Here is a 121,896-nt window from a genome sequence, read left to right on the forward strand (position 1 = left end):
GTGCCTGGCAAGCACCTGTTACCTAGAAAGTGTGCAATGAATAAGCATATTAAAATTTTTTATTTACTTGTGGTAAACACTTAACATGAGATCTACCCTGTTAAATTTCGAAGTATACAATGCAATATAGCTGACTGTAGGGACAGTGTGGTCCAGCAGATCTCTAGAGCTTATTCATCTTGCTTGACTGAAACTTTATGCCCATTGATTAGCATAAAGTAATTTTTAAGAATAAAAGTAATGCATTGTTAATGGGCAGAATATAGTCGTTTGAGGTTAGAAAGTCAGAATCCCTGGGAGCTGCCCACTCTGATTTCTCTGAGTTCCTTCTTTTTTTATTTTGGTCTTTCCTGTGGAGAATCTTTCCTTGAATGTCTGGTGACGAGGCTTTTTGCTCCATATGAGTCAACAGAAGCCCACTGGAAGCTCTAGAGGCTTGGTGGGCTTCTTATCCAAGGTCCCCACCTTCTGGTGATGGAGAAGAACCTGGCTGTTCTGCTGGGGGCCCTCAAATGTCATTTGAGTTTGGTAGTCTGAGTTTTGGTAACTTTTCTCTTAGGCTGGCCAGCTTTTCCTTGAGAGGAATTTTTCAATCCTCTTACTGGGGCTCTGGGATCCTAGTGGGGGGAAAGGCTGGAAGTTCTGAGCATCCCATGTACAGACTTTCATTTAATTCCTCAGTCCTTCTTCTCAGTATTCAGTCTAACACCCTCCCCACCCACCACAGCCCCCACACCATCCTCTGCTGGGCCAGGTATTACCGAGTCTTCAGTCCCTCTGGACCATCCCCATATTTAATGGGGATGAAGAAGATCCAGCGGTCCAACAGGTCACCCACACTTACTGTTGTCAGCTTTAGCCCACTTGGCAACTTTCTGCTGACTCCTGCACCTTTTCAGGGTCCTTTGGCCTGAGTTCTCTTTTTTCCTGTGGGCTTCCCTACCTGCAGCCTGATCACCAGACATTTGAGGAAAGAGGCCCCACATGAAAGACCAAGGTTTCGGCTTTTTCAGGTCTGTGAAGCCAGTTTCACCTGTTCATTCTGTTTTCACCTTCCAAACATTTGTTGGCATCTCTTATCTATTTTAGTTTCCTCTTCTATTTGCTTTGTCCTAGTAGATTTATACTACTTTATCCCTTTAACTGTGATTTCAAGGGATTTCAGGAGAGAGTGGAGATAAATACTTGTGCTCAATCTGCCACATGAAATGGGTACACCATGCTTTTTTCCTTTAACAATATATTGAGGACATATTTGTTTCATTTTAATGAAGTATAGAATTTCAGGCTCCAGTTGGTGACATTTAAGGCAGTTTTAGGTTTATGCTATTTTAAGAAATGCTGCAATGGGACATTATTATTGTACAACAATAATTATGTATAGAAATAAAGAAAGGAGAGAAAAAAGAGAGGGACAGAGAGAAAGAGGGTGAGAAAGAGAGAAGGAGTTGGGGAGGAGGGAAGGAGTCCACGCAGAATGTCAGGTATCTGAAAACAGCAGGTCAGGAAGAGGTGTGGGGGTCTGAATGGGTTGTACTTTCAGTCCTGGCCCACGTTCACCACCTAGGCCTTACTCTCCCCTTCTAGTTCTACTGCCCACTACATGCCAACTGCTTCAGGCTCAAACCTGAAAGTGAAAGAAACAACTACCACTGGGATATGCTCCACTGGAAACAGGAAACAGGCTGACATTTAGACACGCAAGGCCAGAACCTGCATGGCCAGAGAGGATTCAAGGTGCTCTCTGTCCCCAGAGAGTGCCCTGACTCCAGGATATGAGTTTCAGCATGACTGAAGCCCACACCAGCCTGCAGCCACTAGCTCCACCTCTGCCTGGGAGCCAGACCTGTCCAAAGATAACCAAATGGAAAGGGAAGAACCTGGAAGTCTCCACTTTAGCTCTGGAAGGCTTGCAAATTCTCTGGCTTCTCTTTCTTACACTGCAATGTGGGGAACATAGCTTCTGCTAATACATTAAGAGGTCTTAAGGGGTGGTTTGCACTTCTCACATCAACCAGCTTCTTACTAAGCACTTGACGTTGAGTTACAAGGGATGTTGAAGAAATAGTATTCAATAATCAACTCATTCAACAGATGTCTACTGAGGTCAGTTCTTTATACAGGCACCTGGTTGTTGGTGCACAGCAGTGGACAGAGACACAGTCCCTGCTCTTGGGGCTTCCAGTCTACAGAGAGCTACAGACATTAAATACATAAGCTCACAAAATAAATATATAATTGCAAATTAGGATAAGGTCTGGGGAGGAAAAAGAAACACCTTTTCAGGAGAGAGTAGCAGGACTGCCCTGCCATGGAGAAATATGCAGATATAGGGAAGCCTCTTGAGGAGGTAACAGCAGAGACCAGCCCTGGAGGATGAGAAGGAGAAGGAGAACACATCCCAGGAAAAGCATGCTGTGCCAAGACCCTGAGATTGGAAAGGGCTTGACACACTCACGTTCATGAAATAGAACCAGGGTTCTCAGGGTGGAGTGACCATCACAAGGCTGAGAGGTAGGCGGGTGGCCTAATGGAAAAACACACAAACTGACTATATTCTCCTACTATTCTCACACTAACTCTCCATACTTCATTTCTGAGATCAGAGATGTAGGGATTTCTCTCCACACCCAAACAACTCTCCAGCAGACACCAACAGGATATCCTATAATTTAATTCCATTCTGACACTATCCATCTGGAGTTAGAGTCAGATCTACAGGCTGAGGGCTCAGTCCCACAAGACTACCCCCACTTCAGATGCCAATCACAAGTCCCAGGTGGTGACCTGTGCTTTGATCAAGCAGCTAAAAACTGGGGTTCCCATGACGCCCTTCCTCTGCTCTTCCTCTGCTAGAGCAGCTCACAGAACTCACAGAAACACTTACTTACATTGACCATTGATTTAAAGGATATTACAAAGGATACAGAGGAGCAGACAGATGGAAGAGATGTATAGTGCAAAGAAGATGGGAAGTGGCTTGGAGCTGCTCTCCTCTTTCCATGTGTTCAGTAGCCTGGAAGCTCTTTAAACCCCATAGATCATGGATTTTGTTTGTTTGTTTGTCTGTAGAAAGGGGGTCTCACTAGGTTGAGACCTAGTTGTTCAGGAGGTCAAGGTTGTTCAGGCTGGTCTCAAACTCCTGAGCTCAAGCAATCCTCCTGCCTCGGCATCCCAAAGTGCTGGGATTACAGGCATAAGCCACTGCACCAAGCCTAGTTAATGGATTTTTATGTAGGCTTCCCCATATAAGCATGATTAATTATTAACCTGGTCTTCAGCACCACTCCCCTTCCCAGAGGATGGGGGGTGGAGCTGAAGGTTCCAAACTTCTCATCATGGCTTGGTCTTTCTGGTGACCAACCCCCCTCCAGATGCCCACAGAGAGGCACCTCTTTGGAACAAAAGATGCTCCTAGTACTCAGGAAGTTCCAAGGGCTTAGGAGTTCTCTGTCAAAACTAGGGTCAAAGGCTAAACATTAGAACAAGAGATGCACCTAGAACCCCTATTTCTCAAGAAATTTTAAGGGTTTTAGGAGCTCTGTGCCAGAAATTGGGGACAAAGACCAAATATACAATTCTTATATCACAATATCATAGTGGGCCAGATCATGCAGAGAGGTCACATTAATTAATTAATTAATTAATTCAATAGATATGGACTAAGCACCTACTATGTACTGGGAAATATTCTGGGTACTAGACAAAGAGGACTAAACAAGAAAAGTCCCTCCTCTCATGAAGCTTACATTCTAGTGGTAGGAAACAGACACTACATACAAATGAATGAATGAATGAATGAATGAATTCAGCTCATGAAAGTACTTAGGAGAAAATAAATCATCAGGAGAGAACAGAGAGTGACTTGAGGGGAGGGCGCTACTTTCTATGAGTGGTCAGGAAAAGCGTAAATGAGGAGAAGGAGCCAGCCGTGTGAAGATCGCAGAGAAGAACATTGTGGGCAGAAGCAATGGCAGGTGCAAACGTATCGGGGGAACCCCCCCCTGATAATTCAACGTGGGTCCTTTTCTATTTTCCCTAAGTGTCAGCCGGTCCGAGAAATAAAGGGAAATAAAGAGAGAAATTTTAAAGCTGGGTGTCCGGGGGAGACATCACATGTCGGCAGGTTCCGTGATGCCCCCAAAGCCACAAAACCAGCGAGTTTTTATTAGTGATTTTCAAAAGGGGAGGGAGTGTATGAATAGGGTGTGGGTCACAAAGATCACGTGCTTCACAAGGTAATAGAATATCACAAGGCAAATGGAGGCAGGGCGAGATCACAGAACCAGGGCAAAATTAAAATTGCTAATGAAGTTTCGGGCATGCATTGTCATTGATAACGTCTTATCAGGAGACAGGGTTTGAGAGCAGACAACCGGTCTGACCAAAATTTATTAAGCGGGAATTTCCTCGTCCTAATAAGCCTGGGAGCGCTACAGGAGACTGGGGCTTATTTCATTCCTTACCTACAACCGTAAAAGACAGACATCCCCAGAGCAGCCATTTTAGAGACCACCCCCTAGGAACGCATTCTCTTTCTCGGGGATGTTCCTTGCCGAGAAAAAGAATTCAGCGATATTTCTCCTATTTGCTTTTGAAAGAAGAAAAATATGGCTCTGTCCCTCCTGGCTGTCAGGCAGCCAGACCTAATGGTTATCTCCCTTGTTCCCTGAATATCACTGTTTTCCTGTTCTTTTTTCAAGGTGCCCAGATTTCATATTGTTTAAACAATTTGTGCAATTAATGAAATCATCACAGGGTCCTAAGGCAATATACATCCTCAGTTTACAAAGATGACGGGATTAAGAGATTAAGTAAAGACAGGCATAGGAAATCACAAGAATATTGATTAGGGAAGTGATAAATGTCCATGAAATCTTCACAATTTATGTTCAGAGATTGCAGTAAAGACAGGTGTAAGAAATTATACAAGTATTAATTTGGGGAACTAATAAATGTCCATGAAATCTTCACAATCTATGTTCTTCAGCCAGGGCTTCAGCCGATCCCTCTGTTCAGGGTCCCTGACTTCCTACAACATCTCTCCCTTTCTTTTTATATAAATATGCCGTGGCTATGAAGGCTTGTTCATTTTCTCGATTTTGACACAGGATTCTTTGACTGGTCCGGCACACTAAAGACAAGCTGATTAAACAGAGAAACGTAATTCCAAAATTTACTACACTGGGGCCTTCAATACACTTAATCAAAGTCATGGGGTTTAGTCCATAAAGATTTTCTGCCACCTGATCTAACGCCTCAGCTCCAGGCACAATGGATAAATGAGCCTGAGAGGCTTCAAAAATTTGTTTTTTTTAATTTAGTTATGTCCAGTGATAAATGATCTTCCCTGCCAAGAAGGTGTCCTTTGAAAGAACATTGTCCTAATGAAAGAACAGACTTAGAGTGTTCTAGAGGTAGAGTTAAGGAGTTGATATTTTATTCTAAGTGGGAACCATTGCAAGGTCTTAGCAGGAAAGCAACAGGATCTGATTTAAGTTTCTCAAAGTGTACTCTGGCTGCTATGTTGAGAATGGATTGCAGAGGCAAGAGAATTAGGAAAGAAGGCCGGTAGGAGGCTCTTCTGGGGACAGGGTGGGAGTTGATGGTCCTGGGGGCAATTCCATGCTATTTTAATCCCAATGGAATTATAAGTTTTGTATAGTGTGTCACCATCATTACTGGTTTTTTATTTTTAGTTGATAAAAATTGACATTTGCTATGATATTGTTTTTCCATGCAAAAACATGTTCAGATCCTATTGCAAATTTATATCCTGTGGGTAAGTTTTATACATTCTACTATTAAACTTAATATTGTTATTACATTTATTTATAAATATTTTATAGATTTTGACACTTCTGTGAATCAGACATTTCCTTCACTTCTATTTCTAATTGGTTATTGCTAATATAGAGAAAAGCTATTCATTTTTGTATGTTCACCTTAAATCCAGCCATATTACCAAACTCTGTTATTATTTTTTATCTATTTTTCTAGAAAACCTAAGGATGATAGGGGATGGGGCAGTGATTGGAGAAACTCAGAACCTAGGCACTGCAGTGCAGGTCCTCCTGGGGACATGAGGCACAGCCAGAAATGCGTGAAGCAGACAGGTCAGTTGTGTATATGGAGGTGGGGGCGAGACAAGGAGGCCCCTAACTCTCCAGAGAAGCCTCTCCTCCCCGAGGCTCAGGGCCTCCCAGTCCTCACTCTCGTATTCCACTCTCACTCCCTCACCACCAAGGAGCTGAGGCACCTCTGCACATCTCAGGTGACGCTGAACAGGCTCCTTTGCAGGATCCCCAAGAGAAAGGGCTGAACACAACGGAAACAGAAGCCATGACTGCAGCAGGGAAAGGGAGGACTCAGGGCTGGTCCATCTGAGTGCTGAGGTCCAACCCTCTCTAGAGCCCTCTGACACCCCTAGACCAGAAAGAAGTGGCAGCACTTGGCAGAACCAGGAATAATAGCAGCCACCATGGAATGCACTCCCAACAGTCCTCTGAGTATTCCCCTTTACAGATGAAGAAACTGGAGTTCAGGGAAATTAAGGAATTCACTTGAGTTTACACAGATAGTAAATGGCAGAGGAGGAATTCACACCCAGGAACCTAACTCCACAGCCTGCCGCACCCAATATTCCTATGTGGCCATCCAGGCCATTCATGTTAAGCCCATGGGCCAAAGACTGGATCCCCTAGAAACTGCAGAGCTTTCTCAGGGACCCTGGAGTTCATGCATGCACCAGACATTGTCTGCAGACATTACAGTAATATGTACCAACTTGGGTCCTGTGGTGAATTGAATGGTGACCCACCCCCACCCCCCGCAAAGGATAACTTCACCTGGAATCTCAGAACATGACTGTATTTGGAATAGGGGTCTTTGCAAATGTAATGAAGGTAAAGATCTCAAGAGGAGATCATCTTGGATTAGAATGTCCTTCTCAGAGACAGAAAGGAGGGGACATACAGAGACACAGCAAGGAAGGGCATGTAAAAATGGAGGCAGGCAGAGACTGGAGTGATGCCGTTGCATGCCCAGGAATGCCAGGGGCCATCAGAAGCTGGAAGCTGCTGGGAAGTATTCGCCCCTGGAGTCTTCAGAGGAAGCATGGCCCTGCCAACGCCTTGTTTCCAGGCTTCTGACCTCCAGAACTGTGAAAGAATAAACTTCTGTTGTTTCAAACCACCTATTTGGTGGCCATTTGTTACAGTAGCTCTGGGAAACCAATACAAATGTCCACCATTCTTCTTTTTTTTTTTTTTTTGGACAGAGTTTCACTCTTGTTGCCCAGGCAGGAGTGCAGTGGCACGATCTCGGCTCACCACAATCTCCACCTCCTGGGTTCAAGCGATTCTCCTGTCTCAGCCTCCAGAGTAACTGGGATTACAGGCATGTGCCACCATGCCAGGCTGATTTTGTATTTTTAGTAAAGGTAGGGTTTCTCCATGTTGGTCAGGCTGGTCTTGAACTCCTGATCTCGGGTGATCCACCTGCCTCGGCCTCCCAAAGTGCTGGGATTACAGGTGTAAGCCACCATGCCTGGCCCAAATGTCCACCATTATTATTCTTTATAAGAAACATAGGCATTTCAAGCTATTACCAAACTTATAGTCACTATTTATCATTATCTATTTTTCTCCATCAATGGATATGCAAACATTACTATCATGAAAAATAAACTATGTTTGCAACCCCATTATCGTCTAGATGGAGAAACAGTTTGAGAGAGGGCAGTGGAGAAGCAAGAGAGCTGGTCTGGAACCCAGCTGCCTGACTCGTGAGTCATTTCTCTTCCTCCAAAGCCCTATTAAGTCTGGGGCTGCTTATGGCCCTCACCACCTACACAAAGAAAGTCAGGGTCATGCTCATCCATCAGGAGGTTCAGGGCCACTTCCCGCTTTCCTCTGTTTGGCAACACTAAGAGTCACCCTCTGATTGTTCCAGAAAAGCAAGAATTGCTAAAGGCCATTGTGTCAAGTTTGCCCAATTCATGCTACTTGACATCTTACCCCTCCCCACCCTGCTCCCACCCCCCATCCCCCTAGTGCCCCTGATTGCAACACTCCTGGCTGGGGTGGGACTGGGTGGCCAGATAAAAGCAGAGCAGGACCTGGAAAGCTGGTTTGTATGGGCTGCATCCTGCTGCCGAGCTGCATCATGGTGCGGTCTGTGGCCTGGGCAGGTGAGCTGTCGGATAGTGGGCTGGGTCTCGGGAGCTGTGGGGAGGTGGGGATGTGGATGTCCAGGAACCCCTTGCTACCCTTTGCAAGGAAGTAGGAGGACTCAGGAGAACTTCAGAGGGTCATTTTATCCCTCTCCATGCCTCCTGGCTCGCAGTCCCTTGATTACCTTTCCTGTGGGCTCCCCCTTAGGCTCTTTCAGCCCGAGAGACTTCGTGTTGCAAGGGAAGCCTTTTCTCAACAGGCTGAAGATGACCTGACTTTCATCTTTCTGTCCTGAAAGCCCAGAGTCAATGAGGCCACTGCACTGGGTCTTTGTGTCTTTCCCATGTTCTTAGGTCCCTCCTGTTGGCCTTATCCAAGAAGCGCCCACTGCCAAGAGCCTCTTCTCCAACCTCATATTGTCTGTCCTGCAAGAGGGCAGCCTGGGGCCAAGATCCTGGGCATCCTTGCAAATTTTCATGGAGGTTCTATTAGGTTGACAGAGAAGTCCAAGCTCACCAGATGAAAGAGATCTCTTCGAAGGAGTCCTGTCAGGCCCTAGGTCTCCAAGGCTGTGGATGCCTGCCACAGCCAGGTAGCGGAAAGGCAACAGGAAGCCATAAACAACGGGAGCAGAGGCACAGGCCCTCCCCAGGAGATGAACTCTCCCCATGCAGCCCTTCCAGATTGATTCTTTCTAGCCCAAAAACAGGCTTGTTTCTTGTTCCGAAAGAGAAGCTATCTCTCTGAATAACTCACAAGTCAGCAGTTTTTCCACAATCTTCCTGCATCCACACTGCCCTTTACTGAGGTATAGAGAGGGGGCAGCCTCAGCCCATGGAACTTTCCATCAGCTTCTAGGACCAACCCAGGCCAGGAAGAGACCCCCATGGTCTGGCCTGCATGAAGGGATGGGCACAGTGCCCTCCTGGGTCCCTTCTGAAAGGAGAAAGCTTGATTTGTATGAAATCAGCCCTCCCTGACCACCTCCTGTGCTTCCGTAAGCTGTGGGGCCTGGGAAGGTGAGAATGGCAGCATAACCCTGGCCTTCTCTCTTGTGTTGCTCCAGGTTTCATGGTCCTGCTGATGATCCCATGGGGTAAGTGACCTCTTTCTTGGAGCTAGCTCTTGACTGCCTCAGCCCCTTCCCTGGGCTCTGCTTAATGTCCCAAAACACCTTCTCTGCCAGACCTCCCCAAGAGCTCCAGATTTCAGTGGGGACTCTCTTCCAAAGCTCAGACCCCTGCAAATGTCCCCATCCGCTACCAGCCCTCCCAGGAAGGCTCTTGCCTCCTTATCCACTAGCTGAGCTCCTGCACATCTGTGGGGCCAGCTTGTGCATCAGCCTCTTTCAGGGCTTTCCTTTCCTGGGGTTGCTGGCTCCCGCCTCTGCACTCTGTGCTCTTGCAGCACCTGTGTGTTTTACAGTACATTTTGCACTGCCTCTCATTATTGGCTTAGATGTCTCTCCAAACCAGACTCCAAGTTGCTGCAGGTAAGAACCCTAAGTCTCATCTGGCTCAGCATCCCCAGCGCCTTAGCTCTGTGACGACAACACACTTGCTTTTGGTCTGCTGAACTGATCAGATGTGGAGCTTGAGAGAGGCAGGAGGGAGCTCCTTGTGTCAAATGGAAAAGAGACCTTGGGGGATCTTCAGCAACTCAGACTCCTGGTCCCCCTCTTGTCCCACCCCATTCCCTGGGCATCAGTGGCCTGGGAATGCTGGCCTCTCAGACCTTGTCCTGTGACTGTGCCTCTCATGCTGGGCTGTGGCATTGGAGGTACATTTCCCTCTCAGCCTCATAGGAGGGAACAGCCGGGGGCACAGAAACAGCAAACATGGGGAAGATGAGAGGTGGGAGATTTCTCAAAAAGCTTTAGTCCAGGCTATTTCTTGGCTTTCTGCAGTATAGTAATAATAGTAGGACTTTGTGTGGACTAAGGGTTAATATATGCGAAGCACCTAGAACAGAACTTCTTCCATGCAGCGTTCCTCCGAGTGTTTTACATGTATTAACTTTAGCTCACACGGGGGTCCTGTGACACACATTGTGGAAGGTCCAGTGGTCTCCCCGTTTCACACAGGAGGAAGCTGAGTCACACAGCGAGTAAGTTGCAAAGTTAGGATTACAACCCAGACACTGACATGCCAGAGTCCCTGCTGTTAACCACTGCACTTTATTTTCTCCATAGTACAGAAATTCATAACAATATTTGATATGTGACAGCATGACATGATAGAAAAAGAGCTTCCTGGCTCCTTCCTACATGGCCTGGGGGATGAGTTATCTGGGTTCATCCCCTCCTTCCTCTCTTTTGCTTTGGGGAGTTCACCAATTCTCCTGTATCGTTGCAGGCTACACCCCAGCCCCACCAGCAAGCTGCGCTCCTGGGTGACCTCTGGTTAGAGACAGTGACCACTCTGGAGCCACATGTATGCCCAGGGTCAGCCCTCCATGCTCTCAGGTTCTAGTTGAGGCCTGCCTGAGCCGTCTCTTCCTGAAACTCTCCTATAGACACTTTGCACCCCTCCTCTTCCTTCCCCCATCCCTGTCCTTGTGGGCATTGGAGGGGGTACAGAGAGACCCTGCTGGGGCAAAGGGAAGTCCCAGGTTCTAGACACCAGCCACAGACACGCTCCAGTCCAAACTCACTGCTCCATCAAGATCTTGGCGTAAAATGTTGGCTTATACAAATTACACCATCATAGATTGAGAGACTGGAAGAGACCCCATAGACCACACAGTCATTAACAGATGGGGCCGGGAGTGAAGATGAGATGGACCCAAAATCTATTTTTGGCAGATGCTGGAATGAAGACTAGCATTCTTGCTTCCTAGTGTCCTGGTCAACCCTGCACAGGGCTGACCTCAATGGGGTCATCACCACCGAGCCCTCACTGGGAACAGATAATCCCACCCCCTGCAAAGTCTTTTCACACACTGTAGGGTACTCTAGAGACAAGTACCCTACAGTGTGTGGGGTACTTAGAGACAAGATGTCTTCTCCTAGATAAAATTAGCTCTTTATTACAATCTCAGCAGTGTTATTGATAAACATAGATTATCTACAAGGGATAACAAGCAAATGCAAATGGTTTTAATGCAAGACTAAAGAAACATAAACCCAGGCCTGTAACTGGGGCCTCCTCTCTGCTACTTATCTGTTTGCATTTTAATGAAGTATTCTGAGGTATTCCAAACCATTTTTGAAAGTTTGCCTGCCTTCCTTCTGCAGATGAGCATGCCATGTCTAATCCCCTCTAGGCCTCACGCTGGGGCTTCCTGGGGCTACCTTCTGTCAGGTTTCAGGGCCTGGAGGGGAGATCCTAACTGGGGGTAGGGAGACATGCCTGCCAGACCCTGATCCTGGGAGCTCGGACTCTGAGACTAGCAACTTTCAAGGATGTCAAGGAGTCAAGAGACTTGGGTCGCAGCACCACTGCTCTGCCCTCTTAGCAGCCGTGCTGATGAGGAAGGGCCCCAAGCTCATGAGCCTCAACTTGCTTCCCAGGAAAACAAGGCTTGGAAGATGATGGTCCTGCCCACTCAGTGTTCTGAGGATCCCATGTCTGGCCTCTGAAAATGCTTTCCCAACTGCCAGGCTCCACCCACACAAAAACAAATGCCATTTCTGCCTGTCGGGTCCCTCCACTGACTCCAGGTGTAGAAGAGGGAGGTCCAAGGACATTGCCTGCCCCAAATGAAGGGTGACCAGTCCCCAGAAGGCCCTGCTGACAGCTATCCCTTTTCTTTACTCCAACGGGCCAGGCTCTGCTGCAAAACTGGTCTGCTACTTCACCAACTGGGCCCAATACAGACAGGGGGAGGCTCGCTTCCTGCCCAAGGACGTGGACCCCAGTCTTTGCACCCACCTCATCTACGCCTTCGCTGGCATGACCAACCACCAGCTGAGCACCATTGAGTGGAATGACGAGACTCTCTACCAGGAGTTCAATGGCCTGAAGAAGATGTGAGCCAAAGCAGAGGAGCAGGGTGGGTGGGATGTGGTGGGGGGACAGATAACCTCCTCCCAGAGCCAGACACCTCTCCAGCACTAAGGTCCTGCCACAGACCCACTGTGTGGCTTTGGGCAAGTCGTATCACCTCTCTAGGCTCTCCTGTGCTTAATGAAAGAGGTAGGGTTTGCTTAGGGGATCCTAAAGGGCCCTTCCAGTTTAGGTCTAAGTGGGATTAGGATTGTGAGACTCTTTCTGTCTCCCATGAAGCCCCTTCCTCATTATGAAATTGATCCACCCTTCAGCTCCAGTGTTCTGGGCGCCTTCACAAAGCCTCTTGAGAATCTGCCCCAATCCTTGCTTCCTGAGCCCACACAGTGGTGTCTCCCCAGTTAGACAGGTGGTTCTGCAAGTCAGGAACGTGACTTCCCTTTTCCAATCTACAGCTGTCCTCAGAATGCTTAATACAGTCTCTGCACATAGACACTTTGACACGTCCCCACCCTTGTTGCTCGTCCCCACCCTTGTTGCTCCTCCCCACTGTAACATCCCTGCCAGGGAGCCCTGGGAGCTGGCAGAGTAAATCCTGCTGTGTCTCCTGTCTTTCTCAGGAATCCCAAGCTGAAGACCCTGTTAGCCATCGGAGGCTGGAATTTCGGCACTCAGAAGTTAGTTGACTGTGGTCACCTGTGTGGTAAAGCTCCTGGATGGGAACCTGCTGCACTGGCCAGAGGGAGTCCTGGTCAGGGAATCAGGCCAGGCTGAGGTGTGGTCAGGGGAAAGGGGAGGGGAGCTGAACTCTGAGGGCTGAATTTCCTTCTGGGTTCTTGGCACCACAGCAGGAGGGCAGCACAGTGAGCTTCGCTCCAGGCTGTTTCAGATCCAGTCTTGCCAGAAGCATAGGTCTAAACACAGCAGAGGGCTCAGACCTCTCCAGGCCTCAGTCTCATCTTCCATGAAATGAGAAGAGGGAGGGTCCCAACTAATCCTGACAACATGCAGTGTCTATGTTTTCTGAGCTCAGAAATGGGATATCTTGTCTCAGAAAGAATGTTTATTCCACTTCTGAGTATAAAAGGTAATCTGTGAGATTGAGCCTGGATGCCAAAGTATTGGCATTTGGGGGACTTTTTTTTAATGATTTATGGAGATAATGGAATGGAGTATTTGAAACTTGGTGTTTTCTAGAAAATCCAGAATATAGGGCTCCCAAAGCTCTAAACAGTCTTTCTAAAACTTTTTTGGATCATGAACCCTTTTGGGAATCTGATGAAAGTGATTACTCATCTTCCAAAATAATGCTTATATACAGATTGTTTATTGAAATGCAGGAGTTTTTAGCCTGGTGTCCTCGGACTAAATTAATAAAAATAAAATAGGATCAATATGTAAAGAACTTGAGACCCCCAAGAAGTTCAGGGACTTCCCACTAAGGAAGGAAGATGTGGAGAGGTGGTTCTTGGGGCAGCTTGGGGATTTTGACGAACTCTGGACTAGTAATAGTAATAAAAACACAAAGCACTCTATGGGTGTGAGTTAGAGGAAAGATGACCAGGTTAATCTGCCAGGAAACTAAAACAGTGGGCTCCCCAGGTCTTTACTAACCTTAGTAAAGGAATTAGAGAAATTCTAATTAGAGAAAAATCCTACTTAAAGAAAAACCTGACAAGAGGAATTAGAGAAACTAATTCCTTTTCTTTTTAAACCTCCATTCTGAGGATGTCAACTAGTTCTGATTTGGGGTGGGACAATTCAGGGGCTTGGAGGAAGCCTCTGGAGGGAATTTTGGGAATGGCTCCTAGGGTGTCCATGTGCCCCAGGTGATGTCGATGTTCGGGGGTAGAAAGCGCTCTAGATGGTCCCCTTTCCTCAACCGGGACCATAACTCACCAGCAAATATCCCTGCAGCCTCTGAAGCAGCCCTCCCAGTGCCCCTCCCAGCCCAGACACAGAGATGCACTGTCCTGAGTGTTTTCTCGCCTGCTTCTGAGTAAGAGTGGCTCCTGTCTGGTCCAAGGCCGGCCCTTACTCTCCTTCATCACCTCACAGGTTCACAGATATGGTAGCCACGGCCAAAAACCGTCAGACCTTTGTCAACTCGGCCATCAGGTTTCTGCGCAAATACGGCTTTGATGGCCTTGACCTTGACTGGGAGTACCCTGGAAGCCGGGGGAGCCCTGCCGTAGACAAGGAGCGCTTCACAGCCCTGGTACAGGTATGACTGGGCAGGGCAGGGATCACCAGTCTGTGCAGGAATCCATGTGGGGGCTGTGCAGGAAGCACATGTGGGGGCTGCTCTGCCCCCAGAGCCAGCTGCTTCACGTATCTGTGTGGCACAGATCAGCCCTGTGGCCAGCTCTCAGACTTCTACGAGTGAACATCTACCTGGGGCTCACAGAGGCTGCCTGCCTGGTGCACGCCCCTGTGTTGACTCTGAGCTCCACTCCCACAGGACTTGGCCAATGCCTTCCAGCAGGAAGCCCAGACCTCAGGGAAAGAAGGCCTTCTTCTGAGTGCAGCGGTTCCAGCTGGGCGGACCTATGTGGATGCTGGATACGAGGTGGACAAAATCGCCCAGTGAGTCTCAGGCAGATGGCTTGGAGCTGTGCTCTCTGAGGGAAGAGAGGCCAAGGGCAGACTGAGCTTTCCCATGGGTAGAGCAGGTGTTCACCTACAAGGCATTTGGAAAGTCCCATCCTTACACCCAAACAAAAGCAGACCATTCCCTGCTTTTGTACTCAGGGTAAAACTAAGACACATCCAGAAAGGCTTTGCTCAGTGTCCACTGCTGCCCTGTTCCAGATCCTTCATTTTGGATCTCTGCCCTCTCCTTGGGAACTCATTCTTAAGGTGAAAATGCCTCTGAGTGGGTAGCAAAGCCATTGTCTTCAAGAAAATGGGTTTTCTGGATCCTTGCTCCTCAAAGTACAGCATGCGGACTCATAGCCCTCATTAAAACCAGGTGCTCATTAGAATTATGGACTCTCAGGCCCCATCCCAGGCCTTCTGAAGAAGAACCTTCATTTTAATGAGATTCCCAGGCGATCTCTGTGCACACTGAAGTGGGAGAAACCCTGAGCTAGAGTTCCCTCCAGAATAGCAATGTAGCAGGAGGTTTCTTGAGTGGAATAGGGAGGGTCTGGGGGTGCAGAGGGGACAGTAGGGTGAGGGTCACAAGTTTGAATGAGAATGAGAATGGCCTCCATGAGGGGGCTGGCTGGGACTGCTGTCTGGGTCACCTTCTGCAGAGCCAGGTGAGCCTGCCACCTTTGCCTCTGACCCCAGTGGTTCCTCCCTGGGCCATGCACTGAGGGGGTAGGGTGAGAAAGAAGGGCTACCCCCACCCCCAATCCCTTGTTCCTCACCTCCTCTTCCATGCCTCCTGCAGGAACCTGGATTTTGTCAACCTTATGGCCTATGACTTCCATGGCTCTTGGGAGAAGGTCACGGGACATAACAGCCCCCTCTACAAGAGGCAAGAGGAGAGTGGTGCAGCAGCCAGCCTCAACGTGGTGTGTGTGGCCGGAGGACTGAGGCAGGACTCCCCTGTCCAGCAGGCCCTGTTTGGTGGCTTCTTTTGAGCCCCGAGGCCCTCATGGGAAAAAAGACACAGGGCACTGAGAAACCAGAAGCTTTTTTGTTTCTTTGCTTGCTTGTTTTGTTCTATTTTCCTGGTCCATGCCCCTGCTGAGGGGAAACCTCACTTCTGTGGAGCATCTTGGCTGATGGTAGATGCAGCAAATCAGTTTGATGACAAACAAGTAACCAATGGGGAAGCCCACTTTGAGCTTGAGTCTCCAGCCAGCAGGTGTGCTGCTTCCCTCACACACCGCCACCCCATTTCCTTCAAGACAGTGGGCAGACTTGTGCTCCATGGTCACACTGGTTGACCTTCTGGAAGGTGCTTTCAGGGATAGGAGCTTTCCCAAGTTGATAACATCTCCACAGATGTCACTCAGGGTGGAAGTACCCCCAGCACCTGCAAAGGGCAGGCTTGATTTTTAGACTAGGGTAGGTTGGGGTTTCCTAACTTTTCCTCATTGAGCAATCAAGACACTTTTAATTTTTTTTAACTTTATTTATTTATTCTTAAGAGACAGAATCTTGCTCTGTCACCAAGGGGGGTATGCAGTGGCATGATCATAGCTCACTGCAGCTTCATCCTCCTGGGCTTAAGCGATCCTCCTACCCCAGCCTCCTGAGTAACTGGGATCACTATGATCAACTAATTTTTTTAAGTTTGTAGAGATGGAGTCTTGCTATATTGCCCAGGATGGTCTTGAACTCCTGCCCTCAAGCAATCCTCCTGGCTCAGCCTCCCAAAGTGTTGGAATTATAGGCACGAGCCAACATGCTCAGCCTAGATCCTGTTTATAAACCCTCTCTATATACTAAAATATAGATTTTAAGAGAGGGTTTATAATAACTTTAAGAGAGAGCTTATAATAACTTTAAGAGAGGGCTTATAATAACTATATTATTTTTCTTTCTTAAGCAAAACCAAACAACAAAGATAAAGCCCTAAATTAAAATGCTTTTTACTTTTGGAGAGCCGACATCTCTGTATGTCAGCTGGAGTGGGACATCTTTGATTTTCTGGCTCTTTCATGAATAAAGAGCACCTCTTTAGCCAGTGAGCCAGGCATCCACATTTCACACTGAGCCTGGCCTCTCCATCCCTGTCTGGAAGACTGTGTGAGTTTTGGAGGAAGCTGTATCCCTGCACCAGTGGGGAGACACAGAAAGAAATTTAGCTGAGAGGTGAATGGGGTTGGAGTCCCTCCAGCACCCTGCTTTCCACACCGTGTACCTTGAATCCACCGAGGAATGGAGGCCATCTTATTCCTACAAAGAGGGCTTCTACTCACCACACAGTGTGCCCGGGGATTGCTTCTAGCCAGAGGGGTGACTTTTCCCAACTTGCACAAAAGTGCTATAACAGATCAGGAGAAGCCCCGACTTCTGCCTTCAGAAAGCACCAGTCTGACCAAAGATAAGTTGTACAGATGGACAAAAAGAAATACATTTAAATAAATGTAGTGAAAGCTGTTCTTTACCTAAGTGCTAAGTGGGCTCAGAGTAACTAGACCTGACAAAACTAGAGCAGCTTCTGGGGGAAAGCGAACCATACTCTTGGCTTAAGGAATGAGGCTTCATTTTTCATTAATTTATCATACTTGTATCGGGTACCTTCTCCCGTCACAGGCCTGGGGGTGTTACATCAAGTAATACATAATCGGGAGAAGGCCTTATTCAGAGGTGGGTAAGGAAGCCTTTGTTCTATCTGAGCATCAGGTGTCATTCTAGGCACTGGGGATACAGAGATAAATAAAGCAGACCCGATTCCCTGCTTTGGTACTCAGGGTAAAACTAAGACAACAATCATGATAACGATAATGACCATAGCAACCATTTATTGCGTTGTGCTGACCTTTTACATGCATTATAACCTTTAATTCTCACAATGCCCTAAGAGATGGATATTTTACTTATTTCCATGTTACAGACAGAACACCAAGGCTCAGTGAGGTTAAATAAGCTGCTGGGTAAGGCAGGGATCTGTGTCTGCCTTGTTCACTGATGTGTCTGAAGCACCATGGACAGCGCCTGGCACACAGTGGGCCATCAGTACATTTGTTCAGTGAACGGTTGTCTGCGTCCGAAACCCATGCTCTCTGGTTATCATGCCATGCAGCTTCTTCACTGGGGTCACGGGTCTAAGGCAGGCTCTAAAGAAGGTGGGGTAGGGCTGGAATCCTAACAAAGGCCCGTGGAACTCCAGCTGAGGAGCCCCTGCCCTCCTAGCTCTGCCTCTGGATCCCCCAGATTTTAGATAATCAGAACCAGGCTGAGGGCTGAGAAAATTAACCCTGACCTCTTCCGCCACCAGGATGCTGCTGTGCAACTGTGGCTGCAGAAGGGGACCCCTGCCAGCAAGCTGATCCTTGGCATGCCTACCTACGGACGCTCCTTCACCCTGGCCTCCTCATCAGACACCAGAGTGGGGGCCCCAGCCACAGGGTCTGGCACTCCCGGCCCCTTCACCAAGGAAGGAGGGATGCTGGCCTACTATGAGGTAGGAAAACCCATAACCACCCTGGGTATTGTGGGGGTCAGGGGTGCCTGAGAGAGCAGAGGTTTCCTTCTCCCACCGTTTCTGAGTAAGGATGCCAGGTGCAGAGAATTCTGGCCAGGTAAATTCCATCCCATCCATGCCGTCTTGAATTTACCCTTAAGCCAAGGTGCTTCAAGCTGAGTCCAGCATTCTAGGTCACTGCAAAGAACCTCCTGATTCTCCAGGCTTCCTCAGACAGGAATTTTCCAATCTCTAGTCTCCTCCTGGTGAGGAAAGGAAGGTGCCTGCAAGAGCCTCCCTCCTCCTCCCCAGTGCTGCCTTCTGCTCCCACAGGTCTGCTCCTGGAAGGGGGCCACCAAACAGAGAATCCAGGACCAGGAGGTGCCCTACATCTTCCGGGACAACCAGTGGGTGGGCTTTGATGATGTGGAGAGCTTCAAAACCAAGGTGAGGCCCAGCTCTGCTGGCAGAGGGGTGGTCCTAGTGAACAAGGCCTGTCAATGACATGGAATGAGGACAGTTCAAGACCTCAAGGGTGAGTCTCCTTTAAATGTCCCAACATTTCATAAATCTCCACGTGATAGTATTTTGTACCTTTGCTACCTATTGACTCAGAAAAGAAAAAATCACAAAAAATTGCTCTACATTTAGTAGCACTCTGGAAAGTATTTCTATTTTATTAAATACCATACAAATTCTACAGACATATGAAGAGGAGAAATACACATGGTGAGGCATATAGCTTTATTCAGCCCATTGGCAATACCTGGTGCATGTCCAAACTACAGACCTTTTGCTTTACTTATAGGACCCCCTTCTCCTGCCCAATACTGGTGGCCTGAAGAGTTAGTGCATTTACCTGGTTTCATGCCACTTTCCCCTGTGAAACTGTTAGCTCCTGAAGATGGATGCTTCACTAGTTTATCTGTACATCCCACATCAACTATCATGTGTGGCTGACAGCGGCAGCTTCTAGAGGTGGAGAATTGCAGGGGGGCATGATCCTGGCTGGGGAGATGGGAGAAGGGGTCACGGTGGAAGGGTATTTCAGATAAGTCCTAAAGCATAGAAGGTGGCCATTCTTAGGGGTGAGGGAGGGGGCAACTGCACAAGCAAAGACGCAAGTGCAGAGAAAGTAGAGGCTGGACTTAGAACAAAGTGTAGGTCCACATAGCTGGACCCCCAAGCAGGGCAGGTAGAGGAAGGGAGCTAGCTGAAACGGAGGCTGGGGCCAGCAAGGGATCAAGCACCATGGCCCCCTGGCAGGGTTAGAGGACAGAGAATCCCACTCTGAGGAAACACACCGTCATACCCTCACGAAGCCTCAGGAATCTGGTGGAGGGAAGATGGCTCTCAGGGAAGACAAAGACATGAAGACAAAGAAGCAAGCCTTGATTGAGATCTTTTGGAAATCTGAGTTGTTGCCTATGGTAACTGGACTTACCTTGACCAGCATACAATACCCTTAAATAAAGCAGCTCAGCCCACACATGACCAAGCTGTGAGGGGTTCCTACTTAGGGAGGTGCACACATCTGACACTATTCCTCCCAGCTGCACCCACCCCACCCCAGGTCATGCTTATGTTAAGACAAGGAGACTGCAAAATAACTGATGTCCTAGCAGCATGAGGACTCAGCATCCTCCCAGCCCAGGGCTGTCTCCAGAACCTACAGCCACTCACAGGCCTGAGGCTGCTGGAGAAAAAAGGACCCTGTCTAGATGAGGTAGCCAGCCTCTGGGGCTGGCTGGGCCGGACTTCCCCGGGCTCCTCCACTGCATCCCCTCCCTGCACAGGTCAGCTATCTGAAGCAGAAGGGACTGGGCGGGGCCATGGTCTGGGCACTGGACTTAGATGACTTTGCCGGCTTCTCCTGCAACCAGGGCCGATACCCCCTCATCCAGACGCTGCGGCGAGAACTGAGTAAGTAAGGGACCCGGGGCCAGTGGCGGAATTTAGAGGTGGGGTACGAACACAGCTCCATGCGTCCAATGAACTGTAGGTCCTGGGTCCTTCTGAGGAAATGACTTTGCCCCAATACTGTAATTTCCCAAGCTTCATGCACCCACAGGAGCTAAGGAAACTGTCAAAACAATTTTCCTTCTTGCGCTCTTTCTCTTCCTGGTTGTAGCAATGCCTGCCCAGGGTTGTTGTAACCGTGGCTTCCCTCCAGAGAGCCCCCAGACTGGGAGCAGCACCTTGTTCCTCTCTTATCTGGGAGAAAGCCTCCCCTTAGCCTGCAGCATGGCACCCCCACCTGCCCTCAGCAGTATATGGTTCTGCTTGCAGATGGGTAAAGCCTTAACTGCCTGTCACATGTGTAGCCAGGTGTTGTCTGTGGCACTGTGCTTCAGCTGTAGGTATGGCTGTTGTCTGGCTGTTCTCTGCTTGGGGTATCTGGCTGTATTCAGCCTGTAGGGCATGTGGTGCTGGGCTGCTGCCAGCCAATGGTTGCTGCCTGTGTGCTCTGCCTGTGAGTTTGGGATCTCTTGTGGGGAGCCTTGGTTGAATCTTCACTGTCTTCCCAGGTCTTCCATACGTGCCTTCAGGCACCCCAGAGCTTGAAGTTCCAACACCAGGTCAGCCCTCTGAACCTGAGCATGGCCCCAGCCCTGGACAAGACACGTTCTGCCAGGGCAAAGCTGATGGGCTCTATCCCAATCCTCGGGAACGGTCCAGCTTCTACAGCTGTGCAGGGGGGCGGCTGTTCCAGCAAAGCTGCCCGACGGGCCTGGTGTTCAGCAGCTCCTGCAAATGCTGCACCTGGAATTGAGTCCCTAAGGCCCCTCCAGTCCCAACTTTGAGGCTGGGCCTGGTATCACTCTACAGCCTGCCTCCTGGGTTTTCCCTGGGGGCTGCGATCTGGCTCCTGCGGGCCTCTCTGTGGTCTTCCTTTATCCAGGCTTTCTGCTCTCAGCCTTGCCTTCTGTTTTTCTGGGTCTCCTGGGCTGCCCCTTTCACTTGTAAAATAAATCTTTGGTTTGCTCCCCTCTCCCCAAAGATGTGGTGACTTAAGAGGCTCTCTAAGCACACTGTTGACTCCAAAACATCCGCAGGTCAGAGCCAGGTGGGAAGGTGGTCCGTGCAGGATGTGCCAGGCCCTGTGGCAGGTCTTGCCTCATGAGTCCATATGCCAGTGGGCAGTTTCCAGTACACAGGTGATGGCAGCCAGAGCACGGCCCCAAGTGCAACACGTTCTTTGGTTATTGACGCAGAAGCCTGGAAACAGGAGCTTCTGCGGACCTTCACGCACGTGTTATTCCCAAAATGCCACTAGATGGCAGCAGAGAAGAACTTTTCCCTGATTTAAGCGCTCTGCGAGCAGCCACTCAGCATTACACCAAGAATTCAGACCCCTGGTACTCAGTGGTCTTCAAGATAAATCCTGTTTGGGCCCTTTGCAGGCCCTATCTCACCTACTGCCCCCGTTCACCAGATGAAGAAGGAACAATGATTATTCTCACTTTACAGGCATTTAAACTGAGGACTGATTCTAACCAATTCTGAGTCCAGAACCAAGGCCTGAAACGGGCCAGAAAGCATGCACACGGTGTCCTGGTTAAATAGTCATCCCAACATTCCTGGCTGCTTTGGGCTGCACCTTGGTCATTCTGTTTAAAGAAAATCTGCACAAAGCCTAACAGTCCAGCCTGTTATTCACTCCAAGCTGGTTTCTGGGTGGGACTTGGGAAGGCAGCTGGGGATTGGGACAGGTGAGATGAGGGGGAGGTGGCTTGGCCCCCCACGTGAGTACACCCAACACCAGAGCACAGGAACAGTGTCCCCGTCACTCCGGTAGCCTGCTTGTCCATGGGCATTTTGAAACCTGCTCTCCTCAGTCCAGAGCACAAGCTGCTTGAGCACATGCTCCGCCCCCGAGGTCTCAATTGAGGGATACGCCAACCACATGCCAACGAGCTGTTAGGAGTGGAGTCCAGGTGCAGGGGTGACTTCTGGCCTGCTGCACTCCAGCTGTGTGACTTCAGGCAAAGAAGCAGAGCCTCAGTCCTCACTGTAGGATGGGAGAAATGTGAGGAGTCAGTGAAGTTGTGCACGCCTGCCCTATGATCAGTGCTCATTCCCTCCCTCCCTCTTCCTTTCTCAGCCCTTTCTTCATCTTCTGTGAGCTGGGTATGTCAAGGATTTAGCAAAACCCGTAGTCTCCTTTTAGCAGAATGCGCCCTCCTACAAGCATCCAAATAACCAAAGTCCTCCCTGAGTACGCAGTCTTAGGCCTGCACTAGTCTTACCCTCAGGAAAGCATTAGCCACAGCCTCTCTCTTGTCTTCACATCCACTCTGCCCCTCTGCAAACTCATGGCCACTCCCTCAGCTAGAACCACCATCACCTCATACCTGGACTCACCTTCTATCTGGCCTCCCCGCTTGCTGCCCACCCCCTCTTCCAGTCAGCCACCACATCGCAACAAGTTAATCTTTCTAAAATAGAGATCTAAGCCTGTCAGTTCCCTTGCTTAAAAACTAAGCAAGGGAAGTGACAGGCTTCCCCTGCCCAAAGGAGAAAGTCCCCACCCATCAGCACAGGGTTGAGATACTTTATCAGGCCCTCGTGTCTTCTCCGGTCACTTCTCCTGCCGTCCCCACCCCAGTTCAGTTGCTGGGTACCCCTGATGTCAGCATTAACCTCAACCAGCATGCCAGCTCCTCATGTGGGACCCCCACAGCCCTCTGTCACCCGGCTAGCTCAGGCCCACGCCATTTTCTGAATGAATCCTGTCCAGGACAGGAACAATGAGAGTTCTCTAAAAGCCATTTGTGTTCAGATTGTCTCTTTTTGTTTGTTTTTGTTTTGTTTTGTTGTTTGTTTGTTTTGTTTTTGTTTTTTGGATTTTGTTTTTTTTTTTTTTTTTTTTTTTGAGACAGAGTTTCGCTCTGTTGCCCAGGTTGGAGTGCAGTGGCATGATCTCGGCTTACTACAACCTCCACCTCCTGGGTTCAAGCGATTCTCCCGCTTCAGCCTCCTGAGGAGCTGGGATTACAGGCACCTGCTGCCACACCAGGCTAATTTCTGTATTTTTAGTAGAGACGGGGTTGCTGTTGTTTGTTTGCTTGAGTCAAGGTCTCTCTCTGTCACCCAGGCTGGAGTGCAGAGGCACAATCACAGCTCACTGCAGCCTTGACCTCCTAAGCTCAGGTGATCCTCCCACCTCAGCCTCCCAGGTAGCTGGGGCTATAAGCACACACCACCATGCTCTGCTAAATTTTGTATTTTGTGTAGAGACAGGGTTTTGTCATGTTTCCCAAGCTGGTCTCCAACTCCTGGGCTCAAGTGATCCTCCTGCCTTGGCCTCCCAAAGTGCTGGGATTACAGGCGTAAGCCACTGTGTCCAGCCAGATTGTCTCTTTTGACTCTACCTTGGCCTTGAAGCCCCATGTGGCTGGAGTCTTCCTGCTGCTGCTGAGTTTCTCAGCACACACCAAGTGTCCACGCAGGCCTGGTGTCCAGCTGGACACAGCAGGGACAAGAGCCGGGGCTTTACTTTCCTGAGGCTAACATTCTGTTGGGGGAGGCAGTGAACAAACATGCACATAAGACCATTCCAGGCAATAATGAGTGCTGAAAAGGAAACAAGATATGGCTAGAGAGTGAAGGATGGGGGTGAGGGGACTGCTGTGCACAGTGTGGTCAGAGAAGACTCAGTGAAGGCCACATTTGAGATGAGATCCCAAGTCTAAGGAAGATTTGCCCATACACTTTTGAGATCCACAGTCCTCAGGGGTAAACCTGGGTGCAATTCTTCGCTGGCTGACTTTGTTAACCCAGCTTATAGGACAGGGTCCTGCCTTAGTCCCCTCTTCTAAATATCCCCAAGAGGCCCTGCCTTGGCCCCATTTCTCCCCTGGCACAGATGCCTTGTATAGGCCCTTAGTCTGATGGCAGTGATCATGGCCCCATGGACAAGTCCTCCAGAACAATGACTGCTCCCTATCCTTTATGTCAACTGTCACCTCGATCCCCACTTGCCTGGTGGCCTTTTAGTTAATACCGACTGAGGTTAGGGCTCCCGGCCACTGCCCTAACCTGTGGACTGTACCTTCAGAGTCAACCTTTGGTGACTGCCCCAGCCTCTGTCATGCCCTTATGCCCAGTGTATGGTCCATCTGCATGGTCCAGTACAACACCCTCCCTCTCCTCTGCCCCAGATTGCTGCCAGGAAAGCACCCTTGATGTCCCATATCCAGGGTTGTGACCTGTATCCCAGGGGACCATTGGGAGTCTCCAAACAAGCCATGGCTTCCTTGAGCACGTCTCCACCTGTGCTTCACATCTGCCTGTGCCATCCCTCCTTTCCCCACCAGGCCACTGCCAGTCACCCTGAGACAGTGAGCTCCTGGGTTACTCCTGCAGGAAACATCTTCGGGTGCCCTGGACATCAGTGACTGCCTCCCTGCCACCCTAGACCACTGGGCCACCACACTGACATATGCTGCCACCGTGATCTGTGTGGATGTTAGACTCCTCCCCTAGGTTCCGAGCTCTTAAGGTCAAGCACAATGTCTTAAGTGGTCGTCTCCAACCATGACACATGTTTGAGGTTCAGTAAATGTTGAACCATACAATTTCTGGCTTTTTTTCTTCTTTTACCCTCAGGTGCAGAAACCACTTAGAGGATTTCCAGACTGAAGTGCTATTTCATGACAAGCACACTACTCTCCCAAGCCCTTCTATTGAATACCACTGACTCTTTTAATATTAGTGTCCAGTCATTAGTCCTGTCCTTCAAAGGGACAGGGGAATTAACATTTGTTGCATAACCAGAGACCATACTAAGCATGTATTAGACATCCAGTAAATAGTTACTGAATGAATAGTAAGTGAATTAACCTGTGTCGTTTAATCCTCATGGTACCCCTGCAAAAGACGTGTCATTTTCTGTTTCCCTTGGGTTACACAAGCAGTATGTGGCAAAGCTGCAATTAATTGGCTGATTAATTAATTTTTAAGACAGAGTCACTCTGTCACCCAGGCTGGAGTGCAGTGGTGCAATCTCAGCTCACTGCAGCCTCCGTCTCCTGGGTTCAAGTGATTCCCGTCCCTCAGCCTCCCAAGTAGCTGGGATTAAAGGCGCATGTCACCAGGCCCAGCTAAATTTTTTGGTATTTTTAGTAGAGATGGGGTTTCACTATGTTGGCCAGGCTGATCTCAAACTCCTGACCTCAAGTGATCTGCCCACCTCAGCTTCCCAAAGTGCTGGGATTACAGGTGTGAGCCACCACGCCTGGCCTAAAACTGCAATTTAGATGCCAGTCTAGATGAGACCCAGAGCCCAAGTTTGCTTTCTAGAACACTGCTATCTTTTCCTCCTCCAAGTTAAAATCATATGCATTTCTTTTATCTCCTCGCCCTGCTATTTGGTGTCTAGACCTCAGAGGTCATGAGTATTGGGCACTTCTTCTGTGTCCAGCCATACACTAATGTTCAGGTCCATTTATCTGTGCTGTCAACCCCGTGGGATCACAGGTGCAGAAACCACGGTGTCCAAGTCAAGCCAGCAGTGGAGTCAGGGCCTGACCCAGGCCCACCCATGTCTTTGGTTGCTCTCCCCAGTGCACCCTCCTTCATGCCTCAGCTCTTGTCCTCTATAATATCTGATTTTATGGTTTACCTAAGTATGAAATCTTAATGATGCTTAAAACAATAAGCATTGCCTGAGCACTTGCCATGTGGCAGGAGCTGTGCTAGCGCCTAAGGGAAATGCAGAAATGAACCCTGCCCTCATGGTGTTTCCAGTTGGTGGGACTGTTGGTGGGGGCTCTCCAGGATTAGCTTAGCACCAAGGGTCAAAAGATCAACCCGGCTGGTGCAGTGGCTCACGCCTGTAATCCCAGCACTTTGGGAGACTGAGGCGGGGGGATCACGAGGTCAGGAGTTCAAGATCAGCCTTACCAACATGGTGAAACCTTGTCTCTACTAAAAATACAAAAATTAGCTGGGCATGGTGGCGAGCACCTGTAATCCCAGCTACTCAGGAAGCTGAGGCAGGAGAATCGCTTGAAACCGGGAGGCGGAGGTTGCAGTGAGCCAAGACTGCACCACTGCACACTCCAGCCTGGGTGATAGAGTGAGATTCCATCTCAAAAAAAAAAAAAAAAAAAAAATCAACCCAGAGAGAAGGTACAGGTACTTCATTACTGATGCTATTTGGAGCTGCAGGCTCATGGTGATAATAAAAAACAGGCCAAGCCTGGCTTTATTCTTGTTTTTTAAAAATTCTCTGCATACAAGCCATTCTTATTGCCTCCACCTAGGGTGAACTTCTTGCTCTCATTGCCCAAGACAATCTGACATACGAAGTTCGAGCATCTACTGCAAAGCAAATACCACTTTTTATAACAAGACTTTCTCTGTGTTCCCACCAGACTGCCCTGTCAGCCCCACACACTTTAATTATTAACTAGGTCATGTAAGCTTGCATGGCCTTTGAAGACAGGCACAAATGCTGCTTGAACTGTTACAGTGTGTTTGACATTGAGCAATACAGTTTGAAAGGAATTTAGGGCTATTTACTTTTTGGTGGCTTAACCCACTAATGTCTGGCCACCTTCCTTAACAGTGATGACCACTCTTCGCCCATAAAGAAGAGGCCCCTGTATTCTTCTCTCTCACAGCATTCATTGTTACGTCTGATACACCTGCTGGAACCCCAGGCAAATTTGTCTCCCCACTTGGCTGGTCAGATCGGGGACCAAACTGTCCATCACACCCTACCTGGAGCAGTGAGAACTGAAACTCTTTATCATTTTAATTTTGTCTCCATTGTAAAATATATCACAGTATACCAAAGAGTGTTCAAAACATATATATTCAGGAACTCTTACGAATCCATCACCCAGGAAAGGAAACAACATTAGCAGCATCTGATGAACAGTGACTGATGTGCCCCTCCCTAATCCCATAGCCCTCTAACTAGATTTTGGTTATTCCTTTTCTTGTTTTTCCTGTAGTTTTACCAGCTAGGTGTGCATTTTTAAATAAAATTGTTTCGTTTGCCCTGGTTTTGAAACTTACATAAATGGAATCATATTGTATGGTATCTTCTGCGTCCCAATGCTTCACATGGCCGTAACTCATTTTCACTACTGTATAGTATTTCATCAGATGAGTGTGCCACCACTTAAATATTTCACTCTCAACAGGCATTTGGGTTGTTTCTAGATTGCGGCCAGTGTGGACAGTATTGCTATAAACACTCTTGAGCATGTCTCCTAGTGCATATGTATAGAATTTGCCTAGGAGTAGAATTAATGGGATGTGAATTATGTGCTTGTTCAATTTTACCAGGTGCAGGCAACGTGTTTTCCCAAAGCAGTTGTGTAACTTTTCCCTCCCGTCAGCAGAGTTCTCTTGTATCCCATCCTCACCATTACCATATCATACTTTATACCAGTTTGAGAGGTGTAAAATGGTATCCCGTTAGAGTTTCAACTTGCATTGTCCTAATTACTCATTAGTTTCAGCATCTTTTCCTATACCTATAAGCAGTATGTGTTTGTCTTTTGTGAATAGTCCAATGTGTCTCTTGTCATTTTTCTATTGAGTTGTTTTTATCTTTCTTACTGAAATGTAGGCGTTCTTTCCATGCTCCGAACACGAATCCACTCGTGATTGCAGGTTTGGCTAAATCTTCTGGGTTGAGGCTTGGCTTTTCATTCTCCTTAGGTGCCTTTTAATGTAGTCAGATTTACCAATCTTATTCTTTATGGTTTTTACTTTCCGTATCTTGAGAAATTTTTCTCTAGTCTGAAGTCAAGAGCTATTTTCCTATATTATCTTCTAAAAGTTTTGTAGCTTTTTTCCCACTTAAGCCTTTAGTCTTACTGAAATTGCCATTTAAATATGCTGTAAGGTTGTATCTAATTTTATTTTTTTCTGTATGGATAATCGGTTATTCAAGCACTATTTATTGAATAATCTGTCCCTTTCATACTAACCTACAATACCATCCCTGAAACAAATTATGTTTCCGTGCACACATGGGAATCTTTCTGTTCCATTGGTGTATTTTTCTTTTGCTGCCGCAATAACTCACTATCTTAATTACTAAAGCCTTATAATAAATCCTGATATTTATTAGAGCAAATCTTTATACTGTGTTCTTTGTTTCAGAAATGTCTTCGATGTTCTTAGCACTTACTTTTCCATGTACATGTTAGAATTATATTGCCAAATTCCATTAAAAATTCTGTCCAGGTTTTGATTATAATTGCATTGAATCTATAGATTGGGAAGAATTGGCATCTGTATGATATTAAGTCTCCTTATCTAAAAACATGGTATATCTGTTTAGTTGTCTTCTACTTCTTTTTTTAATCTTTTCTATTTATAATAGAGGCAGGTCTCCCTATGTTTTCCAGGCTGGTCTCAAACTCCTGGCCTCAGGCGATCCTCCCACCTCAGCTTCCCAAAGTGCTGGGTTTACAAGTGTGAGCCACTGTGCCTGGACCTAGTTGTCTTCTTAAATATATTTTAATAAAATTTTATAAATTTTTTCTTAAAGGTCTCATACATCTTTTATTATATTTATTCCTTGGTATTTTAAATTTTTGATTACGGTTATAAATTTTATCCATGGTAAAAATTAAATTTTCTAACTAACTGTTGCTGGTGTATGGTAATGCCACTTTTGTATGTTGATGTTGTATCCAGCAACTTTTCCAACTCTCTGATTAAGTTTGATGATTATTATTCTGCAAATTCTGCACAGCATTCTATGTAGATAGTCATGTCATATCATCTGCAGAAATAAGTTTTGTTTCTTCCATTCTAAACCATATACCTTTTGTTTGTCTTGCAAACTGCTCTAAGACATCCAGTACAGTGGTGAGCGTAAGCAGTGATAATGGACATTTTTGTCTTGTTCTTGGCCTGAAAGAGGATGCTTTCAGTATTTCAATGTTAAATATGCCATTTATTGTAGGTTTTGCATAGATGCCTTTAACAAGACTAAAGAAGTCCTTCTACTCCTAATTTGCCAGGAGTTTTTATGAGAATGGATATGAGTTTTGTCATACGGTTTTCCATTTATAAATTTTTGCTTTTATTCTGGTAATAAAATAAATCACATTCATTTTCCCCTGTTAAATTCATCTTACATTTCTAGGATTAAGCCAGCTTGGTCATGCTATATTAATTTTTTTTTGTACTTTGCTGGATGCTGGATTAGTTTTTTTTTTTCACATTTTCACACATATGTTAGTGAGTAAGATGGACCTGCATGTTTTCTTTCTTGCACTCTAGGAAGTCCTCGCCACCTCCAGCTGTTGTCCAGGCCAATAATAAACTGATCTGGGGTATCAAGGTTCTGGGGTATCAAGGTTCTGGGATATCAAGCTGGGAAGGTCCCCTCATTCTATTTTTTGATAGATGTGTTAAAAGGACTTGTCTGCTCCTTGAACATTTGGTAGCAGTCACCAGTAAAGCCATCAGCTCGATGCTTTTTTTAAGGATAATTTTTAACCACTGATTTAGTGTCTTTGTTGGCTACAGTACTATTGCATTTTCTATTTTCCCTCTAGTATGTAGAAAGCTGAAACTCCCTGTCCCTTCTTAGGCCAAGATCCTCCTCTTTCTCCTCACATGGTACTGAGGGTGGTAGGAAGTGGCATTAGAACTTGTTCTTGTCTTACTCAGAACTCAGCATCTCTGTTTCCTGTGCAAGAGCCCTTATTTGACATAAAATCAAGGTAGTGGCTAGTGCTCTCTCCCTCCCATCTGTCCCTCTTAAGTGTCCCTGGAGAGGGATAGATCAGATGCCATAAACCTGTGGTTTTCCCAGAAGTCGATGAGTGACACCAGATTGTTGAAAGTGCCACGAATAATTAAGAACCTTCTGGGGAGGTTGTTCATCTTGAGGCACTGCCCTCACTTCTCTCACTGAAGGAATCCGCAGATTCCCCCAGGGATCTCCAGAGGATCCAGGCTCAATAAACCTGCTCCCTCCATTCCTCCTTCCTTCCTTCTTCTCCCCTGGCTCCATGTCCCCTCCTACAGGTACAGCCTTTCCCTACATTGTGTTAAAGCAAACTAACTACGGCCTGAGAAGGACTCCATACTTCCATATTTGGGTCCTTGTGGATGAACTGCAACCTAGCTTAATAGTAAGACAAAATTGAAAACCTAACTTAGTAGTGTGCACCTGTAACAATAGCTGAGTGTTGGCCAATCCCAGCAGCCATACTTCAATTACTCATACGCTGCTGAATGTTCAAACTACGTTCAAATAAGGCAAACGCCAAGTTGTAACCAATCTCTCGGTTTCTGTGCTTCCCTTCCAATTCCTGTACTTCACTTTATCTTTTTTGTCTGTAAATTTGTTCTGACCACGAGGCACGCCTGGAGACTGTGAATCTGCTGTAATTCTAGGGGCTGCCCAATTTGTGAATCGTTCATTGCTCAATTAAACTCAATTAAACTCCTTAAACTCCTTCAGCTGTAGTTTGTTTTTTGTTTGTTTGTTTGTTTTGTTTGACACAAAGTCTCACTCTCTTTCCCAGGCCGGAGTGCAGTGGAGTGATCTTAGCGCACTGCAAACTCCGCCTCCCAAGTTCGAGTGATTCTCCTGCCTCAGCCTCCTGAGTAGCTGGGATTACAGGTGCGCGCCACCACACCTGGCTAATTTTTGTCTTTTTGGTAGAGATGGGGTTTCACCATGTTAGCCAGGCCGGTCTTGAACTCCTGACCTCAGGTGATCCGCCTTCCTTGGCCTCTCAAAGTGCTGGGATTACAGGCATGAACCACTGTGCCCAGCTGAAGTTTTTCTTTTATCAATTGTAAATGCCATTGAAGATGCCACTTTTCCTACAATATAAGGCTCTCACATGGGAAATGCATGTCCCTTGACTCTAGGGCCTGCTGTTGCTGAGTTTGGGGGGAACTGAAGGGGATTCTGGCTAAGAGAGCAGCTCCATCTGAGATGCAGAATGGAAAAGGTGACAAAGCAGTAGACAGGGGCGCGTCTGAAACGTTAGTGGAGCTGGGTGCAGCTGCAGGGTCTCCTGGCAACACCCTCCTCCACACCATGCTTTTCCTAGGCCTCCTCCCCAGATGCAACCACCTGGTCTAGGGTAGATTAACTACTAACAAGCGCTCTTTATGCTCATTCAGTCTCTTCCTGTTAGTAAAGCCCATTTCCCCTTGTTCAGAGCTTGGTGCCAAGAGAAAGTTGCCAGATCCCTCTTAATTAATTCAGGCATTTGGGCAACAAATGTATTTCAAATATATCTCAAGGAAAGAAACAACCCTTCCAAAGGCCCACATTGACATTTGTCTTGGACCTCGCCTCATTTTGCTCAGGGTGGGAGTGAGGAAAGGAGAGCATGCAGACATTCCTGTCATTCCTTAGCCCCCACCACAGGCATGTGGGATCTTGGGGGCTTAGGATGGCCCCAGCCCCACTCACTCCCTCCTCCAGGGTGTCCTTGCCATTCCCAGCTGTCACCCGGGCCAATAATAAACTGATGAGGCCAGGCAAGCAGAAGCCCAGGCTTAGGTGAGGGCACCTCCCAGTCCCTCCACCCACTCAGCAGCTCCACCCTTGGAGATCACACTCCAAGGGGGGACAGTAAAGGGGTCACCTGAGAAGGGGGGCATCTAGAGGAAAGGGACAAGGACCTGGTGTCCACAACTACTGCCATTACCACTGCTTGTCCTTGGCTTTCATCTGAAGCAGAGCAGCAGGGATGGGGGGAGCCAGGCCACCCAAACCAGCCCAGACCCACCTGCTGGTGCCCTTATTTCCCTAAGTTCCTTCCTGGCATCTAGAGTAAGATGGCCAAGCTGTAGCCTTAGTTCGTATGACCTTACTTGGGTCTCCTTAGAGGTGGAAATCTCCACCCTCTCCATGTTTAAAGTTAGCTCTCTGTGTGCCACATGTGGCTTAGCTGTGTCCATGGTTAAGTCCTGGGCTGCCTTCTGCTGCACAACCCAGAGCTACTTCACTCAACCCTGGAGTATGAAGGGACTTGGCTCAATAACATGAGCCAGGGCAGGGCTTCATGCTCGACATCTGGGACCCCTAAAGTCAGAGTACAGAAGGAATGTCACGCCCCCCATCTTCCTACTGCCATCACCTGGACGCAAAGGTGACCTGGTACGGAGGGAAATCAAGAGGTCTTTCCCCCTGGACAAGTCACTTCTCATCCCAAGTCCTCTGTGTCCCATTGTACAGTGGGCAGGTTGGACTAGATGACCTACTGGCCACAGCTAGCCACTGCCAACCACTGGGTACCTCTTCTCAGAAAATAAGGAAAGCAAGGGAGGGTCAGAGTCTCCACTTGGCATCAAGCATCACTTCTTCACCCTGATCCCCAACCAGAAGGCTCCTTGCAATATCATCCTGAGCGAAACGTGGGGGACTTGCTCTATGGCTTCCTCCTCCTGACACATGAGCACGCACACACACACACACCCCACCCTTGTGCAATGCTCGTGCTTGCAGAGGAAACTTGTCCTTTCTTGGCCAAGCACAGGGGCCTGCAACAATGGGAGGGACGGTGTCTTACATTGCACTTCACACCAGAGCCTGTCCTTACAGATTCCTCAGGGTCTCAGTCTGCACTAGCTGACCCCACAGGCCTTCCCTGCCCTTCCACCTTTCGGGTTCCACATCTGCAGCAGCCACTAAGCTGCAGCCAGCCAGCGGTGGAGCCAGATGCCCAGGCTGTGCTCCAGAGCATCCCTGCAGTGACTCAGAGGCCACTGACTTTTGAACACGTCCAGACCTCCCTTCCCTGCCAGTGGAGAGATCTCCCGGCACACCAGACCCTAAATGCCTTGAGACAATCTCTTTCTAATCCCTTAATCCAGTGGTGGGAGCCATTTTCTATTAAGGGACAGTGACCTCAGTGGAAAATCATAATCATACAAGGGCCACATCACTGTATAAAATTACTGAAGTTTGATGTGGCTGCTGCTGTTTCTTTTTAATTAGGAAAGATGTATAAAACATTCACAACACCTGATTTTTAAAGGAAGACAAAACCATGCAAAATAAACATGACCAGTATGTTAAAATATGTTTTCCAAATTTAAGGCAGTTGAGATGATGTGACTTAAAATAATGTAAAGGAAAGAAAGAGTGAGAAATTTTGGTAGGAAAAGGAGAAAGACTAAAAAAAAATAAGGAAAACGTGAAGAGCAGAGAAAGGGCAGGCCAGTGGAAAGGAGAGGGAAAGAGGGTGATGAGGTTAGGAGCAGCAAGGAGGGCTCGTTAGGCCCAGCTGCTGGGTCGTTACTTTCTGCTCCATGCTTCTGGTCAACTCTGATCTTGTAAGGCTGGTTTTCAGATTATTACCTGGATTGTAGGCTACCATTTACACAAAGTCATTTGGTAGATGCTCATTTCTATTATATCATTTCATCTTTGCAAGAACTCTAAAAAGTAGGCTTGAGAAAAGTAAGACCTAGAAAAGTTGCCCAAGCTCACACACCATAACAATTGGCCAGGACTCCAATTCATCCACAGATCAAAGCTTCTGCTGTTGACACTATACCATTTGTATTGTCTACCTTGCCATTATCTTCCTATTGAACTGTTGATTATCTTTGTTCATTGCCCCCTTGATCGCTATGAGGCAATGAACAAATGATCCAGCTACTCTTTCCTTCCTTCTGTTTTCTGAACCCATTAAACTCGTCCCATCTCTATTCCCCACCTGCCCTGACCTCAAAACTTGGTCTGATCTATTCTCGCTTCCTGGGCTTCCATGCCAAGATCTTTCCATAGCGGCCCAGCTTACCCTTCAGGTCTCCCCTTAAGCATCACTTCTTCAGAGAGTCCTTTCAACCACCTCCCTGTCACTCTCTCACATCACTCCAAATTGTTTATTATCACGGCACTTACTGCTGCGTGGTGTTTTTTGTTTTGTTTTGTTTTTTGTTTGTTTGTTTGTTTGCTGCTGACTATCCATCTTTCTGGGCTAGAAGAGAAACTCCATGTGACCAGGACTTTATCAGCCTTGTTTGTTACTGTATCTCCAGAATCTAATACTACTTCTGGCAAATAGTAGATGCTTAATATGTGTTTGTTGAACGAACGAGTGAATAAGTGAACTGCTCTCTATCCCCTTTATAGACTCTGCTCTTAGCTGTTAGTGGTGCATTTTTGTACAGAACCAACAAATCAATCCCTAGGTTGCATTTCCCATATCAATCAGCTTAAGTTCTCCTCTTACAACTCTAATCAAAACTCATCCATTCCACAAGCATGTCCAAGCTCTTGGCTGAGACTGTGGATGAAGATAAATGAGATTTGACTCCAGATTCAAGGCCTGAGCTTCTGGAGTTTATAGAGTCTAGAAGAGAGGGGATAAGGCATGCCCACAAAGTATTATAATTCAAGATTAAATGAGTCATAAACAATTAAAAAAGAACAAATTAAATATGTTCAGAGGAAATTTCCTCCGGTTGGATGATCCGTGGGGACCCTAACATAAAGAAACAACAGAACTGAGATCGAGCTTTGAATGAGGGTTCAGACGTCATTGCAGTCTCAGGCAGTCAGCCATGAGACTCAGAGCCATGACCTCAGATTGAGGGCCAGGGTGTGTCCAGACTGGACCAGGCACGCGAAGACTGGGGAGGCAGGAGGGGATAAGGATGGAGAGAGGCTGAGGCCAAACTGTCCAGGTTTGTGGACTGCACATAGCCATGGGAGAGAGCAAACTGCGTGGGCACCATGACCCAGGCAGCAAAGTAAACCAGCAGCCCAGCCGCTGCACTTGCAGCTGACAGGAGGGAAGGGGGTTCTTGCAGGACCCTCACCCACAGACCCGGGGGTTAACCAAGTTTCTGTCTGAGAAGTTCGGCGGGGCAGATTTCTCGCCTTTCTTAGTAATGTGAAATGTAAGCTGGTCAACAGGCATGATTTCTCAACAGCAGGAAATGAAGCAACTGTTTTTGAGACAGCATCCCTCGCTGATGGAGGGCAAGGCTTCAGGCTGTGGTCATTTTCCTGTCAAGTTAATCCTGGTTGTAGAAAACACATCTCCTGAGAAGTCTGGCCTGTCAGGGAAGGGGTGGAGCCTGGAGGCCTGGGGTAGGAATGGGAATGAGGAATGAGCCGGGCTCCATGTTGTTACTCATGAGCGGTAGGGGCTCTGCTGGAAGAAGATCGGGCAGTGTGGAGAAACTGGAGGCAGACTAGGAGGTGGGGTGGGAGGCTGGCGGCGAGCGGAAGGGAAGGAGGTGCAACAAGCTTCAAGGGGACTTGGAGGTCTCAGGGAAGGATGCCAGACCTGGAATAGTTCCCAGCCTCTGCCTCTTTTCTTTCTTATTTTTCGACGGAATCTCGCTCTGTCGCCCAGGCTGCAGTGCAGTGGCACGATCTCGGCTCACTGCAGCCTCTGCCTCCCGGGTTCAAGCGATTCTCCCACCTCAGCCTCCTGAGTAGCTGGGATTACAGGCGCCCACCACCATGCCCAGCTAATTTTTGTATTTTTAATAGAGACGGGGTTTCACCATGTTGGCCAGGATGGTCTTGATCTCTTGACCTTGTGATCTACCTGCCTTGGCCTCCCAAAGTGCCAGGACTACAGGCATGAGCCACCATGCCTGGCCCTCCGCATCTTTTCTCTCCGTCTTTCTGAGGCCCATGGCCCCTCCCAGACTCAGTCATAGCCCTAGCTTTTGGGACCCAGGACCACAGTCATTTCTTCTAGTTCCTTCTCCTGGGCCCATCTTTACCATATTATATTGTAAGTGTTGGCTCAAACAACTGCCTCCTACATAGACTCTGGGCCCCTTGAGGGCAAGAGCCCTGTCCCCCTCCTCTGCTGGCCCTAGCACCTGGCAGAGTGGGGCTGAACCTGCAGGGCCTGTGGATGTTGGGCTGAATGATGTAGTTGCTGTTGTACCTTCTGGGTCTCTTCCACCACCTGATCTCTAAATGTCAGGATGCCTCAGGGCTCAGGCATGGGCTTCTGCCCTTCTTGCTCTACGTGAACTCATCCGTTCCCATGGCTTTAAATAGCATCTTGACACCAGTGACTCTATCCGCAGCCTAGACCTCTCCTCCGAGCTCCAGATGCATGTATCCACCAGCCTGCTTGCTCTCTCTACCCAGATAAGGCATAAACAGTTCTTTAATATGGCTGAGACAGACCCCCTACTCTAAAACTTGTCCCCATCCCACAAATTCCTCACATTAAACAATTAGCACAACCTTGTCCACCTTGCTAAAGGTAGGACCCCCTGGGTGGTTCCCAGTCCCTCTATTCCCTCATCCTTTTACATCCAACTCATCAGTAGGTGTGCAGATGTTCCCTCCAAGGAATGTCCATAGTCCACCCTTCTTTCCACCTCCACGTCCCCAGCCCAGGGCAGGCCACCGCATCTCTTGCCTGGACCTCTTTAACAGCTGCTTATGTTCATGCCTCTTCCACTCTTGCCACACCCCAAATCTATTCCCTACAGAGCCACTAGAGTGACTTTCCAAAACATAAACTCTATCCTGGACTGCCTGCTTAAACATCCAGTGGTGTCCCATTGCACAGAGGACAAAACCCCTCTGTGGTTTCCACAGGCCCCAGGACACCGACCTGCCTCTCTCCCCTGGGCCTCTTGTCTCTCCCCACATCCCCAGTCTACTCTAGGCAGCTGGTCAGCTTGCTTCTTGTGCTTTTCTCTTTTTTTTTTTTTTTTTTTTCCAACACACTAGGCTCTTTCTCACCTCTGGGACTTTGCATATGGTGTTCTCTGCCTGGATCATTTTCTCTCTTCTTGAGGTAGCTGACTCCCTCTCATCCCTCAGATTTCTGCTTAAGATCACCTCCTTGGAGAAGCCTCCCTGACTGTCCTAACTAGAGGAGGTTCCACTCCTCACTCTCCCCACCCTAGCCCAGGACCTGGCACCTAATAGGGGCTCAGTAACTCTTTCCCGAAAGAATGAACAGATGCTGCCCTTAGTTTCAGGCAGACTCCTGTGAGCTCTTTAGTTTCTCCTTCTAAGCCACCAAGGATTCACTCTCCTTTCCCCTTATTTTTAAGTTTTCTCAAAACTTTCCTCATAAACACCATATTGTTGAGTTTCTTTCTCTTCCTAAAATAGCTGCAGAACTGGACAAAGACTGGCTATCTGCTTCCTAGCTGTCCCTTTCAGTTTCAGGGTTTACGTGCTAGTCATTGCAGAGGATCACTGGGGAGAATGGAAAATTACCAAGAGGGAGAAGTGGCAGAATCCAGGGACTCACCGTGTTCTTACACCCGTGGTCCTCAGTCTATAGTTAGCTTCTGACTTCCTTTCTTGGCAAGATCTATACCAGCTATCTAGGACAGTCCCAATTTCAACTGTTCTGTCCTATTGTCCCACTGTGTATCATGAATTTTCTTACAATATTGGCTCTCTCTCTTTTTCCTCCCACTCTCCTTTTATCCCATGAGGGCAGCCTTACTTAAACAACCCCCACACTCAATGTTGAAAGAGCTGAATTCAGTTCAAGTCTTGCTCAACCACATAAAATCTGCACGACTTTGGGCAAAGCACTGATCCTCTCTCAGCTTCCGTTTGCTCACCTACTGAGAGGGATAAGGTCAACAGCTCCATTCCAGGATTTGGCAGGGGGGGTTGTGACTGGAATAGCATGTGTTGAGCACTTGGCACCCATAGCAAGTCTCCCTTGCCCCTCAGGATGAATAATGGAGTGAAGTAGTCTTTCAGCCAAAGGACTGTGGGCTCCAGCGAGTAATGTAATGCTTTACCCAAACAGTGGAAGTGTGGAAGTGATGTGGATATTGGGGGACTGTTATATTCTCTCGGTTCAGCTGTGGCCTCAGTGATGAGTCAGGTCATGTCTGTAGATAGACAGCTCTGTCTGCATAAAGAGGAGGTGCCCAGCTCCAATCCCTGGGGAAAGGTTGTATCTTTATTGGAAACCAGAGCTCAGAAAACTAGCCTTAGGGAGATGGAAGAGGGCCCCGACTTGGGAGCAGGGATGCATCTTTCAACAGGGGTCCCTGAACAGATGGTGCCCTCCGTATGGAATCAGGAGTCAAGCATAGCTTGAACGTCTGACTGTCCAGGACCCACCTCGAAGCGTGCACTTCCCCTGCCTCACCCTGAAGCCTCCCCTGAGTCTTATCTGAATGCCTTGGCTCAGGCTCTGCTTTTCAGAGGGAGGACTGTGCCACCTCCTGGGCCAGAGTGTTAAGGGGTGACCAGTGCCCCTGAGACCACCTTGGCTACAATCTCTCAAGGGAAAGGTGCATCTTGGTGAATCCAAGGGACAGGGTAGGGATCATGCAATCCAGCTGCTTCTTTCTCCCCACCAGGGAGGTCTTCATCCAGTGCCAACCTGGTTAGGTCTACCTCGAGCATGTTTTTATCGAAGGAGCTGGCACTTTCTTTCAAATGTCAGGGGCATTGCAGACCACGCAGGTTTCACCTCCTCCAGGCCCTTGCCTAGCAGGAGAAAGGTCACTTTCAGGCATGTCCTCACACTCCCTGCACTCAGGTTTGCCTTGGGCCATGCCGGGTCAAAGGAAGCCTAGAGACTGGGCTCCAGGACAGGCTCTGTATTTAGCAGCCAAGTGACTTGGAAAGGTCACCTGCTGTCTGCTTCCTCATTGTCAATGGAGAAAACAATCTCTGTATTAGTTTTCTGTGGCCGCTATAACTAATTACCACAAATTATAATGACTTATATTTTATTTAATATATTTAATATTTAATATCTTACAGTTTTTTGAGGTTACAAGCCTAAAGTAAGTTTGATGAGGCTAAAATCAAGATGTCCACAGGGCTGTGTTCCTTCTGGAGTCTCCAGAGCAGAATCCATTTCCCTGCCTTTCTAACCTTCTAGAAGCTGCCTGCATCCTTTGGCTTGTGGTTCCTTCCTCCATCTTCAGAGCACATCACTCCTACCTCTGCTGCCCTTGTCACATCCCCTTTTCTGTGTCTGACCCTCCATCATCTGCTCATAAGGACCTTTGTGATTACATTGGGCCCACCCAGATAATCCAAAATAACCTCCTCAACTAAGACTCTTAACTTAGATACATCTTCAAAGTCTCTTTTGCCATGTGCGGTTACATGTTCCCAGGCTCTGGGGTCTAAGACATGGACATCTGTGGGGAGTCATTATTCTCTCTACCACAGCCTCCTTACCACATAAGCTGTTCTCAAACCGCATCCATCTCCAGGCTTCAGGAAGGACCTTCTCATCTCATCGCAGGCCAAAGGGCCTGGTCCCCTAAGGATGAGGCCTGGTCCCCTAAGTACTCCTAAGGATGGAGAGTCTGAAGATACCTTTATTTGCCTGTTTTCTTTGAAACAGGTCTTGCTCTCTCACCCAGGCTGGAGTGCAATGGCAAGATCTCAGCTCACTGCAACCTCTGCCTCCTGGGTTCAAGGGATTCTTCTGCCTCAGTCTCCCAAATAGCTGGGATTACAGGTGCATGCCACCACACCTGAGCCTTTTTAGTAGAGACGGGGTTTCACCATGTTGGCTAGGCTGGTCTCAAACTCCTGACTTCAGCTGATCTGCCTGCCTTGGCCTCCCAAAGTGCTGGGATTATAGGCATGAGCCACCATGCCCAGGCTGGTTGCCTGTTTTAATGTTGAAGGCTCTTAAAGGGAGTTATAACTGCTATCTGACACATCTTCATTCTGGCAAAAGGGATCCATGTAGCTCTGCTGTATGCATTTTCCAAATTCAGTGTTTAGTGGGGGAGCCACAGAATCATCTCAACTGCAGAGGGTGGAAATCTCATGGGAGAGCCAGAAATGAAGGTGGGGTTGGAGAAAGGGAACTGGCCTCCTCAGAGCATCTGCTCCATGCCAGACCCTCACATGCATACCTCATTGAATTCTTAACACAATCCTGTGAGGAGCTGAGGCTCAAGGGGGCTGAGTCATGCTAAAAAGGTCAGCAAGTGGCAGAGCTGAATGGGGGTTGGGGACTTTTTCTGATTCTACCACAGCACCACGTGGGGTTGGGGTCACCTAGGCTCTGGCTTTGTACATTGCCAGTGTTTCTTTTCTCCTGGCATCAAAAACAACTCCAAGGAGAGGACGGTTGTTTATGGTGAACAGGGCTATTTAGAGAGGTTAGAGGTGTACATTTGTAGATGAGATTTAGAATGTATGGAGAAGGAGTGTGTGTGTGTGTGTGTGTGTCTGTTTCATTAACCTCCACTTACTTCTGGATACTGAATGGAGAGAAGGAGGATCATCCAGTGAATTGGAGTTTAAGATTGTCAACAAGACATCACTAGGAACACCTTTTGCATGCCCTATGGATAAGTGCAAAGCATCCCTCGAAACAGTGGTTTGAAATCACAATCACCATCTAGAGAGATGTGTTAGAGACCTGGGTCCTTGGGTGGAAGAGATCTGTTGAGAGAGTCAGGCCCTTACCCAAGCATGGCTATGGGGAAGTCCAGCAGAAAAAGACACAACCCCTGCCCTCAGGAGGCAACAGGTCTGAAAAGAAAAGGAGGCAAGAGCCCCTACCTTCAGGGAGATCCTAAAGTGTGTGGCAGATGGAAAAGAGACAGTCCTGCCTTCGGGGAGCTTCCAGTCTGAGAGGTAAGATGAGACACATGGGCACTAAAACACCACAATAGACAGAGGTGTTCCCCAAACTCACAGACCCAATGGTTGTAAGAACACAGTCAGAGGATAGAGCAATTAGATGTGAGCCTGTGAAAGAGGGAAGGTTCCAGAAGATGAGTCTGGAATAGAAAGAGGAATCACTGAAGTGAGGAGTGGGCACCAGAATGGGGGGTACTCTGTGAAGGCGGGAGCAAGCCAGTCAATCCCTGGGATGGGGGACACCCAGATCGGCTTGAGTGGCCATCACTTCTTTAACAAGATGGGCCAAAACCAGGGTCTAGAAGATAAATACACACATGGCTGCTCCGTGCCTTCAGAAGGGTGAAGACCGCTGGCCCCGACTTCTAGAGTGGTTCCTTACCCTGCTTTCACTCCCAGTCCCCTGCCCATGGGTGCTGTATGCCAGAAAGCACAGACCCTGGGAGCCACTGCTCCCTTACAGGAGAGGCCGCCTGAACACAGCTGTCCCACATCCAGGCAGAAATGGTGCACAGTGCCACGTTCCACTCTGTCTGCTAACCAGGAAACTGATTTCAGGCTGGCTAAGGGGACCCTTGTACAATCACTTTTCTATTATCTTCATGTGGCTTCTCCAGAGAGACCAGGTTTTCATGGGCCTATGAGGGACTATCAACTTCAGTTCAGTTTAGTTTAACAAATGTGTGTTGAGCATTGCTGACACTCTGCCCTGTTTCCAACATGACTAAGCACTTCACATACCATGGTAGGAAAAAAACAAACCAAGAGGGTCGCCCTGACTGGTTCTGGTCCCCAAAATAAGCCTTGACTATTTCCCAGAAACTTGGCCTCTCTAAGAAAAACCATTTGATCCCTGACTTTTGCTCTGCTGAAGTCTGAGGATACGTTGTGACTCTGATGACCATGTGAGAAAGTTGCCGTTTTCCACCGTGAAGAAATGGTACCAATGTAAACACAGTCATCTAGGCCATTTGGGACTTTTTCCGTTACACATTTGTGTTTTGTATTTGGTGAGCCAGTTTTGTTTGAAAGCTGACTCCCTTCCACTCTTTGTGAGTGAAAGTTTGTTTACTTCTCTCTCTGTCTTTTTTTTTTTTTTTGTAGCTAACAATAATTTATTGTATATTTCAAAATAGCTAGAATTTCAAAATAGCTAGAAGAGTTGATTTGACGTGTTCATTGTTTTCTTCTCTTTTCTAAATGTATTAGTCTCTGGTCCTCCTTTGACAGCTTATTCCTGGAGTTTCTACAAAGCTATTGGCTGCCTGGCTCCTACCAAGGGAGCAGGCAGGCAGGTAGAGCTCACAGTGTACCTTACCCCTTGGATCTCATCTGCAGCCCACCCTCCTCTGGCTCCTCTGAAATGTCTCCTGTGCAACGATAAAGCTAAATTGATTCTTGCCAAGTCTCTTTCTGGTTCTGGTTCTGATGGTGCATGGCCAATTGTGCCCACATTGGTAGCAGCAGGAGTGGAATCTGGGTTTGATGCTATGGCCTGACCATGACATGATTTCTGTCAGGTGCAGCAGACAGGGTTTCTGGAATCTGACTCCTCTGGTAGTATTTTCTGGTGAATGTGTTTGTCCAAGGATTCTGAGATTTCTTGGAGTTTGAGAATACAAGGTTGAAGAAGTTGTTTGGAGTCTCTGTGACTGTTGGAATTCTCTGTGGTATGCGTTTCATGTTGGTGTCAGTAGGTTCTTTTCATTCCAAGTTCAGAGCTTCCTTCCTTATCCCTAAGTTCTGGCTTTTAAAGTTATTATGGTCCAAATAGCTATTGATAGCTACAAAGGTAAATTCCTATAGCTAAGATAAAAGGAAAATCAGCTTTCATTAATTTCTCTAAATAATTAAATGATGCTGGGTGCAGTGGCTCATGCCTGTAATCCCAGCACTTTAGGAGGCTGAGGCAGGAGGATTGCTGGAGCTCAGGAGTTCAAGACTAGTCTGGGTAACATAGTGAGATCCCCTCTCTACAAAAAAAGTTTTAAAAATTATCCAGGCAGGGGGGTGTGCATCTGTAATCCCAGCCAGTCAGGAGGCTGAGTTGGGAGGATCGCTTGAGCCTGGGAGGTTGAGGGTGCTGTGAACGGTGATCGTGTCACTGCACTCTGGCCAGGCATCAGAATGAGACACTGTCTCAAAAATTAATTAGGCCAGGCGTGGTGGCTCACTCTTGTAAGCCCAGCACTTTGGGAGGCTGACGTGGGTTGAGCACTTGAGGCCAGAAGGAGTTCAAGACTAGCCTGGCCAACATGGCAAAACCCTGTCTCTAATAAAAATACAAAAAAAAAAAAAATAGCCAGGTGTAGTGGTGCACACCTATAATCCTGGCTATTCAAGAAGCTGAGGCACAAGAATTGCTTAAGCCTGGGAGGTGGAGGCTGCAGTGAAGCGAGATCACACCACTGAATTCCAGCCTGTGTGACAGAGCAAGACTGTCTCAAAATAATAATAATAATAATAATTAATCAATTAAATGATTTAAAAATAATGTCTCCAGAAATTTTTATATGAGGTTAACAAGGGAGCATTATTGCAAGGATGTGGACATAAAAAGAGAGAGATTGCGCTGCTAAATTCAGGAGATCTCCAAATTACTCAGATTTTCAACAATGATGCTTCTTCCTAAAAGACCTAATGGGGCTTAATTATGTGTCTTATCATATGTCATTTATTTCAAATGTTGTCTCTAGGTTTAAATATCCTTGTCAATTGGTGACATTCTTACCCATAAAGATAAAATTAAGGCCCTGGAGATTTGTTAATGTCCCACTCTCTCATACAAATCGATTGCACATTATACCTTAATAGAAGACTCCATTCTCCTCCATTCTAGCTGATTAACCAGAACCATTTAATTTTATTATACATGGGTGATATTTCCGTTTTCCTTCCATATACTAAAGGTTCCTGCTACAAGCTAAAGATCAGGACTATTGATATCACAGGACATAAACACCCATGGATACGGGCTTCCCTCTATAAGCTGACATTGGACCTGTTAGACTGAACCAAGGGACTGACTCAGATTCTGTAGAGTAGTTTTGGTCTAGACTCTAGAATAGGGGTCAGAAAACTGGCTGTCAGGTTTTGTTTTGTTTTTTTTAATAAAGTTTTTTTGTTTGTTTGTTTGTTTTTGTTTTTGAGATGGAGTCTTGCTCTGTCGCCCAGGCTGGAGCGCAGTGGCGCGATCTCGGCTCACTGCAAGCTCCGCCCCCCAGGTTCACGCCATTCTCCCGCCTCAGCCTCGCGAGTAGCTGGGACTACAGGCGCCCGCCACCACGCCCGGCTAATTTTTTGTATTTTTAGTAGAGATGGGGTTTCACCGTGTTAGCCAAGATGGTCTCGATCTCCTGACCTCGTGATCCGCCCGTCTCGGCCTCCCAAAGTGCTGGAATTACAGGCTTCAGCCACCGCGCCCAGCCTTAAATAAAGTTTTATTGGAACACAGTCATGCTCTTGGGTCAGTATTCTCCCGGCTGCTTTCCTGCTACAAGGGCCATGTTGAGTAGTTGCATACAGAATGAGAGCAGCTGATCAGAAAGCGTACAATTTTATAGAAGAAAGTTTGGTCTACCTAACCCAAGACCAACAAAACAAAAATGAATTACCTAGGACTAAGTGGAATAAGAATTGGTTTCACTATGATCGATATTATATTTTAATTAATATCAGAAAAAAATCTGCTTACTCTATCTCTCATTCTCAATTTAACATATTATACCTACACAAACTGGAGTAAGGCACTCTTTTTAAAAAGATTTTAATAATATATTTTATTTGACCCAATATACCCACAATATTAACGTTTCAACATGTAGTCAATCTACAAATTATTAGTGAGATAGCTAACCTTTTTTTTTCCAACCTATGTCTTCAAATCCAGTGTTGGTTTTTATATGTACAGCACATGGGAGCACTCTTTAAATGTCACTTCGTCCCAATTGAACTTTCAAATTTCAAAAGGAAAAAAAATCCCATGGGAAATCTTAATATAGATTATAAACTAACATATCATTAGGACAATTTTAAAAGAAGAAAAAAACCCTACATTTCCTGGCAGGCTAGGAATATTAACAAATACGGCAATCTTAAAGAAAATAGCACTGATAAAATACTTCATACATAAAAGCAATTTCTTCCTAGCCCTAAGGGCTTTACAAAGCCTCCGGACAGAAGTTCACTGTACAGCCTGATCAGATTATAATGACCTGTATTGATTGGACTTGTCTACAGAACAGTACTGATAACTCCCGCAGCCCTTGTTACAATCTTGTGTTTAATGTTGGGGTGTCTTAGGCCTCAGAAGCAGGCCTTAGACAATAAAAATATACTCTAAGCTTTCCCCTTCTCTGGTCATAAAGAATTCCCCTGACCTACCTTGTCAGATTGTAGGTCCTAAGACCCCTGTTTTAAAAGAGAGTCTGCCCAGCTCCCTGGAGGAAGGAATGTTGTGTACAGGCCAATAAGAATCTGAACAGACAGCCCTTGCTGGGTTTCCCTATTGCGTCTATTAGTATTAGACCACACCCGTCTTGTCCAATCACATTTTTACATGGTTGTCAATCATGACTACCCAATGAAGTCTCCATAAAGGCCCATGATGACTGAGTACAGGGCACTTCCAGGTAGCTGAGCATGTGGAGGTTCCTGGAGAGTGGCACCCCCAGGGAGGGCATGGACGCTCCAAGCCCCTTCCCCATACCTTGCCCTGTGTATCTCAGCATCTGTGTACTTTGTAATATCTTTTATAATGCACCGGTAAATGTGTTTCCCTGAGTTCTGTGAACCTCTCTAACAAATTAAACCTAAAGAGGTGAATGTGGGAACCCCAACTTGAAGCTGGTCGGTCAAAAGTTCCAGAGGCCAGACTTGTGGTTGGTGCCTGAAGGGGCGGCAGTCTTGTAGGACTGAGCCCTCAACCTGTGAGATCTGATGCTCTCTGCAGGCTGAGAGCATCAGAATTGAACTGGAGGACACTCAGCTGGTGTCCATTGCAAATGCTTGCTTGGTGATGGGGAGAGACCCACACATTTGGTGGCAGAAGTCTCCTGTGTTGATGGTGGTCATTGTGTTGAGTGAGAGAACAGAACAAGCACAGTTTATGTTTTTTCCTCTTATCAGTGCTTTCACAAGTTCCTTTACTTTTTATGATCAAATATCCTATGTTATAAATTTGAGGGGAAAATTGGAACCAAACAAATTAATATAGCTTATTCACTTCTAGAAAGAATGAATGTTTATGATCATGTTATTTATATAGATCCAATGAGAATCTGTCCTTTTTCTTACCAGAAAATAATTGGATACTGACCATGCCAAAATTCCATTTAATTAGGTATGTGTTAAAGAAAAAAATTATCCAATGCCACTTGTTGAAGTGTGTAAGGATGTCTTTATCCAAGATCATTATGACAGGTACAGGAACCAGGGCAATGGGATCTTGCAGTTGCGGGGAGAGATTGGGCTCAACTCTAAATACAGCATGGGCAGGTGGAAACCAGTAGCTAAGGACCAGGGGGTCAGTGGACAGAAGTTACTAAGAGGAAACAGGAGTAAGGGGGATCCTGGCTAAACAGACCTAACAGGATTCTTGCTGCAGACAGGCCAGGGTGATCAGATATCCCCTGGGGCATGATGAAGGACAAGGAACCTGGTCAGATGTCAAGGGTGTCAGATGTTGAGGATAGGGTGTTCTTGCTAAATTGACTTAGCAGGGCTCTTTGCTAAAACTGGATTTTACAAGGAAGTGCACAGATGGGCCTAGGAGAAGATTCAGAAGCCTGACTGAAATTTGACCAAGCAAAGAATTTTTGCTATATGATAAGCCATTATTAAGGAATAAAGACTACATTTCACATGTGGAAATGACACCTATGAAGTCCTCTAGAAAACTCTGGTATGGCTTTAGAAATGATGAAATTCCAGCCTTAGAGGTAGTAAAATAAATAAATAAATAAAACCTACATTTCCTGGCAGTCTAGGAATATTAACACATATGGGAATCTTAGAGAAAATGGTGCTGATATAAAACTTCACACATAAAAGTAATTTCTTCCCAGCCCTAGGAGCTTTACAAAGCCTCCAGATAGAAGTTCACTGTAAAGCATTAATATCATGTGGCTCTGGTTTCGCTAGCCATACAAAAAGAAAGTATTTATTTCATCAACACCTCCTGTTATGTCAATAGAAATAAATTTTGGTCAAATAAAACAAAATATCAATTTGATGATGCTGCATCAGGAAGTTATTAAGCAACATATACGGTTAAACCCATGCCTCAATGGCAAGGACTTGCCCACAAGGAAGGAAAATCCGTAGACGCAAAGCCCAACTCTTTACTCTGCTGGCTTCATTCATGACCAAGTACCACTGCGGGGTGGGGATGGGGATAATTTGCATCTGGAGATAAGCCAAAAATAATAGGTTATCCTGACTGGTTTAAGACTTCAAAATAATAAGCCTTGGCTATTTCCCATAAATTTGGATTCCCAGCTGGGTGTGGTTGCACACACCATTGATCCCAGCACTTTGGGAGGCTGAGGCAGGAGGATGGCTTGAGCCCAGAAGGTCGAGGCTGCAGTGAGCCCAGATCACGCCACTGCACTCCAGCCTGGGTGACAGAGTGAGACTCTGTCTCAAAAAGAAAAAAAATTCCCTGACAAAAACAATTTCATCCCTGATTTTTGCTATGCTGATAAGTGAAGATGTGTTGTAAAAATGATGCTGATCTCCACCAAACATGATAAACTTGGGTCATTTTTTTTCCCCCTTCAAATACTTGTTGCGTTTTGCATTTGACGAGCCAGTCATTCTGAAATCTGACTTGCTTCTGCTTTTCACAAGCAACTGTTTTCTTCTCTAAGTGTTTCTGCCTCTGAGTCTTCAACAGCTTCTACTGTGTGCCAGTACCATCACCAAGCTGAGGATTTGGAGATGATTTGAATTCCTGCCTGGCAGAAGTCCACCCTCTGGAGGAAGAGACTACTTGTAAAAGAGAGAATTCTCCTCAAGTATTTGGTGGGGCATCAACACCACCTCTGTTTGCTCTGACAAGCCATGCAAAATGAAGGAATCCTCAAAACCACTGTGCCCAAGGGGCCAACCCAGGCTCCCAGGAACTTGTTTTCTGAATGGTGGTAATGTCCACCCTCTGGCTCCTGATCCAGCCTCATCTTGTGCCTCCCTCGAGCTCCCTCCCGCTAATTCCATGCCTCAACCACTCTTGAATTCTTCTGGTTCCTGGAACATAACAGCCTCTTCCTGCCCCAGGTTTTTGCACAATTTTTTTTGTGTGTAGGGATGGTAGGCATGGGGCAGACTAACACCTGCCCTTCCTTTGTAATACATTACTTGTTTTTCTTTGTTTAATGTCCATCTTCTTTGCCAGACTGTATGCTTCATGAGGACAGGGACTGCCTCTCTGTTCCCATTCACCTTTCTGTCTACCGTCTACCTCAGTGCAAAGCAACTAGTCTAGTACACTTGCTTAATAAGCATTGGTTGAACACTATCAGTGTACTGTGGGGCCTAGAAATGTTTGATTAGGGAAATTAAGTCAGGAAGCTTGTTTTGTGGTTTTATGGCACCTCCTGGGTCAGTTCTTCACAGGGTAACAAAAACTATTGAATGAGATGAAATTTTGAGAACATCAGGGTTTAAACTCAAAATATAAGAGTGTGAAGTTATGCACCATTTTGAGATAATTTGTTCATTTATTCAACGAGTACTTTACTGAGCATCCACACACAACATATAAAATTATAACTGAGTCAGGTGTTAAGGAGAGAGGTACAAAGTGCCCTGACAGCCCTATAGCGGGTTTTCTGTCACCTGGAGACTGCCTTTTCCGCAGACAAGGTGCCTGCTGAGCTGCAATCTGAAGGATGAGGAAGAATAAAGCAGTCAAAGAAGAGCAGTGTTAGGCCGCAGTTCTCCATCCGCAGTTCTCCATCTGCAATTCTCCATGGGTAGCCTGCATTTCCTGCACAGCTTATGGGCAGAGGCACTGGCTTCTTTGTTCTAGGCAATCTTTTTAGTGATTTTTTACAGCAAACAGCCTTGGAAGATAGAAATAGTGTCCCCCTCCAGACCAAAAGGCAGATTTGTTTACTGTCCAGTAATAAAGATAATGTCTCCCTTATCTTGGGCTGGCCAAGGTGAGGAAGGCTTACTGCTCATCATGAAAGATTTGGGTTCCTTCAACTAGGGATTCCTCTGCTGTGATGTAACTCATTGCATTCAAGGCATCTACCTGGGCTCCTCCAGCACTGCCCTTGTGAGACTTGGGGGCTAAGGGGAACTGACCCAAACATGAAGTTCATGCTGCTTGCTGTGCCATGGATAATAAAGTCCTTTGTCTCTTACCTAGGAGTCTCATGTCTTCTGCCAACATCCACGAAACTGTAGCTATCTCATTAATTTGCAAGTAGCATAAAATCTCAGATCTTTCATCGTTATTTACAGGCAAGTGGATGTCACATATAAAGGCCCTGTGGCGGGAGTCAGTAGAGCAAATATAAGGATTTAAAAGAAGACATATAAGCATGAGTGGAATATAGGGAGTGTGGGGGTCACAGCCTGTAATAAGGCTGGGAGGTGGTGAGACTATGAGACCCTTGGCCAATCCTGCTAACACAGGCCCGGGGGTATCTTGGCCATTTGTTGTTACAAAGCTGCCTTCAGGCAGAGCATGTGGAATTAATAAACTGAGCTTGAGGGAGCATAGGACAAGGCTTGGGCCAATCTAAGCCTATGAAACAATTTTTAACAAAGGGAGATAGTGAAAATAGGAGGTGTTTTCTTAACATCCTGTGCTCTGTGATGAAAAATTTTGCATCTGCATGTCACTTCATAATATCACTATTAGAAATTAGAAGTCCTCCTCTCAGTGCCCCAAATGAACAAGAAGAAGCTATCATTGACTGTCATTGCTGTCAATCATCTTGGGTACAAAAGGAGGCAGTCATCTTAAAAAGGAAAAGTGATGCCCCTTTAGTATTCACCAAGCGTGATTCTGGACAAGCCACTTTTTGTCTACCTCTCTTACAACGAAGGGAAGGCACTGGCTGAGTTTTAAAGGAAGAGAAAGGGAGAGAGGGAGAGAAGAGGGAGAGAGGAGAGAGATCTCACCAAGAGAGAGCTGCAAAATCAGCCTGGAAAAATTCGAGTATTACCTAACATTAGTGAAAAATAAAGGTACTTTCTTGAGAAGCCCTCAGACCCATTCTGGCTCTTGGAGTTCTGAACTTTTCACTCACTGCCTATTAATTAATGTTAAGCCTGCAAAGAATGGAGTTGTCCTGGATATTTGGCCAAAAAAAAAAAAGTATCCACAAACAGGGACGTAATCAGGCAGAGAGCCTCATTAAGAAGTTTTGTTCTTGTCCTAGGAGTGATGAGAGATCACTGAAGGATTTAGAGAGGGGCCGTATCATCAGGCTTGTGTTCCAAAGCCTCACTGAGAGAGCCGGGGAGCTGACTGATGTGAGATGCTCAGTGCAGTTGCCCCATAGGGCCTGTATTTCCTCCATGGTGCCTCACTGCAGCACCGAGCTTGCAAAAGATCTTCTCTCTTTATGGGAATTTCAAAACAGAAGCAAAATAGCACCAGGGCTTAAAGCATTCTTGGGAATTTCCCCGTCTTTCCCTCTAAATAATCAGCATGTAAATTGCAAAAAAAAAAAAAAAAAAAAAAAAAAGCAGACATGGGCCCAAAAGGGAGTGCTCAGTTTCAGGCTCTTTGCTTTCCTTCCTCCCAAGACTCTCTGGCCCTTACCCAGCCTGAAGACAGAAAGTGTGAGGGGGAGGGTAGGAGGGTAGGTCAAGCAGGGCAATGCTGAGCCTGGGAAGAAAACAACAGCCTTGTTTAGGGCACTGTGGCTTACGTAACTAAATTGTGCCCAGCTTCCACCTGGCCAGGGGCCTGGAGTGAATGCTGAAGATGCAAAGGTAGAGGCTGCCAGAAAAGCCAGGAAATTGCTGGCAAGAAAGGCCAGTGGTGGGGTGCAGGAGTGGGAGGGAGGCTGGGAAATGCGGCTGAGTCACATCTCCGGAAGCCCCCCATCATCACCCTAGTGGCTCTTCTGCTGGCAGGTGCCTCATGAAGACCTGACCCAAGTTTTCAAAACTCTGCAGTTTCTCAACCCTCCTCTGGTAATCCATAGTACTCCCCCGCCTCCACTTGCCAGCCTCGTGATTCCTTCATTGACACATAGCTCAGTTCCCATAAAAGGGCTGGTTTGCCACGTGGGGCAGTGGAGGGGGACAGGTATATAAAGGAAGTACAGGGCCTGGGGAAGAGTCCCTGTCTAGGTAGCTGGCACCAGGAGCCGTGGGCAAGGGAAGAGGCCACACCCTGCCCTGCTCTGCTGCAGCCAGAATGGGTGTGAAGGCGGCTCAAACAGGTATCTGGGCTAGCCAAGGTCAATCCATCAGAGTTGTGGGTTTTCAGGCCCAGACAGCCCGCAGAGCCATCTGCCTGCTGGGTGAGGGACTAAGGGAGTGGGGAGAGGGGGAGGGGAAGCAGAGCCAGGAGAGGGACTGAGGCTGCAACCAAGAGGCAGGGAGGGAGGGGGGGTCTCAGTTGCTTGGGGGAGGGAGCAGGGTGGAAGGGCAGGATGCACTTGCAGGGGTCTGATCCTGGATTTCTCTTCAGGCTTTGTGGTCCTGGTGCTGCTCCAGTGCTGTGAGTAATCCCTCCACCTCCACTTTAAGTCCAGAGGTGTGGCGAGGGCACAGGGCAGATGTGGAGGAGGTCTTAGCTCCAGGGGAACACTTTGCCAGTTTCTTCTGTGCTTGCAATGGCTTCGAAATATTCACGTTTGCTAAACCGGAGTGAGGAGTATATGGATGTTTATTTTACTATACTCTTCAGTATATGTGAAAATTCTCAAAATAAGAAACTTTAAAAGGTCCTGGTTCAGTGAAGGCTTTGACTAACAGCCCCTGGGAGCCACTAGTACAGTTGCCCAGTAGCTGCTTGGATGAGTGATGCCCACATTGTTTGCAGCAGGAGAAACAGAATTAGAGGTGAGGAAGGACTTCCTGGTCCATTGTGATATTGTGCCCCAGCTTGGGGGACATGCCGAGGGAGCACAGGACTGCCATTCCGGGTGGGTTACAAGTTAGAGGCACTCTCACCAGGAGGCAGAGAAAGGTGGGCCAGAGTCCCTCATGGATGAAGGACCTCACTGCAGGTCACTAAAGGTGCCAGCCTGAAAGCCAGGGCCATCTGTGACACAGTCTATCTTGGGCCTTCCCCTCCCACAAAGCCACTGCTTCCAGGAAGCCTGCTGTGCTGGCACCAAGTCCCATTTCACCCTTATTCACCAGCTCCTACCCTTCCCCCACACAGTGCCTGTAGCACTGTATTCATCCCCTGCATTTGATCTTTTCTAAGCATTTTCAGAATAGGCCTTATTTTCACCAGTCAGAGAACTCCCCAGAGGCAGGGGGACCTGAACCAGCTCCTTTCATTTAAGAATTCTGACTTTGCTCACAATCTGCACCCCACTCCTCCCTACCCACCCCCACACCCCATTGGTGCTCAGCTCTGGGCTCAGCCTGAGGTCTCTTGCCGAATCTCGGCCCAGGCCCCACCCCGGACTTCTCCTTCAGGCTCTGCATACAAACTGGTCTGCTACTACACCAGCTGGTCCCAGTACCGGGAAGGCGATGGGAGCTGCTTCCCAGATGCCATTGACCGCTTCTTGTGTACCCACATCATCTACAGCTTTGCCAATATAAGCAACGATCACATCGACACCTGGGAGTGGAATGATGTGACGCTCTACGGCATGCTCAACACACTCAAGAACAGGTTGGGCCAGGGCTGGCCAGGAGAGGAGGGACCAGCTGGGCTGGTCCCAGGGCAGGGCAACCCCACTCAGGAGGATGGGCGAGGCCCCACCCTACTCACCTATGGTTGGAGAATTAGAGGGGCTTGGCTTAAATGGATGGAGGGGATGACCGTAGGTGCTGGGCAATATTTGAGGTGACGAGAGACTGTAGACGGAAGCGCAGCTGAGCCCCTCTGGGAGAGGGGAACCCTCTCCTGCCCCTAACGTGCTCTCCAGGGAGCATGGAAAATGAGCAAGACTCTACATTGCCATACTCTGTCTTCTCCACTGCGGAAAACAAAAATGGGCAGCAGACCTCAGAGTAACTCCCATGAAGCCTGTGACCCCTCAGAGCTCCACCACTATGAATCTCTGTGGGATTCCCATGATGTCCTATGGGAGGACATCAGCAGCCTAACCCAGCCTCTCACCCAAAGCAGGAAACCTACTATGGCCTCTCAGACATGGGGCCACCCGGTGTCATGACAACCTCATTCCACCCCTGCCCTCCCCACCTCCCTGTGCCCCACAGGAACCCCAACCTGAAGACTCTCCTGTCTGTGGGAGGATGGAACTTTGGGTCTCAAAGGTAGGAGCCTCTCCCCAGGGGCAGGACGGCAGAGGATGATGGTATAGGAGTGAGGAGCTTGGGTCTCCCCCACCCACTGTATGGATGTTCCAGGGGCTCCAGACTGGTTAGGTACACGGCCTACCTGGTTGTCAGGGGCCTGCCTGATGTGTAGCAAAGAAAGCAGAGCCCAGAGAGGGAGTGGGACTTGCCAAGAGTCACACAGCAAGTTAACAATGGATCTCCCGATTCCCTGCCGATGCTCTATTTGCTACCTCACAGGCCCGAAAATATGGGACTTCTGGGGCTACCGCCATTAGCGCTGGAAAGAGAGAGATGGAAACCAATGGGGAAATTAAAGAGTGGGGAGACCCTGGGAGGAGTCTTCGGATTAGGTGGGGTTGGAGCAGGGCTTGAAATGGGGGTGGGTATGGCCATCGTTGGCACCCATGTGCTGGGTGCTCTCTCTGTGTCCAGCACCCTGTCTCCCCATGATCCCATGTTGTCCTCACAACAGCACGGTGAGCTGTTATAATTGTCCCCATTTTACAACCTTTCACAGTGGCTGGCTAGTAAGTGATAGAGCCAGACTTGGAAACCTGGAATGCCTGGCTCTAAGGCACATGCATGCCTGGAGGCGACCCCTGTCCCAATCATGCCCTCCCAGAGCTGTGTGGCCTCAGGATCCCAGCTCTGCAGGTCCTGGAAACCCCACCAGAGGCCCAAGGCACCTAGCATATCAGTGCTGAGCACGCTACGGGGCTGATTTTGGTCCTAGATTTTCCAAGATAGCCTCCAACACCCAGAGTCGTCGGACTTTCATCAAGTCAGTACCGCCATTTCTGCGCACCCATGGCTTTGATGGGCTGGACCTTGCCTGGCTCTACCCTGGACAGAGAGATAAGCAGCATTTTACCACCCTAATCAAGGTGCTGGTCAGGTCAGGGACAGGCAGGGAGGCGGGCAGGCATGAGGGAATGGGGTGGGCTAGAAGGCGGCGTCAACTGCTGTCCTCCTGAGGACAGGTAAAAAGGGACTTCAGCCTCGGGGCAGTGTCCTGGGACCCTGTGCCCTGAAGATCTCACATAGCAAGGAAGGCTTCTTGTGACCATGGTGGGAGGTGGGAGTGGGGTTCTAAGAGGTGGAAGGTTGTGACTGAGCGGAGCACCCACTTAGCACTACCCACTTAGTGCAATGCCCATTGTCCACCCTTCGATCCCATACTGATGCCACCCATACCCAGCATGCACTGTGTCCAGCAGCTCTCAGCTCTGCCTGGGGGCAGCCCAAGCATCTCCAGTTACCAGGGGCAGAAGGAGAGTCTAAACAAATTGTTCACAATACCAACAGAAATCACTTTAACTTTGGGATTTCATATACCAGCTAGAACAAAGCACAGACTGAAAGGCAAATGTCTCCCAAAGTTGTCTGCGGGCCAATAGGGGTCCCGATGCTCCCTCCAGGACAGGGAGTAATTGAGTGCTGATGGGTATGCACGGGTTTGGGGACAAGATTAGTCAGTTTTTTAGGAAAAGGATGGGTGACCTGAGGATGGGACCACTGATGAGCCACTTTATCACTTCCACTAGGCCCCAGGCAGGTTAGGGAGTATAGCAAATGGGATGCACAAGAGACCTAGGCCCCCCTCGATGAGTCTACCTCTCATGCCACTTGAGACCCTTTCTCTCACCTGCCTGTCTCCCATCTAGGAAATGAAGGCTGAATTTATAAAGGAAGCCCAGCCAGGGAAAAAGCAGCTCCTGCTCAGCGCCGCAGTGTCTGCGGGGAAGGTCACCATTGACAGCAGCTATGACATTGCCGAGATATCCCAGTGAGTCTCCTGCCCCAGGCAGCCTCCCCAGAACCTCTGCCAACACTCCTGTTTCCCTGCCACCCCCAGCCCTAGCACTCCATGTAGACTGAGGACACTGGGCTTCCAGTCCCAGTTCTTCCAAAGCCTTGATGTGTGACCTTGAGCAAGTCACTTCCCTGCCCTGTGCCTCAGTTTCCCCATCTGTCAAATGAGGCATAACAATCCTTCCCTTTCCTTTTTCACTTGGGCTGTTGCTGAGCAGTTGAGAGAGCTGCTATGAAAGTATTTTGGAAAGGGAAGTGGAGAAAGCTATTCAATCTCTCCAGCTATTGCAGAGTATTTTCTCCACACCAGGCTGAGCAGAGTGCTGGGCCCTGGAGAGGCCGCACAGCAGCCTCTTTCTAGAGCGCTGGGGAGTCCTCAAGGCTCTCTCACACACACAGGCCTCCCCCTTTCCTGTTGGCCCCACGCCTCATCCTCACCCCACCCCTCATGCCTGTGAGGAACAAGGAACAGCCAAGCAGCCTCATCTCTCCTGAGAGCAAAGCCATGGGTCTTGGAAAACCCAGGAGTAAGGAACAAAGACTCTTCAAAATGACTTCAGAGCTTTCTTTAGGATCCCAGGGAGGTGTAAACTCAGTGCTTAATTAAATGGATTCTTTAGAGGGTGGGAAACAGGTGGCTGTCAACCATTTGCCCCACATATCCATATTCTTGCAATCCATCCCCAGTGGGCTCACCGGTGCAGGTGTGCAAAACCTCCTCCCACCCCAGTCATATTAGGTTCAGGTCATCCTTTGGTCCTGCTCTTTCCCCACCAGGCTGTCTGTTGATGCTACTTTTAATCTGCTTTCACTAAGATAAGCCTGGCAGAAGTGGTGGGGGTAAGGTGGGATGGAGGCCAGCTCCCAAATGTGTGCTGGGCATAACAGAAGACCCATTCTTGACTGAAGTGCCCTTGTGGGACCCTGAGCCCGTGCCCTGGAGTGGCACAGGAAGGTGTGCCAGCAATGGGGACCAAGGTCACTGGGGACTGCTGGGTTTCAGGCTAGTGGCCTGTCTGGCTGCTGTCTGCTTCCCTCGTTCACATCCTGCTGGAGCCTTAAATGGGAGCCCAAAAACTTTTCTTTCTTTTTTTTTTTTTTTGAGACAAAATCTCACTCTGTTGCCCAGGCTGGAGTGCAGTGGCACAACCTCTGCCGCCCGGGTTCAAGCGATTCTCCTGCCTCAGCCTCCCGAGTAGCTGGGATTACAGGTGCCTGCCACCACGCCTGGCTAATTTTTGTAGTTTGAGTAACGATGGGGTTTCACCATCTTGGCCAGGCTGGTCTTGAACTCCTGACCTCATGATCCACCCGCCTCAGCCTCCCGAAGTGCTGGGATTCCAGGTGTGAGCCACCACGCCCGGCCTAAAGCTTTTCTATTAATAATTTCCTGCCTCACCCTCCATCCCCTTCCTCCTCAGACACCTGGATTTCATTAGCATCATGACCTACGATTTTCATGGAGCCTGGCGAGGGACCACAGGCCATCACAGTCCCCTGTTCCGAGGCCAGGAGGATGCAAGTCCTGACAGATTCAGCAACACTGTGAGTTCCCAGAAGGAGGGAGGGAGGGCCAGGAGTGGGCTGCAAGACCTGCCATCTGCCAGTGCTCACACACCAACCCTCTAGTCCTCAGTACAGTCCTGCAAGAGGGGGGTTATGAGGCCCATTCCACAGATAAGGAAACTGAGGCCCAAAGTCTGGGCGTGCTCCATTGCTCTGGGAAGGTGATCTGCAGGGTAAATGGAGTGAGGGCAGGGGGCTGAATGGGGAGAGGCTGGGAGCCGAGGAGGTAGGAGTCATTGTGCCCCCAGAGCCAACCACCTGATTTCTGCATCTGTCAAATAGTAATAGTCCCTTCCTATGCCTCAAAGGATTTTTTTCAAGAATAAAACTGTAAAATTCACTTTAAAGTGACATGATCAGTTCCCAGAGGGACTGGGGAATCCCCAGTGTACCATATACCAATAACCCCTGCTAAGGCAGCAGTATTGATTGCTCAACCTTCCGCACCTGCGCACTAACTGCTCACGTTGTTCCCACCCTACCCCACCCAGGACTATGCTGTGGGGTACATGTTGAGGCTGGAGGCTCCTGCCAGTAAGCTGGTGATGGGCATCCCCACCTTCGGGAGGAGCTTCACTCTGGCTTCTTCTGTGACTGGTGTTGGAGCCCCAATCTCAGGACCAGGAATTCCAGGCCGGTTCACCAAGGAGGCAGGGACCCTTGCCTACTATGAGGTAATGAAGTTAGGGGAGAAGGTAGGATTCCCCCACACCACCAGCAGCCCTGGGGAAGATGATTCCCCACCACATTCTTGCTTTTTCTCCTTTGGGAATAAAGAAAATGTCCGGTTGCCCCAGCATGCCTGAGGAAGTGGAAGGGAGAGGTTAGGACATTTGTTGCTGAAAGTCTCCAGCAGGTACAGGCACATGGGCCTGCACCACTAGGCCCCTGGGATATCCCTCTGGCTATGGGGCTGAGGTCTTCCTTCCAGCCCAGGAAAGAGCAGAGGTCAAGAGGCAGATTTTTTGTTTCACTCTAGCCTCTGCTACTCTGTGTGGCCTTGGGCCTGTCCTCAGTGTCAACCAGCAGGCCTCACATCTCTGTTTAAATGGAAGAAGCTGAAGAGGGCCAAGGCAGCCACCATCTCTGGGACATTTGCATCTGTTTTATGCGGCCTGCAGACCCTGGAGAGAGTGAGGCTGCAGGATGGAGCAGGAGCCAAAAGAGATTTGAGGAGTGGTGTCTCCTGGTGACCTGCAAGGTCTCGGCACGACTCCCCACACTACCTTTCCCCTGTTATCTGCTCAGATCTGTGACTTCCTCCGCGGAGCCACAGTCCATAGAATCCTCGGCCAGCAGGTCCCCTATGCAACCAAGGGCAACCAGTGGGTAGGATACGACGACCAGGAAAGCGTCAAAAGCAAGGTAGGCTTCCCCAAGGCCACGCCTCAGGACAAAGAGAAAGAAGGAGGCCCCGCTCCCAGCAGCCAGATTCCTGTCCCTTGCACTGAGGGCTGGGCTGGGCTCACAGAGCACATGTGCCCTGTACACACACTGGGTCAGGGAACCCAGCCCTGCTCCTCTGGGCCTCCCCTGCCAGGTGCAGTACCTGAAGGAAAGGCAGCTGGCGGGCGCCATGGTATGGGCCCTGGACCTGGATGACTTCCAGGGTTCCTTCTGCGGCCAGGATCTACGATTCCCTCTCACCAATGCCATCAAGGATGCACTCGCTGCAACTTAGCCCTCTGTTCTTCTGCACACAGCACGAGGGCCAAGGATGCCCTGTCCCCCTCTGGCTCCAGCTGGCCAGGAGCCTGATCACCTGCCCTGCTGAGTCCCAGGCTGAGCCTCAGTCTCCGTCCCTTGGAGCCTATGCAGAGGGCCACAACACACAGATTTGAGCTCAGCCCTGGTGGACAGGGAGGTAGGGATGGGGCTGTGGGGATAGTGAGGCATCGCAATGTAAGACTCGGGATTAGTACACACTTGTTGATTAATGGAAGTGTTTACAGACCCCCAAGCCTGGCAAGGGAATTTCTTTAACTCCCTGCCCCCCAGCCCTCCTTATCAAAGGACACCATTTTGGCAAGCTCTATCACCAAGTAGCCAAACATCCTACAAGACACAGTGACCATACTAATTATACCCTCTGCAAAGCCCAGCTTGAAACCTTCACTTACGAATGTAATCATGTCCCCTATCCTACTTCCCCTTCCTAATTCCACAGCTGCTCAATAAAGTACAAGAGCTTAACAGTGTATTGGTGCTTTGCTTTGGTCTATCTTTGAGCACCCACTAGACCCATTGGACTCACCTCCCCCATCTCTTCTGGATTCCTTCCTCTGAGGCTTGGGACCCCTGAGCTTACAGAGATGAGGCCACCATGTCCTCTGCCTAGCCGCAGAGAGCCCCAGTGGGAGGCCAGCGTCCTCAGATTCACCTGCCTTGGATTTAACCCAAGCATGGCTGATGGCCTTCCAAATATTAAAGTCATTGCCATCCAGATTTCTAAATTAAATTCCCTGTTGAAAGAAACGTTTTCTGTTTCCTGAAGGCTAGCAGGCCCTGGGAAAGACGGCTTTTCATCCCAACACTCCATCTCTTCTGATCCATGGGAAGGTGGTGGGAGCAAATCACAGGACCAGGTTAGAAAGCCCTGAACCCTGGACCCTCAGGGCCAGCAGGAAATGCAGGTGTCATCTCATGCACCCTCCTGCCTCTTGGGACTGGAGTCCCTGCAGAGTGCTTGAGAGATGGCCCTCCAGCCTCCCAGTGATGGGCAGCTGATTACCTTGGAAGCAACCCATTCCATGGCTGGGCTGAAATCTCTCAACAGTCCTAGTGCTGGGCTTAGCCCTTTGTTCTGCTCACCCCTCCCCTAACACTCATCCCTCCACCCATTCAGAGATCAAAGTACCTCTGCTCAAGCTGGCCTGAGATAGGAGGTCGGGAGGATGTGATGGGGTGACTCAGAAGAATAGACAGATTTTCAGCCTTTATGAGGTGGAGATGCTTTCATCAGGCTTCTGTTGAATTCCCAGGGCCCCAGGAATACCTCTATCCAAAAAGACTCCAGATACTCACCCCAAAACTAAAGAGAATTGATTTGTGGATTCTCTGATGTTTGGATTATCTGTGACTTAGGATAATCACAAATTGGCCTGATGGTTTGTGACTCCAGTTTGAAGTGGAGGGAAGGAGGAAATATCTGAAATCTGAACCAGCTGGAGCTGGGCAGATGCTACTGACCCCAAGGTCGCAGCCCTGCTGAAGGTGAAGAAAACAAGGACTCAGCAAGGCGTGGGGTGGGGTGTGGGGAGGGGGTACCTGGCATTTCACCTCTGGCTGGTGGGGCCAAGTATTCCTTAATCTCTGCCACTGCCCACCCCACCACACAGGGATCTTTGAAACCCCAGGGCTGCAAGCCCTTGTGGGCAGCCAACCACCCTCCCCTGGGGCCACCCTTCCCCCAGCCTGGGACAGGCTCTCCGGGGCTGACTCAGTGTCCTGTGGAGTTAGTCACATTCGCTTATAGCTGCAGAGTCAGAGGCCAAGGATGGAGATCGGGTCTCCAGGACCCGCTCCCTGCCTGGCAAGACGTGGAGTCGCCTAGCAGAGGGCGAGGGCATCCAGGGAGGGCCAGATCCAGAGGCTCCCAGGCCCTGCACTGCCACTCCCCAGCAGAGACAGCAGGGTTGAGAGGCAGCCACACCCTGGTGTCCCCAGTCCCCAGGAAAGGGAAGAGCATGCATGCTGCTGAGGGCCCTGAATAAATCACGTTTACTTATTTTTAAATTGTGAGCACATCTTACATGCTAAAGAGTGCATAAATGTATCTGTTTAATTTGAAGAATAACTATGTAGTAAGAACCTGTGTAACCACCACCCAGGTCAGGAAAGGAAACCTCATCCACGGATGCACCTTGAAGAAGAGAGCCTGGTGTTGACTGCATTTGGATTTAATGTAGATGAGACAGATCAGACGCACCATTTCTGTGTGCCTTGCTCTTCTGCTCATCACTGGGTCTGTGAGTAGCTGAAGTTGCTCATTTGACCCCATATTTTGCTTTACAGTTGCATAAACACTCCACAGTTATTTATCCATCCTACTGTTGAGGGACAGCTGTTTTCCCCCACATTTCAACAATTACAAATAACATTACCATGAATCTTCTTCTCCATGTCTCCTGGGGCATGTGTGGGTGTTACATGAGCGGCACGGCTGGGTCACGGAGTAGGCACCTCATCCATTTTACTAGGCACTAGTAAAACTCTCACATTTTCCAGAGTGACTGCTCCAATACCAGCAATAAAAGTTCTTAATGTTCTCCCTCCTTCCTGACACATGGCATTTTCTGGCTTTCCAGTGATTCCCAGTCGTAACATTTCATTGAACAAATGAATCAACGACTAGAAATCTGGCCATATCTGCCTCCTTTGGCACACTGAGAAAGCCCATGCCTACAGCCTGCTTGGAAGAGTCTAGAAGCTTCAGAGTGCTCTCCTCCACTAGGGCATCTTCCAGATCTGCCTACGACTGCACCCCACCCCGAAGGGCGAGGGGTTCTCTGTAATAGGTGGAAAACTGAGGCCCACAGCAGGCATCAGGGGAGACTAGCTCCTTACCAGCCACCCAACTGAAACAGGAGCCAGGAGACTTAGTGCCCCTTCCTGGGGTTCCAATGCTGGAGGACCAGCCTCTGAGCAGCTCCACCCTCAGCATCTCAATTCCCTCCCTCTCTAGGGCCCTCAGCCTCACACAGCACGGGCGAGAGTCCCTGGGAACTGTGGGAGCCCAGGGAATGTGGACTGCAGAGACAAAGCTGGGAGTGCTCACAAGGAAGACTGTCCCAAACTGTCAGGGCCCCAGCACCCAGTCTGAGAAGCTCTGGGCACAAGTGGCCCCGTAGACGCCAGACACACAGAGCCTGAGCTGGGCTCATTCTCCAGATAGAAGTTCTTCCTCCCGTTGCCCTGACACCTGGCACGCGGCCTGCTCGATGTCCCATCTAACCCATCTGCGCCCTCCCCCAGCTGGGCATCAGCACCCTGGCTGTTGAAGGCCAGTCGGGGTGATGGATGAGGGAGTGACTCCTCAAGGGGCCCTTGTGGTTCCTCCCCCAGAGCTATTCCTGGCCTGGGCGCCTCTCCACCCTCCAGTCCTCCTGCTTGACCTGACCCCACAGCTGGGAATCGTTTGCTGGGGGTGGGGCAGCCCCTGACTATATAAGCCTGGACCTAGGTGTCCCAGGCACCCTAGAGGCCCAGGCCCCCCAAAGGCTGACCCCTGCACACTCCAGCCTGGCCCCCCAGCCAGTCCAGCAATGATGGAAAAAAACACCTCCGAGGGCCCTGCCTGCAGTCCAGAGGAGACCACATCTGAATCTGCCAAGGTGCCCACCGCAGAGCCTCCCGGAGAAGTGGCAGTATCAGAGTCCACTGGGGAAGAGCAGGTGCCCAAGCCGCAGGCCCCTGCCCCACAGGCCCCCGCAGCCTCCACAGCCACTAAGTCTGCACCCCCAAGTGAAGGTGATTGAAGGTGGGGCAGGGGGAGGAGGGAGGCAGGCATGTCAGGGGTGGAGGGGAGCTCTTGGCCATGAACTTCTTCATCTCCCCAGATGTCCCCAGTGCCCCACTGCTGCTGACCCTGGAGGATGTGAGCAACAGCTCCGTGACTGTGAGCTGGGAGCCCCCAGAGAGGCTGGGGAGGCTGGGCCTCCAGGGCTACGTCCTGGAGCTCTGCAGAGAGGGAGGTGAGTGCTGAGCTAAGTCTTGCATACACCCAGGGGAGGGTGTCATGGAGGGCTGCAGGGACAAGTGCGCAGGCCCTGTGGTTGGTCAGTCTGGGAGAGATACAGAAGGAGGGGATGCGAGCAGTGGGCTCCCCAACCCACCCACCTGCCCTTTCTTGCTCCACCAGCAGGAGAGCAAGAAAGGGTAGGTGGGTGGGTTGAGGGGCTCCTTTGTCCTCAGCTCCAAGGAGCCTCTGAGTAAGGGAAGGGTAACGGGACACTGGGTTCTCCTTTGGCAAGAAGGGAAGGAAGTGCTAAGTCTCAGAGGACCCCGAAGTGTAGGAAGTGGAGAGGGAGGAGCTGGAGGGGGGAATGCTAGCATAAGAGACAGTGAGGAGAAAGCAGGAATGGGGTGGGGGTGTGGGGGCCACATCCCTGCTGCCACTGTCCCCCTCCATGGCCCAAGTCCAGCCTGGCCTCTGCCTCTGCCCCTACCTTGCTGTGTAACTTTGCAAATGTGTCCAACCCTCTCTGGGCTTCAACAACCTCATCTCTGGCCACAATTTCAGGGCTCTAACATCAGATGTCTTTGATGCCATTTGACAAGGAGTCAGGGAAGGCAAACAAGGGGAAAATGAGGCCCAGAGAGGGAGGCTGATTTCCCCAGATCACCAGCAGGAAAAGAAGCCCCATGGAGAGGGGTGCCTGTGGCCACACTGCAAAGCCCTCACACTCTCTCCATCCCTTTAGCCTTGGAGTGGGTGCCTGTGAGTGCCCGACCCATGATGGTGACCCAGCAGACCGTGCGGAACCTGGCTCTGGGAGACAAGTTCCTCCTACGCGTGTCTGCAGTGAGTTCCGCGGGGGCTGGCCCGCCGGCCATGCTGGACCAGCCCATCCACATCCGAGAAAACATAGGTAAAGCCCATCCTGGCCTTCAGCTCCCCAGCCCTTCCCAAACACCTTATCTAATGGAGAAACTGAGGCCCTCAGGTAGAGGGAACCAGGCAGTCATTTCCCCCGTCCCACGCTCACATGCACAAGCCACACGCTATCACCATCTTGCCTTAAGAAAGTTCCAGGTTCCTTAGCAGCAAGGGGCCTCTGGAGGTCTAAGAAGCCATTTCCCTGAGTGGTCTAGCCCCCATGCCTTGAGAAAGGGGCTCAGAAACAAAAGGTCAAGTTCCCTGGGTCACCTGCTCAATGCTAAGAGTCCATCTGTTCTTTCTCCCATCTAATCTCAATCTCTCCAGTGGCCATAAATGCTCATTTTCTGCCCATTTCCTGTGGCCTGGGTTCCAGATTCTCTCAAAGGTCTTGAAACAGAGAGAAGGCCCTGCTTGCCCCTTGTTCCACCATGGCCCTAGTGGAAAGAAAAAGAGGGTCTGCAAAAGGCCCATGAAGACTTCTCCGTTGCAGAGGGCATACCTCACTGGGGCCCCGCCGGCCAGCTGCCATCCCCATTGCTAATATTTCTATTTGCAAGGTGCATTAGCCTCAATCCTCCCCTCGCTCCCCTCCCAGAGCTCATCGGGTTTCAGTCTGTTAATGACAGTGAGTCATTTGGTCTGATCTGAGGTCTCTGGGGACAGCACAGTCCCCCAGGGTGAGGAGAGACACAGGCAGGCAGGTGGCTTGAGGCCTTCTCCACCTTCCTTCTTGCTCCTGGGGGATGCATGGTTTCTGGTAGCTCTAGACAAGGCCTCCAGAAGGAGAGGGGATCCACAGAAGGGGTCAAGTCTGCATTCAAAAAGAAATGCTCAGCTCTGAGGCCTGAGAGACATGGGAACCATGGGGTTAGGGAGCTTAGATTCATAGACTATCGAGGCCCAAGGAGATCCCAAGGAGCCCAGGGCATCCCTTGAGGTCACCCAGCCTTTTATTGGCAGTCCCAGAGTCTGATGCCTACACAGGACCACTGATGCCCCACTGCACTGCAGAGCATCTTCTCTGGTGGCACCCAAAACCCAAGCCTCCCAACCCTAATTCCCAGCCTTTGGCTCTAGGTAAGATGTGGCCCCACCAGGCAGCTGCAGTATGGCAGTGTCTACTCTAGTCCTGGAGGTGCCAGGAAGGCCTCTTGGTTGGGTGGGTGCTGGGCTTTCCCCAGGGAACCAGGGAGCTCTCAGCCCCTGAGGCCCAGCATTGATAGACCCAGCCAGACTCAGCGCCCACTTCTCCATTCAAATTCGTCTGGCAGGAGAGAAGGGGATTTCCTGGAGAGAAGAGGGAGAGGAGGCTGTGAACAAGCGGGGAACAGCCAGGCTTGTCACAGGGCAGAGTGGGGGCCCTGTCCAGGATCCTTGGCTGCTCAGCTGTCTCTCCTTGGCCACCTGGAGCTGCCAAGCATTCTTGACCCCCTGCAGCTGTCCCTAGAGCATTCCATGCCTGAGCTCCCACAGCCAAGTGCCCACTCAGCTAATCCTCAGAGACACCGTGTTCCTTCTCACTGTCTCATCCTCCTCCGCCCTGTGTGCCACCAACCAACTGCTGCCACCTGTTTGCTGCTGAGGAGCCTCAGTCATGGCCCCAGCACCCACCCCGGGGGACAGGGGTGGTGGCCACTTCAGCTTCCCTTAGAATGCCCAGGGGCTTCAGTGGTTGCCCCTGACCAGATGAGGGTCAGAAGGTCATTCCTTAGCATAGCAGGCGGCTGAAATAGGACTTCAGGAAGGACTTCCCGGCTCTGAGACAAACAGATTATGGGAGGGTGACAGAGGAAGAAGGGGGGATACCTGCCCTGGCTTCACTTAGGAAGGGAAAGATCCTAAACCACTCAATAGGGCCTGGAGACAGAGGAATGGACAAACAGGGTTTCACAAGGGCTTCTCTGAAAGTCCTGGGCTTGTGGAGGGCGGGGGATATTAGAGCAGGAAGACAGCAGTGGCCTCCCCTTCCTAGAAGTGCAGCCTGACAGGTGCAGCACCTGCTCCCCAGCAGGGGGAGACAGAGAGTCAGCTGGGGCCCATCTGGTGCTTGGGAATGCCTGGGCTGCAGGGCAAATCCCATCCTGGCAGAGTCGAGGCGCCAAGGGAGTGCCCAGGATGCTTACCAGTTCACACTATGGAGGCGCTGACCTCCTGAAACCTCCCGCTCCCTTAAGGGATTTGGGCCCCTAGGCCTCAGGAGTGAGAGCTTCACCCTTCCTGCAAGGAGGGACCCCACGGCAGCCAGGCACACCCAGGACCCTCCTCCCAGCCAGCATCCCTCACCAGCTGTCCCCTGCCCCACCTCAGAAACCCCAATCAGCCACCCCACTGCACTGCTAAGCCCAGACTCTTGCTTTGATCCAGAGGCCCCCAAGATCCGTGTCCCCCGCCACCTCCGTCAGACCTACATCCGCCAGGTGGGAGAGACGGTCAACCTGCAAATCCCCTTCCAGGTGGGTATTCCCCCCACCAAGGGTAAGAGCCTGGGTGGGAACCAGGGCCCCCATTTAAGGGGAGCCTGGGAGATGGCAGGATCTCCAAGGGTCCGGCCTAGACCCAGCGAGACGGCCTTATCCTCCCGCAATCATGCACATGACTCATCGGTGATTTTCAGCCTGGGGATGGGCAGGTGGGCCCCCAGAGCAGGCTGGACACCTGGAAGATGTAGCTCTGGGCAGCACCTGTGGCTCCAGCCTCTGCTGCCCCTGCTGAGAAGGGCCAATGGGACAGGCTTCCCCGAGAACAGCTCCAGAGACTCCTGGAGTTAAGCAGGTGTGGGGACTCTGGCACCTCCCTACACTCACCCTGGGGGCTCCTTCCTGCCAGGGGAAGCCTAAGCCTCAAGCCAAATGGACCCACAACGGCCATGCCCTGGACAGCCAGCGGGTGAGCGTGCGCACCGGGGACCAGGACTCCATCCTCTTCATTCGCTCAGCCCAGCGCTCTGACTCTGGCCGCTACGAGCTCACCGTGTGCGTGGAAGACCTGGAGGCCAAGGCAGTCATTGACATCCTGGTGATTGGTATGGAGCCAGGGGAACAGTGCTGCCTCACGGGGGACCTGGAGTCCCCGACCTCCTATCCCAGAGCTGATGGCTGATGGGAGCAGGCCAAGGGAGTGTGGCAGGAGCCAAATTTTGGGTGTGGGGGCTCTGTGGCCAGCCTGGCCCTCACACTCACTTCCCCTCGCACTCTGGACCTACAGAGAAACCTGGACCCCCCAGCGGCATCCGGCTCCTGGACGTCTGGGGCTGCAATGCTGCTCTTCAGTGGACGCCACCCCAGGACACAGGCAACACAGAGCTCCTGGGCTACACGGTGCAGAAGGCAGACAAAAAGACAGGGGTGAGGCTGGCTGAGGCAAAGTGGGGTTGGGGTACGAAGTGGTCAACGTGGTGGGGAAGGCCCATCCCACTGAGTCTAGGGACCGAGTCTAGGGATCGAGTTCTGGTCTGCCCACTGCTAACCTGACTCCCTGGGAGGCCCTTAGCAAGACTCTTCCTCTCTGGACCTCAGATGCCTCCTGAAGACTGTGAAGAGGGCTGGCCCGGGCTGTCTGAAGCCTTTCAAGTTCTGGAGCCACGCTTCTCAAATCTTAATGTCCACATGAGTCACCTGGGGAGCTTGCTAAGAGGCAGAGTCTGACTCAGTAGGTCCAGGGTGGGGGCTGAGGGCCTGCATTTCTAAGACGTTTCCAGGTGATGCTGAAGTGGCACATCCATGGGCCACACTTGGCGCACGAAGGCTCTGGGATTCTCTGAGGACCCTACAGAAGTCACCTGAGGGACCCAGGGGCCCCTTCTTCCAATTCATTGTCCCTGAGGCCCAAAGCTGGATGGTTCAGCATCCCAGGGTTGGGGGCATGGAATGAGTTCCTGTGAGGAGAGGGCTCCAGGGTAAGCAGGGAGGGTGAGGACAGGGGTGAGAAATGAGGGTGACACCCGGGGCCCTGCAGCAATGGTTCACAGTGCTGGAGCGCTACCACCCAACCACCTGCACCATCTCTGACCTCATCATCGGCAACTCGTACTCCTTCCGGGTCTTCTCAGAAAACCTGTGTGGACTCAGCGCCTCGGCCACCGTCACCAAGGAGCTCGCCCACATCCAGAAGGCAGGTGGGTTTGGGCCTGGAGCTGGCTGTGCTAACTCTCTCCCTGTCCCTGCCTCTTCCTTGGCATCTCTGCACCCCTCTCTCTGGGTTTCTTCTGGGCCCCTGCCCCTGGAACACTTGCTGTCCCCTCACTCCACAGCTATGCGTACACACACACGGAGTGGCTGTGAAGTAGTGAAAGTGGTTGGCTGATTTTAACACATCAGAGCAAATCCACACAAATGAAAGATGCCCCTTTGGAGGCTGTGTACTTATTCCAAAGAGGTGTGTGGCTGCCAGCATCACAGCAGCCGCCGAGTCTCAGGCAGTGAGTGTCCGAAGGGAATCTAAAGGGTGACCTGTGCATGGTTGGGTAGTGTGCTAAAAAGGGTGAGTTTGCTAAAACAAGCCTCCCAACCCTAATACATACCACATAGATGGACAAGAGAGATAGGAGTATTTACTGTCTCCACACAGGCACCTGACCCTTTTGCGTCAAATGTTAAACCCCGGGCCCTTTTCCCTGTCCCTTGTGTGCCCCAAGGCCCTCTCCGACCCACAGTCTGTGTGGGTTCCAGAAGGCAAACTTTTTTAACACTAGCCTGAACTGCACAGAATTAGGAAGAAATTTTTGTTTAAAAAAGGAAAGCCAGTCAAGTCTCCAACGACAAACACAAAGGAAACCCAGCATCTCTGAGTTGCTAGCATCCACCTTCTGCCAAGATGCTCTCATCTCTGGTTTTTCCACCTTCTCGTCTCTACTCATCACCCTGACCCACCCAGCTACAGTCTCAGCTTTCTCTGCCTCTTTGAGATTGTCCAAGTTCCCGCAAATAAGCCGTGACTTGCTATCCATAGATCTTGGATCATAGTCAGTCCTAACAGGTCTCCTTCACTCCTGTAAGCTCAGATTCACCCGACTTTCTCCCCTGAACCCAGATATTGCTGCCAAACCTAAAGGGTTTATTGAGCGAGACTTCTCAGAAGCCCCCTCATTCACCCAGCCACTGGCTGACCACACCTCCACCCCTGGCTACAGCACCCAGCTGTTCTGCAGTGTCCGAGCTTCACCCAAGGTGAGGGTCCAGGCCCTGTCGTGCCTGGGCTGGTGGGGGCAGGTGGGGACAGCAGGGCTGAGGAATCCTCCAGGCGTCCACACCTAAGCCTGGGGATAGCCATTGGGGGCCCCGCCCCAGTCCACACCTCCCCAGCTGTCTTCTGACCATGCCTCCCAGCCCAAGATCATCTGGATGAAAAACAAGATGGAGATCCAGGGCAACCCCAAATACCGCGCCCTTTCTGAGCAAGGCGTCTGCACCCTGGAGATCCGGAAACCCAGCCCGTTTGATTCTGGGGTCTACACCTGCAAGGCCATCAATGTGCTAGGGGAGGCATCTGTGGACTGCCGGCTGGAGGTCAAAGGTGAGAGTTTGAGGATGGGAGAACAGGAGTAAGCACCTCTCTGGAGCTGGACTAGAGGCAGCAGAGAGCTTAAAATCAAGGCAGAAGAGAAGGGGTACTAAGATTGGGGTCAGGTTGTGCCGATTACTTTCCAAGCAGGAGGGTGGACAGGTGTAGAAGAGGGTGTGTAACCGTGAAACTTGCTAGTTCCCCGCCACTTCCCCCAAGCTCTAACTGCAGCATCTCTTCCAGCCTCAGCCACGCACTGAAGAGCCACGGGAGGAGGCTGTGATGAGGAACCAGGTAAATGGCTTGACCCACCCCCTCTGTTACCTCTGCGGGCAGCACAGAAGCGGAGAGGAGGCCGGGAGCAGGGGGTTGGGGTGAGAAGGGAAGGTGGTGGTCAGCTCTGGGTACAAACTTGTGGACACAGGCAACTAGCACGCATGTCCAGAGACTCACAGTGACGTTGCAGGGCCAGGCGATGCCAGTGTCGCCTGGAAGGGGTGTGATTCTGTGGACCGCCACACGACCAGAGTCTACTTCCGGCTCTGAGTGACCTTCAGCAAGGGTGTTCTCTTTGGACACATTCTCTCATCCGAAAACTGGGGATAACAACCTTTCCTTGCCTTCCTTCCCCTGGTAGCTCTGAGGCTCTGCATGTGTACGGAAGTATCTAGAACTGCAGTGGGCAGAGCTCAGACTTGGGCATTGCGCCTGAGGGAGGGAGGCCTGGTGAGGAAGAGGGTGCTGCTCCCCCTCCCCGCTCTGCACCTCTCTGACCTGCAGCCGAGCTCTGCTCACACCAGGGGCTCAGGAAGCATGTCCTCCTCCAGGTGCTGCAGGCCTGAGGGGCCAGGTCCGCCAGGCCCACAGTCAAACTCCAGAGATGCCCAAGACCCCCGCTTCCATAGCGACGGCTGATGGAACCGCCCCTGGTACCTGCTGGCCTCCCTCCCCCAGAGGCTGGTGTCCAGAACTCAGGAATGGGCCTGGTAGGCCCCAGGCCAGACTAACTGGGCTCAAGGGGTGCTGGAAGGCACAGAGATTGGAGTGCCCTGCGGAGTTGCACACTAGGTGGGAAGCATTCAAATAAAGATGCGTGGTGTTACAGTGCGGGGCCTCTGTGCCAGTGAGCGACATCATGTAGGGGGAGGCGCTGTGTCACAAGGAGGGGGGGTGTCTGAATGTTTCACCATGAGGGGGTCTCCAGATATGTCACCAAGAGGAAGATGCCAGTGGGAGAGGTCTCAGGATGTCATGGCTGGGGCGGGGAGGTGGAGGGATGGGGGGTGTTCTGGACCTGTGAGTTTTCAGGATCTCCCTTCCTGATCAGGATTTGCTACCGCCAGTGCGTAACTATGGAAACAGACACACCCTCTCTGGAACCTTCCTTGCTTGAATGCCTCCACATGCCCCCTCTCGCAGCTCCTCCCGGCCCCCATCATTGCTTCCTCTCTGCTGAAGCTGTCTTGTTGCCCTCAACAGTGGTGGGGATGGGCGCCCAGCAATATGCTCTCCACAGGGTTCACAGTTTTTTATTAGTCACATAGGCCTCCCTTGGGAGCCAGGGCACACCCAATTTCCAACAGAGGGAAGGGCTTGGAAGCAAGTCCTGGAGTTGACACTCATGTTCAGAAGGTCAACTGGATGGCCACCTCCCCTCCCTCGCCCCCCGACACAGGGGCTCCAGGATCCCCCGCCTCACCGCACCCCCACAGGGGCTCCAGGCTCCCCCGCCTCACCCTCCCCCACAGGGGCTCCAGGATCCCCCGCCTCACCGCACCCCCACAGGGGCTCCAGGCTCCCCCGCCTCACCCTCCCACACAGGGGCTCCAGGCTCCCCCACCTTGCCCCCTAACACAGGGGCTCCAGGCTTGGCAGGGCATGGGTTGGTCCTTCCCCGGATCCCTAAAGTCCTAGACCCCCGGACACCTGCAACAGAGCTTCCGAAGCCCCTGAAAACCCAGCCAAATACTAGGGGTATTGAGGGATTCACATGACAGCAAGGCCTTCCCGTACACGCTCTCAGGGGGGTACTCTCCTCTGCCTGCTGCAGCCTGCTAAACTCACCCCGGGGGGGCCCACAGTCAACACTGAGTCCTTACAGACACTTTCCCTCGTCCACCCTGTTCCCAGGCAGGCAGAATGCTCCCGAGTTGGCATGTCTAGGGTTCTCCTCTCCATCAGGCCCAGAAGCAGCAGAGATGGGGTCACCTAGGACAGTCCAGGCCAGGCATTGGGCAGGCCAGTGGAGCTGGTGGCCCAGATGACAGTTAATTACACTCCAGGCTCTCCCCGGAAAGCTCAGGGCAAGAAGGAGGGCTCAGAGCTGCCACCTCGTGGCTGTTTGAGGCCAGCACCTACCGCACCAAGCTCACTCCCCAGGGCGTGGAGCCAGCACTCCAGCAAATATCAGAAATGATTTCTGAACCTACCCTTTCTGCCTCTCCCACGTACAATCCTGGGCTGGCCCAGGGCAAGGAGAGCAGGCACCCTAGCACCTGGTATGGCCTGGGGCCCAGAGTCCTCAGAGGTGGGAACGGAGGCTCCTTGATTCCTGCCCCTTAGCTGCCTCTGGCCAGTCTCTCCTACAGAACAGGCCAGTGCATCCTCAACCTCTCTCCTTCCATCCGTCTCAGAGGGGATACTCTCCTCTCCTTAAGCTTGGTCCTGGGGCTGCACCACCAACATCTAAGACAAGCAGACTCCCCTGCCTCACTGCAGAAGCCCAAGCACCTTCTCCCAGCCCAGGTGGCTCCTCTGCAGTCTCGGCCTCCCCAGGACCTGCCCAGCCCTGAAGCGCTGGACTGCTCGTGGGATGGTCAGGCAGGTGGGGGCTCAGGACACTCTTGCCTCTAGACACCTGGTCCCTCCGTAGGATCCTTGCCCTCCCAAGCCTCCTGCAAGGCCCAGAGGTGTAGGGTAGTTAACTCCTAGTGGAGGGACCACACTCTGTGGGTATCTCTTCAGAGCCTCCCCCATGCCCCCGGCCCACAGCCCAGCTGGGGCAGGCTCAGGGAGACCCCTGGGACAGTGGCAGGTGAGGACTGGACTGAGACCCCACTGGATGTGGGCTGGTGGGAGCAGAAGGCGGGGTCTAGTCATCAGGCCTCTCTTCTGGGAGATCCTCGTCAATGGGAGGTGCGGGCTGGCAGCGGAAATTGTCGTTCCAAATCTTAAGGAAGGTGACACGGAACTTCTGGATGCGGAAGGCGTAGACAATGGGGTTCATGGCCGAGTTGCCGTGCGTGAGGAAGATGGCAATGTAGGTAAGGATGCTGGGCTTGTGGCAGGACGGGCAGAAGAGGGTGATGCAGTTGAGGATGTGCAAAGGCAGCCAGCTGAGGGCAAAGAGGAAGAGGATGAGGGCCAGCGACTTGGCGATCTTCAGCTCCTTCCCATAGTACTTCTGCGGGTCGCCGGAGGAGGCCGACACCTTCTTGTTGAGCTGCTTGCGGATTAGGTAGAAGACCTCCAGGTAGATGAGGACCATGAGGAGAAGCGGGGGCAGCACCCACACGAAGAAGTTGAAGTAGACCATGTACTCCATGCTGATGACCTTCTCGAACTCGCACTTGATCACGGGCTCCCCCATGCTGCCGTTGGCTGCCCAGGCCCGCTCCACCGCACTCAGATTGTTCCAGCCAAACATAGGGGTCAGTCCCACCACGAAGGAGAGGATCCAGCAGCCGGCAATGGCCACCGCCGCCCTCCGGGGGGTCACCACCATCTTGTACCTGGGGGAGAGGAGGGCAGAGTGTGAGGATCTGCCTCCCAGCTGCCTCGAAAGGCCCCTCTGAGGCATGCCAGGGGCCTCTAGGAGGAGCACCCTCCCCATCCAGGGCCCGGTGAGCGGGGAGGCGCGTGTCTTTTGCCGAGGGCCGAGTCTTCGGGATCTAAGATTTAGTGCTTGCCATGCATTGGCTTATTCTCCTGCAGAGAGAGGAAATCCTGATTAATGGCAAAAATAATAATAGAAAATCACAGAGGAGCTCCTTTAGGAATTTCAAGGAAATGACCACAGTAAAAATTGCTCCCATGTGCTCAGCATGCCCCCACTGGTTATCTCATCATTGCTTCATGACAGCCTTTGTTGCGTAGCAAGTCACCAGCAGAATGAGGACTGCCCAATTGGCAGATGAGGAAACTGAGGCTCAAAGTAATCACAGGATCTGCCCAAGGCCACATGGAAGGTGGCAGCGCTGTCCCGTGCTTCCTAAAACACGTCCACACTGACCGAAACACCCAGGTGATTAACAAAACATCCCTTCTCTTGGGCCAGCAGACACAACTGTCATTTTAAAAAATCTCTCACACAACCCTCCTTCCCTTGGCCTTGTCCCGTACTCCCCTGCCATGCCCCATCTCCCACCTCCATATTAACCTCCCATTTCCCCTTCCAATCACTGTGCAGCACTTACCTCCTAAGGGCTTGATCTCAAGAACCAGCTCTGCATTCCCAAGCTAACTGGGAATGATGCTCAGGAAAGAAAACTGAAATCACTGAGCATCTACTACATTCTAGATACCTTCAGTCATTCATTCATGCATTTACGCATGCATACATGGATGCATTCATTCAGCAAGCATTTGTCGAGTGCTTTCCGTGCTAGGCATTGCTCTCTGTGCTGAGAATAAGATAAAAGATCCCTGCTTCTACATATCTCACATTTTGGGTGAAGAGACAGATAACACAAAAGCAAGAAAATAAACAGACAACTATAGATCATGATATGTCTTTAAAGGAAATAGGTTGAGTCAAGGGCTAGAGCTTTCTAACTTTTTTCGTGTCATGACCCACAAAGAAGATAGAAACATCTGGATGAGGAGGCTGCTCATGAGCCACAAGGGTTGGGCGTTTTCATATCTCAGGGGTTCCTACTTCCCTTTAAACCACTCTAGCCAGCAGCCATCATGGCTTCTGCCCACACACTGGCCTTGGAGACAGTGCCAAGGGCTGGGTCTCTCCCAGCTCTGTGCTGAGGAGCCAGCTGAGCAGCAGCAGCTTGCCCAGTTGTTATTTTCCAATGCAGCTTCTGAAATGGATGGAGCGCCCTCCTGAGCATGTAAACAGCTCCTGAGACCCAGGAGTGTGAAGGGAGAGGCTGCCAACTGTTTCCTTCTGCCCCAGGGATGCAGAATCTGCGGCTTTCTCCTGCATGGTGATGATGCTTAAAGTCTGTCTCGCCCCAGACAATGCTTCTCCTAGATCCTTTACCATCCATCAAAGCCCACCTGCTCTGTGAAGACTATAGGGGTAGAAGGGAGACAATTTGCAGAGTGAGAGGAACCAAATGCTCCTCTCCACCCCATTTAGAAGACAAGGACTAGAAGAGACCTTTGGAATCTCATTTTCTATCCCTTCATTGTCCCAGTGAAGAAATTGAGGACTAGATGACTCCAACACCTTTGGAGCAGTTCCCCTCTCCTACCCTGTGATCATAGGATTCTTGTGCCCCAGACCACCACCACCAAGGGGCCTGAGAGGTAACCAGTTCACTTGTGCCTCTGAAGTTTTCTTAGATACAATCCTCACTCTCTTGCTGTAATTGAAGCCCATTCCCTCCTCTGTACCCTCAGCAGAATGGCCAGACCTTGTGCAGACACTGGGAGTCAGAAGACCCAAACTTGGGCCACCAGTCTGCAACTTGCTAGATCAATGTCTCCTCTGTAAAAAGACCTACTTCAGAGGGGGAGGATCAAATGAGATACTATGTGTGCAAGTACTCTGTAAACACCCGACCAGTATTCCTTTGCCTGAGCTCTTCTTACCCCTCCAAGCTCCAAGACAAATGGCCACCTGGAAAACTCCAGTATCTCCGGATGCTCAGCAAACACAGCCTAAGGGCTATTTAAACATCTTGCTCACATCTTGTTCCTGACCATCTCAAAGTGTTCCCCACAGATATGGTGTCCTCTCAGATATGGTGGAAAAAGTTCTGGGCATGAGTCTACGGGGAAGACCAAAGGAATGTCGGTCATTCTGAAGGCTGAGGAATGCTGTCTCAGCAGCCACACAGCGGAGAGTGGGGCCAGATCCCCAGGTGAACCTCAGCAGGGAAAGAGAGCTGCTGCTGCAGAGAGGACGGGGCCAGGTGTCCTGCCTACCCCCACCACCCATCACATCTGCCATTTATACCATATTTATCATTTACAAATCCCTTTCTCAGTCCTGTCTCAGGTAATCCTCATAACTGCTGCTGTGGTGAGCACAGCAGATAAGGGAATCCCCATTTCACCGATTAGAAGCTCCACTGGCCTGGGTCTCCTGACTCCAAGCCCAGCTCTCCTTCAGGGTGCCAGGCTGACTGTGGGTTGTTGAGATGCAGATGATTGGCAGGTTGAAAATATCCCTTGCCTAAGAGATTTAAAAGGAGAACTTCAAGACCCTGCCCAAGGAAGGTACCACCCAGAGTCAGTGGGGTGGGCTAGGTGACCTCTGGTGCTGCCGTCCAGCCTATGGATTGGGGGATCTAGCCTGGGATTGACATCAGGGCAGTGATGACCTATGGAGAGAGGAGAGGTAGACAGTGATAGCCCTAGACAGGAGAGAGTGAGGAGACTTCTAGCTACAGAGGTGGGTCCCTCCCCTCTTCTCTCCTCACCCCTCACCCTTCTGACCGCCCGGAGCCCCCGGGGTTAAAGCTTTCCTGGGGCTCCTCCAGGACCCAGTCCCAGCAGACCCTGCAGCTTAGGGTATCAGCTCTCATCTGTTTTTCTTGCTATTTTCTCCCTGGTGGGAAAGGGCTGGACCCAAGACCTTGGCTGAGGTGGGGCAGGCTGTCACAGGAAGGGCTGCCTCCCAGGGCCAGGGGAGAAGCTCACCTCTCCTTACACGTGGGAAAGGAGGCAGAGGCTGCAAGTCCTGGGGCACGCATGGGGTGGGGGTGTGTGGAAGGTGCCTCTGACTGTTGGAAATACCCCTCCCAAGTCCACGGCATCCCCGAGGGCTGTGCTGGGAGCTAAGCAGGGAGATGCTGCTCTCAGGAGTGTGCAGCTCAGGCAGGCACGAATGGGAGAGCAACAGAACAGAGACAGGAAAACACCAAGTGGGGCCCTTTCCACAGGCCAGCAGGGCAGACAGTACCTTAAAGATAGCCCTGAGGTTGCCAGGCAAGGTGGCTCACACCTATAATCCCAGCACTTTGGCAGGCCGAGGCAGGTGGATCACCTGAGGTTGGGAGTTCAAGACCAGCCTGGCCAACATGGTGAAACCCCATCTCTACTAGAAAATAAAATAAAATACAAAATTAGTCAGGCATGGTGGCGCATGCTTGTAATCCCAGCTACTCGGGAGGCTGAGGTAGGAGAATCGCTTGAACCCAGGAGGCGGAGGTTGCGGTGAGCCAAGATTGCGCCATTGCACTCCAGCCTGGGCAACAAGAGTGAAAATCTGTCTCAAAAAAAAAAAAAAATAGCCCTGAGGGAACCAGGGAGAGTCCCACCTCCAGAATCTCCTTCAAAGTGCATAAAATCCCACAAGGAATGAGACGTTCCTTTGGGTTAAGAGTTGCCTTCTCTGTGTGCTATTTATTTATTTAGTTTATTGAGACAGGGGTCCCCCTATGTTGCCCAGGCTGGTCTCGAGCACCTGCGCTCAAGCAATTCTCCCACCTCCACCTCCTGAAGTTCTGGAATTACAGGTATGAGCCACCACGCCCACCTGCATGTTATTTTTAAAAGCTGAAATAACATGAACTCCATAGTATGAATTAGTTTATTAGTTGGAACTTCTCATTGATGATGATAACATGACAAGACTAAGTCCCCGGAGCAATAGGCTACAGAGACCCTGAGAGGGAAAGGGATCACTTGAGGAGAGAAATGGAAGAGGGTTCCCATTGAGCCTCTCAGTGTTAGCAAGAGCTGGTGGCTGAACAGAAAAGGATTTCATATCATAGCTGCTGCAAGAGTGTCAGTATGGTTTAGAGGTGGAAATGAGGGAATGAAGTCTACAAATCCTGTGTCCAAATAGGGCAGGGCAGAGAAAGCCATTGGTTCTTCCCCGGACACCCTGGCAGGGCTGCCGTAGGAGGGGTGGGAGATTCTGGAGGCTAAGTGAGGAAGGAGCTCGAAAATAATAGTTATCTGATCAACAATAACAACAATAAAAATGCTGGTAAGCGCTAACATTTATTTCTATGTGCTGGGCACTGACTGTTTATTTATTTATTTAAGAGACAGGCTCTCACTCTGTCTCCTAGGCTGGAGTGCAGTGGCGCAATCACAGTTAACTGTAACCTCAAACTCCTGGGTTCAAGAGATCCTTCCACCTCAGCCTCCTGAGTAGCTGGGACAAGTGTGTGCCACCATGCCCAGCTATTTTTAAGTGTTTTTGTAGAGATGGGGGTCTCACTATGTTGACCAGGCTGATCTCAAACTCCAGGGCTCAAGTGATCCTCCTGCTTTGGCCTCCCAAAGTGCTGGGATTACAGGCGTGCGCCACTGCGCCCAGCCCTGGGCACTGACTTTATAGACATGGTTTTATTGATACTTCAGTGCAACCCTATCACTTAGATACTACAGGTTGAGCATCCCTAATGTGAAAATCCAAAAGCCCAAATGCTCCAAAATTCAACACTACTTGAATGCCAACAAGACGCTCAAAGAAAATGTTCATTTGAGCGTTTCAGATTTCCAGATTAGGGAGGCTCAGCCAGCGAGTATAATGCAAATATTTCAAAATCTGAAAAAATCCAAAATTGGAAACACGTCTGGTCCCACACATTTTGGATAAGGGATACTCAACCTGTGTCATTATTCTCAATTCCTAATTGCAGTAACTGAGATTTGGAGAGATTAGAAAACATGTCCAAGGCCACTCTGCCAGGAAAAAGCAGGAAAAGAATTTCTAAGACTCCAGTATGTCCAAGTGCAAAGCCCATATTGGACCCAGCTCTGCCACTCTGGGAGATGGAGGACACATGAGGATTGGGGGGTGGAAGCCTGGAACAAAGGAAAGGAGCCATGGCTAGGGCCCAGAAGGCAAGCCTCTCCTGCTCCAGGCAAATCTCCCTGGACTAAGTAGTTGTGAGGATGCCATTGTGCCTTGCCTGGGAGCCTCACTCCTCCCGCAGAGTCTGACTCTTTCTGAGCCATCAGAATGATCTGTTCACATGCATGTGCTGCCTAGTTATTTAGTTGCTGTCTTATTCCTGCTGGGGGCAATCAGGCGGTTGAGACTCACCCTTTCACTTATTAAAGGGGTATTCATTGAGCACCTATCAGGTGCCAGGTTCTAGGTGTTAGGGTTCAGGAATATAGAAGAGAACAGACTCATGAAAGTATCGTTCTGCAGACAGAGAAACAGGCAATAGATATGCAAACAAATAAACCAGATCATTTTAGAGAGTGAAAAGACCTACCAAGCGAAATAAGCAGGATACCCCAGGAGTGAGTGAGTGGGCAGGGCAGCCTCTCTGAGGATGAGACAATGAGCCGAGAGCCAAAGGACCACCAACAAGCCAGCTAGGGAAAGATCTGGGACAGAGCCTTCTAGGCAGAAGGCACCATCGGGGAGAGGTGCTGAGGCCAGAGTGGCAAGAGAGGGCTAGTGTGAAGGAGCCTCGGGGTGAAGGCCCGAGAGAGGCCAGCTCAGTCAGAGAAGAGACCTAGGGCTGAGAAGGCTGCAGCAAGTGTTCTGAGGTTTATCCTAAGTACAAGGGGAAGTCATTTTAAGCAAAGGAATAATATAATCAAACTGCTGTTTTTAAAAGATAACTCAGGCTGTGTGTGGAGAATGTGTTGCAGCAGGGAATGATGGAAGGCAAGAAAACCAGCAGGAGGCTATTTTAGCCATCCAGGCAGATGAGGGTGGGATGCTGTAGCTGGCGGCATGGGAATTGAGGAGAAGCATATGGCTTTGAGATGTATTTAGGAACAGGGCCAACAGGACCTGCTGCTGAGTTTGGATGTTGCTATGGTTTGAATGTGTCCCCCAAAGCTCATGTGTTGGAAACGTAATCCCCAATGCAACAATGTTGAAAGGTGGGGCCTTTAAGAGGTAATTAGATCCTGAGAGCTCTGCCCTCTTGAATGGATTAATGCCATTATTGTAGAAGTGGCTTCATTATCACAAGAGTGGAGTCTTTATAAAAGATGAGTTTGGTCACCTTCGTTTCTCTCTCTTGAGAGTGTGCTCTTTGTCCTTCCACCCTTCAGCCATAGGATGAGCCAGAAAAAAGGCCCTTGTCAGATGCAGACCCTCAGTCTTGGACTTCTCAGCTTCCAGAAATGTGAGCTGAGTAAACTTCTCTTTATAAATTACCCAGTTTCAGGCATTCTGTTATAGCAGCACAAAATTGACTAAGACAGAAGATTGGTACCAGAAGTGGGGTTGTTGCTATAACAAATACCTGAAAATGTGGAAGCAGCTTTAGAACTGGGTAACAGGTATAGGCTGGAAGAGTTTGGGGGAGCAGGCTAAAAAATGCCTAGACTTCCATAAATGGAGTATTAAGGATAATTCTGGTGAAAGCTCAGAAGACAAGAGCTGTAGGGAGCAACTGAATCTTTTAAGGGATAATTCGAATGGTCGTGATCAGAATGCTAGCAGAAAATTTGGACAGTAAAGAATTTTGGATGAGGTCTCAGATGGAAACAAGAAACAAGATATTGAAAACTGGAGTAAAGGTCATCCTTGTTATGTAGTTGGAACTTGGTGGAATTGTGTCTGTGTCCCAGGACTTTGTGGAAGGCAGAACTTTAGAGCAACTAACTGGGATATCTAGCAGAAGAAATATCCAAGCAACAAAACATTCAAGGTGCTACATGGTTTCTTTTTGCCATTTATAGCAAAGTGAAGGAAGATAGAGATGATTTAAAGATGAAACTTATCATTGAAAGGGAAGCAGAATGGAAAGATTTGGAAAACTCTCAGCCTGGCCATGTAAAGAATTAAAAAATGTGTTCAGGAGAGAATACTAAGGATGTGGCCAAAACACCATTTGCTAAAGAGAATAATATGGAGAGAAGGAAGCCAGGTTCTATTCATCAAGATGATGGGAGAATGACCACACAGGCATTTCAGAGATCTTCAAGGCAGGTGAGGACCTTTAGAGCAAGGTTTCCAGAGACACCAGGCAGGACCTCGACGTTTGCTGCCCAGGACCACCTCAGGCCTCTGCTGCCCAGGGCCACCTCAGGACTCTGCTCCCCCACAGTGCTCCTTGGCAGCCCCAGCCATGGCTCAAGCAGGCCCAGATGTAGCTCGTGCTGCTGCTCCAGAGAGCACAAGTGGTAGGTAGGTCTTGGCAGTGTCCACATGGTGCTGATTCTGCAGGTGCACAGAGTGTGGAAGCCGTGGGGTCACACCAGCCTCCAATTAGATTTCAAAGGATATCATGGACAGCCTGGAAGCCCAGGCAGAAACTTGTCACAGGGACAGAGCCACCACAGAGGTCCCTCACCAGGGCAATGCCTCCTGGAGCCCTGGGAGTGAGGCCACTGCCCAGACCCCAGCACTGTAGGACAACCAGCATGCAACTCCAGTATGGGAGAGCTGCAGGCATGAGACTCCAATCCACGAGAGCTGCTTCATGGGCTGAGCCCAGTAGAGCCAATATGTCAGGAGGTCATACATGGAATAAAAGGCTATTCTAGACTCTTAAGATTTAATGTTGTCTGGCTTGTTGGGGTTTGGACTTACTTGGATCCTGTTACTGCTTTCTTCTTGCCTATTTCTCCCCTTTGGAATGCGGATACCTATCCTATTCCTGTCTCACCATTGTATTTTGGAAGCATGTAACTTGTTTTGATTTCATAGGCTCATAACTGGAAGGAAATTTGCCTTAGGATGAATCCTGCCTTGAGCCTCACCCATATCTGATTTAGATGAGACTCTGGACTTAGGACTTTTGAGTTGATGCTGGAACTAGTTAAGACTTTGGGGGCTACTGGGATGGAATAAATGTATTTTGCATGTGAGAATGACATGAATTTTGAAGGCCAGGGCAGAATGCCATGGTTTGAGTGTGTCCCTCAAAGCTCATATATTGGAAACAATCCCCATTGCAACAGTGTAGAGAGGTGGGACCTTTAAGAGGTAATTAGGTCATGAGGCTCTGCCCATATGAATAGATTAATACCAATACTGCAGGATTAGGTTCATTATCACAGAAGTGGGGTCCTTCTGAAGGATGAGTTCAGCTCCTGCCTGTGTGATGCCTTCCACATGTTATGAGGCAGCAACAAGGTCCTTATCAGACATGGCCCTCTAATCTTAGACTTCCCAGTCTCCAGAACTGTGAGCCAAATAAATTTCTGTTCATTATGAATTACCTAGTCTGTGCTATTCTATTATAGCAGCAGAAAATGAAGTAAGACAGATGTCCAGGTGAGAGAAAGAGTCAACAAGATGACTCTGGTTTTTATTCTGACCGCTGAGCAGAGGGCGCTGTCATTCCCCCAGTCTCCCTGACCCTTCTCTCCCTGAAGGGCCCATCCCCTTACCTTAACTCCACTTCACTCTCCCTAAACTCCACTCTACTCTCACCATGCTAGTGGACACTCCTTTGTTTACATACCTGGGGCACTCTCCCACCTCAGGGCCTTTGCACTTCCTGTTCATCTCCTGAAATGACTGGGAAGGCTCATTCTCCGTTCATTCAGGTCTCCACTCAGATGTCAGGTCCTAAGGGAAGATTCCTGACTCTCCTGAAAAATAGTCTCTATCACTGTCTCCTCTTGCCATATTTAATTTTCCTGATAGCACTTCCTGACCCTCTCCCTCCTCCCTCTCTCTCACACCCTCTCTTCCCATCCATCTATCTATCTATCTATCTATCTATCTATCTATCTATCTATCTCTTTATCTATGCATTTATTATTAGTTTCTCTCCAGTACTCCAGTAGAATGTAAGCCCCAGTAGGACAGAACCTTTGGTATGTTTACCACTGCATCCCCAGTACCTATATCAGTGCTCCATAACTATTTGTTGAATGAATGAATACATGTAAAAATGGATTAATGAAACCATACATCCACTTATTCAGAAATGATTGCTTGAGGACCTGCCATGTGAGTACATCTCAGGGAACAAGAGATAAGGATTAAATGGTAGGTGCTCAATTAGAGACAGTCAGATTAGAAAGGCATGACCCTAGCCCTGAAGGCAATTACAATGCCCTGGATGAGGAAAACCATTCCCTGGTTCATTCCCTGCTGTGCTGGGAGCTGTAAGAGATCCACTGCTGAATCAGACAACTCCTGGTCCTCTACCTAGGTCAGGCCGCTATGACAAAGGCCTCTTATGAAATGTATGAGAAACTGCCACCAGGCCACCAGCCAGCCACCAACATGTCCATAGTGACTTGGAGTCCCAGCCTTGCCCTGCACACTGTGAGACCAGCAGAGGCTTCCCTGGCCAGAACTCACCTCCCCAGAGTCTCTTAGCCTGCATCGCAGAAAAGCAAGTCTTCATCTCATGCTAATTCCCAGCAGTCGTCATGAGAATGCCCAAGCTCCTCATTGGTCCTTTGCCTCATGAATCGTCCTTTTCAGGGATGAGATCACTTCTAGTTGGAGGCCTGACTGTGCACAGAGGGGTGGCCTCTCCTTTTCTACACCCTCAGAGGGCACTCCTTCTGGATGCCATTGGGGACTGATTGTTAGGCTAACTCAGAGAATACAAACGATAAGCCACTTTAGAATAGGAAGAGCTGTCTGGGCACGGTGGCTCATGTCTGTAATCCCAGCACTTTGGGAGACCAAGGCAGGTGGATCACTTGAGGTCAGGAGTTCGAGACAACCCTGGCCAATACGGTGAAACCCCATCTCTACTAAAAATACAAAAACTGGCTGGGTATGATGGCGGGTACCTATAGTCCCAGCTACTCAGGAGGCTGAGGCAGGAGAATCACTTGAACCTGGGAGGCAGGGTTGCAGTGAGCCGTGCCACTGCACTCCAGCCTGGGTGACAGAGTGAGACTCCATCTCAAAATAATAATAATAATAATAAAAGAATAGGAAAAGCTCAGATGCCATCAGATGGTGAACACACCATGGGACCAATCAGCGAAGACATATCTGACAGAGAAAAAAGAAGGAAGAGGGGGTGGGCATAGAGGTCCTACAGAATTCTCTTTGAATGCAGAACAGCCAAACTGAGAAAGGTGCAAAGAAGCCAGCCACCACTGCAGGGATGAGACTGGATTGCGCTGGTTCTGAAGCTGTCTGTCCTTGGCTTTGTCTCCTGGCCCTGCCCTGCTTTGTATCACCATGTGGCTGACCCGGGCAGGCTGCATTTCCCAAGCCCTGGGGCTATCCGGGTCCATGGGAAATACTGCAGTGCTGGAGCAATGGGGATGGGGCGGTGGCGGGGAGCTGTCTACCTCCCTGTCCCAGCCGTGCACTAGGCAGAGGTTATGACTCCTCCATGGCTCCAACACACACCAGACAAGCCCACCACGGGTGCAGCTGCTACCAGCCAACTGCAGCCCCTGGGCTCCGGGATCACCGCCTCCTCACTTTGTCCTTCTGCCTTGGGGTAGCTTCCTGTTGTTACTCATCTCTGGGTTACTTCACTCTCCTTGTTTGTGTCTCGGGTGCTTCATCACCAATTCCTGGTATAAGGCCCTCAGCTGTAAACACCTAAAATGATTTCTGTGTTCCTGGTTAGACTCAGATGGTTCAAGAGTAAAGCTGCATCAGGAAGAACTGAGCACAGTCATCCCTAAGAACCCCCTGCCAGAGGTATAGGTACGAGTGAGCCACCCAACTCTTATAAACACCTTCACTCTGAGGCAAGAGAACCCACATGTGGGTTTGGAAAATGCTAAGCATGGCTTGCCTGAGGGCAGGATGACACAGTGTCCTGTCAACTGCTGAGACCGGAGCAGGGTCCTCAGGCCTGGCCGTCCCTGTTTCTCATCACCTGCTCCTCATGGAAGCACTGGACACGGGCGCAGGGAGGTGGAGGGCTGGGGGGTGGCAGAGGTCCATGTCTTTCCGCCGTCCTGCGGTTTGGATAGTCAGGGACTGAATCCTCCCTCTTCCCTTCCCTTGCTCGTGGCTAGGAGGGAGTGACAGTTCATAGCTCTGGTCCCCTCCTTCCCGCCTCCTCTCTTATCAAGGATCTCAGCCACTTGTAACTGGAAACTTGGATCTCAAGAGCAGGAAAGTAAGGCTTTCAGACTATTAAACTACTTCCTGCAGAGAAATTCTTCCTCCCCAAGGAGAACAGGAAACCAGATAATAATCAAAGGTGCTGGGCACACTCCAGGGGCCAAATATTTAACAGTAACATTGCCCAAGGGAGTCTGCTTCAGGGGCCCTGGGGAGGGGGCAGGATGTTGGGCCTAAGAATCCTGCCTTGAATCCTGCTGTGAGAGGCTCTGTGGCATCACTCACCATCTAGAACATCAGTGCCCACCAATCCGCAAAAGGAGACTTGGGCTGACACCCCAGGGCCAGTCTGCAGGGCTACAGGGAGGAAGGCAGACACTCTGTGTCTTGAAGGAAGAGCTGGATAAATTGATTAGGTCATTAGTGTAATGGGCCTTGGAAATCACTCCTGGTCACTTGCTGAGGACAAATAACTCCACAGCCTGGTGGGGAAAATAATGAGGTTCCTGTGTGTGACTCAGTAACACCCTCTATTCTGAGCAACCTCCCCCACCGTCTGTCCTTCGGATTCAAGGCCCCTTTCTGAGCACTGGACATGAGCAGAATAAACATAGCTCCTACCATGAAGGAACTCTCAGTCCACAGGAGAGGCCCAGCACCTGAGCAAAGGGATCCCCAGTCTGATGAGAGCGGTGTGTGCTGCAAAGCACAGGGCAGAGTTCCCTGCCAGCGCCCCCACTCAAAGGTTTCGTGGATGACTGACAGCACAAGCTCCCCCCAGACCTGTGTGCCTGCGGAGAGCTCTTTTCTCTCTGTCTCTGGGTGGGCATTCTCATCCCAACAAACAGAAGTTTGGATTTGCTCAGTGGTTCTGATCCAGAGGGGGCTTCAGAGGGTGGGGTGCAAAGTGGGGAGGCTTTAAGATTTGGAGAAGGCATGTTTTCAAAGTATATTTGCCTCTGATCCTCATCCCTTTCTCCCAGTCCAGGGCATATCCTATGGAATGTTTTTCCACAGCCAGGAGGCCAAGGTGTCACACTTTGAGACAATGCCCTGGGCGATTTCACAATGCAGCCACCTCCTCCCCTCCCAAAGTCAAGCGCAGCCCCGACATCCCCGTGAGGTGGTGGTCCTCGAGGAGGAGGGTGTCTGACCTGGACAGTAAACACAGGAAAACTGGACCCAGACCTTGGCATTCTCAGCTCCTTCTGCACTGAGATTTGATTCTCTCCATCTCTCCAAGGAAGACCGGGATGGCAAAAGGACCAAGGCCAACTGGCCCCACCTGCTATGGGTGACTGTTTCTGACTCATCCTGTGGGACAGGAAAAAACCATCCCATCTGCATTCAGACTTAACGACCTGCGAGTAGCTGCTGCAGGGAGGCCTCACTGGGATGGCCAGGGTGCTAAAAGGGACAAAATTCCTTTTCCAGTGAAGTGGAAAGGTCCGCCGTGCTGGGAAGGGAGCTGATGGCTTTATGCGGCTTCCCATAGGCCTCTCTGGTTTTTGCAGACTGTGGCCTCTTAGGAGAGCAGCAGAGAATCCGCCAGCCCAGCTGGCACATGGGGAGGGCCCAGGCAGGAGGGACCCAGGAAGCAGCAGAATTCTGCAGGCTCAGGAGAGCAGAGGGGGCCCATGCTGGACCCCCAAAGAAGGGCAGTCCTCCCTTGGATTACCTCATTGTAGTGGGAATTGGGAGACCCCCGTTCTGGTCCAGGCTGTGACAGGAGTGAGCTGGCCTTCGGGGAGACCCTTTCCCTTTTGGGGCCTCTGTGTCCTTGTCTGGATGATGAGGGATTGAATGAGATCTTTTCTGGGCTCTAGCAGGTCACGGTTCCCTTCTTCTGGAATGTGTCAAATCATCTTCTATAGACAGCTGAGCTCAGCACTAGCAGAAGGGAGGGAGGGGCACTGAACACCGAACTCCTTGTGGGGAGGAGGAGCCCAGGGGCAGTGGTGAGGACACCCATACATCCCCGGAAGGGAGTCCCTCCTGAAAGGATTCCATGCTCTAGCTCTGTGCCCAGTGGAGAGGAAGATGGGTGGCAAGATGGAATGTAAAGAGAAATAAATATTTATTGAGAAGAATGAATGAATGAATGAATGAATGAAGTGTGCTATGGGGTAAGATCCGAGTTCAAACTGTGACTCCACCATTAACAGCTTGTGGCCTTGAGCAAGTAACAATGCCTTGAGCCTTGGTTTTGTCCTGGGCACAATGGGAGGAGAAGGCTGGCTTGGCAGGCCCCCTGTGAGGATGAGGCTGGCGCAGTAACTTATCTGGGCACTCAATGAAGAGTAGCACCAGGTGCCCATTGCTATCTCCACCAGGAGCACACCCCTGATTCTACTGGAATACACGATCGGCCCTTGAAGGGATACAAAACAGGTTGCAAGGACATAGATAAACAAAAATTACTTCTGTTTCACTTTGGAAGGCCAGTCACATGGTTTCCATATCTATTTCACAGCCAGCTCTCCTACCTAACTCAACCTTCATGCAGAACGGGTCTGTGTTCCCTGATCTATCTGACGAAAGTGTCTGAGTCTGGGGTGGGGGTTTGGGAACCTGCTCAGCCCAGCACTAAACCCTGCACAGGGTCCTGGAGAAGTCATGCTCCCTGGAGAACCCCATAAAAGCTCCACTGGGGAAGCGGCCAGGGAGGATACTGGAGATACGGGAGGCGGACTCAGGGGGAGCCCACGCCTTTCCTCCCACCTCCCTTCAGAGTATCTCTTGGCTTGCCTGGAACCCTGAACCCTTGCAGGGTACAGGGCATCTGCCTGAAGGCCTGTTTCCACCAAGGGACTGTAAATCCAACCCCCACTGGAGAGATCCCGTGCAGACTCAAGATCAGCCCAAAGGCACCAGCTGGGGTTGGGACCTAGAAAGCAGGTTGGATGCCTGCTGACAGCCTGGAGTGACAAGATGAGATGCCTCTTGAGCTGGGGAGATTGGGATGCTGTGCTCTGAGGAGGCAGCTGCTCTCACTGAGCTTGGGCTGTCAGGGCTCCCTAAAGCTCACAGCACCTAGCCCCCTGCTCTGGAAAAGATTCGACAGACAGCAGGTAGGGGGAGGACAGAGAGGACAGGAAGAGCTCACCACCTTGGAAATCTTTCCAAAGAAAGAGTCCACCCCCACACTCAGCTCCGCATTCCATAGCTTGTGCTTCCACATTAGAAAGTCCTTCCCAGAGTCTAACTTCAGTTCTTCCTGCTGCATCAGAACTCAAGGAGACACCACTCTTGGGACCTGGAAGAAGTACAGTCATATTCTCCCCGATCCTGGCCTTTCTCCCCACCTTGCAACCAGGCCAAGGGGTGCAGAGCCCAAATAACAGCAGGAAGGACCCCAGGACCCAGCAGTTTTCCACTGACCCTCCTTGGTATCTCCTGATGCTCTCTTTGCCCTGTGCCCCTCCACATAAGTATTCACCAAGCCCACAGTGTACAGAGTCCCTACAGAAGCCATAGGCCAGGCCCAATCCAGGAACCAGTCCTCCCCAGCCAGCAGCCACCCAGGCCAGGGCAGAGCACACGGAAGAGTTTAGCATCAGCTGCAGCCCTCCCGCTCCACTGCATGTGCTCAGGGGCTTCTGCCCCAGCTCCAGGGATGGCTTTGTGGAGGAGGGGCCCAGACACACAGATGCAGCGGGAGGTGGGGGGCACCCAGGCTCACCCAGTGGGTGCACGTGAGCCAGAGATCCCCCTCCCCAGAACAACATGCAGCAGGAAATGGGAATGTGAGGTCTCCTAGATCATCTGGGGTGGCTCCCTTCCCTTCCCCATGTGGGACAATCAGAAAAATTCTTTATTTTTCTCCCAGAGCACATAACTGCAAGTACCTGAAGGGCAGAGACCAAGTCTGGTTCAAAATCATCTTCCTAGCACTTACCACAGTACCTGGCACACAGTAAGCACTCAATAATATTTGGGGAAGGAAATGAAATCATATAAAATGCTCGATTAAAACCAGAGAGTCAGAAAAAGAGAAGCAAAAAAAAAAGAAAACAAATATAATGACTAGAAAACAGTTACAAACATGGCAGAGATTAAGCCAACTATTGCAATAATCACCTTAAATGTGAAGAAAGTAGGAGAAATTGGTAAGAGGAAGCCATTCTGAGCCTCCTTGCTCATCTCAACAACAACATCCCTCCTGGCAGGCAGCAGAGCTCTGCTCCCCATGGTCACAGCTGAGGGGCCTTCTACAGAATGCTCAGGGTCTCCACTCGAAGGTCCCGCCTTAACCACTCAGCCCCGATATCTCAAGCCACTTAATTAGGTGGTTCTCGCAGGAGTCTAACACACTTCCTCCCACTGCAAGACCAGCCCCTCTCCTCAATTCCCAGCCTAGGTGGAGGTGGGGAACAGCCTGTCCTCCTCCTCCTCTGGATGCTGGTCTGTGCCCCTGTCATTTGCACGGGTAAAACGGAGCAGCATGTTAGCTGCTGGCAGTATCCCAGGCCAGGAGCCTGCCAGGCAGCTTCTCTGACGGTTGATCAATAAACTCAATTTCCGTCATTTCTTCCACTTCTGCAAAGTCCTATAAATCACTCCGATCTGCCACAACCCTGGATGGGGGAAACTCATGATGTGTGTGGGGGAGGAAGAAGCTTATCAAATCAAAGCCTTTTTTTTCCATCCACCATTCATGGAAACTTCCAGGTGCTGTGCTCAGAGCTGGAAAAAGAAAATGCAGGCCGGGTGCAGTAGCTCACGCCTGTAATCTCAGCACTTTGGGAGGCTGAGGAGGGTGGATCACCTGAGGTCAAGAGTTCGCGACCAGCCTGGGTAACATGGTGAAACCCTGTCTCTACTAAAAATACAAATATTAGCCAGGCTTGGTGGCATGCACCTGTAGTCACACTGGTGAATCTGTGACGGACCCTGCAGGGATTTGCGTTCCTATTTCCTTCATGATCCAAAACAATGCCTTTCTTTTTCTGGGCTTCCTCAATTACCCTCTTCCCCAAACAAGGTTGGAGAGAGCTCCTTTTGTGCCCGATATTGGGCTGAGTGCCACTGGGCCTTGCTACTCAAAGCGTGGTCAGGGACCAGCAGCCTTGGCATCTCCTGGGAGCTTGTTAGAAATGCAGAGTCTCAGTCCCCAGCCCAGATTGTCTGACTCATCATCTGCATTTTAAAAGGACCCCAGACGATTCATATGCACATTACAGCTACTCAGGAGGCTGAGGCAGGAGAATTGCTTGAACCCAGGCAGCGGAGGTTGCAGTGAGCCGAAATCGTACCATTGCACTCCAGCTGGGGCAACGGAGCAAAAACTCCATCTAAAAAAAAAAAAATGCAGAGAGCCAGTAGTAATGGGCCTGGGGAAACTCCACCAGGCAAGAATCGGGTAGGACATGCACTGCAGCCAGGAGAGGGGCGGACACATGAGCAGTGGCACAGAGGGCACGTGGGGGAACAGGCATAGAGTGGCTTCCTTCACCCAGTTCATAGAAACACTGACAGTCTGGGACATTTGGAAGGTCCAACCCCAGGGCCTCCAACTTCTAATTCCACAAACGCCTGACCAACCACACTGCTCTCTCCCCTCCCAACCTCCTCAGCTGGTGCCCACTGTCTCCAATAGAGCACACTGGCTGGCTAGTGGGGCCAAGGCTTAGGGTGACAAAACACTGTGACAGGCAAAACACTGTGACAGCATTAGAGGACCTGGATTGGAATCAGACTCAGACCTGCTGTTAGCGAATCACATCACCTCTCAGAACCTTAGGCTCCTCATCCATAAGATGGAGCCGATATCTGCTCTGCCCGTGATGTTGGAGCTACCATTTAGCATTGAGCTTTCACATACAGCCCTCCTCTGCTCTTCATCCTAGGAGGAAGGGATCCATCTCCACAGGTGAGACTGGGCGACTTGCCCAAGGTCATACAGCTAGTGGCCAGAATCGTCATTGCAACCTAGGCCAGCTGCCTCCAAAGCATGTATTTGTGTTGCTTGTTTTTTGAGACAGGGTCTCATTGTTGCCCAGGCTTGAGTGCAGTGGTGCGGGATCTTGGCTCACAGCAACCTCTGCCACCCCAGTTCAAGTGATTCTCCTGCCTCAGCCTCCCGAGTAGCTGGGACTACAGGCGCCTGCCACCACGCCTGGCTAATTTTTGTATTTTTAGTAGAGACGGGGTTTCATCATGTTGGCCAGGCTGGTCTCAGACTCCTGAACTCAAATGATCCGCCTCCCTCGGCCTCCCAAAGTGCTGGGATTATAGGCATGAGCTTCCATGCCTTTTGTTTGCTTATTTCATGGAATTTTATTTCTTTTTACTGAAAAACATTAATGGTATATATTTATGGGGTACAACGTAATGTTTCAAAACATTTATACGTTGTGGAGTGAGCAAATCCAGCTTTCAAAATTACTGTAAGAGTAGATTCTAAAATCAACGTTTTGTATTTCATGCACTGCCATTCCCATGAGGCTGTGAAGAAATTGAGGACAGGGACTGTGGTTTTATATTCCCCAGTATCCTTCATTGTCTGAGCTTCTCAAACTGTAATGTGCATATGAATCGTCTAGGGTCCTTTTAAAATGCAGATGATGAGTCAGACAATCTGGGCTGGGGACTGAGACTCTGCATTTCTAACAAGCTCCCAGGAGATGCCAAGGCTGCTGGTCCCTGACCACGCTTTGAGTAGCAAGGCCCAGTGGCACTCAGCCCAATATCGGGCACAAAAAGAGCTCTCTCCAAACTTGTTTGGGGAAGAGGGTGATTGAGGAAGCCCAGAAAAAGAAAGGCATTGTTTTGGATCATGAAGGAAATAGGAACGCAAATCCCTGCAGGGTCCATCACAGATTCACAAGTGTGACCAGTTTCTCTTAATGGATAGCCACCTCCCCCGATACGAGGAAAGAAAAGGCCAGGAACCAGGATGGGAGAAGAGAGGGGAAAGAGGCTCCCTGCCTCAGCAAAATGATAGCGGTCCAACACAACACCCCTGGCAGAGCACTTCCAAACCAACGATCCTACCCGATGCACACCCCAGCTTGTGAGCAAAGAAGAGCAGGTTCTGTGGTTGCCACTTTACAGGTGGGAAAATTGAGGCCCAGGAAGGTTCAGTGCCTGCCTACAGCTACAACTTGGATGGTTAGTGTTTAAGCTGAGACTGAACCCAGTCTCCTCTGCCTCTGGGCCCGATGCTCTTTGCGTGAAGCCCTCTGCCTATGGAATGGTGGCAGAGAGGGTCTCCCTGGGCCCTTCATCATGCCTCATCCCTGGGGCCTGCTGGGCTGCTTCTCCAGCCCATCTCCACCATCCTCACCTCTGTGGACCATGTGGGATTACTTCTGCTGCCATGATGCTAGCAACACCTCCTGAGGTAGCTCCCCTGCACATGTGATTGAGGCAGCAGACTCAGGCTGAGAGAAAGCCGGCAGGACCGACAGAAACCCAGGCAGCAGGCCAGACCGGGCCTGGCTCGTGCCCACAGCACTCTCCATCTCAGAAATCTCAGCCCTCTTAGCTTGGCCAGTGCTGATTTCTCTGTTATCTGCAAGATCTTGTATTCTCTCTCTCTCTTTTTTTTTTTTTTTTTTTTTTTTTTTTGAGACAGGCTCTCACTCTGTCACCCAGCCTGGAATGCAGTGGCGCTCACGGCCCACCGTAGCCTCAACCTCTCAGGCTCAGGCGATCCTCCTGCCTCACTTTCTCAAGTAGCTGGGACCACAGGATAACACCACCACATCTGGCTAATTTTTTAAATTATTTTTAGAGACAGGGACTCCCTATGTCGCCCAGGTGGTCTCAAACTCCTGGGTTCAGGTGATCCTCCCACCTTGGCCTCCGAAAGTATTGGGATTACAGGCATGAGCCACCATGCCTGGCCAAGATCTTGTATTCTGTCTTGCCCTCAGCCTAGAAACTCCCTGAAGACAGTGGCGAAGGGAAGTAAAGTGATGTTGATACCAGCCTTGCAAGACTAAATAAAATTAAATCTGCTACCAAAGAAGTCACGCAGTGCCACCCCTGACGTTGAGGAGATGCCCAACATGTAGGCACCCCTCCCCCACCAGACTGCAAGTCTTCCTTCCTTGAGAGCTTCTAGTGCCAGGCAGCCCCTGGGCTCCCAGAGGAGCTGGAAGGAGGAAGGGAGGTGCCCATCTGACATTTCAGAGGCAGATGCCCTGGGCACCATACCCAGAGCAGTGGCAGAACACACTCTGACCTGAGTGCAGGGCTTTATACGCCTCCCAGCCCTGCCACAGCCACTTCCCCAAGGCAGGGCTTGCCAACTTCAGGCCTTGGCAGGCTTGTAAAGGAACTCCTCAGGCCACACTGTCTACCCCAACCGCAACAGAGACAGACAGACACACCCGCCACTATCCATCCATCCTCCTCCCTCCCACCAAACAGCAGGAAAAGAGGAATGAGCCCCTGAAACTGGAGAGAGATGGTGGTTATACATTGGTTCTCTCCACAATCCTGTGAGGCATATAATATTAGTTCCACTTCACCGATGTAGAAGCCCAGGCTCAGAGAGGATAGCCACGGGCACATAGCAAGCAGGTGGCAGAGCCGGGACTGGGAGACTGGCTCAGCCAGCCAGACTCCAAAGCCCAAGCTGTGTTGTGTCCCTCCAGGCTGCATTCAGGATTCTGTGTCTCTCAGCGCCCCTTCCCTTCTGTCAGCCCCTGCACACACCACTCACCGGATCATTACAGGCAGCCGGACCTGCCTCAGCAACCCTGAGAAGTCAGGCTGGGCTGCCATTCCCACTTACTAATGAGGGTGCAGGTCAGAGGGGAAGGTGGCCTCCAAGTGGGTACCATGGCAGCCCAGGCCCAGAGTTCAGGCATCCTGTTTCCCAGCCCCAAGTCTCCCCTGTGCTGGACAGATTGAGGGATCATTTCACTCCACCTGGACTCAACACTCACTTTTCTCGTCCCCTGGCCAGTCTCTTCTTAACCTCTCTAGGCCTTGGAGTTGTGGAGAATGATAAAAGAAAGGGATTTGACATCAAAGCCACCTCTTATACACATTGGTTTATAAGTCTGGTGGGGGGTGAAGGGCTCTCCTCCCCTTGATTCTCCTCCTTTGAACATTTTTTCTTCAAGCCTTGGCTGTGGACTTAATTCAAACTCCTGGGCACATGAGGTAGGGAGCCATGCCTTGGGGATGGCAGGGAGGGAACCCACAGCAGTTGAATTGCACGCTGGCACTGGGCTTGAACCCCTTGAGGATGAGGTGGCTCTGGGGCCTCTGCACAGGAAGTGAGTGTGAGTTGGTGTCTCTCCCACAGCTGAAGTCTGCACAGACAGGGAGGGGACGTTCTCTAGGCCCTATTCTTCCTGTCAGGGCACCCCCTCCACAGGCACACTCAGAGCCAACTCACTCCCTAACAATGAAGCCATTCTCCCTCCTGTTCCAAGAGCACTGCCTCACAGACAACTTCGCAGTGGGGATTGGAATGGCGCCCATCCTATAAACTGAGACCCGCAGACGTAAGTGATTTCCTCAAGGTCACCCAGCAGCAAGCACTGGAGTCAAGGCTCAAGTACAGATCTTTTCATTCATGCATTCAATTATTCATTCAACAATTCTGGCTATACTTAGCTGTGTGGCTGTTACCCAGTAGTTTAATTTCTCTGAGCCTCAGCTCTCTCATGTGGAAAATGGGGATATATTATTTAATTTATTAGTATAAAATACTATTAGGACCTCTCCATAAAATTGCGCAAGGATTTCAGCAAGATAATCCACATAAAGTATTTAGCACGGGGCCTAGCAATCCTAAGCACACAAGTGTCACTACTATTACCATTCATTCAGTGATTCATTAACACTGAAACAGCAGAAACTATCCACCACTGTGGATATAGAGATGAATAGGCTTGGACCCCACTTTCAAATTGCTCACAGGCCAGTACAATTTGATAAGGGTTATGTTAAAGGAGAAAACAGGGAGCTGTGGGAACATACAGGCAAAACAAGGAAGGCTTCCTGGGGGAGGTGTCATCTGAACTGAGTGTTACAGACTAAGTAGAAATTAGACAAGAGAAGGGAACAGCTGTGTGTATGTGTGTGTGTGTGTGTGTGTGTGTGTGTAAGAGGTTGTCTTGATGTCAAATCCCTTTCTTTTATCATTCTCCATAACTCTTAGACAGGTTAAGAAGAGACTGACCAGGAGACAAGGAAAGTGAGTGTTGAGTTCAGGTGAAAGGAGGTATGGCGCTGCACCTCCAAGCCGGGGAGGTGGCCTCGTGCTGTGTGCCTGGGTGTGGGCCAGGCCTGCTCAGGCCTCCTGCCACCATGGCCATTTGAAACTTGTCTGTCTCCACACTGACTGTGGATCTATGCCCTTGAGGACAGACTTATGCCGTCAGAAAACACTTGTTGACTTGACATGTGAACTTCCTTCTACATCAAGAAGGATTAATGGGTGGGGCACAAACAGGAAACAGATTAGTTTGGCTCAGACTTTTGTCTGGACCATGGAGAATGAGGGACTGGGGGCAGGGGCTGCACGGAAGTGAGCAAGCAGAATTGAAGGAAAGGTCTGGAAGCCAAGAATATTATTTTTTGACATACAAATAAAGATTAAAAAGCTATAACCCCCTACACACACAAACACACAGACACACAGGTGTGCATATGTGAATACACATACCCCACTAAGAACCTGAAGCCACTGTGGTGGTGGTGGAGGGGGCGGGCTTCATGCCTTCACACCTGACTGTATCACCCAAATTTCATGTGCTGAAAACTTAATCCCCAAATTCTTATGCTGATGGCATTTGGAGGTGGGGTCTTTGGGAGGTAATTAGGATTAGATAAGGTCATCAAGGTAGGGGTCCCCCCAATGGAACTGGTGGCTTTATAAGAAGAGGACAAGAGACCTGAGCTGGCATGCTCTTGCCCTCTCACCATGTGATGCCCTCCACTGTGACGCAGCAAGGAGGCCCTCACCAGATGCCAGCACCATGCTCTTGGACTTCCCAGCCTCCAGAACCATGAGCCAAATAAACTTCATTTCTTTGTAAATTACTCAGTCTGTAGTATTCTGTTACAGCAACAGAACATGGACTAAGACAACACCCCTCATTCTAAGTTGTTTTTAGCCCCTGGGACCTGACACAGCCACTCTGCATGTTGTTTGCATCATTGTCATCCAGGCCACTCCATCAGCTCTCCCAGTTATGGCCCCAGGGGACCATAACGGTGGGTGGGGGTGTTGTGTTTACAGAGAACAGGGCATTGCGGCAGGCGTGTGTGCTGGGCATAGCCTGCCGAGTCCCCAAACACACTGAACGGTTTTCTCCCTGGAGTCAATTTACAGAGCTTCCAGGCCCCAGGGGAGCCCTCACTTCAGCTCCCTCAGAGCCAGCTCCCCACCAGGAGCTGCACAGGACAAGGCCTCCAGGAGAAGGGGGGATCAGGAGGAACTATTCACACCCTGGAAGCAGAGTCATGTCAACACTCTTCCCCGCATACAAACAGGCAGCATGGGGACAGCAGGGAGCCAAGGTGAGAGTCAGGAGACCAGGATACTCACACCCTAACTTGCTGTACAAGCTCCAGTGACCCCATTCACCCCTCTGTGCACCCCACCCTCTGAACTCTTAGGGATGTTTTAAATAATCTTTCCTTCTCCATTATCTTCCTTTGTCTTCTGTAGGTGAATATAAAATATCCAAATGACTTCTTCCCAACCTGGCTACTCAGTCTTCCCCACTAAGTTGTCGTTCCACCATTGGAGCATTCCCTCATTTCTTCACTCCACAGACATTGATTAAGCCACCTACTAAGTGCCAGTCAGACACGTGTTAGGTGCTGGTTACGATGGGCAGGAGAATTGGATGGTACCACACCCTGCCCTCATAGTGCATGCAAATCATTTTGCCACTGACCTGAACCCACAGGGATCACAGTTGTCACATAACATCAAGTGGTAAATAAAAAACAAACTTTGGGTTATTTAACAACTGTAACAGCCCCACTTACGGAGTGCCTACCACGTGCCAGCCCTTGAACGTACACTATCTCCCAGCCTCACAGCAACCCTAGGAAGGAGGTATTATGAATCCTGCTTTTAGAAGAGGAAATGGAAGAAGCTGAGAAAGGTTAAGCAACTTATCCAAGACAACACAGCTCTAAGTGCCTGAACTAGGATTTTTACTCTAGTCTGACTGCCTGGGGAGACTGCTCTTACCCTTCAGTCATTAGAGTGTCTCTGTGAAGCAGCAGGAGGAAGATGTCTCTTGGAAAGGGGGATCATTAAAAACATCCAGGTTAGGCCGGGTGTGGTGGCTCATGCCTGTAATCCCAGCACTTTGGGAGACTGAGGCAGACAGATCGCTTGAGGCCAGGAGTTCAAGACCAATGTGGTCAACATGGTGAAACTCCACCTGTACTAAAAATAGAAAAGAATTAGCTGGGCGTGGTGGCATGAGCCTATGGTCCCAGCTACTCAAGAGGCTGAGGCAGGAGAATCACTTGAACCCGGGAGGCAGAGGTTGCAGTGAGCCGAGATCTTGCCACTGCACTCCAGCCTAGGCAACAAAGCGAGACTCTACATCAAAAAAATTTTAAAAAAATCCAGGTTAGAGGAGCTTTTTTCAAACAGACCGTCCCCTCTCCTGCCCCCAAGAGAATCACTGGTGAGGTACCATTCCAGCAGTGTGGGTGTGCCTCAGAGCCCTCAGTTCTGTTGGGATAGAGAAAAGGAGCTGAGAACCAGCTCTTGCCATGCTGGAGTCTCAGCCCCTGCTCTCCCAGAGGTTGGGAAGTGAGAACTGGAAACCGGTAGCCTCTGAGAGCAGGGTGCATGGTGAGAGCTGAGAGGTCTGGCTCTCACCGTCCACGCCAACCCCGCCAACTGCAGTGCAAAGTGTTCTCTGCTACATGAGGCAAAAGGAGATGATTTCTGCATGTTGGAGCTGATGGGGCTGCCACGAGCAGGCCAGGATGACAGGGACACAGCATGCCCCCATGCCAGCCCTGGGGCTCCCCCATCCCACCTGCTCTGCCATCAGGGCTGGGCTAGAGCTGACACTTGGCGATGCCTGCTTATTGATTGATCAGGTTCTCTGCTGCATTCACTGAAATGGGGCCACTCGGTGCTCTACAGCAGCTATGAGAGGACTCTGATTGTTGCGGGTCAGAGTGGGAACCACTGTGCAGGAGTTAACACAATCCACAATGCAGACCACTGGCTGCGTTCCGGCAATGATGAGAAATGAGACCCTGAAGGCACGCAGAGGCCAGGATTCTCCTAAGGGTTACTGGGGAGGGGCAGAGGCCTGGGGTAGGGAAAGGAGGCCTTAATGTCCCAGAAGCCACTGTGCCACGTTCTGAAGGAGCCTAGCCAGAGAGCCCCCCAACTCTGCTGTCTCCTTCTGGAAGCTTCAGGGAGCCTGAAGCCTCATGTTCCTACTGCTGTGGTCCCAGCCTGAGAAAGCAATGGCTTCCTGAGAAGTAAGGTGGAAAGAGAGCAGCTGGAGTGGCTGAAGGCACCTGGGAATGTCTAGATTGGTGGGTGTTTAAGAGACCCTTCCATGAGGCTGTGTGAGGTAAGAGAGAGCCCCTCCTCCTGACCACACCAGGGGAGGAGAGCTGGGGAGTGGTAAGAGAAGACACCAGCAACGCTGCCATCACAGTGCTTCCATTTGGATACCTAATAGGATCTGAATCGTCCTCCAATTTCTTCTTCCTCCCCACCCTTCCCCATCCCCAGAAACAGCATCACCATCCACCCAGTGGCTTAAGCCATAAGCCTGGATCATCACATTGGATTCCTTCTCCCACATCACACCTCAACCCATTTCCAGTTGGTTCCAACTCTAACATGCCTGCAATCTTTCCAGTTCTGTCCATCTCCACAGCCTCCTCCACTCCCTGCCTGCCTCAAGCCCTGCCTGCTGCCCCCCAATCCTAACTAGGCTCCCTACGTCCTCTGTAACCCCACTCCAACCCATCCTCCACAGAGCAGGCAGAGTGACCCTCTTCTGTTAGCATGATGAATTACACTGACTGGTTTTTTTCAAATGTTAAACCACCCTTGCCTAGGTGGAATAAACCCTTTTGGGTGGTGATATATTATCCTTTTTATATCACCGGATTTGATTTGCTAATATCTTCTCAAGGACTTTTGACCTTTTTAAAATGAAATTTGAATTATGTGATTCCCTGCTTAAACCACTCAAAGGCTTCATAGCACACTTAGAAAAAAATCCAAACTCTTGACCGTGAACCACAAGGCCTCCAAGGCCTTACTGAAGCCCTTGTGGGTCTCTCTGGACATCGACGTGGGGTTTTGGAGAAATCAGCAAGGGCCTGCCCCAGAGAATACCAGCACGGCTCCCTTTGAGTTCACAAATTGCAGTCAAAGCCACCTGCTTGCTGGCATGTCCACGGGCTCTCGCTCCCTGCTAGTGTCTAAGTTCTATGAGGGCAGAGACCCAGGCCCCCTTCTTGCCCATGGCAAGGTCCTTAATCTCATCATGAATCTGGCATTCTGAGTTAATGAAGGAATAAACTCTCTGCCTCCTCCATGCCTGTGCCCATGCAGCTGAACATGGCTGGTGAGAAACACACAACCACGCTGCTGAGTTGCACTTCAAATTCATCACTGCAAACTTAAGGGGGGCCCTTCATGCTGCCCCCAATTATACTAGACTTCCTGAGCCTAGTCACTCTCCCACTTCCTAGAGAATTATTTCACGCTTGCTGCTCTCTCCAACACCTCCTACTGCATCCTCACTCTCAGCTGGTGACCTTGCTTCCCAATTCACTATGAAAATGGAAAGAATCAGGAGAAAGCTTCACCTACCAGCATCTGCGCCCACAGATGCCGCATCTTGCCACAGAAGAGCCTCCAGGATCCCGTCTAAAGCCAGTCTCTCCACGTATGTCCCACTAGCCTAAACCAAGACATCACTTTAGAAATTCTCTCCTTTGTTTCATCACTAGCGTTTTATTCTCTGCTGGATCATTTCTGTCAGCACACAAATGCACTAACCTCCCTTCTATCTTAAAAAACAACACAGTAGGCCAGGCACGGTGGCTCACGCCTGTAATCCCAGCAGTTTGGGAGGACGAGGCGGGCAGATCACTTGAGGTCAGGAGTTTGAGACAAGCCTGGCCAACTTGGTGAAACCCTGTCTCTACTAAAAATATAAATATTAGCCAGGCATGGTGGCATGCACCTATGATCCCAGCTATTCGGGAGGCTGAGGCAGGAGAATCTCTTGAACCCGGGAGGCGGAGGCTGCAGTGAGCTGAGATCATGCCACTACACTCCAGCCTGGGTGACAGAGTGAGACTCTGACTCAAAATAAATAAATGAATAAATAAATAAAATCCCAGAGTGAGACAGCTCATTTCCACTTCCCCTGACAGCTACTGCCCATTCCTTTGCTCTCTTTGCAACAAAATTCCTCAAGCGTACTTGATAACAGCTGCCTTCAATCCCAGTCCTCTTTTCTCTTGAGCTTTCTCCATTCAGGCTTTGCCCCCGTCACTCCTGTGACATTGCCCTTGTCAAGGTCACCAATGGCCTTGCAAAATCCAGTGGTAATTCTCAATCCTTATCTCACTTCACCCATTTGTCCACCCTCCTTGTTAGACTGTCTACACTTGGCTTCCAGGTACCACACTGGCTCTGAGTTTTCTTCCTGTGTCTGGAGTTCTCCTTCAGTCTCCTTTGCTGGTGCCTCCTCTTTTCCCACTTTCTCAATGCTCGGTTCTTGGTCTTCCTCTCTTCTGTATCTGCACTGTCTCTCTTGGGGATCTCATCCAGCCTCATGGATTTAAACCCATCTACATGCCATAGCTCTCACATTTACAACCACCCGCCCAGGCCTCTCATTCTTGTATATCCAACCACCTGCTCAACATTCCACTCAGATGTCTGTTAGACACGCCAAAGTCAGCATGTCTAAATCTGAACTCATTTTCTTACTTCCACCACCTGCAGCCTTTCCCACCTTAGATGATGCCAACTCCATCCTCCCAGTTGCTTAGAAGTAAAAGTCTGGTCATATTGATTCTTCTTTCTCACATCCAATCTATAGGAAAATTGCCACATCCAAACCATAAGCAAATTCTTTGGCTCTTTTTTTCAAAATACATCATGAATTTAAACAAATCATGGTACATTCATACAATTGAATTCTAACAGCAATGAGGGGAAAAATCCTACTCAGTAACCTGGATGAATCTTGGCAAGAATTTTGAGCTTCAGAAGCCAGACATAAAAGGGTACAAACTGCTTGACTCCACTTGTAAAAGTTCAAGAACAACCAAAATCAATCTAAGGATAAAGGTCAAAATAGAGGTTGCCTTTTGGAGGGTACTGACTGGGAGGGAGCCTTGTACAATACTGGAAGTGTCCTAAATATTGATCGGGGTAGTGGTATATAGGTATATACATATGCAAAATTGTATAGAACTGAATACTTGAGGTTTATGCACTTTACTGGATAAAATTTTTACTTTGATACAAAGTAAACTAAAAGTTAAAAATTTTAAATGCATATCCAGAATTAACCACTTCTCATCACCTCCTCTGCTATTGTTCAGATTAGAGCCACCTCCGTCTTCCCTCACCTGAATCACTGCAATGGCACCTAACTACTCCCGTTTGCACCCTTGTCCCTAAAGCACATTCTCAACACGGCAACAAGAGTGATCCTTTAAAGCCTAAGTCAGATCATGTCACATCTCTGCTCTAAATCCTGCAATGGCTCACCATTTCCCTCAGAGTAAAAGCCATTGTCTTTCCAGTGGCCTCCATGCTGTACCTGGGCCAGTGACCCATTATCTCTGACCACTCTCCCCCTTTATCTCTCCATCTCAGCCCCACAGGCCTCTTTACTAGTCCCTAAACCCTTCAGGTACATTCCTATGCTAGGGCCTCTGTTCTAGTTCTTTCCCCTGCATGGCATGCCCTCCCTATATCTCTGCATGGTGTGTTCCCTCACCTCCAGGGTTTTGTCAAATGGCGCCTTCTCAGTAAAGCCTCATGGACCACCCTATTTAAAGTTGCAACCCTTTCTCCCAGCCCCATTCTTGGCTGGGGCATTTCCAATCCCATTTACCCTGCCCCCTTTTTCTTTTTTCAATAGCACATTCTACCTTCCAACACTCTACATGATTTAGGTATTGCATTTATTATCTAGCATCTGATTTCCAATTCATTAGAATTCAGTCTCCATGAGGATCTCTGTTTTATTAATGAAAGTATCCCAACAGACCCTGGCTCATATGAGGCACTCAATAAGTATTTGGTGAATAAATGAACAAATGATGGAATTAATCAATGAGTAGGTCTATCTGTACCAGGGCCCTATGTAGGGACAAGTCAGCTGCCCTCCTCTCTCAAAGGGGAAGCAAGAGACAAGAAGGTAAGTTCAAAGAGCCTTTCCTACACAACCTGAGCTGCATGGAGTGAGTGTGGAGTGGGATCCAGCTGCCCAACCCAGCTCTGCAAGGCGTCAGCTGCCAGTCTCCTGCCATCCCCACTCCCACCACAGGTGGGGTGAGAGTTTCTCCTTGGCCACCTTGGTCTGTGGGAATCCATCATCTCAGCAGAGACTCCGAGCTGTCAGACAGAGGTAGAGACCGGATCAGCCTGCCCATCTGTGTATCCCCAGGCCTGGCCAAGTGCCTTTCATATAGCAGGTGCTCAAAGCACACTTATAAAATAGATAAATGGATGTTGCCAGCCCCTCAGCTCCACACCTCTCTGCAGTTCTGCTGGGGAATAAACTTTCAGGGTAAGGAGCAAGGCAGGAGAAGGTACCCCCATGTCCTCTCCCTTGGGGTCAGGGAAGCCCCTTGCCAGCTGCCCCCATCTCCCTGCCCACCTTCAAACCAGTATTTCTAAGAGGACGTGTATGCCAAGACCCACCCACCTGCCTCTCCTTCCTCTCCTTATCCCCACGGCCACCTGCCAGGCTTTTCTTTGGATGGTGGCAGCTGATAGTTCCCTCTGGGCTTGAATTAAGAAGGCTGAGGTTAAACGAGTGATTCATGCTGCCCAAGGAGCCGTGTCTCTCCACTTCCTTCCTCTCTGCTCTATGTGTCTGTCCCCACCTGCCGAATGAGGCCAACCAAGATGTGCCTCACCCCAAGTCCTCTCCCAGGGACACTGCTTCCTCACCACCAGGATGCCGAGGCCTTCAGGAAAGAGGCCAGGCGATAAGGACTAGACTTGGGGCCCATACAGTCCTGCCCAACCCAGCCCAGAAGGGGAAGTGGGCTAAAGAATGCCAAATGCCCCCTTGGGATTTGCAGTCTGGGTAAAATTGGGGAGGGAGAAGGGAGAGTTGGAGTAAAGGGAGTTGGGAAATATTTAACCTCACAAGGCAGTCTTTCCAGATAGCACCTACACTATTTACTGGGTGACACAGCCCAGGTTCTGACTTGGCTCTGACCCTATGAACAATGTGAATCATTAAAGTGTTTTTTTGTTTGATTTTATAATTTCAACTTTTTTTTTTTTTTTTTTTTTTTTTTTTGAGACGAAGTCTGGCTCTGTTGCCCAGGCTGGAGTGCAGTGACATGATCTCAGCTCACTGCAACCTCTGCCTCTTGGATTCATGCAATTCTCCTGCCTCAGCCTCTCAAGTAGCTGGGATTACAGTCGTGCACCACCATGCCCATCTAATTTTTGTATTTTTAGTAGAGACGGGTTTCACCATGCTGGCCAAGATGGTCTTGAACTCCTGATCTCAAATGATCTGCCTGCGTCAGGCTCCCAAAGTGTTGGGATTACAGGCGTGAGCCACCGTGCCCAGCCTCAACTTTTATTTTAATAGATTAAGGGGTACATGTGCAGGTTTGTTACACAGTAAAGCATTTTTTGTATCAATAGGTAATCAGAAACAATTGAAGTAGCCAGTGATATAAGAATGAATAAATAAAATATGATATTCAAATACTCATTTATTCAAAAAAGGTTTCCGGCATGCCTGCTCTGTGCCAGGCATGGGGAAATGGGGCTATGTAAGCAGGTGTGGTCCTGGCCTTTGGGAACTTACCAAGCCCAGAAAGAGCGACATTGACTAGAAAGCTACCCAGGTGATGAGTGGTGGACTTGGAAGGAGAAGGAAATCCAACCCGAGTGCCTACCAGAGGAAACTGGTCCAGGTGGGGTGGGGCTCAGGGAAGGCCCCCCTAAGGAGAACCCATTTTAGCTGAGACCCAAAAGATGAGTAATAATACAATCCAATATTATACCACCATAAAAATCCTTACAAAATCATTTTAGTTGACACAGGGAAATGCTTATAATGTTAAGTGAATAAAATGGGATATAAAACCATATATATATAGATGTTCTCAATATGTAAAAATAATATATCTATATATATATGTGTGTGGAAAAATTTTCTGGAACACCGAAATGTTAACGGTAGTTCTCTGTAGGTGGTAGAATTACTGGTGATTTTACCATCTTTATTCTTTCTTCCATTTTTCACAATCAACATGGATAGCTTTTATGCTTGGAAATAAATAGCAAATATCAGGGTGCGGCCCCTACAGCTCCGCCTCTGGGTAAAACGCATCCTGGCCATTCTCCGGCTTCCACGCAGAGCTGACACCTCGGCAGGTTGCTCCTCAAGCACTCAGAAACTTCCGGGAAGCCACCCGATGCCAGCTGGGGGAAGCTTTCACACTTGAAAGGAGTCCAGATGCCTCTTCAATTAAAGGCCATGTTCTCCCTCGGCCCAGCAAGCTGCTTGGCCTAACACACCTGAAGGCTATCCCTAATTCAGAGAAATTATCTTCTCAATCACTAAGCAACTTCCCTCCGCCTCATTCCCCTCTAAGCCTGCCACTGATCTGCTGACTTCACCCACTGAGGCTGCATATTTTCCTTTTCTGTTCCTTGAGGGGCGGGTGACTGCAAAGAGCTCTTCTGCTCAAGCTTTTTACATCAGAGACGGGGGAGCAAGCATCCAGATGGGAGGAGGAAAGAACTCCCAGCCAAGTAATCTTGTGTAAGCTCCTCCTCTCTCCAATCTCAGTTTCCTCCTCAGTCCGCAAGTGTGAGAGTTTGGGCTTCAGGGCTTCCTCCAACTCCTCTTCCCTCTCAGACACTCCAGGTCTATGACTAATCCATCCTTAGACATAGGATCTGAAGACGGCCTACCTCTCTGAAAGCAGAAGGCATGACGTGAGAGCAACTGTTCTGGGACCCAGAAGCCACAGACAGTCACCTGCGGGGGCATGATGGCACACAAGACATTTCAGGGTTGTCAAGAAAAGCCCAGGCTAGCCAGGGTGGGGACAGTTAAATTGATGCCTAAAAGCAAACATGCTCTAATTTACCAGATTTCTTTCCCCGCTCCGGCTCAGCACGCCGGGCTCCTCCACCACTCCTTGCTGTGGTTTCCCGGGTCAGCAGCCCAGTGGGGCAGGCTTCCAGCTATGGACAGAGGCAGAACTGCCAAGGGCTCAACTGCCCACTGGAGTGAAGGTGGAGGGCGGGGACTGAGCAGAGTGCAGAGGCCATTGGCAAAGATCAGAGGAGAAAAATCACCCTACTGACAACTTCATAGAAACTCCTCCAAAAATCCTACAGCTTCTTGGGCTGACGCAAGATACACGTGGGCTTACTGGTTAAAGGCATCTGTTAGGCCTAGAGTCAAATCCTGCTTCTGCCCCTGACAAGCTGTTTGGGCAAGTTACTGAAACTCCCCAAGCCTCAGCCCTCAATTTAGCTAAAGAATTGTCTATAGAGAGGCCAGGAGAGGTGGCTCACGCCTGTAATCCCAGCACTTTAGGAAGCCAAGGTGGGTGGCTCACCTGAGGTCAAAAATTTGAGACCAGCCTGGCCAACATGGTGAAACCCCATCTCTACTAAAAATACAAAACATGAGCTGGGCATGGTGGCATGCACCTGTAATTCTAGCTACTCAGGAGGCTGAGGCAAGAGAATTGCTTGAACCTGGGAGGTGGAGGTTGCAGTGAGCTGAGATCGTGCCACTGCACTCCAGCCTGGGCAACAGAGCGAGACTCCATCTCAAAAAAAAAAAAAAAAAAAAAAAAGAATTGTCTATACAATGGGGGTAACAATAAGGTCTACTAGTGAGACTATGAACATTGAATGAGATAAAGTATATTAAAAACATAGCATCATTCCTAGCATACACTCGCTAGGAGCTAAAACATACAACACAACAAAACCCTTCCGGGATCCCAACACAGCACTGGCAGGAGGCAGGATAAAGAACCACAGAATTAGAGCTGAAAGGAACCTCAGAGACCTCAAATCCAACCCCTTCATTTCTTCCTTTTTATTTATTTATTTATATTGAGACGGAGTCTTGCTCTGTTGCCCAGGCTAGAGTGTAGTGGCGCAATCTCGGCTCACTGCAATATACGCCTCCCAAGTCCAAGTGATTCTCCTGTCTCAGCCTCCCAAATAGCTGGGATTACAGGCATGTGCCACCACGCCCAGCTATTTGTTTTTGGTATTTTTAGTAGTGATGGGGTTTCACTATGTTGTCCAGGCTGATCTCGAGCTCCTGGTCTCAAGGGATACACCCATCTCGGTCTCCCAAAGTGCTGGGATTACAGGCATGAGCCACCATGCCCCACTTCTAACCCCTTCATTTAACAGATGGTGAAGGGGAAAGGCTCAGAGAGGCTGAATAACTTATCAAAGGTTGCATAGCTAATTAGTAACAGAGCAAGGTTCAAATTCAGGTCTGCCTGACTCGCAAACACCCACCACCCCTCACTCCACTCCAACCCAGCTGGCCATGGACAGCCCCCTTGCTAGGGTCTCCTTCCCACAGAGAGGTTTGGTCAGGGAGCCCTCTGTTGGCACCCTTCCCTACAACTAGCCCTCGGGAGTAGGCACCAAATTGCCACAGCGTGCCACCAAGAAAGCTCTGGGTGAGGGGTTAAGGGACAAATGATAGATTCCCTAGAACCAGGAGCTGAGGGGAATAGGGTTTCAATTACCAAGCATGTGGAGGTGCTATGCAAATAGCGTACAAATTATATGCAAATGACCACAGGTTACTGATGAATCAACAATTTGAGCTTAAAAAGAAAAAAGTTTGTAACTGGATCATATTATATGGTGTGAATCTCTTTTCTCTCTTGGTTTTATGCCAAGTAGAAAGAAAGAAAATTTGTGGTTGACTGACCAAACCATGCCCCGCTTGGTGATAGCCAGCAGACACCTGTATCCGGGTGCCCCAGACACGCCTCACCAGTGCTCGGTCAGTATGACCCTCTGTGCCCAGGGCCACATCTACCTTTGACTGACATGTCAGGGCAGCAAGCCTGGTGCCTAGGGACCTCTGGCCAAGAGGAGTTTCATAGACCCAGCAGCCTGCCGACTCCAACCACGTAGAGGGGAGCAAAGCATGCTGTTCCTCCTGGAGGGGACCTGGGCAGTGGCATGCAGGAGCCCAGAATGGGCCAACACCTCAGCCAGGATCCCTGCTTGAGAAGTGAGGCCCCAGCAGCCTTTCCCTAACTCAGGAGAAAGGCTCCTCTCCATGGGGCAGGACACTCCCGGGCACTGCTGGTGTGTGGCTGTCAAGGAGCTACGCTGAGCCAGTGGGGGCATCTGTGGTCATGGCCCTGAATCAGAAGTGGGGACAGGTCTAGCCCACAGCAAGAAAGTGAGAGGTTAGACTTCTGGAAGATAGGCTTGAGGGTCAACTGTGTGTGTTCCGTAAACCTGGCCAATTCAATCAACATTTACTGAGGGTCTGTGATGTGCCAGACACTGAGCTGGGCATTCTGAAGAATTTGCAGAAACAGATAAGATGTGGTTGCTGCCTTGAGGCACCAACACTCCACCAGAGGAGTAGAAACATGTATAGATATAACTTAACAGTACTTACACACCTCCTGGGAGATGTGTTGTGTATGTGTTTGTGTGTGTGTTTCTTCATGTGTATGTGTTGACACCGAAGGACACCTAAGAGCGTGAGTGGCAGGAGTAGGCCTCACCTATCCAGCCACACTTGAGCCATATGTTAATAGTGACAATAAAACTACAAATAAGACCTCCCTATGGCTTGCATATATGAGGCATAATATTAATACAAGTGCTTCGCATATATGAGTTCATTAAATTATTCCAATAACCCTAGGGAGTAGGCACTATTATTAATGTTCCCTTTTATACATAAGGACATTAAAGCTTAAAGTGGTTAAGTAAGTGACTTTTGCACAGCTAGAAATTCCCAGCAAGGGGCTGGGCGCGGTGGCTCACGCCTGTAATCCCAGCACTTTGGGAGGCCGAGGAGGGTGGATCACGAGGTCAGGAGATCGAGATCATCCTGGCTAACACGGTGAAACCCCGTCTCTACGAAAAATACAAAAAATTAGCCGGGCGTTGTGGCGAGCACCTGTAGTCCCAGCTACTCGGGAGACTGAGGCAGGAGAATCGCTTGAACCCAGGAGGCAGAGGTTGCGGTGAGCCAAGATCGTGCCACTGCACTCCAGCCTGGGCGACTGAGCGAGACTCCGTCTCAAAAAAAAAAAAAGAAATTCCCAGCAAGGATTTGAACTCAGGCCCATGGCAGCCTCTGTGCAGGTCCCTGCCTCCACCCTCAAAGGACAGCTCCCCAGGACCCCAGCTCCAAAGCCACAGCAGCTGCCTCCTGAAGGAATAAGGCTGCTGTTCCCACCAGTGCAGCCATCCCAGTCCCACAGGGCAAGTAGGGCGCATTCTGTCACAGCAAGACGGGACCTTTGGCTCACCTTAACACTCACTCAGCAGACAGAATTTCTCCAGCAGCCTTCCTACAGCTGGACATTCGCATGAGTTTCCAAATGCGGCAACACTTTGTTATAATGGCCAGGCTCAGAGGCCCCGCTCTTCTAATGCACTGAGACCAGCTTTACATGTGCAGCCCAGCAGCAATCTGGGACTAATGGCAGCATGTGGGCTCCTCAGTGGACGAGCCTATGGGGCTTCTGGCTGTGTTCCCTTCTTCACCCCACCTTCCCTGGAAAACCTGGACGGTGGAGGGAGGTAGACAGGGCAGAGAGACTGGCATCAAGCCACTGGGCATGGGGAATCAGGAAGGAAGGCAGATAATTAGATCACACTTCTCTCTGAGTGAGCTTCAAGGAGACCCTCTGAGTCTTAGTTTCCCCTTTAAAAGCTCCTGCTCCACCTCCCTTACAGCGGCATGATGATAACAGGAAAAAATCATGCACGTAAGAAAGGCTTTGAAAAGTTAAATGTGCACAAATGTAACACAAAGGGAGAAACATGGGTCCCTAGGCCTGCCCGGGCAAGGGGCCAAGTGAGGTCAGAGGCCCTACATCCCAGAGAAGCTATGCTGGGGGTGGCAGGTGCTGGAGATGGCCAGAGCTCCCCAGAAGAAAAGGAATCTACTGGGGGCAAGAATTCAAAGAGGGGGCAAGCATGCCTCACAAGAGCGTCCCAGCAGGGCCAGTCCCTGGCAGTATGCCCAGGCACTCGCTGGCACTTGGTGGCCCAAGGCACTGCCTGGTGATGAGATTGTGGCCTGGCAGAGAGCTCCAACATGGGCTGGACACCCACACTGAGGACGGCACCAGCAGGCCACCCATCCCAGTGCTGCCTGGGAGCAGCACAAGCACCTCTACTGTGACCAGCAAAGACGTGGTTTTGCAACAGAACAGGAATATGAGGAGTAGGCACCAGCATTTTTCCTTCCTCCTGTCTGTAACACAGATCCCATAAGTGGGAGTGAGGCAAAGGTAATCAGACTGTTGGGTTCAGCTGGAAAGCCCTGGAAGGAACAGCTGGCTAGCACAGAGATACCTGGTGAACAAGAGAGCCAAAGCATGCCTTCAGGAAGCCTGCCGTGGTCTGGCTGGAGGAGCAGCACTCCTGCCCCTGTTGTGCCACCCTCAGTATGTTCCCACCCCACCCTAACTCTCTTCTCTGCCTCTTCCTCTTCCTCTTCCCTGGGACTGGCAGAGCTCAGCTCATTCCTACCCAGCACTCACTGTGACCCCATCTTAGTGGCTCCTCCAAATCTCCCACCTCCACCCCAGGCCTGACAGGCAGCCTCAGGTTCCCTGGCTGCAAGAGCTTCAGCTCTGAGGTCGTGGGCACTGGTAAGTTCACAGTCCAGTCCTCCAGCCACCCATCCCCCTCCTGTTTCTCTGGCACTGCAGAGCTGAGCACAGGAAGGCAGAGTGAGGACTGGAGCACAGTGGCCCAAAGAACATCTGGCTTACTTGGGGTCTCATGCTCTACCTTTTTTCCTTTCTAGATGGCCCTCAAGCCAGCCATCATGCGGTGCTGCGAGTACCTTCGGCGGCTGTGGACTCACCGGAGAGGGATCTTGACCCGGAGGTAGCGGTCCACGGCAATTGCCAGCAGGGCCAGGATGGAGCTCTGGGTGAGGATGAGAACCGGACAGGCAACCATGAGGCAGGTGTGGAAGTAGGTCTGTGGCCCAATGTTGATGAGGATGGCGAGGGGGATGACCAGGGCACCCACGGCCACATCAGCCACCGCCAGCGACACGATGAAGCAGAAGGTGGCATCCCGCAGCGCCTGGTTCACCTTCACCGCCCAGATCACCAGCACGTTCCCGGGCACAGAGACCAGGGCGATGAGCACCTCGATGCCGATGTAGGCAGCCTGGAAAGCTGAGATGGAGGGCGGCATGGCGGGCACAGGCTGGGCACATCAGCAGACGGGCACCAAGGGGCACGAGGCAGGCACCTGTGTGGTCAGGGAAGCCTGGGATGGGGAGACCCGTCTGGGAGGGGCAGGGAGCTCAGGCTGCCCTGGAACTCCAGGCACCCCGTGGAGATGTGTCCCACTTGGCACATGCAGCTCCTACCCAGGCTGGAGGGGCACCCGGACCCTTCTCTGCCTAATCTTTGTCCCTTCCCTTTATCATTCCCAGAGGTTCCATTCAGCAACTTAAAATAGCAGCGCTCACTCCTCCACTGGTTTTTTTATCAGGTGTGAGGCAGCTCCCAGCGCGCGCGCGCGCACACACACACACACACACACACACACACACACACAAACAGAGGGGTCTCCCATGACTGGCTCTGCCCACCCCTGTGCACAGAACAGGATGCAGGGAGCTCACCATCCTGCCTGCTGGCCGGCAGGGGTCCCAGAGGCAGTGCCCAAAGTTCCAGGGAACAGAGCTCGGGGCCGCGCGAGGTAGGGCTGGGCTGGGCTCTGGACACCGCGCGGCAGCTCATAGTCCTCCGGCTCCCGCCGCAGGGCTCCCAGCCCGGCCTTTCAAGCAATCACATGGTGCGGCAGAGACTCAGCCCCGGACTCTTTTAAAGAGGTAGCGCCCCTGTTTCGCACCTGGGACTGGGGTGGCAGACGTGGGTCTGGGGACGGAGCTCAGGACAAGGCTGGGGCGTTTCTCCCTATTCCCCAGCGTGCCTGCACCTGCCCTGCGCCCACCCACTTGAGACCCGTCTGGTACCTGGATCTTAGCAGTCCCCTGGTCCCGTTCCAGCTCTGTCGGGGACCCTTGCCCATGGCCTGCCCCAAGGGGGCATTCCGGTCTCTTCTTTCAACCCCCTCCTGCACCCCCATTGGGGAGCCCCAGGGGCGAACCGAGACTCAGACTTACCCAAGGTCACCAAAGCTGGCAGAGCTCCCGGCTGCCTGACTGTTCTGTCCAAGCGCCCCCACACCTCGACGCCTTCAGCAGCCGCTCGCTCCAGGGATTCCTGGGGAAGCCAAGGCCGGCCGGTAAGCTCCAGAGGGATGGTAGCTAGCTGGGACTCGACTCGGGCGCCTGCGGCTCTGTCGCCCCCGGCGCGGGAGCTGAGTGACAATCGGGCTCCGCACACCGGGAGGGGGCGGGGGCGGCGACGGCACCCGCGAGCCCCTCCCTCCTCATCCTCCGTCTCCTCCCCCACCCCCTCCTCTTAACAAAGGAAGTGATACTGGGTGAGAAAAGCTGGAAAAAATGTGAGCTTTTCGAAGGGCCTGGTGTGTGCGCCCAGCCTCAGGACTGGACAGAGGCGCAGCCTTCCTGTGTCCACTCTCTCCCTTCTCAATGCAGGACTCCTGGGAGCCCTGGTCTGGTCTCCAGCGACCCCTCACCCCTCACGGCACAGCATCTCTTCTGCAGGACTTCAGAATGTCCCCTCTGGGATCTCCCAAAGCTGTTGGTAGCCCTGGCACCCTCCCCCAATCCTAAAGCCCTGCTCTCTCCATGAAACCAGTCCCTGCATCTTCCCATCCCATATTGTTTTGCAGGCTCTACCCTGAGTCATTATATTCCTTTCTCATCCATCTTTCAGAATTGCCTTTTAGTCTATTAGCAATTTCCATTTTGCAGATGAGGATGCTGAGGCTCAGGGAAGTAACCTAGCTTCCCAGGATCGCCTGTCAGTGTAACCGGCTCTGCGCTCCTTTTCCTTCCTCCTTCTTCCTCTTCGTAGCACAGCGCCAAGCCATAAGGCATCCAGTCCAATCCCCTCATGTTATAGATAAAGAAACAGGCTCAGGGAAAGAAGGGACTTCCGGAAGGTCACAGGGCAAATCCTAACAGGACCAAAATAAGAATCCCAGGCTCCTGACTCTCTCCACTGTGTCCAGACCCCTCCCCTGGTCACCTTCTGCCAGTTTCGGTTTAGGCAGTCCACTGATATTAACTAATGACCAGACCCTGGAAATGAATGGATGCCTCGCAGAGATCCCAACCTGAGAAATCCTTGTTTGTGGGTATTGGGCAAGGGTCCTAGGAGCGCAAAGAGAGTCAGGCTGGGGACCGCAATGTTAGCTAGCCACAACCCAACCTGGCCTCTGGGGGCACTGCCCCCCTCACTGGTTCTCAGAATGCAAGGAAAAGGGTTCTGCCCAGAGGAGGGTGGGCACGTTGCTTCCTTTGGGGGCTGCACTGAATCACAGTGAGGAATGATGTGGGACCCGGAACCTGGGTAGCTGGGAGGCAGGGAGGAAGGGCAGTTGAGTCTTCTGAGGAGGAGGGGGAAGCCCTCTGTGGGGAAAGATAACTTCCATTTCTGCCTTTAGGGGGAGCAAGGAATCAGTGCCTCAGACAGCAAAATTGCATTCCTTCCCTAGAAGCTAGGTGGAGAAATTAGGAAGTGTAAACTCTCCTTCCTCCTCGTCCCCTTGCACTTCCCCTGCTGACTTTGTCAACACGCCCAACAGCACCTGACATCCTGCCTACTCTCCCTGCCACCCAGACATGCAGGCCTTTGCCACCATCCCCTGTCTCTCCACCCTTTCCTTGGCTTAAGCCATTTTTGGCTCAAGGCTTTCTCTCTCGGTTTACACTCAGCTTCCCAATGGTCACTCATCTAGATGTCAGAAGAGATTGTGAAGACCCAGATGGGCCCAGCTTGGGGACGGGGATGGGTGAGTGGGGTCACCCTGTCTAACTATTGACAGCGTCTTCAGCTCTGGAGGGCACCTGAGCACCCACCACCACCTCCCACACACATACACTCCCACCTCCGATTCGTCTTACGACAGGTTGCTGACATGTAGTGGATGTATTTGCATAATACCTGTAGGTAATTTGTTTCTCAGTTCTGGGCAAAATAAGCCAAAATCTTCTTCCCTTATCTTCTCCATCCTTCCACCCCTGCCTGTTCCCAGGCCTCAGGGATTAGACCAGCCTATTCGACAATAGAACTGGCCAAGACAGGGTCTATTCCAGAAAGCTGCCTTGGGGGAAGCACACGGTCTCCTCAGTCCTCTGGCCTGACACGGAGGTAGGAGGGTCGGTGCTGAGATCTCCTGGGCAGCAGGGTCATTTGGTGTGGTGAAAAGAGCACTTGACCGAGAGTCAGAAGAGCTGGAAGCTGGCTTCTAGGCTCTACTCTGCCACTCACTGGCTGTGTGACCTCAAGCAGGCCACTTTTCCTCTCCTGGCCTCAGTTTACCCATCCTACACCAACAGCTGGTAAGTCCATTCCAAGGTGGGAGAGATGGGCTGAGATGGAGACCACAGAACTGGGTCCTTCCGCCCGGAAGCCTTCTAACTTCCAGCTCCCCCATGAGGGGCAGATAGCAGGGCTGAGAGAAGGAGAAGTTTGTGATGGAGGCGAGTAGAGGAAGAGGCAAGGTCACAGGTCTATAATGAGGAAAGGACAATGAGGGAGGCTGTAGGCAGAACAGGTGGAGCCAAGTTGTCTGGAATGTATCCTGAGTCAAAACTCTCTGGCTTTCACAGTGTGTCCAGGACCCTTAGACAAGGTGACCCTCCCCACACCAGGGTCCCCTCACACACTGCAGCCATGCGACCCTCCAAGCTTCACCTGCCTTCAACAGCTGAGCCTTGGTTTCCCCACCTGTAACAGCAGTGTAGGAATACCCCTCGGTGTAGGATGGTTATGAGAACATAATGAGCTGGCTTTTGAAAAGTGTCTAGCACTGGTATTTTATCAAAAAGGCAAGCAGGCAGCACCAGGCCAGTGAAGCATGGGGGTGGAAAGGGAAAGAGAATACAAAATTATGAAATCTGCCCTGCACAGCCAGGGATGCTAATGTTGGTACCAAATCCCACAAGTACCAAGTTTAGGTGCCCTCCAAGATGCCCAATGCAAAGCTTCTATTTTCCATGTGACTCAGGGGGTGAGATAATGCCACAGTAAATGTAAAGATCCCCTGTGGTCCTTTTACCTCTTGATCCTACTTCTTTTCTTCCTAAGCCCCTGTCCTGGGTTTCTCCACTGGCCCCTTGCACCTGCAGCCTCCCCATGGTGGGCAGAGGTGGGTGGAGAAGAGGGAGGGCTGAAGGGGAAGCACTCCTGGGTGAGGGGAACCTTGCTGAGCAGCCCTTCTCTTTTCTCCCTGGAACTCTCCAAATTGGACTATACTCCCCAGGTCAGAAAGGGCTGCCCAAGGAGGCTGAAGTATCCCAGCACACCCCTCCGGAGCCCAGGAAGGAAGGCAAGGAGTAGTGGCTGTTAAGGCTTGGCTCAGCCCTGTGGGGAGAGCTTGGGGACTGGAGGAGGTTTTAGAATTTTTCTCTGTCCTTCCCAGCAGGCAGGAGGATATTTTGGTCCCTGTCTTGTTTTTTCGTATTGCTTTGGCCAGTGTGTGCACAAGGAGAACTGTTGGGTAAGAGCAGGCAGTTGGGACAAAAAGATTTCTGGGTGTCAGGAAAGCCCTTAGCCCTTCCCCCAAGGGGCCCATAACCATGCCTGTCTGCCCCTGCAGTGACTTCCTGGAAGTTCCCTTCCTCTCCTTTTCTACCACCCTCCTTCTGCTCAGATTTGCACCCTGGATCTCTGCCTCCTTCTCCCTCCCTCCTTCCAGCTCACTTCTCCCCAGTCAGGGCTTCTCTGGGCCAGATACTGGGCCTATGGGAAGAACACAGGCTGCGTGTTTCCCTGTGTGTTTGTGAGGCGGTGGGGAGGCATGGGGGAGGTCAAGGCCGTCTAGTTCCCATTCCTCCAGACAGCATGGAACTGTTCCTACCTCCTAAAGCAAGGTTGTACTTCACATTTCTTTCCTAATCTCATCATCATTCATTCATTTGTTCTGATGGGTAAATGTTTCTTGAACCCCTTTTGTGTATCAGACAGTGAGCTGAGCATTGGGGGTAGAGGCATAAAAAAGCCATAGTCTCTCCTGCAGGCTCCAGAAAGAGTTCACACTCAGGTAGGGAAGGCATGAAGGGCCCCAATACACAGTCCCTCCAGTGAGAATCAGGACATGTTTCCTGGGTCTTGATACACTGAGGACCCCTTAGGGCTCCACAGGGGAGCCTCAAGACCTCTGAGGCTGGGAAGGAGGGTCTGGTCTTGGGGGCTCAGGGAGCCACCCTGTTTTAGATGAAGCAGCTCTCGTTATTTCATATATGGGTTCCTGGTATAAGACTTTCTTTGAACGTAAGATTTTATTAGCTTTGTGGCTCTTAAAAAAAAAAAAAAGTGAAAATCTGAGCTTCAATCCAACCTCTCCAGATAAGGAAACTGAGACCCAGAGAAGGAATGAACTTAGCCATACCCATCCAGCAGTGAGGGGCAGGGCTTGGTGCCCAGGAGGGTCCTGGAGGTTAGCCTCATTTTGAGCCCTGGTCCCACATAGCCTTCAGGGAATCCCTTGAGAATCCCTCAAGCATCAGCCCTTTAATCTTAGAACCTGATGAAGTGAGGGTTCTGGGCTTTCACACCCTCCCCATCTTACAGCAGAGGGAGGCAGTGTTAGGTGGACACACCTGTGTATAATTATAAAAGCCCCTCACAGGTGCACAAAAGTTTAGTGTTTATAAAAGAATTCCCTTCAAGCTCATTCTTGCTGGTATAATAAAAATACAGAAATTCTCACAGACAGTATCCCATTGAATGCTCACTATACACCAGGGAGATAGCAAAGCAGGTGTTATTAATTCTTGGTCACAGATAAGAGAGGTCCAAGGGAAGCCATGTGGCAGAGCTAACACTAGAACCTGGACTGTCCGAGGACTGAGCCAGGTTTGATGTGTGGTTTTTTGCTTGTTTGTTTGTTTTGTTTTGTTTTTTTGAGACAGAGTCTCACTCTGTCACCCAAGGTGGAGTGCAGTGACGCGATCTCAGCTCACTGCAACCTCTGCCTCCTGGGTTCAAGTGATTCTCCTGCCTCAGCCTCCCAAGTAGCTGGGATTACAGGTGCCCGCCACCATGCCCGGCTAATTTTTGCATTTTTAGGAGAGAAGCGTTTTCACCATGTTGGTCAGGCTGGTCTCAAACTCCTAACCCCGTGATCTGCCCGCCTCGGCCTCCCAAAGTGCTGGGATTACAGGTGTGAGCCACCGCGCCCGGCCGTGTGATGCGTTTTACCCATGAAGGTGTATGTGACGCTCGGGAGGTGATTGGAACTGCTGGGCCAATTGGTCTGAAGGGGCTTCCTCAAGGAGGAGATCTCAGGCAGCCCCATCCACCATTTGTTTCTTTAGCATTTGTGAAGGACCTGCTATGAAGATGCCCTCCAAGAGCTGCAAGCATGGGGACTGGAGGCCCGGCTGGGTCAATCCCTGCTCAGAATCAGCTGGAGCTCCCGGTGGTGTGTTCCAGGGGTCCCAGACAAGGGAGGAGCATACTGGCTGGCAGGGGCTGGGAAGGATTCTGGAGAAAGCACCACGTAGCCTGGGCCTTGAAGGAGGCACCGGATGCTCTGTGCTTGCAGAGACGGGCTGGTGGCCTGAAGAAGGACTTTGTGGGCAGAAAGTGAATGGGCAGCCTGAGCAAGGGGCGTGGGAAACTGCCCGGTGTGTTCTGGGCAAGACCAGGCGCTTGGCAGGAGCACTGGATCCAGGCTGGGCAGCAGGGTGACAACCAGGGGCCACATTGCTGAGGTCCCCAGGGCAGACTGAGAGGACTGTAGTAGGCGATGCACCCACTGAAAGGCCTCACCCACAGAAGGCCTCAGCCCCAGTCCCAGATCTGCCCTGTAGCATTGGGTGAAGCCCAACCACTCCCCACACCTCCCTGAGCCTCAGTTCTCTTATCCATAAAAGAAGAAGAATAACATTACCTCTTTGACTTTATGTGAAAGTGCTTTTTAGGTTGTAGATCACTACACAAATATACAGTCTACTCTGTTGATAATGGGAAGCTTTTGAGGATTTTTGAGGATTTTCTGAAGGACCTGAAAGATGCTATAGGAAGATCATCCAAGATGCTGTGCAGAGGGGAGGAGGAGAGGGTGAAAGCAGGGGCAGACCTGCCAGGCAGCAATGGTGGTCAAAGATGACGAAAAGTTAAACCTAAGAGGAAGCAGTGGGAATAGAGATGAAGACGGACAGGAAAGATGTCTCGTGGGAGGACTTCTGGGCATAGTGGCTGGGGGATGGAGGAGGCAAAGTTGACCCTATTTCAAGCTGAGTTCCCAGGGAAATGCTGATAAGGATGAGGGAGATCTGACAGACAGGCTGGTTGGGGGGAAGGGGATGGGATACGAAGTCCACTCCTGGACAGGTTGGGCTGGCTGTGCCCATGAGAGGGGTCCAGAAGCCTTCTAGAAATGGCCAAAGGGTGATCGGAGCTGGATCTGGGTCATCGCAATGGAGGTGACAGTCAAGGCCCTGGGAGAGATGAGGCCACCCAGGAGAGGATGCAGAGAAAAGGCTAGGGAGAAGCTGGGCTGTGCCCACAGTAATCAAGAGGGAGGGCAGCCAAAGGGGAGGAGCAGGCTACCAGATGTTTCAGGAAGCAGGGGTGCTGAGTGGTTCCGGGCTGAGGGCTGAAGGGCAGCTATGATAGGTCTGAGGGGGATGTAGTGGATTTCGTGAAAAGAAGGGTGTGGAGACCTCAAAGAAGCTTCAGGGGATAGGGGAGTAGGAGCGCCTCTCAAGGGTTGACGCTGCAGCAGGTAGGCAAGGTGGAGGCCATGGGTACAGACGAGTCTAGTTTGAAAGAACTTGGCAGGGAGGAGAACAAAAGATGGATGGTGAGCTGCAGGAGAGAGGGGTCAAAAAGAGGTTGGTTTTAGATGGGGAGCTCTGAGCATGCTCACAGTCTGAGGGAGGGAAGCAGTGGCAAGGAAGAGATGAATCAGAGGGAAACGAAGCTGAGCACAGACCCCAAGGAGCTAAGCAGTTAATGACAGCTGGCTAGGCACAGAGCTCTGGATGTCCCCAGACCTGGAAGTATCTAGCTCTTCACCAGCTCCAAGACCTCCCCCACTGCCACTGGGTCCTAAGGAGAGGCTCCCAGGTCTTCAACCCAGCCCTTCCCTGAAGCCCCTCCACTCCCCCACCTGACACAAGGCCAGCAGTTGGCCAGCCATGCTGCAGCTCCATTAAAGATTCAGCCTTCTCCCAGCACCAGCTCCTCTTCATCTGACAGCCTGTGGCCCAGCCCCTACCCCTAACCCTAGCCCACAGGGCACCAGTCACGGATTTCTTGGCTTCTCTGCCCCTGTCTGCAGCCAAAGAGGTGCCTCTGGGCAATCCACCTGCCACCCCACCACTGTCTGGGAAATCCACCATGTGACTCATAAGCGCTCATGCTGTCGTGCGCAGCCCACCCCATCCCAGCCAGCATGTGCACCCCGCCTTCCTGGATTCCTCCAACAGCACCTCCAAGGGTTCAAAGGCAAGCAATCCTGTTTCCCCTCCCCTCACTAGGCAGAAGGGGAAATTGAGGCAGGGGAGATGATGTGCTATCTATTGGAGGTGAGGCAGCCTGGTATCTGACTCCCTAATCGCTCCCTTATTCCTCCCCACCCATCAAGAGGTGTCCTTGTCCCTCAAGAAAGACAAATACCCCCACTACCTTCTGTATGTTCCAAAAAGGAGAAGAAGGCTGTCAAGACTAGAGAAAAGAAGGAAGGATGGGCAGAGGTAAAGTTGCCAGACTAAATTCAGGACACCCAATTAAAAATTTTTAACAGCTTTATTGAGATACAATTTACATATTATAAAGTTCACCCATTTAAGGTGCACAATTCAGTGGTTTGAGTTACTTATGGAATTGTACAACCATCACCATCATTTAATTTTAGAACATTTTCATCACCTTTCCTCCAAAAAAACTTTGCACCCATCAGTAGTCACTTCCCAACCCTTCCCTCCACCACCCATCTCTAGCAACCACTAATTTACTTTCTGCCTCCATGGATTTGCCTATTCAGGACATTTCATATAAATGGAATCATACGATACATAGGATACATGCATGGTCCTTTGTGACTGGCTTCTTTCACTTACCATAATGTTTTCAAGGTTCATCTGAACTGTGGCATGTATCCATACTTCATTCCTTTTTAAAGCTGAATAGTATTCCATCCTGTGGATAAGCCACATTTTGTTTATCCATTCTTCAGTTGATGGACATTTAGCTTTTTTCCACTTTTAGGCTATTGTGAATAATGCTGCTATGAACATTCGTGTACAGGTTTTTAAATTTTATTTATTTATTTATTTATTGAAACGAAGTTTCGCTCTTGTTGCCTAGGCTAGAGTGCAATGGTGCGATCTCGGCTCACTGCAACCTCCGCCTCCCAGGTTCAAGCGATTCTCCTGCCTCAGCCTCCTGAGTAGCTGGGATTACAGGTGTGAGCCACCATACCTGGCTAATTTTTTGTATTTTTAGTAGAGACGGGGTTTCACGATGTTGGCCAGTCTGGCCTCAAACTCCTGACCTCAGGTGATCCACCCACCTCAGCCTTCCAAAGTGCTGGGATTACAGGCGTGAGCTACCACGCCTGGCCCATGTACAGGTTTTTGTGTGAGGATGTGTTTTCATTTTTCTAGGGTAGATACGGACAGAAGAAAAGGTAGAACACATGCCTGACCCTTTCTCACATTTATCCCCTGTATCATCACCCCACCTGAGTGGGAAGCCATTATGATCCCCTTTGCCAGATTAAAATACTGAGGCTCAAGGAGAGGCCTGAAACCACTGAGTGCTGGAGCTGAAACGTGAGCTCAGGCCTCCTGATCTCCACTCCAAGATTCTTTCTAGTTCATCACAACAGCCCGCTCAGAGAGTCTGCAGTCCACTGAGGGAATGAAACAGAAGGAACTGAAAAGCAACATCTTCCACGTGAACCATCACCTCATCCTTCTGAAGTCCTAACTAGGTGCTTCATGGACCATGTCCTGGGGTGTGAGGGCTGAAATTTAAGCCAGAGGCTTCATGGAAGGAACGAATTTTTGCTCCGCTCAGTAAAAAGCTAACTGGGATGAAATGGCCCCTGTCCTTACCCAGTATTCCTGGGTCCCCTGAGAGCCTGCAGGAGAGCCCACCATGCACATATTCTCACAGTTATTTCTCTGAGTGAAGCCCCTCCCAGCAGCGATGGAAGCCAGCTGTGGAAACACTAGGCATTCACTCATTATACTCAGGAATCAGAACTGGTCACAGAGGCTTGGCCACTGATTACGGCTTCAGCCCATTCCCTCAGCTCCAGTCTCATCCTGGCCCCAATTCCCTGATGTTAAGCAGAACTCAAAGTGATAGTCTAGAATCATTCCCTTCAGATCTGCCTCACCCCCTCTGCCCTGAACCCTGTCGCCAGCAAGCACTGGGCATGGAAAGGAATTTGCGCTAAGTGCATGTTCCTCAGGTCGGGATAAAGAGGTAGTGGATGGCCTGGGCTCCCTGGTCCTCTGTGGGCTCATCCCAAAGTCCTACCTTCCACACCAGAAAAACAAACAGCAGCTTGCTAGAGGGGTCCACTCTAAAGTTAAAAGCCACTCACTCCATCTGGCTCGTCAAGTGGGGTGGGAGACACAGAGGAGCCCTTCACTTACTGAGCTTTTCTATTTCAATCACTATCCCTGGCCCGAGTTGGAAAGACCATCCAGGGCTTAAAATAGCTCCCGGTGCATAGAGCTCAAGAAACATTGATTGAATGTTCAATGTTCAGAATAATACACTTCAAGAGTACAAGAAGAAAGTCTCACAAGCTTTATGGTTTAGAACTCATTTAACTCTCATAGCATTGCCGGTGAAATAAGTGTAATCATTTTCCCATTTCGCAGAGGAGGAAACTGAGGCTGGGGACGGGAGGCGGGGAGGGTGGATCTGCTGAGCAGCGGGATCTAGAGCCAGAAGCAGCCGCCCAGCTCAGGGCTGTTGTCCGGGGCTCGGGGTCCCCCTGCTGGCCAAACGGAAGCCTCGGCGTGGGTGAGGAGCTGGGCAGGGCCAGACCCCAGTCCCGCAGCCTGAGTTCCCTGCCCCGCAGCGCTGGGTGCTGCGTTCCCGCGGAAGGGAGAAGAAGGAGGAGCCATAGCTGGGCTCAGGATTAGAGCGCCTGGAGGAGCACTGCGCAAGACTTCAGGTGAGATGCTTCACCCGACATCACGGGCCAGAACAGACGAAACAGGCAGCGCCTCAACTCCCCACCTGCCCGAGCCTCTCTTGAGCTCACCTGCAGAAAGGCCAAAGGGGACGGCGCCTATGAAGGCCCAGCAGACCCCCCCCCCCCCCGCCTCCGCCCCTTGGAGGGAAGAGACAGATTCGCTCTCCTGACGTCCAGTCCAAAGTGCTTTGTTCCCACAGCACTGTCTCCTCCTGTTTCCAGGCAAATCTCCTAACCCAGCCCCAAGAGAACAGATCCCTCCTCTTTGGATCTTGTCGCCCAGGCTGGAGTGCAGTGGCGTGGTCTTGGCTCACTGCAACCTCCGCCTCCCGGGTTCAAGCGATTCTCCTGCCCCAACCTCCCAAGTAGCTGATATTACAGTTGCCTGCCACCACGCCCGGCTAATTTTCTATTTTTGGTAGAGACGGGGTTTCACCACGTTGGCCAGGCTGGTCTTGAACTCCTGACTTAAGGTGATCCGCCTGCCTCGGCCTCCCAAAGTGCCGGGGTTACAGGCGTGAGTCACCGCACCCGGCCTTCCAGCTCCTTTACTTTCCACCCCACTTCATCTAGCTGCTCTCAATTCCCACAGTGAGGAGAGCTAACTTAGACCCATTCACCACGTCCAGAAGTCACCCCTTGTTGGGGGACAGCTGACCCTCAACTGGGCATAGAACCCTCTGTTATTTCAATACTCCTCAAAGGTTTTAAGTTTGGTCTCTAGTGCCAAAAAATTTAGCATGAAATCTCACTTATGTCTCTTCTTAGTGTGTGACTTTGTGCACATTACTGAACCAAGAAGCCTCCGTTTTCTCATCTGTAAAATAGAAATTATAATACTTTCCGAATGGGCTGTTGGGAGGATTCAGTGATACATTATACAATCAACAGCACTGTGCCTTGCATTACAGTGAGTGTTTGGTAAATGTTAATAATGATCATTACCTTTCCTACCCTAACACCTAACTAAAGAGAGAATGGGGTGAAGGGTACATAGGCAGGTAGTTCTGGAGAGAAAAGTGCAGAGTGCCTCATCACATGCTTGAGTCTTCTCCAACCTGGCTACCTCCTTGTGTTCCCATCCCCTATCTGCAAGGGGGTGGGTGGCAGCTGCGTCCCTCCCCTGCCCATGCCCTGACAGTGCTAAAGGGCTGGCAGAGCTGCTGCAATGGCCCAAATGCCTCAGGTTAGGGCTAGGTAGGGGACAGCTGGGGGTAAAGGAGACGTGTGAGGAGGCAGAGCAGAGGCACCCTTCTCTACCAGCATGTCCACTCACCCTGCAGCTTCCTAAGCCTTTCAGGTCGGCCAGGGACCTCTGACCTCACTCCTGTCCAGCCTGAGGGGGCTTCCCCCTCTTTTCCTCTCTTGTTCTCTGCCCTCTAGTACCTCCTCCTCCATGGCTGGACCCACCCAGTCTCCCAGCCCCCTTGCCCAACTCCCTCTCCTGCCCAC

At 50.3% G+C, this 121,896-nt stretch overlaps 4 protein-coding genes across 15 annotated transcripts; 3 read left to right on the forward strand and 1 right to left on the reverse strand.

Moving 5' to 3' along the window:
* The first annotated feature begins 8,136 nt into the window (after positions 1–8,136).
* On the forward strand, positions 8,137–21,761 carry CHIT1 (chitinase 1). Of its 2 annotated transcripts, none has more exons than XM_063646988.1 (11): positions 8,137–8,191; positions 9,241–9,270; positions 11,943–12,144; positions 12,742–12,798; positions 14,180–14,345; positions 14,583–14,707; positions 15,519–15,642; positions 18,021–18,206; positions 18,540–18,653; positions 20,003–20,129; positions 21,678–21,761. In XM_063646988.1, the coding sequence occupies exons 1-11, from the start codon at positions 8,137–8,139 to the stop codon at positions 21,683–21,685; spliced, it is 1,194 nt and encodes a 397-aa protein (XP_063503058.1). In that variant the 3' UTR covers positions 21,686–21,761. The 2 variants fall into 2 exon arrangements, with proteins under 2 accessions (XP_063503058.1, XP_054313096.1); XM_054457121.2 differs by lacking the exon at positions 21,678–21,761 and adding an exon at positions 20,735–20,979.
* A 29,246-nt stretch (positions 21,762–51,007) lies between these two features.
* On the forward strand, positions 51,008–58,787 carry CHI3L1 (chitinase 3 like 1). Its single transcript, XM_054457185.2, has 10 exons — positions 51,008–51,164; positions 51,416–51,445; positions 52,378–52,579; positions 53,131–53,187; positions 53,945–54,095; positions 54,876–54,997; positions 56,445–56,568; positions 57,081–57,263; positions 57,838–57,954; positions 58,130–58,787. Exons 1-10 carry the CDS (start codon positions 51,140–51,142, stop codon positions 58,268–58,270), a joined length of 1,152 nt encoding a protein of 383 aa, XP_054313160.1. The 5' UTR covers positions 51,008–51,139; the 3' UTR covers positions 58,271–58,787.
* Positions 58,788–58,842: 55 nt separating this feature from the next.
* MYBPH (myosin binding protein H) lies at positions 58,843–69,796 on the forward strand. 6 transcript variants are annotated; one of them, XM_054457141.1, is made up of 14 exons: positions 58,843–59,174; positions 59,674–59,802; positions 60,420–60,557; positions 61,878–62,058; positions 62,148–62,282; positions 63,012–63,179; positions 65,555–65,643; positions 66,017–66,212; positions 66,395–66,534; positions 67,145–67,304; positions 68,219–68,355; positions 68,515–68,701; positions 68,933–68,983; positions 69,517–69,578. In XM_054457141.1, the coding sequence occupies exons 3-13, from the start codon at positions 60,498–60,500 to the stop codon at positions 68,947–68,949; spliced, it is 1,470 nt and encodes a 489-aa protein (XP_054313116.1). In that variant the 5' UTR covers positions 58,843–59,174; positions 59,674–59,802; positions 60,420–60,497; the 3' UTR covers positions 68,950–68,983; positions 69,517–69,578. The 6 variants fall into 6 exon arrangements, with proteins under 6 accessions (XP_054313116.1, XP_054313107.1, XP_054313125.1 ...); XM_054457132.1 differs by lacking the exon at positions 69,517–69,578 and having other exon boundaries at positions 68,933–68,995; XM_054457150.1 differs by lacking the exons at positions 59,674–59,802; positions 69,517–69,578 and having other exon boundaries at positions 68,933–68,995.
* Positions 69,797–70,202: 406 nt separating this feature from the next.
* On the reverse strand, positions 70,203–110,436 carry ADORA1 (adenosine A1 receptor). Of its 6 annotated transcripts, XM_054457246.2 has the most exons (4): positions 110,303–110,349; positions 109,799–109,953; positions 109,022–109,343; positions 70,203–72,420 (listed from the first exon to the last, which is right to left on the reverse strand). In XM_054457246.2, the coding sequence occupies exons 2-4, from the start codon at positions 109,914–109,916 to the stop codon at positions 71,781–71,783; spliced, it is 1,080 nt and encodes a 359-aa protein (XP_054313221.1). In that variant the 5' UTR covers positions 109,917–109,953; positions 110,303–110,349; the 3' UTR covers positions 70,203–71,780. The 6 variants fall into 6 exon arrangements, with proteins under 6 accessions (XP_054313221.1, XP_054313174.1, XP_054313181.1 ...); XM_054457199.2 differs by lacking the exon at positions 109,799–109,953 and having other exon boundaries at positions 109,022–109,419; positions 110,303–110,436; XM_054457206.2 differs by lacking the exon at positions 110,303–110,349 and having other exon boundaries at positions 109,022–109,419; positions 109,799–109,930.
* Positions 110,437–121,896: the final 11,460 nt, after the last annotated feature.

This window comes from Pongo pygmaeus, chromosome 1 (assembly GCF_028885625.2).
Source record: "Pongo pygmaeus isolate AG05252 chromosome 1, NHGRI_mPonPyg2-v2.0_pri, whole genome shotgun sequence".
Taxonomy (NCBI): Eukaryota; Metazoa; Chordata; class Mammalia; order Primates; family Hominidae; genus Pongo; species Pongo pygmaeus.

Bases quoted from the DNA above. Each gene is read 5' to 3' on its own strand.
- CHIT1 (XM_054457121.2), top strand. From the start codon at position 8,137: ATGGGCTGCATCCTGCTGCCGAGCTGCATCATGGTGCGGTCTGTGGCC. The intron at 9,271-11,942 runs GTAAGTGACCTC...CCAACGGGCCAG, and splicing joins CCTGCTGATGATCCCATGGG to GCTCTGCTGCAAAACTGGTC. The intron at 18,207-18,539 runs GTAGGAAAACCC...CTGCTCCCACAG, and splicing joins GGATGCTGGCCTACTATGAG to GTCTGCTCCTGGAAGGGGGC.
- CHI3L1 (XM_054457185.2), top strand. From the start codon at position 51,140: ATGGGTGTGAAGGCGGCTCAAACAG. The intron at 51,446-52,377 runs GTGAGTAATCCC...CTTCTCCTTCAG, and splicing joins CCTGGTGCTGCTCCAGTGCT to GCTCTGCATACAAACTGGTC. The intron at 54,096-54,875 runs GTGCTGGTCAGG...TCTCCCATCTAG, and splicing joins ATTTTACCACCCTAATCAAG to GAAATGAAGGCTGAATTTAT.
- MYBPH (XM_054457141.1), top strand. From the start codon at position 60,498: ATGAGACAGATCAGACGCACCATTTCTGTGTGCCTTGCTCTTCTGCTC. The intron at 62,283-63,011 runs GTGAGTGCTGAG...CCATCCCTTTAG, and splicing joins GGAGCTCTGCAGAGAGGGAG to CCTTGGAGTGGGTGCCTGTG. The intron at 66,213-66,394 runs GTATGGAGCCAG...CTGGACCTACAG, and splicing joins CATTGACATCCTGGTGATTG to AGAAACCTGGACCCCCCAGC.
- ADORA1 (XM_054457246.2), bottom strand. From the start codon at position 109,916: ATGAGCTGCCGCGCGGTGTCCAGAGCCCAGCCCAGCCCTACCTCGCGC. The intron at 109,344-109,798 runs GTGAGCTCCCTG...CCTCCATCTCAG, and splicing joins GCCGGCCAGCAGGCAGGATG to CTTTCCAGGCTGCCTACATC. The intron at 72,421-109,021 runs GTGAGTCCACAG...CCTCTCCCCCAG, and splicing joins CGGGTCAAGATCCCTCTCCG to GTACAAGATGGTGGTGACCC.